The sequence below is a fragment of the Zootoca vivipara genome, chromosome 13, assembly GCF_963506605.1.
Source record: "Zootoca vivipara chromosome 13, rZooViv1.1, whole genome shotgun sequence".
Lineage (NCBI taxonomy): Eukaryota > Metazoa > Chordata > Lepidosauria > Squamata > Lacertidae > Zootoca > Zootoca vivipara.
The window spans coordinates 51,244,453-51,376,602 of record NC_083288.1 but is presented as its reverse complement, the minus strand read 5'-3'; the positions used below and the strand labels follow the sequence as shown (position 1 = coordinate 51,376,602).

The 132,150-nt window shown below is 48.1% G+C and overlaps 4 protein-coding genes across 5 annotated transcripts in view; all 4 read right to left on the bottom strand.

Annotated features, from left to right (window-relative positions):
• DLG4 (discs large MAGUK scaffold protein 4) overlaps positions 1 to 53,773 on the bottom strand; it is a 139,149-nt gene extending 85,376 nt beyond the window's left edge. For both annotated transcript variants that reach the window (XM_035134487.2, XM_035134488.2), the window contains exons 1-2: positions 52,801 to 53,773; positions 49,893 to 49,963 (exon numbers count right to left, since the gene is read on the bottom strand). In XM_035134487.2, the coding sequence (XP_034990378.1) occupies positions 49,893 to 49,963; positions 52,801 to 52,894 (165 nt within the window). In that variant the 5' untranslated portion in view covers positions 52,895 to 53,773. The remainder of the gene's footprint in view (positions 1 to 49,892; positions 49,964 to 52,800) is intronic.
• Positions 53,774 to 63,481: 9,708 nt separating this feature from the next.
• ACADVL (acyl-CoA dehydrogenase very long chain) lies at positions 63,482 to 98,430 on the bottom strand. Its single transcript, XM_060281921.1, has 20 exons — positions 98,248 to 98,430; positions 97,331 to 97,409; positions 94,054 to 94,128; positions 90,907 to 90,979; positions 88,526 to 88,590; positions 87,633 to 87,767; positions 87,140 to 87,284; positions 86,144 to 86,273; positions 84,151 to 84,276; positions 82,853 to 83,051; positions 80,637 to 80,741; positions 79,775 to 79,861; positions 79,503 to 79,565; positions 76,460 to 76,561; positions 73,732 to 73,829; positions 71,873 to 71,945; positions 70,576 to 70,648; positions 66,884 to 66,956; positions 66,357 to 66,432; positions 63,482 to 65,647 (listed from the first exon to the last, which is right to left on the bottom strand). Exons 1-20 carry the CDS (start codon positions 98,310 to 98,312, stop codon positions 65,510 to 65,512), a joined length of 1,980 nt encoding a protein of 659 aa, XP_060137904.1. The 5' UTR covers positions 98,313 to 98,430; the 3' UTR covers positions 63,482 to 65,509.
• A 3,722-nt stretch (positions 98,431 to 102,152) lies between these two features.
• DVL2 (dishevelled segment polarity protein 2) lies at positions 102,153 to 120,380 on the bottom strand. Its single transcript, XM_035136145.2, has 15 exons — positions 119,907 to 120,380; positions 119,069 to 119,138; positions 118,510 to 118,664; positions 117,376 to 117,485; positions 117,103 to 117,235; positions 114,172 to 114,262; positions 113,838 to 113,907; positions 112,163 to 112,302; positions 111,928 to 112,004; positions 111,772 to 111,839; positions 111,335 to 111,469; positions 109,454 to 109,585; positions 109,090 to 109,266; positions 106,490 to 106,714; positions 102,153 to 105,237 (listed from the first exon to the last, which is right to left on the bottom strand). Exons 1-15 carry the CDS (start codon positions 120,134 to 120,136, stop codon positions 104,765 to 104,767), a joined length of 2,286 nt encoding a protein of 761 aa, XP_034992036.2. The 5' UTR covers positions 120,137 to 120,380; the 3' UTR covers positions 102,153 to 104,764.
• A 1,229-nt stretch (positions 120,381 to 121,609) lies between these two features.
• Positions 121,610 to 130,949, bottom strand: PHF23 (PHD finger protein 23). The gene is made up of 5 exons (XM_035136398.2): positions 130,746 to 130,949; positions 129,178 to 129,209; positions 128,440 to 128,541; positions 125,032 to 125,731; positions 121,610 to 123,135 (listed from the first exon to the last, which is right to left on the bottom strand). The coding sequence occupies exons 1-5, from the start codon at positions 130,765 to 130,767 to the stop codon at positions 122,888 to 122,890; spliced, it is 1,104 nt and encodes a 367-aa protein (XP_034992289.1). The 5' UTR covers positions 130,768 to 130,949; the 3' UTR covers positions 121,610 to 122,887.
• Between the last annotated feature and the right edge of the window lie 1,201 nt (positions 130,950 to 132,150).

Genomic DNA, 132,150 nt, shown 5'->3' with positions numbered 1-132,150 from the left:
ATCTGGATGGCACCAGCCTAGCCTGATCATGTGGTAAGCCAAAGAGCCTCCTCAAGTGAACTGGGAACATATTGGGCACACACCCTCCATTAGCGTACCGGTACTTTAAAACTGGGGCAGGGGAATCTGTGTCCCTCTAGATATTGCAGGACTACAACTCCCATAACCTCTGATGATAGGCCATGCTGGCTGAGGCTGATGGAGTCCAATATTGAGCGGGGCACAGGTTCTTCACCTGGCTTTAAAAAGGGCAAGATACTGATGGGATTTTATATACAGATAGGCATCAGATTTGAAAAGCAGCAGATCAAATGTCCTTCAAAACCAAGTATGTAAAAAAGAAGGATAAAAGGTGGGTTATGTCATTTAACACTGGAGCATTATGAACATTTTACAGAAGCCATTTTACAGAAGTGAAGCAAAATCTACCATCTGACAAAAAAATTACTTTTGCATTTTTAAAAGATGTCCCAGTCAGGACGGTTAAAATATTTGCCTATTATTGCAAACTATTATACTTCTAGTTAGAATGAGAAATATTCAGTTGCCCTTCCTCTGGAAGGCAAAAAATTAAGTACCCATTGTAAGAAGATGGAAGCCTTACAAAAAAAATAATAATTCACACACACTCACCCCACTTGTATATATACACTTTTATGATTATTATCTATTATGTATTTGGGCATTCAGAACATTTTCTTTCAAGCAAAAGCATACATGTACCACTTATTTGAAAAAAGCTCATGCAGTTTTTAAAAGAAAGTTGAGAGAGGACGTTGAATATCCTCTGAAATGAGTAAGGAAAGAAGAACAATAGAAAACAAACTGATATTTGTATGTGATTAGTCTATCCATCACTTGAGACTATTCAGAATTTTTTTCTGGAAAAAAAGAATAAACATTTTTCACATCTGGGGGGAAAGGTTCACATTCATTAGCTTTGGAGCAAGGACTAAGGGAAGGGCGGGGAGCAGACACTTCATATCATCTATGCACTAGCATCTATCATAACTGTAACATTTGCACCATTCATGAGGACTAGAAAATTGCTTTTGGAAGCAAAACAGAGAGGTGATAAAAAGAGCTGAAACACTAGCAAGGAAAAAGGGACAACCCCTCCCCAATTAACACCATGCAAAGGCAACTGATTCTTATAGCAAATATTCATTAAAAAAAAACCCAAGAGCTTCTAACAGGATGTGAATAACTACTACAGATACACTGTGCATGAATGGGGATTAATATTAATGTAAGTTATTAGACAGATAACAATAATTTAAAGGGTTTGAGTTACAGCACAGCATTTGCATCAAATGTCTATTGTAGGGGTTTCCCTTGACTTAGTCCAGAAAAAGACGTGTACATGAGCCAATGGGGAAACTGAGGCATCCCATACCTATGGTTGTAGGAAATTTAGTCTAGAGGGCTGTTTTGGTGAAAGGATTGGGGTGTAGTGGAGGCTTGGGGGTCCCAAAGTTTCCAGGTATCCTGTGGGGGGGAAAGGGGGTGTTTTATTGTTGGGGGGCAGTCATGGTAAGAGTAAACAGGTGATTCTAGAGGAAGGGATAAAATCCACTGTAACACTCCCCCCCAAAAAAACTTTTTCTCCAGGGGTAGGGTAAGAGAGACCACTGTGTTGTTACTGAGCAGGAGATTTTAAGACGTCATGATGGTTTGAATGGGGTGGGGAGACGGAAGAGCTGTACCTCTATGTTGGGAGCCTCCAACATTTTTTTTGGGCGGGGGGGGGGGTGTCAGAGAATTTGGCAATAGCCTTGAATGGGCGAGTACTATATTGGTGTAGGAGGGATGTGAAGGCCAAGAATTTGTAATATACGGAATGGGACAAGACCAGAATTTGCTATTTTGGGGGGGGGGGAGTGTACCAAGGAGGAAATAGCAGAGCTTAGGGAGACAAATAGGGGGGGAGGGGGGGCAATCAGATGGTGTTTGGTGTCAGGAGACAAACAGAGCAATACTCTGGAATTTGAGGGGGCCAAAGTGGCTGGGATATGGGGAAGATTGTGCCATTAATGATGTCAGGGGCTGCTGTTTTTTTGGGGGGGGCACATGAAGCCTTGAATATTTGGGGTGGGGGTGGGGTCAGTATTTGGATTTGTGCCTAGCAACAAACCCACCCACCCACCATCTCGCTACAAAAACACACACACCTTTTCAGGTTAAGGACCATAGATAATATATTTTGGGGAAAGGTCTGTCTCTTGGCAGCCTCCTGGATGTTGAATAAGACATCTGTGTCACCCTCCCCGGCACCAACACCACCCCGCAATGCATTCCCTCTCTCTTCTGAACCTGTTGCTGTGGGGCTGGAGGAAAAGAAGGGGTTAAAGATAGGGGTGGCTCTGACTTGCTTAGGGGCTGGTGGAAGGAGGGGGGGTTTCATAAAGATAGAAGAGGTGACACCTACCACACAGAGACACATGGAAGAGAGCCTGTTCTTCGTCTTCATGGGGGGTGTGGGGGGTGGAGATGGGGAAGCTGAGTGTGGGGGCTGCCAGAGAGAGGAGGTGGGGGCTTGATCCTCACGACAACGGAGGGAGGAAACTGAAAGGGCGAAGGAGGGAGGAGAGGATGTGCAGGGCGGGGGATATAAGCAGAATGGTAAAAAGAGGGCTGTGATTAGAGGATTGATGCAGTGAGCAAGGGAGAGAGAGAGAGAGGAGAGGAGTGTGCAAGAAAAGGATGTGGGGAGTCTGAGTGAGGGATGCGGTGTGGGTGTGAGACAGTCGCAGGATTTGTGTGTGTGAGAGAGAGAGTGTGTCCAGGATGCTGCGTTTTGCGGGGGGGGGGGGGTGTTGAAGGAAAAGGATGCTCCAGTTGTGAGTGTCCAATTGATGCAGAAGGAGATGGGGAGGGCTGGCTGGCTGGAAGGAAGAAGGATGTTCTGGTGTGTGCAATGCAAAAGTATGGTGTGGTGTGTGTGTGTGTGTGTGTGTGTGTGAGAGAGAGAGAGAGAGAGAGAGAGAGAGAGAGAGAGAGAGAGAGAGAGAGAGAGAGAGAGAGAGAGAGAGATACCCCATTGCAGTATTCCCAGAAGGGGAATGCAGGGGTGTTGATGTGGGGGTGATGCATGTGCGCGCGCCAGGACTTTGCATGGGGATGTGGGAAGCAAAGGTGACTGGTATGAGTGTGTCACCAAAAAGTCAATGCAGTTGTTAGGAGAATGCAGCTGAAATTGTGTGTGTGTGTGTGCGCGCGCGCAAGGCAGGGAAGGAGGGAGGGAAGGAGGAGGAAAGAAAGACCATTGCAGTGTTCAGAATGCTCAAGCACTATGCAAGGAATGCTCACAAACTGAATCATCAAAGCTATGAGCGTGGAGCTGAAACAGAAACGCCCTGAGAAATGGTGTGTGTGTGTGTGTGTGTGTGTGAGAGAGAGAGAGAGAGAGAGAGAGAGCGCACATGTGCAAGAAAGGGACAGGGAAGTGCAAAGTTGAGACATGCCACACGGCTGGGGATGTGCACGTGTATATTTTGCACATATCATTATCACTCAGTGGTTGACTTGCAGTCGAATTGTGAACAGCCAAAAACTGCTTGTGGCGGGGGTCATAAGGATGCAAATACACCCACCACCTGTGACATCTGAGTTGTGACAACTGCTTCACATGTGCCAGTCCTCTCTCAACGTGTCAGTCACATAGTTGATTAACATGCATGTGCTCTTATGGAGAAAGCATGAAAGAGCATGTGAATGAATGAGAATCACACACACATTGCAATGGTGAAGTACTACTGAATATATCATGTATGTGCATGCAAGCATATGTGTGAGAGGGACAGCTGACTGCAAATACAATGATGCAGTGCAAAGGTGTTCAATAACATTATTGTGAGCATACACATACGTAGCACATATGCACCAATCCTGTGTTTTACTGTCTCCACAGAGCACAAGACTGCCCCTAATTCCAATAGGTCCAAACTGCTAAACCAGAGTTTAGAGAAAAGGCGACTAAGAGGTGACATAATAGAAGCTTATAAAATTCTGCCTGGCCTGGAGAAAGTGGAGAGAGAAATGTCCCTCCCCTCTCATAACACTAGAACCCAGGAATATCCAATGTTGGAAGATTCAGGATGGGCAAAAGTACTTTTTCATGCAGCACCAAGAACTCGCTCCCACAAGAGGTAGTGATGGCCACCAACTTGGATGGCTTTAAGAGAAGATCAAACAAATTAATGGAGACAGCAATTGATGGCTACTAGCCATGATGGCTGTGCTCTGCCTCACTAGTCAGAGGCAATAATGATTATTTAATTTCTATACCACTTAATGGGGTGCATTAGTGGAGGGGTAGGACCTCTGATGAGGAACATGTTATGCTCTTTCTGGGGTAGTTTGACCACCTTTGGTCTCCACCCTGCACTCGGTTCTCACCTGTGGCTCCTAGAAGCTGTCAGCATGCAAAAGTGGCTACATCCCAGGAATGGCTTTTGACTGGCTAGCTAAACCATGTGAGGGTAGCCAATGGGATTCAAGCCTTTGGTGAGTTAGGGACTTCCCCTGCATGTGAAGACAGGCTCTGGCAGATTGAGCAGATGAGACCAAGAGTGAGTCTCAATGGTCAAGAAGAAAGAAAACACTGATCCTCAACCTCTGCCTCCTTACACTATATCTTCAGGAAAAGAAAATCTTCAGAAGTAAACCCTACACAAATCTACACATTTGGGTGGCAGTTGGATGGTGCCTTGTATGCCTTCTTCCATCAACTCCTGCAGCTAAGCTGGCACCAAATGTCTTGCTCTGCTTTCCTTTGGACCACATAAGTGAGGCCGAGAGCGGGCAACCCAGGACCTCCTTACACATTGCGCCCCGGAGAGGTCATTTAAGTGCTGCTAATGCATCAGTTTGACTTCACCCTCAGAGGTGCACTCCATTGTCTCTGGAGACAGATGCCAATTAAAAAAAAATATGCCTTAATATAGTTAAAATATCTCTAAGCAGTATACAGAAAACTGAAGCAACCACAGACAACTTGAACAAAATATTACAAAAATATACAGTTACCTATAAAAATGTTACATTAAAACCAAGTTACTAATACAGTATATAAATCAATGTGCTTCCAAATACCAGATGCTAGAAACCACAGGAGGGGAGAGTGCTCTGGTACTCAGGTCCTACTTGCGGGCATGTCCTGCAGGCATCATGTTGGCCACTCTGAGAAGATGGTAGACTAGATGGGCCATTGGTCTGATGCAGTAGCAGGACATGCCATTTTAGGGCATGAAACTTGATTTCTGCATATTTCTTCAGTGAAGGGTCTTAAAAAATATGTCTTTGAGTGTGAGGAATTCAAATCTGCTATTATTTTTGTCAGAGGGCCTGGTATGGCTACTCTAGAGTAACGACTCCAGCATGGTCTTTTAAGGCTTTTATTAAGTGCTGATTATTTACAGTGTTCAGAGCAATGAAAATGCATCCTTAAGGTGAGGTGTCAGAACTCCCGAATGGCGATTGGCGCGTTTTCTTCCAGCACCACAACTTTGGCAGACCCAACCTCTTCCCCCTACGTTTGCGTCGCAATTCGGGAGTTGGGGGGATTGGCCTCCCCCCCCGTGCGTCCAACTTCCTGTCCCACCTGAGGCATGGGCTCCACAACCCTGCCTGAGCCTCGGACACCACTTCCTGACTCTCCGCTGGAGGCAGAGCTCTCCTTACTCTCTCCAGCGCTTGGTGATGGGCTGGAACTTAAGATGGGAGGGACTTCCCTGTATCCCTTGTCCCTCACATCCACCCCCCTCCCAGGCTCCTCTCTCCCCCTCCCTAGTGGCTCTCTGCTTGCTGGGGACGAGTGAAATCCCAAGAAGTCCGTGGCATCCGAGCCTGTGGGTGTGAAAATTTCCCCCCAATCCTGCGATCTCTCTCCTTCCCCCTGAGAAGACGGAAACCCCAAGAAGTCAGTGGCATCAGAGCTGGTGGGAGTAAAAATGTTCTGCCAGTCCTCTCCTGCCTCTGACGTCGTCGACCTCGGTGAAACCCACACCTCTTCTTCCGTGTCCTCAAATTCCGCTTCCCATCTCCATGGGGAGCTGCTACCTGCTATCCCTTCCTCCTGCTCTTCCCCCTCTCCCTCCCTTTCCATGTGCCAGGGCTTGGGCCTGTGGGGGAACAGGGCGTGGAACTCTTCCACTAAAAATTCCTCAGGTACTTCCGTGGCCGGTATCCACTCATTGTGGGATGGCGGAGTGTCCTCCCATGCTATCAGGTACTCCAGCCCTCTCACCCCTCTCCTTGAGTCTAAAATCTCAGTTGCCTCATTGAGCTGTCGGGCGTTTCCCGTCTCCCCCCCTCCCTCTGGAGGTTGATCGCTGTCCCTGAACCTGGTACTTTCCCTGTACGGCGACAGCAGTGATCTATGAAACACTGGGTGCACTCTCATGTCCTCCGGCAGTGCTAGCCTGAAGGCTACCGGGTTGACCTGTTGCGTGACCGTGAAGGGGCCCAGCCTCCTGGGTGCTAACTTTTTGCATCGCCCCCTGGTGGGAAGACCTTCCGAGGATAACCAAACCTTGTCCCCCACCCTGATGACCTCTCCCGGCCGCCTGTGGCGATCTGCCCCCTTCTTGTACGCTTCCTTGGCCCTCTCCAAGTGTTCTCTGAGCTGCTGGTGCACCGTCTCCAGGTCCTCTGCCCAATCCTCTGCCTGTGGGCCCTCTTCCTCCTCCTCCCCCTCCCTCTCCGGGAAAGATCTGAGGTCGCGCCCGTAGTTGGCCTTAAAGGGCGACACCCCTGTGGAGACGTGCACCGCATTGTTGTAGGCAAATTCTGCTAGTGGCAGGCGATCCACCCAGTCCGTTTGCCTCTGGCTGACGTAACATCTCAGGTACTGCTGCAGAATGGCGTTGACCCGCTCCGCCTGTCCATTGGTCTGCGGGTGCCGAGCCGTCGACAAGCTGACCTCCACCTGCAGGAGGTTCATTAGCCGTCGCCAGAACCTGGAAACAAATTGGCGGCCACGATCCGAAATAACTCTTAAAGGCAATCCATGCAGTCGGAATACGTGGTCCACAAACAGTTTGGCCGTCTCTTCTGCCGAGACCGCCCTGGCACACGGTATAAAGTGGCACATTTTGGACATGAGGTCCACCACCACCAACACTGCGGTCTTGCCCCTGGACGACGGCAGGTCTGTGATGAAGTCCATGGACACTACTTCCCACGGCCTGTGCGGTGTGGCTAATGGCTCCAGCAAACCTGCTGGTGGCGCTCTGACCACCTTTGCTCGCTGGCAGGTGTCACATCCCCTGACATAATCCCGAACATCCTCCCGCACCCCTGGCCACCAGAAGTGTCTCATGACTAGGTGAGTGGTTTTGTCCCTTCCGAAATGACCCGCCGTTGGGTTGTCGTGCATCTGCTTGAGAACCTTACCTCTCAGCTGTTTGGTTGGGAGGTACAGGGCTCCCCTGTAAAAAAGCAAACCCCTCCTTTCCTCAAAGTCTTTGGCCTGCTCCCTCCCCCCTCTCAGGTCTCTGAGGATGCGGGTGGCAAATTCATCCGCTGCCGTCAGTGCTGTGAGTTCTGCCTCGCTCACCACTGCTGCACCGCATGACCATGCAGATGGGGGGAAAACGTGCCTGGGTGCTGGTGGCAACTCCTCCTCCATGTACTCTGGCTTGCGGGAGAGGGCATCCGCCCTGACGTTCTGCTCCCCCGGGATGTAGTGGATGGAGAAGTTGAAGTTCGAGAAGAACTCTGCCCACCGTATCTGCCGCTGGTTGAGCACCCTGGCCGTTCTCCAGAACTCCAGGTTCTTGTGGTCTGTGCACACCTGGATGGGGTGCTTGGCGCCCACCAGGAAGTGTCGCCAGTGCTGGAACGCAGCGTGGATCGCGAGAAGTTCCCTATCAAACACTGTGTAGTTGCGTTCAGGCTGGGTCAGCTTCCTGGAGAAGAAGGCACAGGGTCTCCACTCTCTGTTGGTGTCCAGTTGCAACAGAATCGCTCCCACAGCTTTATCAGAAGCATCTGTCTCCAGGCGTAGGGGCGCATCCTGCACCACGTGGAACAGGTGCTGGTCTGAAGCGAATACTCTCTTGAGGCTTTCGAACGCTGCTTGTGCCTCTGGTGTCCACCTGAACTTCTGCTTGCCTCTCAGGCAGTCGGTGATGGGAGCCGTGACACGAGAGAAGTTCTTGATGAACTTCCTGTAGAAGTTAGCGAAGCCTAGTAGGCGTTGGGCATCTTTGCGCGTCCTGGGGCTGTGCCAGTCCAGGATGGTCTGCACCTTGTCCTTGTCCATCGCCAGCCCCTTGTCTGACAGCTTGTAGCCCAGGAAGTCCACCTCCTTGGTGTGAAACTTGCACTTCTCCAGCTTCACATACAGGTGGTTGTCCTTCAGGCGCTGCAACACCTCCCTGACATCCTTCACATGCTGCACTGGGTCATTGGAATAGATAAGGATGTCATCCAGAAAGACCAAGCAGTTCTTGAAGAGGAGGGACCCCAGGACGTGGTGCATGAAGGCCTGGAAGCAGGCTGAGCCCCCTTGCAACCCAAAGGGCATCACCAGATATTCAAAAGAGCCCAGAGGCGTGAACATCGTGGTTTTCCATTCATCGCCCTCCCGGATCCTGATCAAGTTGTACGCCCCTCTTAGGTCTAGCTTGGTGAAAATCTTGCCCCTGCGTGCCGCTGTCAGAAGATCATCCACTCTGGGCATGGGGAAAGCCACTGGCTCTGTCACTGAATTCAGCCGTCTAAAATCCACCACCAGACGGCGCTGTTGCGTGTCTTTCTTGTCCACCCAGAAGACCGGGCTGCCCCCTGCTGCCTTGCTTTCTCTGATGAACCCCCGCTTGAGGTTCTTGTCGATGAAAGCGCGCAGATCCTCCAGTTCCTGGTCTGACATGGCGTACAGCTTGGCTGGGGGTATCGTTGCCCCAGGCACCAGGTTGATCTGGCAGTCAAAAGGCCTGTGTGGAGGTAGGTGGTCGGACTCCGCTTCGCTGAAGACCTCCTGCAGGTCCCAGTACGGCTTGGGTATCGCCTCACCCCCTTTGACGTGCATGGTGGCCACCGTGGCTATCGGAGGCCCCTCCCCTGGTTGGTGCTGCATGCAATGTTCCAGACAAAAGTCCGACCCAAACGTGATGCATCTCTGGTGCCAACTTATGGAGGGGTCGTGGCGCGCCAGCCAGCTCATTCCCAAAACGATGGGGGGGTCTGAGATGGTCGTGACGTTGAAAGCCAGTGTCTCTGAGTGCCTTCCCACTGTCATTCTCATGGGGGGGGTTTGATGAGTGATGGCCCCTCCCAGCAACTCTCTGCCATCAATGGTGGCCACATGCAGGGGAAAATCCAGCTGCAGAAGTTGGATCTGGTGCTCTTCTGCAAAGTTTCTCGAGAAGAAGTTGGCTGAGGCACCACTGTCAATTAAGGCGAGGACTGTCAGGGGATAGCCATTTGGGAGCGTCAGTGTGACTTCTAGAACCACTCCTGCTCTGGGAGGGGTGGGCTGGCTCTGCTCCTCTCTGTGCGGGTGGGCGGGCTGGGGCTGTTCACTGCTGACTGTGCCTGGCTGCTGCCCCTTGTCTCCTGCAGCCAGGCTGTCTCGTTTCCCTGCTGTGGTGCTACGTCAGTGGGGGAAGGTACAACCGTTCCCGCCTTTCCTTGCCACTCTCTGCGATGAGGGCAGTCTCTGACGCGATGCCGGGGGGAGTTGCAGAGAAAGCAATTCCCGCCTCTTCCCTCCTTGCGTCTTGGCGCCGCCGGGGTTTGAAAAGCCCGCGCGCGCGCTCCCCCAATCTCCATCGGTTCCGGCTCTGGGCTTGGTCTGGGCGGGTCTGGGGGCGGTCCCTGGGGTGGGGTTTGGTGATGTGGTCTGTCCTGAGAGCGTGGGAACCAAGGTTTTGCTGCGCGCGTCGCTTGTTTGTCATACCATCTGGATTCCTGTCTCACCCCCACCGCTAGCGCCGCTTTGCTGAGCTGATCCATAGTCTGCGGTCTAGGACCTCTTGCCAGCTCATCCTTAACGTCTGCATGCAAACCCAGGTAGAAGGCTGATTTCACTGGCTCACTGTTCAGATCCCACCCCAGTTTGTGCACCAGCATGGTGAATTTCGCCCAGTAGTCCCTAACTGTCGATTTTCCTTGGGTTAAGTCATGAAGCTCCTGTTTAGTGGCCTCCATTTCACTGTCGCTAGCGTACATTAATTTTAAAGCTTCTAGAAATAAAGTTGCGTTCTTCATGCAAGGATTTTTTTGCGCGATGAGCGGTCTTACCCATTCTCGGGCGGCCCCCGTCAAATGCTCTATGATAAAGTAGACTCTGTGCGCGTCATCTGGGAATTCTGCTGCATGCAATTCCAGCGCATAATTTATTTCTGTCTCGAATCCGAGGTACTCCCTCGGGTCTCCGCTGAACTTGGTGACTAGGCTCTGTCCCCTTCTCACTTGGACTAGCTGCGGCTGGGGTGCCCCCCCACCTCTAGCGGCTTTCTCCTCTTCCAACTTTTTCTGCAGGTCTAATACCATCACCCTTAGCTGTTTCTCAGTCTCCTCTTTTGTCCTCACCTGGTCCACCAGCTTGTTCAGCTCCTCCTGCGCCCCTCGCGCTTCCTCCTGAGCGGCATGCAATTGCTGCTGTGCGTGCGCTGTGAGGTTCTGTAGCTCCTGCTTCGCTGCTTCGGCCTCCAGCCTCCAATGCTCAGCCTCTTGAGCGCTCATCGCTGCACTCCAAAGTAGCCAAAAAAAGATTCGGGAGTTGCTGTCAGAGGGCTTGGTGTGGCTACTCTAGAGTAACGACTCCAGCATGGTCTTTTAAGGCTTTTATTAAGTGCTGATTATTTACAGTGTTCAGAGCAATGAAAATGCATCCTTAAGGTGAGGTGTCAGAACTCCCGAATGGCGATTGGCGCGTTTTCTTCCAGCACCACAACTTTGGCAGACCCAACCTCTTCCCCCTACGTTTGCGTCGCAATTCGGGAGTTGGGGGGATTGGCCTCCCCCCCGTGCGTCCAACTTCCTGTCCCACCTGAGGCATGGGCTCCACAACCCTGCCTGAGCCTCGGACACCACTTCCTGACTCTCCGCTGGAGGCAGAGCTCTCCTTACTCTCTCCAGCGCTTGGTGATGGGCTGGAACTTAAGATGGGAGGGACTTCCCTGTATCCCTTGTCCCTCACAATTTTTGTGACTGGACAACATTTAGCTTGGTAAGTCTATGCTTGATGAAAAAGCACATAAATTGCTTTTGGAAAACCAAATAATTTAGTTTTACCTTCCGAAAATGTCGGGTAATGCTAAATAAAATAAGAAGAAGAATATATAACTGCAAGTACTTCGCAATCATTTTAAATGATTCCTATGTAATTTTACACACATTTTACTTACCAAGCAAAACTAAATTATATTAATTTAATCAAAATATCTTTTGATTTCTCAAGTCATGTTGCAAGTTTTTAGCACCCTTCATTTTTGGGATTTGAAGGTTCAACAATTCAACACGCCCTAACAGCAGTCTCCTCTTATGTTCAAAAGCAATGCAACAGCCTCTTCCTGTGGCCTGCTGGGTACAAGAGCATCCTATTTTGATAGGCTCAAACAATGTAAGCAAAACCATGCAGTTTCTGGCACCCTTGGAGGGCTACGGCACATGACTGCTGGCAGACAATATTTGGCCCACTTTGCATAACAGGGAGGAGTGTTAAACCAACACGTAATGCACACCATTAGTCTAGCAACACACCAGTTGCTAGAAAAGACCATATCAAAAAACCTCTTTACTCTCTTGGTCTCTCTCTCACACACATATAGAGTGATGCATGTTCCTCTGTGATGAAATTTTCTTCTGTGAACCGCCTTGAGATCTTATGATGAAGGGCAGTATATAAATTTAATAAATAAATCAGTCCCCTGCACTGATAAATTCTACCTCGGTAGCACTATATCTCTGAATACCAGTTGCTGGGGATTCCAAGGGGTGGGATACTGCGGCCATGCACAGGTCCTTCATGGAACTATCCCCCTCTCCCCACCTCTCTAATAAGGCATCCTCACCCACCATATCACCCACTAAGAGGGCTTGGGATAGTAGCCTCCACACCCCAACATAGGAAGCTGTGTTTATACTGAGACAGGCATGAGTCCATTTAACTCAGTACTGTCTACACTAGCTGGCAGCAGCCCTTCTTGGAGATGCCATTGGAGACAGACTTCTGCATGCAAAGCAGATGGTCTCAGAGAGACCTTAAAAGATACTGGGAGAGGTGAAGGATGCATAAGGATACCCCCATGCTCTTCAAATCTCCCCACCCCAAAGTCACTCAAAGGGGTGGAGCCATCATTTTTGGCCTCCCCCATCTGCATTGATGTATTTCCTCCATCCATCCTGGCCTCCCTGTCTCTTAGTTGCTTAGCAACCAAGCCACTGGGGCTCTGGGGTTGTCATGGCGACAGGCTCCTGCTCCCGCATGGCGCTGAGAGGTTTTTTGTGGGGAGGGGGGGTAGGATGCAGTTCTTTTTTTTAAAAGGAAAAAATAATAATTAGTGGCTACCTATATTTTTTTTAAAAATACAACTCCCAACATTTGGGGCCAAAGGCTATGGGGAGAGATCTTAAAGAGGGAGGTAAGACAGAAGGGTTCAACAGAGAGATCAAGGGGATAGGGGAGAATTATATGGAAGTATAGCATCAACCTTCCTGCATTACTCAGATTCAGAAGCGAAGAAAATCTTCTTTCCTCCTCTGTAATTCTTACCCCTCCATTCTACACAGCTGCAGAGCAACTCCCCCCCCCACCGCCCAACAACCCCAGAACCAGCTGCATTTAAGAAGGTGGTGAAGGAGGGATCCCTAGTACAGTATAAGCAATCTATACACTCAAGGAGGCCGCTGCAAGTCAGCATAAGATGAGGGAGCCCGCTGGGAACGCAGCTGCCTCATTTCAGATTACACTGTTATCTTCTCTACTCCAATAGGCAATTTAGTGCACACGTGCACACACATACACATATTCAATATACATGCTAAGGGGATCAGGATCAGTGTCAAATTTGGTCAGCTTCAGAGTTCCCCTTAGTTATTGCAAAAAAGAAGAAGAAGTTTGCTACAAAGTGGTTCTATAGTATACTGCTTCCCTGATCAGGAATGTTGGCTAAAATATGTGTTTTCTGTACTACACAGAACTCCTCTTCAACAATGCAGGAAACAGAGTTGATGCAACATTCTGTGCATAACAAAAGGGGGCTGACCCAACTCCTTTTGTTTGTGTGCTCTTCTCCCTTCAAACTGTTGCTTTTATTTATTATGTATTTATTTGTTACAAACACACACACACAAACAAACAAACAACATTTATATACACAGTTCTTCCCTCCTCACAACAGGTAGGTTAGTTAGGCTGAGAGCCAGTGACTGGCCCAAGGTCACTTAGTGAGCTTCATGGTTGAGTGAGGATTTGAAGCCTGGTCTCCTAGAATGATCCTATTCTGACAATCTAACTCCAACTATACAAACCTGAAGGTAACACAGTGTCATCCTGGTAAGCATCCTGCTTGGAGATGCACTGTCAACAAGTGAGTGGGCCTATACTCATCCACCCTTCCCCAACCTGGTGCCCACCAGATGTTTAGGACTACAACTCCCATCAACCCCAAGAACAAGCTCCAAAACATCTGGTGCACATCGGGCTGGGGAAGGCTGGCCTAGAGCTCATCCAGACTTCCGTTTGCGCTACACTTTCCAGACACAGGTCCACAGTTTTAAAGTTCCACATCTGTTTTGTTGTTGTTGTTCTGACGCTTTCCCCAGGAAAACCTGCATTTTACTGCTGAATGTGAGCAAACAGCAAACTGCAGAAAATCTGATTGCCACTTGCTCTGATTCAGTGATAAAATGTGGATTTTCCTGGGGAAAGCGCAGGGACAAAAAAATACTCTGTTGGACATAGGGAATTAAAACCAGACCTGTGCCCCGAAATGCAGCACAAAAGGAAGTCTTGATGAACGTCTAGTGTGCTTCATCAGTTTAACACAACATACAAAAAACTCTACTGTATGAACCTAAGTGATTCCATCTAGTTCTGCTCCCAGCTTCCCAAAGTGGTCAGTAAGATGTTCTTCGGAACTCTCCAGAAGTTTTGTGTGTCCAATAATTCTTCAATTTTACAACTTTTTCTTTCTGAAGGAAGCTTTCCAGGCATATATTTCCTATAAAGACATAATAAGAGCCTTTTGGATCAGGCCAAGCGCCCATCTAGTCCAGCATCCTGTTCTCACAGTAGCCAACTAGATGTCTCTATAGGAAGCCCACAAGCAGGATTCAAGCAGGAGTTTCCAGCAACTGGTATTCAGAAGCATTACTGCTTCTAGCTGTGGAGGCAGAACATAGCCATCATGGTTAGAAATCATTAATAGCCTTATCCTCTTATCTAATCCAGCGTTTCTCAACCGCTGTTCCGCGGCACACTAGTGTGCTGCGAGACGCTGGCTGGTGTGCCGCGACGTGCCGCGACGAGAAGGGCGATTTGCATTGTCACGTGCCTAGCGGCTGCCAATAAACAGCACTGACCCGCCGGAAAGGAAGCTGGCCGGGTCACGACGCGGGGCGAGCGCAGCTCTCAACAGCCACCACCACGGGAGGGTGGTTTTAGACAAACTTAAAGAAGCTGGCTGGATGAGCTCAACCTGAAACTTGCTGAGCAAAGGATTGTGCTGGCAGAGAAATCAGCGGCTTGTGAAGCCTTATTACAGGAGATTGCAACCAACACAGCAATTGGCAAGTGTTTCTTACAGTCATAATTATATAGTCAATATAGGGCGGCACAGACTTAATTTTTTTAGCTTTTTTAATGGTGGTGTGCCTCGTGATTTTTTTCATGGAACAAGTGTGCCTTGGCCCAAAAAAGGTTGAGAAACACTGATCTAATCCCTTTAAAACTATCTACAGTATGTTGGTGGCCATTACTGCTTCCTATGGGAGTGAGTTCCATATACACTGTGTGAAGGACTTTCTTTTATCTGTCCTGAATCTTCCAACATTCAGCTTCATTGGATATACACAGGTTTTAATGTTATAGGGGGGCACTTTTCTATCTACTTCCTCCTTATAAACTTCTATCATGTCACCTCTTACTCACCTTTTCTCTAAATTAAAAGTCCCAAACATGGCCATCTTTCTTCATAATGGAGTTGCTCCACCTGTTTAATACTTTTGATCCCAACAAGAGCAGATCAAAAAGCATCTGTATGTCCAGCGGGAAGGTAAACGGCATTTCTGTGTGCTGCTCTGGTTTGCCAGAAGCGGCTTTGTCATGCTGGCCACATGACCTGGAAGCTGTACGCTGGCTCCCTCGGCCAATAACGAGAGATGAGCGCCGCAACTCCAGTCGGTCCCTTTACCTTTATGAACATTTTTTAGACAACTAGCTGGCCCTGCCACGCGTTGCTGTGGCTAATCCCTGTGACTGCCACCACCCTGTGCTGATCCATGACGTATCCCGCCCCCTCTCCCCCCACTCACCTTATCCGTGATTCCCCCCACCCTGTCCCGACCCATGATGTATCACGCCCCCTGTGCCCCCCACCCCTGGCTCATCCCTGTGACTGGTCCCACCGTGTCCTGACCTATTCCATCCCCTCCTCCCCCCAAGCCCCACCCAGGTGAGTCAGTACCTCCATTCGGCCTAGTCTGTAAAGGCTTCGGCCTAGTATGTAAACAGCAGCTGAGGTGCTGTTGAGAGGGAAAGTTCTATAGGTGTAGTACCAGTGTAGCCGCCGCTAGAGGGTGCTGGTTTGCAACCTGGTTCTTTTCCCAGCATGCACTTTTGGCTGAGTGGTGCATTCTGGAACAGGATTTTTTTGCAGTTTCACCTGGCGGAGGTGTGGCATCTGTATTTGAAAACTTTCTAAGATCCTTCGGACATTCGCATGGGACGTTGTGTCCAAATTTGAATGCAATTGGTCAAGCGGTTTCGGTGAAAAGTGGACACCCACCCACATGCCCTTTTTACATTTTTTTATATATAGATTAGTAAAGGGTCTAGAAAGTGTTCATAGGTTTGCACAAACCATATAATGCTGTTTGGGGACAGTTCTCTAAACAAGGACCATTTTCTTGCATGTTTTTTTTTAAAGGGTTAGAAAAATACAGAAACACAGCAAACCATTAACACTGGTTTTCAATTGAAATACAGCTTTATCTAGACTGTTACAATATTTTAATAACATTTTTATTTTAAAAGATAGATTTTGTTGTTTGCAATTGTTGGGGGGGGGGACATAGCTTATTAAAGGAACTGAAATTGTGGGAAAAGGAGGGGTGAATTCCTTAAAAAAATAATTTCTGCTGGAACTCATGCATACTCACAGGTCATGCACTCCTGAATGAGAGCAGTGGTGAAGGTTGCTTGGTGGACATGGAAGGACAGCGCAGACATGCTCAGTGGCACCTCCTTGTTAATTCCTACAAACAACCCCAAATCAAAGCAGATTGTGGGCATTCAACATGCATGGTCCCCCAGCTTTAATGAATTTGCCCCAAACAAGACACGATTAAGGCAAAGGATGAAAATGCCATGCTGGTTTGGGGTGATGGCGCTGTAGTCCAAAACAGGACACCCTGTTGAGGAAAGGCTGCCATAGCACATGTAGTACTGGGAAGTAGTTTTACAGTGGATGGATTATTCGCAGCCATGTGTCAATATAACAGCAACCTGACAATTAATTCCGAAAACACACTCTTCTGTCCCTCAATTGGTCTTCATTATGTTACTCAGATGAGACAGATGGAGGAAGCTTAACATTTAGATTGGTGGGTGTGGAGAGAATGGGAAGACCTAACTAGAAGAATGCAAAGAGAACACATTTTCAATTAAAGGCCCCAGGCATAATGGCACATACCTGTCTCCTGATTTCAGTGGCGGTGCATTATGGGCTGTGTAGTCTTTGAGCTTCATAAAAGCTTATCATTGTGCTTATGTATGGTATTTCAGTTGCAAGAATAAAGACACAAAAGGGTTGAAGGACCACAATTAGTTTAAGGGAAATTAGGGACTGAATAAGTTGCCTTACACTGAGGTCCATCTAGTTTAGTACTGCCTACACCAGGCATCCCCAAACTGCGGCCCTCCAGATGTTTTGGCCTACAACTCCCATAATCCCTAGCTAACAGGACCAGTGGTCAGGGATGATGGGAATTGTAGTCCAAAACATCTGGAGGGCCGAAGTTTGGGGATGCCTGGCCTACACTGACCGGCAGTGAATCTCTTGAGTTTTAGGCAGGAAGTCTCTCCCAGCCTTACCTGGAGATGCCATTGGGGACTGAGTCTGGGAACCTCTGCAGGCAAAGCAGATACTGTACCACCCAAAAGTAACATTATACAGGTTTAGAAAATGCAGGGAAACTGAACAGAGAAGTTCTGTGCCACCCCCCTTTCATTACACTAGCATGAATCTGAATGGTGGGGCATTCATGACGGACAAAAGGAAACACTTCACACAGAGAATTGTTAAATTATAGAACTTGCTCCCACATGATGTAGTGATGGCTGCCAATGTGGACAGCTTTAAAATGACATAAGACAAATTCATAGAGGATAGGACTACCTATGGCCACTAGTTGTTATGGCTGTTTATTTATTTCATAAGATTTATATACAGCTTGATAGTAGAAAAAAACCTCAAAATTGTTTACAAAACAGATAAACAGTAAAGTTACCACTAAAAAGTTTGCAACCATAATTTAAAATATACAGAATGTTAAAACTGCAATAAAATAGACCAAGTTTAAATGCCTACAAACTTTGTAACCAACTGGGTAAAGGTAAAGGGACCCCTGACCATTAGGTCCAGTCGTGACCGACTCTGGGGTTGTGGCGCTCATCTCGCGTTATTGGCTGAGGGAGCCGGCGTACAGCTTCCGGGTCATGTGGCCAGCATGAGAAAGTTGCTTCTGGCAAACCAGAGCAGTGCACGGAAACGCCGTTTACCTTCCCGCTGTAGCAGTACCTATTTATCTACTTGCACTTTGATGTGCTTTCGAACTGCTAGGTTGGCAGGAGCTGGGACGGAGCAACAGGAGTTCACCCCATCGCGGGGATTCAAACCGCTGACCTTCTGATCGGCAAGCCCTAGGCTCAGTGGTTTAACCCACAGCGCCACCCGCGAACCAACTGGGTAGCCTTGTCTAAATAAGAATATCTTCAGCAGGTGCCAAAAGAAATAGTGGAAGTGCCTGCCTGATAGGTGCCTGCCAATAGGTTCCAAAGTGCTGGTGCCACCACCCTAAAGGATCCAACTTCTTACAGATATAGCGTGGATATTATATGGCACTTGTAAAAGTACCAAATCCACACATCTAAGTAGTCAACTGTGCACAGATGGAGTAAGGCAATCTTGTAAGTAAACTGGTCCCAAGTTGTTAAGTTGTATTTTCTCCAAGGCCAAATCAGTCTGCCCGTCTACTAATCACTGGAAAACAAGAGCAGGGGTAGGCCATTAGCCTCATGTCCTCTTGGTGGACTTCTTGGAATCATATGACTGGCTACTGTGAGCAACAGGAGGCTGGACTAGATGGGCCTTTGGTGACTCAGCAAGGCTCATAGTTCTGATGCACATATTGTCACAGATGCTCAGAGTACAGGGGGTCCTGATGTACCAGGCCTTCAGCCAGCAGGAGCTCCAGACTCTGAGCTTTCATTTTTAAAAATGTAAGTTTCTAGCCCCCCAGAAGGAAGACAACCATTGAGACAATTTTTGTGAGATGCACCAACTTGGTTGCTCCCACCTTTCAGTGTTTTTGGCCAATGAGTGAAGTCAGAGATGTGAGTTATTTGTGCTCCAGATGATGGTAATCCCTGGGATCCCAAAGAACTATTTCATTCTCCCCTTTAGTGCACTTTTCCTGCTTCTGCCTCATTTTCCAGTTTTTGGAATCTCCATAGTTTTTGCCCTTCCTTTCCCCCTAGTAATCTGGATGCATCTTTACTGTGGGGTAGGGGGTTATCTGAGATCAGGTACTCCATAAAAGTTATTTTCTGCAAATATTGTTATAAGACCTTAACATTCTTATAACAATATCACGGCAAAATAAGAGCAGGTAGATGTTAAAAGATCTCCCCTGAACTGGAAAATGCAAAATATGAAAACTTTACGAAGAGGCTTAGGCATTTCTCCTGCTGTGCTTGAGCTAAAGGCAAAGCATTAATTAAGAATCCACTATATAATTAACTTACAGTACAATGGTATACATGTCTACCCAGAAGTACGTCACTTTGTGTTTAGTAGGGCTTAGTCGCAGGTACATGGGTACAGGATTGCAGCCCAGGCTTTAATTTAGGGTCATCATTGTGGGAAAGCAGATGTCTTGTGCCTTCAACAGTTATGTGTCAAGCATAAATTCAACAGGTTAAATCTTTTGTAGCATGGAAAAATAATTATTGGGGGGGGGAGTTTCACCTGTCTGCATTCTGTCAGACATTTTATTACATGTGCGGCCACCAATTTATTTTTCAGCATGCCACTCCAATTGCAAAAGAGGACACAATTTTGCATGCAATACAGCATATGCAAATTTTATGCAAGTCTGTGCCTGCTTTCATGAGTGGGTCATAGGACCCAATCTGCATACAGGATTCTGGGCCCAGAAAATTATGTTGGCATCCCTGTGTACTATATGTTCATATTAACAATTAGGCTATGGGCACACCCTATATTTAATACACATGCCTCCTCCCTCCCCCAAAGAATCCTGGGAACTTTAGTTTGTTGTGGATCCTGGGAATTGTAGCTCTATGAGAGGTAAACTTCAATTCCCAGGATTCTTTGGGGGAAGTCATGTGTTTTTAAATGTATGGTGTGTACACACAGTCCAGTGTACAGACATATTTTCCAGGATTCAGCACAGACCTTTAGCCTGAACCAGCAGGGCTCTTACCTTATGCTCTGAGCTACAGCCCCTCTCTTATGTTTGGCTCTCACACATTTCGATTATATGAATAATGACCATTTGGTGCCAGAAAAAGAAAAAGATAAACGTTTCAAAATGTGAGCATGCTGAACGTTTGGCACGAAAACGTACTGCGAAAAAAACTGAGATGCCACAAGAATATATAACGTCCATTGACATATGCATGAGTGGATCCAGCACAAACACAGCACATTCCACGATGCACCATTAGCCACAAGACAAAGAAAGGCGCCTCCATAATCAGAGGCAGGGTAGCTTTGATTAGCATACCCTGAAGAAAACAAAAGGGAGGGTTGTGGCTCTCAGGCCCTGCTCACAAGCTTACCACGAACAGCACGTGGCTGTGAAACTGTTAGAAACTGGATGACTCCATGGCTGTGAAACTGTTAGAAACTGGATGACTCCGTAGTCATGACTGTGAAAAAATGTCCAAGGCCAATGTACTGAAACTAAGCAACTAAAAATGCAGTAAGTTCCCATGTGGTGCATTTTTATTTTTTGCCACAGACAGCGGGTTCTAATCACCCTGAGATGGGCCACGAAAGGTGCAAAATTGCCTCACATTCCCAATTGTTACCATGCAGGCATGAACCACCCAAACCAGCATTTTAATTTCTCTGACAGATACAAGCTCAATGTGAGTTTTCAAGGAAGTAATTTCAAGCAGGTTGTCAGTGCAGAGATTTTTTTTTGGGGGGGGGAGCGCAAAAGGATTGGTTTTATTGTCAAAGTCGTCACCCTGAATGAAAGGAATTCAACAGGGCTGAATTCCAAAGATTTATGTATTTTTTAAAAAGCAGTCAATCTTGAAATATAAAATTTACATTTTTACTCACACATGCATGCTCTACATCTGTGAGCTTTTAATGCTCTCCTTTGACAGAACCCTTTCCACAGTCTCTGTTGCATAACTGGCATGCATCATGGGAGATTCTGGGGCATGGTCTAGGTCAGTTAGCAAGTACTGTGGACTTAGCTTTTCAAAAGCCAAGCCAGAGACCCAACTTTTGAAAATTTTGTTATCTTAACACTATGGTAGTTTTTGTTATGTGAATGGTGCCACAGACCCACCTGGCTGGGTTTCTACCACCACTGTCTCCTGTGGGAGGGAGTTCCATAGCTTAACTATGCACTGCATGGAGAAGGACTTTCTTTTATCTAACCTGAATCTTCCCACATTCCGCTTCAGTGGATGTCTGTGAGCAGTGTTAGAAACAGAGCTATGAAAGCTAGGAGCTAAATGGCACCTTAAACCTAGGTTATGGGCACAACAACGGAATGTCTAAGTGCGCCTTTTCTTTTTTTCTTAAAAAAAATTAAAATCAGATGCAACCAAATCATGTATCTGGATAGGCCTGCTGAAACAGAAAAAAATTCAGCAGAGGTGTCTAAAAGAGTACAATGATGGTACAGTCATACCTCGGTTTAAGTACGCCTTGGTTTGAGTATTTGCAGTTTAAGTACTCTGCGGACCCCCTGGAACGGATTAATCCACTTTCCATTACTTTCAATGGGAAAGTTCGCTTCAGGTTAAGTACGCTTCAGTTTAAGTACTCCACAGACTGTCTGGAACGGATTAATCCACTTTCCATTACTTTCAATGGGAAAGTTCGCTTCAGGTTAAGTACGCTTCAGGTTAAGTACAGACTTCCGGAACCAACTGTGTTTGTAAACTGAGGTACCACTGTACCTGCATAAGGTCAAGAGGCAGAGAGTAATAGTGCTTTATCGGGTGCATTTATACTAGGTAAAAGGTAAAGGACCCCTGGACAATTAAGTGCAGTCAAAGGCAACCATGGGGTTGCGGCGCTCATCTCGCTTTCAGGCCAAAGGATCTGGCGTTTGTCCACAGACAGCTTTCCAGGTCATGTGGCCGGCATGACTAAACCGCTACTGGCGCATGGAGGACCGTGACGAGTGCCAGAGTGCACGGAAACACTGTTTACCTTCCTGCCACAGTGGTACCTATTTATCTACTTGCACTGGCATGCTTTCGAACTGCTAGGTTGGCAGGAGCTGGGACTGAGCAACGGGCGCTCACCACCGACCTTCCGATCAGCAAGCCCAAGAGGCTCAGTGCTTTAGACCACAGCGCCACTAAACCATCCACACATCATTTCGCTTCATTAGTTGCTCTGTGACGCTTCCCCAATGCATTATTGCTATCGGGGGGGGGCACTATTGTCCGCCACAGAATCTGAACAAAAAACAAAGTTGCATTTGTAGTATAAAAAGGTATAGGATTTTAGCAGGCAGTTATGGGAACTGCATCAACTGGAAATGAAGCCGTCTATCTGCCCCAACATTTTCCAGGTGCAAACCATATTGAGAATGGGATCACATAGAATCTCATCAGTATCACCACGTGCAAAAACAATCAAGAATGCACAAAGTATATCATTTGGATAAACTAGGGGAAGGGAAGCACATTCCACAATACAGCTTTCATCCCCAACCTGAAGCCCTCCAGATGTTTTGGACTATAATTCTTAACTGGATGGAGGCTGGGTTTTTTTGGGGGGGGGAGAATCTAGTCCAATACAAGTAAGTCATCAGATTGGAGAAGGTTGCCATAATGTCTGCTGCAACTGTCTCTCAGGGCTGCCAGTTTGCTGCTGGGCTTGAATTCAAGGTGTTATAAAGCCTGCAATAGCTTGGGACCAGGTTACCTGAAATATTGCCTCAACCCATATGTGCCCACTTGACCGCACAGCAATCTGTGGAACTGGCACCTTTAGAAGTGCCACAAAATGTTCATCCCATGCTTGTGAAAAAATCAGACTTTTAGTGTAGCAGGAACTATGCTATACAACTCACTTGCCTCTTTGTGTCAGGCAAGCACCTTAGTTGCCTTGCTTTTCAATGCTTGCTAAAATCTTGTTTGTTTAGGCAAACATAAACAGAGCCTGCTGGATAAGGCTGATGGCCCAACTAGTCCAGCAACTTGTACTCACGGTGGCCCACCACATGCCTGTGCAAAACTTACAAGCAGAACGTGAGCATGTGAGCACTCCCCTCCTGTGTTTTCCAGCAACTGGTATTTGGGGAAATTGCTGCTCCTATCTTTGGAGGCAGAGCTAGCCATCAATAGACTTCTCCTTTACTAAACCAACCCAGACACATAAATTTATGATGTTTGGTTGGTCTTATAAACTCTGTTGAGTTTACAAAATTTGTTATTTTTTAAAAAAAGACTTTTGAAATAAAGTTTCTTTTCTTTTTTAGTGAATATCACCTCATTCTTTAACTAAAACCTCCAAGAGGGAAGCACTCACAATCACAGCAGTCCCCCCCCCCCCCCCCGTCACCGGAGCAAGGTGGAGGAAGACTGTGGCAGGAGGGCTGGCAGAGCATCCACAAACACCATATGCATATCCAGCTCTAGGGCCTGCATGTCCTTCCAGAAGCTGCCTTTCTTGTTCCTGCAAGTCTTGCTCTGATCCACACAGGCTACTCTCCCACAGGTACAGATTCCTTTCCAAATAAATTTTATTAGTTTTCCAATATTCCCCCCAATAGACAAATTATAATGATATCAATTAACTCCCAATTAATACAATAATTCAAATGCCAATCAACTTCCAATTAATACATTTTACTTAAAGGGGCTCCCTGCATTTCTGCATTCCATAATCTTATTAATGTCAGTTACATTTCAGTTATAATAATAACCCCTTAATCAGCAGCTGCGTAATTAATGATTTCCATTTGTGTTGTTATATTATATAAATTTATCAGGCTTCAAGTGAGGAACTCAAACTATTATCTTTGTTTTGTCCTGTGTGTGAAAAACTGTTCTGCCCATGGAGATTCCTTCTCACACAGGTACAGATTCCACGCCACACCCCATCTTGCACAGGCCAGAAGAGAGGTCCACCCCATGCAACAGCAACAGTGTCCAGCATGCTTCCTGCATAGAGCTGTCAACCTATTTGCTCCAGCAGACTCCTACATCCTTCCTGGTGCCATGGTGGGCACTGCACCTGCTACCTGTCTAGCCACCTATTCAAGGCTGAGTGGTGAATGGCCCCCTTCATGCTTTCTTGGTTTGGAGCTGTCCCATTGGGAAGCTCTAGCACAGGGGTCCCCAGACTACGGCCCGCGGGCCAGATGCGGCCCAATTAGCCTCCCATTCCGGCCCGCGACGACCCCCGCCGCCCACTCTTACGGCGCACAGCACGGCGGCAATCTTCCATATCGGAAAAAACGCTGAAAATCGTTTGTGCACATGCGTATGGGCCTCTCCCGACCCAGAAGAGGTCATTTCCGGTGCACTTCCGGGTCGGGGGAGGCCCATACGCATGCGCACAAACTATTTCCGGCGCTTTTTTGACCTGGAAGCGCGCCACTGCGCCAGTAAGTGTGTGCGCGCATGCGCACGGGCGCACACTCCCCCACCCTCTGGCCCGCCACGCGATTGGCGCAGAGGGCACCGGCCCAAAGCCTGGTAAGTCTGGGGACCCCTGCTCTAGCAAATAGGTAGCCCTCTGGATGTTTTTAAACTACAGTTCCTCTCATTTCTGACCAAAGTCCATACTGTCTGGAGATGATGGGAGTTGAGGTCCACAACATCTGAAGGTTATCATAGTGGCTGCCCCTGCTGTAGTGTGTAAAAAAAATAAGTGTAAGTGTGTATGGGGGTGGGGTGCTAGTCCTCATTGCCATAAATTCATTGGCTCCCTTCATGTGCAGGCAGCATGTGGATGTTGTTACCAGCAGTCCTTGATTGGTGGACACTGGTGGAGTTTCTAGGGATGATGTTTTCCTCCATTCAGTGTTTCCTCCGTTTTTATATTTTCTACCTGTGAGCTTGCCCCTCACGCTAGGCACTAGAATGTAGTGGCTGTATTGCCAGAGCAGCAGCAGCATATATCTAGTCCCAGCATAATTTAAATATAGTGCCGTTCAATTAAGCCTGAATGCCTAAAATATGCTGACTGGGTTAGTGGAAGAACCTTATGAAAGGCGGGATGGAAAATGCGGATACCGTAAATGTTAAATATTAATTATTTGGTGCAGAAGTCCCTGTTTGAAGTCACAAGCTGGCCCTTCAGCCAGCCCCCCACCCCACCCCACCCCAAGCCCAGCATCAGTCATCTCATCCACAACCTTACAGGGTTGTTGTAACGATGACTAGGAGACTGGAGAGGAATCACAGCAAAAAAGGCCAGTCTGCTGCAAGGGTCATTAAGATGGGTGGGTCATGGCCAATGAGAATTAGGAGACAGTCTCCACACAACTCTGAAATTATCTGCTGCATTCACACATTATATTCTACCACAGGAACCCCTGCAGTTCTTAGTATCTTCAGGAGAGGCCTCAATCTAGAAATTGATCTAGTGCTTTTGAAAGCAGGGCCTTCCCTGGAGCAGCACCACAATATAGGCTTATACAGTCAAACCATTTGGTCTATCTAGCTCAGTATTGTCTACATTGGCTGGCAGAAGTTCTCTGGGATTTCAGACAAGGATTCTTCCCCAGCACTGCATAGAGATCTCATCAGGGACTGAGCCAGGGAGCCGCTGCATGCAAAACAGGTAATTTACCTGCTGTGCTACTGTCAAATGTAAAGCAGGTGTCTTTGTTGCTGAGTTTCAAGGCAGTTTGAGATGCTGCTGCCTCTGCCTCTGCCTCCTTCTCCTCAGTAAGATCTTAATAAGAAGTTGAGAATTTTCCAACTGATTCACCTCCTTTAACTTTCTTCCCTGCCCTGGCTAGTGTAACATAACATGGCACCCTTAGATTTGTGGGGAGACAGGACAGGACTAGTATATTTATAGCAATAAAAATCTAATCTACTGGACTCTAGATGTGCTCAGGGACTAGGAATGGGGGAGAAAGGGTGCTAGATCCTGTTCTGTGACAGTAGGTGGTGTCCTCAGTGGCTAGGAGTGCCCTTTACCAACCAGTTATTGGTTGTTCCTGGATCAGGATAGCTTGAGCACAGTTGTCCATGCATTGGTAACCTCATGACTGAAATACTGCAGTGTGTTGTATGTGGGACTACCCTTGGGGTTGATCTTGAGGCTGCAGCTGGTGCAGAACACAGTGGCTATATTGCTTCAGGAGGCAAACTATCACCAGCATAGAACACCCTGCTTGCCTGATTTGCACTCACAGCCAATTTGCCAACCAGGACAAGTTCAAGGTGTTGGTACTAAGTCCCTATGCAGTTCAGGACCAAGTTACCTGAGAGATCACTGTACCCCTTATACACCCAGTTGATTACTTCAATCTGCACAAAAGTCTCTCTTGCAAGTTGAGTCTGTGGTAGTGTTCAAATCCCCACTTGCCATGAAGCACCCTGGGTGACCTTTGTTGTGAGAATAATTTGAGAAGAAGAACCATGTACACCACCTTGAGCTCATGGGAGGAAAAGGTGGCATATAAATGAAAGAAATGGGTAAGTTTCAGTCAAGAGCAGGGTTTGTAGTGTGGCTGCCTCTGTTCTGTGGAAGAGCATTCCTGTCAAGATATGACAGGCAACCACTATCTGCACTTCCTGAAAACAGCCGAAGACATGTTTTGCTCCAACAAGCTTTCCCAGCTAGATAAATGGTTCTTTACTATGAATGCCCACTTGTTAGGATTTTAATCATTTTTAAAATGTATTTGCTGTTGTGTTTTTAATTGTTTTTAATTATTTTGTTTATAAAGTGCTACATTTACTGTTTTATTTGTAAATTACCTTGAGACAGTGGATTAGAAGGTGATTAATAAATTAAGTGCAATAATAGTACTAATAATTAATTTTGCCTTACATTTGAATAAGAAACTACTTAATTCACACTCCTCAAACCAATACACAAACGGACAAACTACTATTCTTTGAAATTTATGATTCTCCAAATTTTGCATGCAGTTCTCCAACAAATGTGTACAAAAACATGGTAGGGCATAGAAAATGCATAATGTTGGTGGAAATGCATTATAGTAGGAAAATCACTTGCAAAAATGTGGATATTAGTCCAAACTGTATGCAAAAATATGTTCAGTATATTCTAAGAAATTTTAAATTGTTGTAACCCACCCTGGGACCTGAAGGATAGGTAAAATAATAATAATAATAATAATAATAATAATAATAATAATAATAATAATATGGGCTGAGTCCACCTGCTTCCAGGATACATCTTGGGCACTGGAAACAGGATTTGTCTGCGACCTGGAAGTTAAGCAAGCCCTTAACCTCTTCCCCACATTGCGTCCCTGCATGCCAAATTAATAGGATGTGTGCCCCCCATTTCTTTGGGAGTCCTTGGGGTGGGTAGAAAAGGAACTGGATGGAACTGGGCATGAAGGGCCTACAGGAAAATGGAGGGGGGTGTTGCTGTACGTTGCCTGAAATAATCCCCCCCTACGCATTCATGATCCAGTTATCCCTGGTTGCCATGGCATCCAAGAGGCAGCCGAGGCTGATAGGAGGGGAGGGTGCTGGGATGAGGCGGCCAAGGATTGAGAAGAGAGATAAAAGTGGGGGAGGGAGGAAGAAACTGGATAGAGCAGCCTCCACCAATGTGGCACCTTCCAGATGTCTTGGACTACAGCTCCCATCATCCCTCAGCTGACTAGTGGATGATGGGAGCTGTAGTCCAAAACTTCTAGAGGGAACCTGTGTGGTGGAGACTGCTTTCAAAATCAGGAGTGTGTTGAACACTGGAAGCTGTTGTCAATCTCACTCCTTGGCCTGAGGTGTTTTAGTTACCTCACAATTGTCAAAAAACAGTTGTACAACCCTCTACCGCCCCGAACCAAAATTTGGGTGGTTTCAAAGACACACATCTTCATGCCTATGGGTATAACCACCTCTGCCTTAAAACAGCAAACAGCTGTCATGTGGGGACATCCCTCCACCATCCACCCCAACCTCTGCTGGCAGCACCGGGGGTTTGGGTGAGAGAGAGTGGCCTGCCTTGTTCTGTAAGCCATAACAGCTCTTCACATATGAAACCTCCTTGAGAGACTTCACAATATAAAGGGCTGGTGTGAGCAGCAACTGGAGGTACAGAAAGGTGAATGCATTGGAGGAGGCTTGGGGGGCACTCAGGGTAGCAGACAGATCTGAAGCACACAGCACATTCATGAGGACAGTCTCCTGAGCAAGCTAAACTATGGAACTCACTCCAAAGGCGGCAGTGATGGCATCCAAGGCCACCAACATGGATACAGGATTGGGAAAAAAATCATGGTGGAAAGGGCTATCGGTGGCTAGTAGCCAGGATGGCCATGCTCTGCCTCCACAGTCAGAGGCGGCAATGTTTCTGAATACTACGGTAGTTGCTGGAAGCCACAGGAGGGGCAAGTGGATCCCACTTGGCAACTGTGAGAACAAGATGCTGTACTAGATGGGCCATTGGCCTGATCCAGTAGGGCTCTCCCAGCAATCTTATGAGCTCCACTGGGATAAATGGGTGTAGGTCCCACTCATTTCAATTGAGCTTATTTTGGAGAAAGTTTCCCCCAGGAGCTGGGTAGATCTGGCTCATCTCCAGCACCAGGGGGGCATCCCATTAAATATCTTAAAGCCACCTTATCCAAACTGGTGCAGTCCTGTCAGGCTGTGATTCTCATCCTCTCTAACCATTGGCCATGCTAGTCACTGGAAGTTGGACTCCAGCAACGTCTAGAGGGCCTTGCGTGGAGGAAGACTCTCTTAAAGCTACCCCCTCTGTCTGCTGCATCTGTTCATGAATACAGCTTCGCAGACCCTTGGCCTGCACTGTTACAATCCCATTCATGCCAATGACTCCTGGGGGCAGCCACCATTTTTTGCAGGCCCGGGGGGGGGAATTCATTCATAATGTGCCCTCCATCTCAGGTATGTGTGTATATTTGGGGGGAGCTGGGGGGGGGCAGCACTGCACTGCACAATAAAAACTGGCTTCACATTGCAGGCCATCTTCAACACACACCAGGGCTGCTGGGGAAACAGGGATATTTCCATCACTTCCCTGAGCACTTCCCATAACTTCAGAAAAGCATTTGTCGGGAGAAAACACAGAACGTACTCCTGTCAGTGGAGTGCATGTAAGTAGCACAGAGACATAAGGCACATACTTCCTTGCAAAACACTATTAGCTTTTGTTCACACAAATGCAGCCCAAGCTTCCAGTCCTCTTTGAGGCCACTACCACTTTCATGTACAAAAACTCAGGGCCCATAGCAGTTACATAGTAAGTAGAAACCTGCCAACAAAGTGTTTCCCCCAACACTGCAATGCTCCACCTGTTGATGCTCAACTATCATGGTGGATGTAAAAGGGCACAGAGGCCCTGCCTTCCTGCCTGCATGGAAACCTTTGAAAACAATGCAAGAACGCAACAGGACTGCAAACATGTCCTCTGCAGTCTGAGTCCCTTTCCATCATCCACCGCCCCCCTCACTATCACCTAACCCAGCACTGTTCTCATCCACCATCACTCCAGAAAACACAGAATGTCTGGTGAAAAATATAATGGCTGCAACAGAAATACTCTATCCAAGACCCCTGAACGCTTAGTTTGCATATTTTCAAGCATTTGGGGGGGTTAATGCCAAATTTGCATTATTACGGTATTTTTGACAAACAAAAGCCCATCAACCACTTCTGGAATAGAAATCTCTTAAAATCTGTGGCCTCCCATGGAATTGCCACCCCAACCAACTCTGTTGGAACCCTCCTTTTTGTTCAAAAGCCAGTCACTATCTTATAACAAACACAGCTCATTGAAGAAGAGTCCAGGACAACCCAAAAGCTTGCAGTCCTAACCAGTGAAGTTTATTTTTACTTTTATTTTTATCCTTCATATCAAGGAGCCCAGGGTGGCAAACAAGAAGTGATAAAATGATAAAAACATCTTTAAAACTTTTCCAGTACAGATGTAGACTGGAATGAAGAGCTCAGCTTAGAAGGCTTGTCAAAACTTGTCTGGGGAGATATGCAAACAGCTAGCCAAAGCATTTGCTGCATCTCTAAAGCTTGCTACCTAGCTAGAGGAAACTCAGTGGTAGGATGCAGGAAGGTCCTAGGATCAATCTTCAATGGCATCTGCAGGTAGGGCTGGGAAAGACCTCTTGCTTGAAACCCTGGAGAGCTACTGCCAGTCAACAATACTGAACAAGATAGACCAAGTGTCTGAATCAGTAGAAGGCAGCTTCCTGTATGACCTTTCCATTCTTATAAAAACATGGGATTCAGCCACCCTCTTTCCCTTAGAGCAAACCTCACAGCTATAACCATATATCCACCACCCATACAAGAGCAACTAAATGGGTCATGTTATATGTAACACATTCACTAGATAAGCAAAAACTAGACTGATTGCTACCACCATCCCCTTGGTTTTTCCTAAGATATGAAGCTGCCTTGTCCCAAAACTCAGGCAATCCCTCCATCTACTCTAGTTTTGCCTATGCAGATCTACACCATATATTTAAAAGAAATTAAAGGCACATTAAAATCTCATGGCTTCTCCCAAAGAAACATGAGCACAAGCTTGTTAAAAGTGCTGGGCATTGCAGCTTTGTGAGGGTGAAACTACAGTCCCCAGGATTCTTTGGGGAAGTCATATGCTTTGAACATGCTTTCAACATATGGTGTGGATAGAGCAGGCATCCCCAAACTGCGGCCCTCCAGATGTTTTGGCCTACAACTCCCATGATCCCTAGCTAACAGGACCAGTGGTCAGGGATGATAGGAATTGTAGTCCAAAACATCTGGAGGGCCGAAGTTTAGGGATGCCTGGGATAGAGGGAGGGTGGCTAGTAGTTGTTCTTCAGGGTCTCAGGGAGAGGAGAGTCTTTCTTATTGCCTGCCCCTGCCCCTTTCATCTGAAGAGGCTGTTGGCGATTGAACCAAGGACTTCTGACATGCAAAGCCGATGCTCCACCACTGAGCTCTGGACCACCCACCCCCTTGAGGATGCCAGATCTTCAGACAGGCTCCAAGGCATTTTCAGACAAGATGCTGAAAGTGGCATTGACCCTCTCCACAACAACCACCATGGACACTGTCACTGACCAGACCTTCACACCATTCACACCTCCAAATGTAGGACAGAGAGCAGGAAAAGTCAGTTAAAACAAGTATCTTCCACCTTTTCAGACCCAGGACCCACTTTGAACTCCAACATGCATTTGGACGAGCCTTTTCTTGGATCAGGCAGGCTGCAACCCACTAGTGGGTCCTGACCTACCAGTTGAAGACAAGTAAGTTTTAAAAATGTCAAATATATATTCCCAGCAAAAGGTAGGTTCCATGTTAGCTTTGAATGCTTCTTTATTAAAAAGCAATTGAGTTTGAATACTACTTCTAAAAGAATACATTTTTAAAGCATCAGTGGAGTGGAAAGTATGTTGGACTGCGGGGGCCGGACAGGAGAGGAGACCTGGGTCCAAATTACTACAAATCAATGAAATGCAGTGGGTGAAATTGATGGGCTCAACTCTCCCAATTAATCTACCTCACAGGGTTGCTGAGATGGGAGAGGGCAGATGATTCACATAAACTGTCCAGAGTTCCTTAGGTGGGGGAAAGGGATAAAAACTAGACAGCATGAGCAAAAATGGAAGATTTTTACATGGTCTATTTGGGTTGCATAAATTGTTTTCTCTAAAACATACACATTCCACCTTTTCCAAAATAGCTTTAAAAGGTAAAGGGTAAAGGGACCCCTGACCATTAGATCCAGTTGTGGACGACTCTGAGGTTGTGACGCTCATCTCGCTTTACTGGCCAAGGGAGCCGGCGTACAGCTTCCGGGTCATGTGGCCAGCATGACAAAGCCGCTTCTGGCAAACCAGACCAGCGCACGGAAACACCGTTTACCTTCCTGCCAGAGCGGTACCTATTTATCTACTTGCACCTTGATGTGCTTTCGAACTGCTAGGTGGGCAGGAGCAGGGACCGAGCAACGGGAACTCACCCTGTCACGGGGATTCAAACCGCCGACCTTCTGATCGGCAAGCCCTAGGCTCTGTGGTTTAGACCACAGCGCCACCCGCGTCCCTTCCAAAATAGCTTTAAGGGCAATTTAAAGATTATTAAAATAAAACAGTACAATATACAATTAAAAATCACAAATACATCCAGCTTTTCTTGATATCAAGAAAAAAATGTGTGTGCCAGATTGCCTATGTGGTTATTAGCATACATGTTTGAAAGACATCTAATCTGGACCAGATCTGTCAATCTCACTTACTGATACCCAAAATCTACCTGCTGGGATGCAACAGGTATGTTGTGTGGGTGTGTACACATGTGTATAAAGTCTCCGGTGGATTCTGTGGTGTTTTGCACCCACAACCACAACCTTCCCTAAATGCCCTTGGGAGGATTTTCGTTCCAACACCAAGTGCTTGAAAATAGGTCCTGTGGCTGAATTCTCACTGAGACTGAGCCTTTCCAAATTGCCTAATTTACTTCCCTCCCCCTCTCACATACTACTGCATGATACCTCCCACCCACCTTCTGCCAGCTCAAGGGCCTTTTCTAAATTTCAGTAAAGCCCTCCTTTCAGCAATACTTGGGCCAAACCATTTATAAACCGGGGGGGGGGGGCAGCGGTCACAGGTTAGTCCCGGTTCACCCACCCATCCTCAGAAGTATTTCTCTTTTTTGGAATCTCTCTTCTACTGTGAGTTTCTCTCTCATCACACACACACACACACACACACACACACACACACACACACACACACACACAATGACTCATTCCCAATCCAGATTATCAATGGCAAGAGCCACACAGGCATGTAACACACACACATAAAATGTCACCAACCAACCGGATGCCCTCTCCCACTCCCATTTTCTTACGGCTGCTAAAGAACACCACACTCTCACAAATAATCCATGCCTGGAGAGACAGAGAACAAGAAAAAAGGGTGAAGGTAAAGGCAGTACTATTTTAGGCTATCTAGCATCTTTCTGGAGTCACATTCCAGATGCCTTGATGAGGACTGATCTCCAAGACTGCCACTTTTTAAAAAAATCTCTTCCCACCAGCAACCCAAGAAATTTTAGCGCATGCATGGAAAGAGCTCAGTAGAGACTAGCAGATCATATTGGACACCGTGAAGTAGGACCAACAAACCATCAGGCCATAATAGTCATGATCCGTTGGGACACTGTCCTACAAAGACCGCAGAAAAATGAACTGTTACTACACCTTGCATGGGAAAATGTCTGGATGGATCATGCCCTGTGCTAATTATCTGAAGAAGGGAACATAGGAAGCTGCCTTATTCCAAATCATGCTCTTTGCCCATCCAGGTAGGTATTTTCTGCACTGGCAGCAGCTCTCCAGGGTTTCAGACAAGGGATATCCCCGGTCCTACCTGGATATACCATTGGAGATTGAGCAGGATCCTTCACAGCACCCCTAGATAGATGTGCCTATCCCCATCTAGATGGGGAACCAGCAGCCCTCTAGATGTTGCTGCACTGCAACTCCCATCATCCCTAACCCAATCTACAAGTTACTCTCCAAAGTCTAGGTCCTCCTCCTCAGCCTTTTTTGATTCCCTAGCTCTGCAGTTGAAAATATTTAGCCATGCCTATTAGGTGTTTTTGAAACAAACAATAGCCATGGCTAGATACTTTCAAGTCCAATCTCTGCCCAAAGCATTCAGAATAGCCCAGCAAGGATTCCTTGCCCAACACCTGGTCATCTAAAAAACATACTTTCCATCCTGGTCATTGACAAGTGGTATAATCAGATCCCCCATGTGATTCACCTGAAGCTCCTTGGTACTAATGCACCCACCTCCCTAATAAATTAATACCCCTACATTGTGACATTAGATGAGGAATTGGAGACCTGCACCCTTCCAAATGCTGCTTGACTCAATTCCCATCAGCTTCAGCCAAGCATGTTCAGGAATGATGGGAGTTGTAACTCTGACAACTACACAGATTTCCCCACTCCTGCATTAAATCCAAGGCCTTCTAGAAAGGAAAGCTGAACTTGTTCACACTTTTACATCCGTCCCAAATGCTCTACCTGGATCAATCAGTCTCCACCAACATGCATTCAAGACAGATGCAAAAATCTAGAAACTCACTAGATGGGAAAGGGCCCAAACTCAGTGGTAGAACAGCTGATTTTCATGCAGAAGATCCCAGGGTTCAATCCCATATGGCATTTCCAGGTATAGGTAAGAAAGGATTCCTGTCTGCAACCTGGAGCACCACTGTCAATGTGCCATTGGTGATAATAGTCTGGGCTTGGTACAAAGACAGTTTCCTATATTCTTAACCAAGTGACTAGAAAATATGGCTGTTTGATATCAAACACCTTTGCACTCCTGATTCTAGGCATTTGTCTACATCTAGATATTCCAAGTTGCCATCTTCACAGGCCTCAAGGCATATTTCTACTCCAGTTGTTAAAATGAAGTGTGGGAGGGGGGACTTTCCTGACGCCTCTAGAATACACATACAAACTGGGCAGGATCCAGACACCACTGTTAACACACTCTTATGTCAACTTAGAGTAGATGACCAATACAGAGCACCTACTTTACCTACAGAAGGATCCAGTAAGTTTTTATTTTGGTATGAGCTTTCGTGTGCATGCACACGAAAGCTCATACCAAAATAAAAACTTACTTGGTCTTTAAGGTGCTACTGAAGGAATTTTTTTATTTTACTTCGACCCAGACCAACACGGCTACCTACCTGTAACCAGAAGGATCCAGGTTCAGTCCCTAAAGGCATCACCAGGTAAGAATCAGAATGTCCTCTGCCTGAAACCCTGGACAGCCACTGTTGCCAGTCTTTGTTGACAATACTGTGCTTTATGGACCATAGAGCTATATAGACTGAACTATTTGGACAATACTGATCTAGATAATCTGAATCAGTATAAGGTAGCTTCCTATGTTCCTAGGAGGATGAACGGCAAGCCCAGGGGTTGAATGCTGCCCTCTAAGCCTCTTGGGACTCTCCCCAGGACACACCCAAGGCTTCATCCCTCACCAGTCTTGCCCTGTCCCCATATCATGTGTTTTTGCTTGTCTGAAAAAAACTTTCTGCCCCCCAGAAAGTTACCTATGTGGAGATGTGGCCCTCGGGCAAAAAATGTTTCCCCATCTTTGTCCTAGAACTCTGACCAGATTGTCCATAGGAAATGCTTCTAAAAAATTCTCCCCTAGAAAAAAAAAGGAAAAAGAAAGTACCTGCCTTTAAATTTCCTGACGTCACCTGCTCTTGACACTTTAAGAACTCTTGGATCAAAACTATGAATGGGAAGGCAGGCAAGAACACTCCCACACAGCTCACTGTGGGTGGCTTAACTCAAACCAACTTTCTCCCTGGATTCTATTTTTAATACCTGCTGGTCAACTCTGAAGAGTGGGTTTCCAAGTTTAGCCAAGCCCCTGAAGACCCCACATGACAGACAAATACCATGAAGCCATCAAATGTTGATCAGGCCCTTAGCCTAGATATGTAAGGAAGCAAAGACCAATCTAATAAACCTCAGGGGACCTTCTCTCCCACCCCTCCTCAACACATTCATCACCCCTCCACATGCACTTAACCAGCAAAGAATCCAAGGCCAGTCCTTAGAACATCTGATAAGAGTCAAGATGGATGAAGCCTCAGGAAGAAAAGTCCCAATCAATCACTCCCAGTGCCCACATCCATTATTAATGGATCATTGTCAATTTATGGAAAGTGGGGGGAGGCTATTTTCAGTGGAAGTCCAATTCCCCCTCCCCCAGAAAACCTATTGTTCACTCTTACCAGTGACTTATAAAAAATAATAATAATTTTATTATTTATACCCCACCCATCTGACTGGGTTGTCCCTCCTGCTGGTATACTGAGAGCCCTCCCTCTCCACAATCACCAGGCTCCCCCTCCCCAACACCTTTTTTTTTATAAAGAAAAAGAATGCACTCTATTCTTATGCCTCACAGCGTTCAGACACACTTACAGATGTGTTGTGTGTCTGCAGAAATTAATGCAGATATACTCTCACATTCAGGGCTAAGAAATAACCTACAGTCTCTGTAGAATTGCTTTCCCCAACCCAACACCCTCCAGATCTTGGGACTACAACTCCCATCAACCCCAGTCAGTACTGGTTAGGGCTGATGGGAGTTGTAGTCCCAACATCTGGAGGGCATCTGATTGGGAAATGCTGCCCCAGATTGTGTCTCCCTCCTCACACACCCAACCCTATTAACACCATTCCCCACCCCTCCACTGCCTGCTTTACATTCCGCAGCAAAATCAATCTAGGCACCCATCATACAGAGCCCCCTACCCTGATTTCAGTTATGTGGCCTAGAGACACTTCTCAAATCGACCATATCACTTTCCCCACTACCAAGAAAATTTGTTGGGGTTTTTTGTGCCGGGGGGGGGGGGAGAGAGAGAACCCCAGACATTCTCTCACCCTCCTATTTGCACTTACACCTTTCAACCACCACCACCCCAAATTCCTCTTCCACCTGGAAGCAGACAGCCACTGCAGTTTCTACTACTGGTTCCTATCAGACGCTCGAACCACTCACCCTCTCTCTCTTCTACCACCCCACCCTCCTGACTCAGACCCCAAAATCAGCATTCATGTACAGTTGGAGTGTGGTATTTAGTGCAAGCAGTGTGTGTGTGTGTGTGTGTGTGTGTGTGTGTGTGTGTGTGAGACGAGCGGAATGAAATGGCTCCTTTTGGTGCTATTTCTGTCTCTCCCCCCCCCACTCACACTTATATACACCCCCAGTGATGTGCTCTTAACACCCCACTCTTTTTTTTTTAACCCAATAAGCGAGCTACACTTTAAGCTACCTCAGCCAAAAGCAACACCTGTTCATTGGGCACCCCTGGAGCCTGGCCACCCCACCCCATAGACTCATTCACTCTCCCCCCACCCACCCACATCAATGCCTTATTTTATAATTAAATGTTCACCCCGCCCTGACTAATCAGGACTGAATCATTGCATTCTCCAAAGGCCTGATGGGATCTTGGATTGCTCTGCGTTTCCATGGAGGGGCAGAAAACCCAATGCGGAATGCTTTTTTTCTTCTTTTTTTGTTAAGAAAGGTTTCTTGATCTTGCTTTGTCAAGACACTGCATTCCACAGCTTCCCCCCACCCTCCCTCTTAGGTGGTGAATTCTTATGCTTCCTTCATCTGCTGTTCTCTGAAGTAACATGAGTTTGCTAAGAGACAAATACTTTCGGATGAGCATCAGAGGATGCCAGACTTTTATCCTTCCCTCACTCCCCAACACCGCTCTCCCTCCTGCTGCCCATCTTGTCACATGCAGGCCTTCCTCTCTTGCCCCCCACCCCACCGGCAATCTCCATCACACACCTGTGGGAAACCCTTTTATTCCAACAGCCAAGAGCAGGGGCAGCTCTCAATCCTAGTCCAGTGGAGAAAGGGAGAGTTCAGTTCCCAATACCCACTCAGAACCAGGCCCTGAATGAGGCCTGGAAATCTCAATGACCACCACCACTCATTCACAGCACCAGGAAAAGAAGTCAGGGAAGGGAGGTAGAGGGACTAGGAAAGCAAGGCCAGAAATTGCTGAGCACCAAGGTCCATGGAGAGCACTAAGGAAATGGATGGGTCCCCTGCTACCTTATATAGGACTCAAATGGCTCTCTACTTGGACAGAGAAGCACCTACTCCTCAATTCTCAATACTGTACTGTAGCTATTGACAAGTTTTCCCAAGACCAGTAGCCCAAATCTAGAATTCCCAGCACTCACACACACACACACACACACACACACAAAACCATTTCAGCAATCGAAAGTCTCCTAGTTATTAAAACAACCACCACCCAACCTTTCCAGGCACACAGATATATAACGCAGTGCTATGAGTTGTCTTGGGGAAGAACCCCAAACCCACCCACCCCACACACACACCAAATGAAACTGCATAGCAAAAGCATCTCTCTCTCTCTCTTACACACACACACACACACACACACACACATACACACTTTTATGGCAAAGCCCTAGAGCCCCCATTAGGAAGACAGCTAAAACAGAGAGGGACCTCAACCTTTAACCTGTACTTCACCACTAACCATTCCAGTCCTAAGATATTTCAAAGTGGAATTGGGAAAGGGTCCATTCCACCCCCTCTGCACACACAAACCTCCCAGCAACCTCTGGAGCTGTACAATGTGTGTGTGTGTGTGTGTGTGTGTACGCACAAACACACACACACCTGCACCCAATGTCAGCCTAGTAGTGTGTTGTGTTCCCTGTGCTCCACCACCATCACCATCATGGGCACGTTCCTTTAGCTGCAAGCTCTTTAAGACACAAGCCTTGTGGCATCCACTTTCAGCACCACGGAGAGCACCAAAGATTCAGCACCAGGGCCAGCATCCTCACATTCCAGCAGTAAAGAGACCACCTTTCGCTACTGCAACACCCCATTTCTCTCCCTCCTGCCTCTCTACAGGGACAATTCCACCTCCCCAACCTCACCACTACCACCCCACATCACCCTATAGAGCCTTATCCCACGCAGCAATCGGCTCCATGGAAACTGCTCATGGGAGAGAGAGAAGGCTTCTGGAGACCTCCTCCCACCACTTCAAGCAATGGAGGAGTCTCTTCCATTGCTCACCACAACCATCATCACCACCCCTATCACCACTGACCACCTTGGCACCCAGTAGCATTCCCAAGCTGTTCCATGCCACCCATCAGCAACTGCCCCTGTTCCGTCACTTGACACACAGACAAAAACACATGGCTTTCTAGAGCTCTCTTACCCCCTCCCCTTCCCACCCTTTGCAGAGGTGAGCAAACTACCCCACAGTTAACAAGAAGCACAAAAGATAGCACAAATATACCCCCTCCAGAGGCAAATCTTACCTTGGTAGTGACTATGCACAAGCAGTCCATCCCTTTCTTGACTCGAGCACCTAGCTGGGAAAGGTCTGTAGAACATCAGATATTCCGGGGCTCAGGGTTACCGCTTGCCCCCCCCCTCAACTATGGTTCTTGGGTAGCTCACCCTGATGAGGGGTACCAGGGATGTTACGTCCCACCCGCCCCTGAGCTACCCTTTGGTGTATCCTAGAGGTGCCAATGCTGGCATCTGGGTGGTGTGTGTGTGTGTGTGTGTGTGTGTGTGTGTGTGTGTGTGTGTGTGTGTGTTGGGGTGGGGGGATGCCAGTTGGGAGTATGCGAGAGATGAAAGGCAGCGTGTGTGAAAGGAGAGGCGAGAGATCCAAAAGGAAAGGGGGGGAGAGAGCTTACAGTGAGGGGGGGGGGGGAAGTGACAGAATGTAAGGAAGGAAGGGGAGGGTGGAAAAAGGAAGGAGGCTCTGTCTGTTCTCAGAGAAACCGAGTCCTTTGCTCCCTTCGCTCAAGATAGGCAGCTGGAAAGAGGTGCAAAGGTGGAAATGAAGGTGGAGGGGTAGGAAAAGAGGGGAGGAAGAGAGATAGAGAGACGGGGAAGAAGGGGGAAATGGGGGGAAGGCCAGGAGCAGGGGGGGTCCCGCTAAGATGTAGGGGCTGAATTGGAGAGAGGAAGAGCCCTCTTGCTGCTCCCCATCAGAGGGAGGGGAGAGGGACCTGGAATATGGAGCAGTGAGAGAGGGGGGCACAAAGAAAAAGGGGGGAGGGAGAGGAGGTTAACCTTTTGAGTGCCAGAAAAGATCCAGCCCAGCAAGGGAGGTGGGCGGTGTGTGGAGGCAGCAGCGTCACCGGGAGTTAACTCTCCCAGCGCCAGAGAAACTGAAGGTAGTAGAATGAGAGGCTGGCGGGAGGGAGATTGAATTTCAATTGTGGGTGAAAGTGAAAGGCACAGACAGCCTCTTCCCAGCACCAAAGTCTAGAAAGGATCAGGAAGGGAGAGATCAGGAACTTTGGTGCGGTGTGTGTGTGTGTGTGTGTGTGTGAAACTGCAGGTATACATTGCTGTCATATGAGCCCACCCAGTATGGGTCATGCATGTAACTGGCAGAAAGTGGTGGTGACAAAGTGGGATGCGAAAGGTGTTGGGAGACCCTGGGAACCCAATGCTTATGCACAAGCGTTGAGTGTGATATTTCAGGGCAGGGTATTGATCCTCATTTAATTTGGGAAGATTCCTCTTGCTTTGTATAATGGTTGGGAGGGGGAAGATAATCACAAGTATATGTATATGTGAGTGTGTCACACACACACACACACACACACACACACACACACTTGAGACCAATTTAATTTTACACCTAACAGGAAATATCTCATATAAAATGGTGGGGGGTTGCCTGGGAGCCAAGAGAGGGGGTAAAAAAAGAAAAATAATGCCACCCCCACAAATTTGACCTTTACACACACAGGATCTCCAGGAATTCATTAACATTCTCTCCCTCAAACCCCTGCAAAAAAACCCCAAAAAACAGACTGCAATAGGTTAAATTTGGAGTTGAAGACAGGAGGGCTAAAAAGAACAGATCCAACTGCCGGGAAAATATATGCCCATGAAAAGGGAGATAGAAATATATGGTCAAACGGATGTTGGGGTGGGAGGGAGGAGAGTTTTAAAAACTGCAGCTAAAATGCCTTGATCACAGAAGTGAGGGGGAGGCAGAAAACAGAAGATCTGCTGGAAATGGGGAGAGAGAGAATATCAGGGAGTATGTGCCAGTAGATATACATAGGTATAGATGCATGAGACAGACATACAGACAGACAGAAAATGGGAAAGGTTGTGTGTGTGTGCTTCATATATGTGTACATAGAATAATAATAATAAATAATAATAATATATTTGATTTCTTACCCACCCTTCACCATAAGGTCTCAGTGTGGGTTTCAGCTATCTTAAAATACAATACTAAAAGCAGTTTAAAACAGGAAGAAAGGAAGCTGCTTCATACTGAGTCAGACCATTTGATCCATCTAGCTCAGTACAGTACTGTCTACACTGACTGGCAGTAGATCTAAGGGTTTCAGTCTCAGGGTCTCTCCTAGCCCTACTTGGAGTTGCAGTCAGGGATTGAACCTAAGACATTCTGCATGCCAAACAAATGCTCTACCACTATGGTCCTTCCCAAGAATCATAAGAATAGAGTAGGTCCTAAATATATCATTCTCGGGTGGCAATGGTTAGGATAAAGAGGTGCATTTTCACCATATAAGGGGAAACCTGGCATGAAGCTGCCAGGTGCACTTCTGTAGGGAAGGAATTCCACAACTTAGGGACTGATTGTCCCTCAGTGGTAGAATATCTGCTCTGCATGTAGAAGGTCCTCGGTTCAGTCCGCAATGGCATCTCAAGGTGGGCTGGGAAAGAACCCTGCCTGAAGAACCACTGCCAGACAGTATAGACAATACTGGGCTAGATAGACTTATGGCCCAACTCAGAATAAGGTACAGCTTCCCATGATCCTAACTTAGGGGAACCACCACCCCAAAGCTCTGATGGTAGAGGAACTACCAAGAGCGGCCCCTCTGTTGATCTTAACACCTGAGAGGATCTGTGGGGAAAGAAGAGGAGTCCTTTCAGCTATTTGAGGCCCTAAGTCCTATTTGGCAGCCTATACTCTTCTTTTTGGTTCTTATAGGTGGCCCACCACCCCACAGTGGCTTTCAGGCCCTGAAGTCCCTTCCCAAATGTTATTTAAATTTCTCTTTTCAGGTGAACCCTTCCAACAGGAACCCCAAAACAGTCACTGATTTGACTTCAGCCCTTCCCACCTACTGCAAGACAAACTGAGTACAAGGCCAGCCAGATTAGAGACACCCTGAGCAGCAGATGAGGGGGCCGAAATTTGAGGAGCACTTGCTTTGGCCCTGCAAGCTGTCTTGGGAGACAAGACATTCTGGCTGTGCTTTTGAGGAGGCAAGCTTGAGAGACTCTTCAGCTGCTAGGCATTATGTCTCGCATTCTAGGAAGGGTTTTTTAATTTCTCTAAGGCAGGTGGAGCAAGAGATCCAACCCCTGAGGATCCCCTGCACAAGCACTGAGTTGTACCCCATCTTAATTCATAGGAGTAAGGACACCAAGATGCCTCCCTTCCCCATTACACCAGGATAATTTTCTTTGCATTCTTCCGTAACAGGTGTTTGGCTGTCCTTCATATATACCACCTTTGACCCTCCAGATGTTGCTGGACTACAACTTCCATCATCCCAGGCCACTGGCTGGGGCTGATGGGAGTGGAGACTCCAACAGCTTCTGGAAAGCCAAAGGTTCCTCATTCTGGAGCTAAACACAGAATGAACCCTTCTGGATTGCCTGAACTGCTGTTAATATTATAAAGCCTCACATGGTTCAGGGCCCCAATCCCCTTGGGGACCACCTTTCCCCACATAGAATCATAGAGTTGGAAGAGACCACAAGGGCCATCCAGTCCAACCCCCTGCCAAGCAGGAAACACCATCAAAGCATTCTTGACATATGCCTGTCAAGCCTCTGCTTAAAGACCTCCAAAGAAGGAGACTCCACCACACTCCTTGGTAGCAAATTCCACTGCCGAACAGCTCTTACTGTCAGGAAGTTCTTCCTAATGTTTAGGTGGAATCTTCTTTCTTGAAGTTTGAATCCATTGCTCCGTGTCCGCTTCTCTGGAGCAGCAGAAAACAATCTTTCTCCCTCCTCCATATGACATCCTTTCATATATTTGAACATGGCTATCATATCACCCCTTAACCTTCTCTTCTCCAGGCTAAACATACCCAGCTCCCTAAGCCGTTCCTCATGAGGCATAGTTTCCAGGCCTTTGACCATTTTGGTGTCCTTCCTTTGAACCTACCTCATCATCAGAGGCCCTTCTTCTTGCCCCCCCCCCCCCGCTCCAAGAGAGGCACAGAAGTTGGCAACATGAGAACAGCCATTCTCAGTGGTGGCTCTCTGATTGTGGAGTGCTCTCCCCAGAGCGTTGGACGCACCTAATTCCATCAATATCAGCCGTTGAGCACCAGTCAAAGACATTCCTGTTTCCCCATGCATTTGGCTCAACGTGGGGGTCATAGGGTATGATGATTCCCATGCCTGTATTGGTGTTCATCTTTCATCAGGGTGGGGTAGGATTTATCACTTTCGTTGTTAGTACAGGATGAGCATCTTCCATCAATTAATGTTATTTTATCTTAGTGATGTACTTTAAGTTTTGTATCATGCAGGTTTTTATAACTGTAAGTAGCTTTGAGACAGTTTAGTAGCAAATGACAAATAAATGCAATAATGATAATCCAGCTCACCAAATCAGACAGTCTGGCACTGAAATTAATCATCATCATCATCTAACTAAATAATAGCAGTGATACTATTATTATTCAGGCTCCCAAGACCAGACAGTCTGCAGGATGCCAGGTTAGCAAAGACTGCCCTAGGACTTCATAGCCAGTGCTGCAGCATTCCCTTGCTACATATGGAAAGGTAGACTACCCCAGCACACTGAGGAACCCTCTGAAACCCTCCAAGAATTTTCTGGCACCTTGCCCTCCAGCCAGCTTTAGCCCACACTAAACTGCTTCGGCTCTTGGGAGGGAGAGAATCTGTTCCTAGAAAAAGGACTTCCTTCCTGTCACATTGAAGCTGGCGGCTGGTGCTCCTTCCTCTTATCCTCTCTCCATCTCAGCAGACAGGATAAACAAACTTTGTGAAGTCACTCTCACAGTCATTTACACCAGCAACTAAAATTATGAAGTTGTGGGGAGGGGGAGATGAATAACCTCTTCTGGAGCGAGGTTCAGTTGGGGAAGGAGATGAGAGAGGGCTTATGAGATCATGAGCGCTGAGAGGAAATTGACAAAGCAGGACAAGGGGGTGCAAAGAGAAACAAAAATCATGGCCCACAGAAACCACGCCATCCTCAGAAACTAACAGAGAGATCATGTGAATATGTCTATCTGGGCCAGTTTCGAGCTTCCAACAGGTGCCCTAATGGGAAGCCCTCAAGCAGAACACAAGGGCAACAGGGTCCTTATACCTGCTGTGGCTCTAAAAACAACTGATGTTCAGTGCTAGACTGCCCTTGGCCCTGGAAGTTCCATATAAAGCTGTCTCAGGCATCTCATTTAGCACACTTCCAAAGTCTTTTTAAAGTGATGGTAGAGGAAACTGAATTTGGGGCCTTCTGTGAGCAAATAATGTATTCTGTCACCAAGCTGAAGCCCCTTCCCAAAAGCCAATGGTGGATCTCTCCATCTCCACAAATCTGTTTTACCCTTAAGCTACTGACCACCACTCCATGGCAGTGTCCTGAATCTACTGTCGATCAATTGCAGAGGATAAGCTAGAGCAGGGGTGTCCAACCAGTCGATCGCAATCTACTGGTTGATTGTGGGACCCTCATCCCTCCCCCCAAAAAGCTTAACAACTCTGGTCAATCCAATGGGTCACTGCCATTTTTTTTTAATAGATCACAGTCTTTTGGAAGCTGGACATGCCTGAGCTACAGTATTACTGGAGCGGGGCACCTACCCATATCATTAATAATTGTATTAATTTCAGTTATCTCCCTCTTATGCCGACATCTCCTTGGCCCAGCCAACTGTCCCCCTCCCTGCTAGTTTTTAGCAGCCAAGAGGTGATTACTGAGGGGTTAGGCTGTAGGTATAGAGAATGGATCTCTTACTCCCTTCCAATGGAACCAGCGTATAAGATTGCTCTGCACAAAGCCCCAAACACTTGAGCTCACTCCAACCTGCTGATCATTTCAGTTGCCCTTTTCAGCAGGTCTGGTGCCAGCTGTCAACCAGGTCAGGCATTTGACAAGGAGCCCAGAGTCTCAACAGAGCCCCTCACTTGCCTGACCAGGTTCTGCTGCCATTTACTGCTAACCAGACCTCAGAGGCTTTTCAGCAACAGGAAACAGTCCCACTTTGGAACAGGAGCCAAACCTGAGTCCCATCTGTGCTAGCTTTCCTCCATTTTTAAGTCACTCAAAAGTATTATTAATTAACTTGTGTAATGTCCTGGCCTACAGATCTATAAAATTAAATAATTTAATATATCTATAGTTCAAGCAGGATTATAAAGATATTAAATATGTGAATTTAACAGAAGTATGGGGCAAGGGATTGCATTTTGGGTATTGTAAGATGGCAAGTGGTCACCATGGCTGGGAGTAGAGTTTAGCTCCCACTCAAAAGTGGTGGTGCCCATCCATCAATGAAGTGAATCCAGAGGCCCAGTGGAGGGGCAGGGAGTGGTGCCAACGCAGCCACCACCAAAGCAGCAGCAGAGAAAGCATGTAGTGGCCATGGCAGAGCTGAGCCAAGATCTGGTTAGCTCATCAGCACTGTGCCAAGAGCAACTCTAGTTCTGGTGTTTGTCCTACTTCTCTGCACCTTTCCCTACTCTATGCTAGCCATTTTGAGATGAGACAAGCAGAACTGTACCCAGGGTTCAAAGTGTGACTGCCCTATAGATTTGTATAAAACCCATGAGGAAACAGGCTAGCCTTATCTTCTGTCCCTTTCTTAACCCGTCCTAGAACAGGAGGGTCATTGGTGAGAGACAGAGAGAAGGCAGATCTAAATTCCATGCCTTCCAAGATCTGCCCCTGTTTGAGCAACTGCATCTGTGCAGAAAAGCACACTTTTATGCCCCCAAAGCCATGCTCTGCCCTTCCCCCACTGGGACTGCTCATTCTCCTTTCCTCAGTCCCGATATATGCTTCCCCATCCTCTCAGCAAGGACCATGCTTGTAACATGAATAAATAATCATTCTCAGAATTTATACAGAGATTTATGCATGTTCAAACATTGCTTTAACATGTAATGCATCAGAAATCCTTACAAAGGCAGGTCCCTATTGTTATTCTTCCCAAAGCCATGCAGTTAATCAAGAGAACCAGTATGGTGCAGTGGTTAGAGGTATTAGATTAGAATCTGGGAGACTAGAGCTCAAATCCCTACATAGCCTTGAAACTCACTGCATGGCCTTGGGCCAGTCATAGTCTCTCAACCTAATCTACATTGCAGGGTTGTTGTGAAGATAAAATAGGGAGTAAGTGAACAATGTATGCCACCTTCAGCTCCTTTGAGGAAATACAGAATTTAAACGCGTTGAATAATAAAATAAAAGAATTGCACTTCAAAGGACACATTCCAACCAGGCAAAAACACATGGAAAATGGCCCATATGGGTGATTGTCTGGGGACAGTCAAAGGGCCACATAGAGAGTTTTAGAGGGCTGCTTCCAGACCCCATTCCTGTTATAGCTCACTCCCCATTCAGCAGCCACTCCACTGCAACATTCTGAACCAGCTGTAAGCTTCTGGATATTCTTCAAAGGCAACCATACACAAAGCCCATGGCAGTAATTCAAATGAGTTTTAATACAGACATGGCCAGATTTGACACATCTAGGAAAAGGTGTCGTTAGTACATCACCCTTGGTCATGCAGAGACTCTCAGTCACTGCAGAAACTGGGGTCTCCAGGAGTGAACCTCACCTCATAGATTCCACTTGTTCCTGCTTCATATCCTTATCCTGCCACTCTGCCCTGGTTCCTCAGGAACTGCTTCTATATCCACCCCTGCCCTGTCAACCTCCATTTGACTATTTTGGTACTGGGGGAAAAAGAAACCTGAGCTCAAACCAACTAAGTTATGCTCAGAAAAGGCCCTCTGAAATCAATGGACCTAAGTTAGTCACATTCATTCATTTCAATGGGACTGCTGTGAGAACAACTAATGTTTGATAGAACCCTGTCACTGTAGAGGCCCTGATCTAGACAGGTCTCAATTCCATAGCGGGCTGAAGGGTGAGAGAAAAGTACTGCAGCAGCTGGATCAAGCCAAAGACCCACCTACTCCAGCATCTTGTTCTCACAGTGGCCAAGTAGATGCCCCAATGAGAAACCCACAAGCAAGACATCTTCAGTGTGTGACAAACAGGAGAACAGAGATGTTGGTGAAGAAGTATTTCTCTCTCTCTCTCTCTCTCTCTCTCTCTCTCTCTCTCTCTCTCTCTCTCACACACACACACACACACACACACACACACACACACACTTAACCCGTGGAACTCACTGTTACAGGAAGCTGTAACAGCCAGCAGCAAGAGAAATAGATAATCATAGAATCTTAGAGTTGGAAGGGACCCAAGGGCCATCTAGTCCAACCGCCTGCAATCTCAGCTAAAGCATCCTTGACTGATGACCATCCAACCTTTGTTTATAAACCTCCAAGGAAGGAGAGTCCACACACACCCCTTTGTGGAAGTCTGTTCCACTGCTGAACAGCTCTTACTGTCAGAAAGTTTTTCCGAATGTTTAGTTGGAATCTCCTTTCTTGCCACTTGAAGCCATTGGTTTGAGTCCTGCCCTCCAGAGCAGGATAAAACAAGCCTGCTCCCTCCTCTATGTGACAGTCCTTAAGATAAAAAAAAATCCTTCAGTAGCACCTTAAAGACCAACTAAGTTTTTATTTTGGTATGAGCTTTCGTGTGCATGCACACTGCATGCACATGAAAGCTCATACCAAAATAAAAACTTAGTTGGTCTTTAAGGTGCTACTGAAGGAATTTTTTTATTTTACTTCAACCCAGACCAACACGGCTACCTACCTGTAACCAGTCCTTAAGATATTTGAAGATGGCTAATCATATATCCTCTCACTCTCCTCTTTTCCAGTCTAAACATACCCAGCTCCTCCAAGCACTCCTTATAAGGCTTAATTTCTATACCCTTGATCATCTTGGTTGCCCTCCTCTGCACACATTCCAGCTTGCCAACATTCTTCTTAAATTGTGATGCCCAGAATTGGACACAGTATTCCAAGTGTGGTCTGACTAAGTCAGAATAGAGTGTTACTATTACTTCCCTTGATCTGGACACTATACTTCTGTTGATGCAGCCTAGAACAGCATTAGCTTTTTGCTTCTTCTTTTTTTACTGTTGACTCATGTTAACCTTGTGGTCCACCAAGACCCCAAGATCCTTTTCACATGTACTGCTAGTAAGCCAGGTGCCCCCCATCCTATATTTGTGCATCTGGTTCTTCCTTCCTAAGTGCAGAACCTTACATTTGTCCCTATTGAAATTCATTTTGTTAGCTAGTGCCCAGTTCTCCAATCTGTTAAGGTCATTTTGAATTCTGATTCTGTCTTTTGTGGCATTAGCTACCCCTCCCAGTTTGGTGTCACCTGCAAATTTGATCAGCATCCCTTCAATTCCTTCATCCAATTCATTTATAAAGACGTTGAACAATAACTGGCCCTGGGCAAAAACCCTACAGCACGCCACTTGTGGAGGTTACTACAGGCTGTGAAGTCCAGGTACTGAAGCTCAAAGCCAATGCATCCATGTCTCCATTGTTTCAGGGCATGGGAAGGCACCTGTGGCCTCTAATTGGCCAGATTCATAGAAGCAGATCCACCAGGATATGTGTGTGTGTGTGTGTGTGTGTGTGTGTGTGTGTGTGTGTGAGAGAGAGAGAGAGAGAGAGAGAGAGAGAGAGAGAGAGAGAGAGAATCATAGAGTTGGAAGAGACCACAAGGGCCATCCAGTCCAACCCCCCTGCCAAGCAGGAAACACCACCAAAGCATTCCTGACAGATGGCTGTCAAGCCTCTGCTTAAAGACCTCGAAAGAAGGAGACTCCACCACACTCCTTGGCAGCAGAGAGAGAGAGAGAGAGAGAGAGAGAGAGAGACCACAGTTCTCTTCTCCGCTTCTCTTCCATGTCTATTTCCCCTCTTCCATTCTCCCAGAAGAGAAACAGTGAGATTAATTAACCAGAAGTTCACTCAATTAGAAAGAACATCCCCCAACGGTCCCTTAGAGCACTCCCTCCAACCTATCCGATCCGAACAGTCTGTACTGCTCTGCATACAATCTCAAGGACTCTGGACGGTTTAATCTTCAACTTTCTGTTGCCATGTCTCTTGCTTAAAACATATGCAAAGCTGCCTTATATTGTTGGACTGGCACCAAGATCTTAACCACACTAGCCCAGATCCATTCCCAATGGTGATACAGAAGACTAAATTTGGGATCCCCACTCGTGCAAGAGCTGGGTTCCATCACACAGCCACAGATCTTCCCCAAAAACATTTAGCTGTGTTCTGCCTCTCCCTGGCACCCATTTTCCAGTATTCATGTCCTCGAGGGAGAGAAACCTTCAGAAAAGGGCTTGAAATGAAAAGGGCTCTTGAGACTTCAGGCGTACAAAGATACTGCTTTGATGGCCCCAGGAGGGCCCCAAGGTCTGGTCACATGAAGGCACATGAAGTCATCACCTTGCTGAAGTTAAGCAAGTCTAGATCAGAGCAGTGCTTGGATTGGTGACTGCCTAGGAACCACATGTATGTCACCTTGGGTTTCATGTCAAAAGAAATAAGAGAGACATAAATGTAAAGAAATTTCTAAATGAAATAAATAAGATGATGTTAACTAGCTGGCTAGCAATCCACTCTGGGACCACAGAATCATTTTAAATTTACATTGGATTCCCCCCCCCCAATTGGTGCACAATAAGAACATTAGAAAAGCCCTGCTGGATCAGGCCAAAGCAGGCCCATCTAGTCCAGAATCCTGTTCTCACAGTGGCCAGCCAGATGCCTGTGACAAACCCGCAAACAGGATCCAAGCACAAGAGCCTTCTCCCCTCCTGCGATTTCCAGCAACTGGCATACAAAAGCACTGCTGCCTTGGACTGTGAAGGCAAAGCATAACCATTGTGGCTAGTAGCCATTAATTATTTTATTATTATTATTATTAGTAGTAGTAGTAGTAGTAGTACCACCGTAGTAGTAATTATATACAGCCCTTCATCAAAAGATATCAGGGCTCCTCACAAGATAAAAATACAAATGAGCAGCTAAAACAAAAGCAACAAACAATAGCCCTATCTTCCTCCATGAACTTATCTAATCCTCTTTTGAAGACATTCGGTTTGGTGACCATCACGGCCTTCTGTGGCAGCAAATTCTGTAATTCCACTGAGGCGCAGAATCCAAGGTTGGAGGAGTTGGGCTCAGGAGTACTAAGAAAGCAAACAGCTGTGGGAGGAGGAAGGGAGGAAATCACTGATAAAAGAGCACCTACCTTAGGCCGAGGCCTCCGTGAAGTTGTGGGGCGAGTGTCTGAAATGGTCACTTCATAAAACTCCTGGATATCTAAACCAAGAGCATGGGTGGAAAGTCAAATAATTTTTAATATTAGATAAAAGGGGGGATCCCCAATATTTCTTTTTCTTCTTTTGTCTGAAAAATAAAAGCCGCTATCTGGGAGGCACATTTTCACAAACAGACCTTGGAGGAGCCTCCTCTCCAAAGAAGAAGAAGAAGAAGAGCTTGGATTTGATATACCGCTTTATCACTACCCGAAGGAGTCTCAAAGCGGCTAACAATCTCCTTTCCCTTCCTCCCCCACAACAAACACTCTGTGAGATGAGTGGGGCTGAGAGACTTCAAAGAAGTGTGACTAGCCCAAGGTCACCCAGCAGCTGCATGTGGAGGAGCTGAGACACAAACCCGGTTCCCCAGATTACGAGTCTACCGCTCTTAACCACTACACCACACTGGCTCACAAAGAACACCCACCTGCAAGGTAGGCCAAGGGGAGCAGCTGGCCACACAGGTGCGGGAAGAAAAGGACTTAGGACCCCCCAGGTGCGCACCAAGCGCCTTACAGCTGAGCTCCTAGACGCTTCCGGGCATCCCATCCCCACCTCCCTTCAGCCCAGCTCAGAAGTAATTATGAAACTCAGATTAAAGCCTATATTTAGACCCACGAGCTGAGCCAAACCCCTCCCTGGCTGGCTGGCTGAGCCTCTGCAGGTGCAGCTCTGGCATCAGGAGGAGGAGGCTGCTGCCTCCTAGCATTAGGTAGACTCAGGTGCAAGGCAGGACAAGGCTCTTGGGCCCTAAAGCAAGGGTGAGAGATGAGAGGGCTGAGTGGTTGGAGGAAAGCAGCCCCCGAACCCATACACCTGGGCACCCTCCATGCTGAAAGCTCAACAAGAGCTTCCCTAACTTTGGTCAACCTCTTTCCCCCTCAATTCCCCTTGTAACTCCAGCCAACCAACAAGCTCCCCGCACTTTTAAGCTTCACCCACTTCTCTCCCGCCCCCGTTGCTTCATTGCTTTATCAAGTTCAGATACGCAACTGCCCCAGCCAGATCCTCTTCTTCCCTTTCCTCAGGGGATTATGCTTCATAGACCCCAGCCTGGAGCCTTCCAGATGTTTTGGACTACTATCAGCTGAGGCTGATGGGAGTTGTAGTCCAAAGCATCTAGAAGGCTCTAAGTTGACAAAGGCTCAGGTACCCATTTCAAAAAGTATTTGTACCCCGTGATAAAGCTAACCGCACTTCATTGGCTATTTGAACCTGTGTGCAACATGTCCACCTGCAAAACAAATTAAACACAGTTGCTTCATTTCCCCCCTTGGCCTTCTGCATTTTTAGCTCCTCTAAGCTGTGTTTTGAAATATTGGGAAATTACAGGACTTGAGATCCCTGCTCAAAAACAACTTAAGATCTTTTAATTTAAAAACAGATTCAAGAACTAATTTTCAAAAACTTCACTCCTGGGAAACAGTGGTCACTGGACATTTTAGTAGAAATTCTCCCTGTCCTGCCCCCTCCAATATGCAATCTCTGCTTCCCCATTTACACCACTATTTAGGAGAGGGATGGAGCTCAGTGGCAGAGCCTCTGCAGAAGATCCTAGGTCCAATCCTTGGTGGCATCGGCACATAAGACTGGGAGACACTCCCTGTCTGAAACCCTGGGGAGCTGCTGCCAGTCAGTGTAGAGAAAATTGAGCCACGTGGACCAATAGTCTCAGCATAAGGCAGCTTCCTCTTATTTCTGCCTCTCCAAGAAGCTTTCCGGTTCTTTTTCGCTTTCTGCACACTTTCTCAGTAGCCCTCCTTCACAAAGCCACACTTTGTTGGCTTCTGCACCTAGTTCTCTAGCTCATCTATACCTATGGGGCAGGCAGGGCTTATTAACTTCAAGGCCTCAGGCTGCATCAACAGAAGTCTAGTGTCCAGATCAAGGGAAGACATAGTCACACTATTCTGTCTTGGCCAGACCACACCTGGAGTGCTGTGTCCAGTTCTGGGCACCACAATTTAAGATGGATATTTACAAACTGCAGTGTAGGCAGAGGAGGGTGACCAAGATGATCAAGGGTCTAGTTGTAGGAAGAATGGTTGAGGGAACTGGGTATGTTTAGCCTGGTAAAGAGGAGACTGGGAGGAGATATGTTAGCATCTTCAAATATCTCAAGGGCTGTCACATGGAAGATGAAGGCTAGGACCCAAACTAGTGGATTTAAGTTACAAGAAAGGAGATTCCAACTAAATATCAGGAACAAATTTCTGATGGTAAGAGCTGCTTGACAGTGGAACAGACTCCCTCAGGAGGTGGTGGACTCTCCTTCACTGGAGGTTTTTTTAATAATAAGTATGATCTTGTAGAGATTCCTGCATTGCAAAGAGTTGGACTAGATGACCCGTGGGGTCCCTTCCAACTCTACAATTCTATTATTCTTTTGTTAATAAAGATGAGCGTGGCTCTGAGCACATTCAGAGTGCATTCCCTGCACCTCATACTCCACATTTGGGAGGGTATGACTCATGCATTGACTTTAGAAACTAAACTACTTTTTCTTAACCTGGAGCCCTAGCTGTTTTGGACTACAACAGGCACCCCCAAACTGCGGCCCTCCAGATGTTTTGGCCTACAACTCCCATGATCCCTAGCTAACAGGACCAGTGGTCGGGGAAGATGGGAATTGTAGTCCAAATTGTAGTCCATCTGGAAGGCCGAAGTTTGGGGATGCCTGGACTACAACATCTGGTGGGCCCCAGGTTTGGGAAAGCTGGACTGAGTGCTGCATTTAAGCCCTGCCCCTTGCCCATTAGGCTCCTCCTCAATTTCTTCAAGCAGCACCCTGGCTTGCTCCCCCCACCAATCCTGGTGTCAGCTACCTCTCATACGCACCCAGGAGAGCCTGAAACAGTTCACTTTGGAAAATCCCAAGGAGTTTTTCTGCCTTGTGTCGAAAATTCTGGTCCAGCAACAATGACTCTTCCATGAGGCGCAGGGCGGCCGTCGTGTCTGGGACAGAGGTGGAGAGAAAGAGGGAAGGGGGGTTCAACACCAGTCACATACCCACAAACACACACACATTAAAAGGGAAGGTTTGGTCTCCCCCCTCACTTGGAGAGGAGGCGGTAATGAGGCAACTGGACAGTGGCCCTGGGGTTAACCTCCCACTTTAGAAAGGGAAGATGCATTTTTTTTCCATCCCCAGCCTCAGTTTGCTCAACTGTAAAATGGACATCTGTCTTATGGCCTGTCTCAAGTGCAGGCATTTAGGTAGGTAGATAGATAGATAGGGATATAATTGTTGTGCATAATTCTATTTTATTTATTTAACAGAATATGTTTGCCAATTAATTGTAAAAAACCTCTAAGTAGTTTATATAAAATATACATTAAAATTATTGATAAAAACTAGTTGACCTCCCCCCCCCCCAAAGAGAGTGATAAAATCACTATTTAACAATATACAATATAGAAAAAACTTACGGTGCATCTTAAAATATTAACTTGACCAGTCTGGATTTGCTTGCCTACGCAGAGGTGTTTTTAGCAGGCACCAAACACATTACAGTGAAGGTGCCTGCCTAGAAGGAACATAAGAAGAGTCCTGCTGGATCAGGCCAATGATTCATCTAGTCTAGCATCCTGTCCTCACGGGGGCCACTCTGGTGCCTCTGGGAAGCCCGCAAACAGAACCCAAGTGCCGCAGCAATACTCTCCCCACCTGCAGTTCCCACCAGCTGGTGTTCTGAAAGCATGTTGCCTCTGACAGTGGAGGGATACTGCAGCCATCATGGCTAACAGCCGTTGATAGCCTTCTCCATGAATTTGTCTAAACTTCTTTTAAAACTATCCAAGTTCGCGGCCATCACCGCCTCCTATGAGAGCAAGTCCCATAATTTCAACAAGGCACTATGTGAGGAAGTACTTTTTAAATCTCTCCTGAATCTTCTAACATTCAGCTTCACTGGATGTCCGTGAAAACTTTTCTGTTTCCACCTTCTCCATGCCATTCTCTACCCACTTTCTTCACATAGCACAAAGTTCAGGCTTCCCCAAACTCGGCCCTCCAGATGTGTTGGGACTACAACTCCCATCATCCCTAGCTAACAGGACCAGTGGTCAGGGATGATGGGAATTGTAGCCCCAAAACATCTGGAGGGCAGAGTTTGGGGGGGTACCTGAAATAGTTAAACTATGGAACTCACATGAGTCTGTGAAGGCCACCAACTTGGGACATTTTAATAGAAGGTAAAGGTAAAGGGTCCCCTGACCATTAGGTCCAGTCGTGACCGACTCTGGGGTTGCGCGCTCATCTCGCATTATTGGCCGAGGGAGCCGGCGTATAGCTTCCAGGTCATGTGGCCAGCATGACAAAGCTGCTTCTGGAAAACCAGAGCAGCACATGGAAACACTGTTTACCTTCCCGCTGTAGCGGTTCCTATTTATCTACTTGCATTTTGACATGCTTTCGAACTGCTAGGTTGGCAGGAGCAGGGACCGAGCAACGGGAGCTCACCCCGTCACAGGGATTCGAACCGCCGACCTTCTGATCAGCAAGCCCTAGGCTCAGTGATTTAACCCACAGCACCACCTGGGTCCCTTAATAGAAGATTGGACAAATTAATGGAGAAGCCTACTGATGGCTACTAGCCATGTTGGCTATGCTCTGTCTCCACTGATACTTCTGATACCAGTTTCTGGTAGCCACAGGAGCGGGCAGTGCTCAGGTCCCGCTTACGGGTTTCCCACATGGAACTGGTTGGCTACTGTGGGAACAGGATGTTGGACTAGAGGGGCTACTGACCTGATTCCATCAGGCTCTTCTAATGCTCTTAAGCCATGCTGGCTCTGCTTCAGCAAGACTTGCTCTTCTATATGTTTGCTTATTTTTTCTTCCATCATATTTTCCACCGGTGTTCTTGGGAAAGAGACATTAAGCTAAATGGCCTATGATTTTCAGGATTCCCTCAGATTCCTTTTTAAAAATTGGTGTTACATTGGCTATGGAAGCTGATCTGGGAGACAAGTTCTATATTTTTGTTAGAAGGTCAGCAATTTAACATTTGAGTTCTTTCAGAATTCTTGGGTGGGTGGATGTCAACCAGATTTGACTATTTGTCAGTTGTTAATTTGTCTTTTAGGCCTAGAACTTCATCTCTCATCACTACTACCTGCCTGAGTTCCTCAGTCTCCCTTCCTGAAAAAGCTAGTTCAGGCACCAAGATATGCCCTATATCAGGCATCCCCAAACTGCGGCCCTCCAGATGTTTTGGCCTACAACCCCCATGATCCCTAGCTAACAGGACCAGTGGTCAGGGATGATGGGAATTGTAGTCCAAAACATCTGGAGGGCCGAAGTTTGGGGATGATGCCTGCCCTATATCATCCTCTGTGGAGATATTCAGCTTCTCCACAATATCCTTATCCTCCTTTAGGACTTCTTTGACTATCTTGTCATCCAATGGTCTAAACTCCCCCCCCACTCCTGCTGCTAATGCATTTAAGCAACTTCTTATTTGTCTTAATAGTTTTAACAATGTGCTCCTCATAATCTTTTTTTAGCATCCCTTACTGTCTGCTTGCACTTTTTTTGCCAAAGCTTGTGTTCCTTTTTGTTTTATTAATTTGAAGACTTCATTTTTTTCCCTGAATGAAGCCTTCTTATCTCTAATAGCTTCTTTGATCCTGCTTGTTAACCACATTGGCGACCTCTTAGCAGTCATGGTACCTTCCCTGACCTGCAATATACACTCCAATTGAGCTTTAACACTGTTTTTAAACAATTTCCCAGCATTCTGGAGTGATTTTAACCTCTTAATAATATGTTCTTATTATGTTCTTATGAATTTTCAACACATATCAATGGGTAAGGAGATCCGGAGTGTAGATGCTGCCATGGTGAAAAATAGCTTCATTTTTAAATTATAAACTGCCTTGAATATTTCATAGAAAGCTGGGGTTTAAATGTTGGAAAATAACAAAATAAATGGTGCTGAGCCAGCCGCCTATGGAGAGCAGCGTACATAAAGAATAATCTGTTAATTGTTTCAGAAACATTTGTCTGAAGACATGTCCTTTTACTAGCCTTTTCCTGACCCACAATATTGGACTCTCTTTATTACTGAACTTCTGTTTATTATAATGCACTTTTATTGGTTTTGTGTTGCATTTTGTCTACCCCTGGGTGTAGCTGGGGAGGCTATTGCACCTGAACGCTTCAAAGGGCCTGGAGCCTTTTTTTAAAAATCAAATATGTGAAAAAAATTAGAGGGAGACGCCCCATAGAGACTGTGGGAACGTTGTCTTAAATTATGTTGTGGGAACGTTATCTTAAATTAGAACGATTATAGTCCATAAGAAGTGTGAGGTAACATAATGCAGTCTTCACCCACACACAATTTATGGCATGTGGAGAACAAGCAAAAGGGGGATGGAGGTAACCTCTCTCTCTTCAGTCTAAGACATGGAGGGCGGGGGGACGGGCCCTTGTGCGTTCATGTGAATGTATGAAGATACACAAACCACAAAATTGTGCCCCCTCCCCGCCAGGGAAGACAGGGGAGTGAAGATCAACACCCGCAACAATGGGGGAATAAAGATCTACACCGGGAACTGCTGTCTCAGTGGATCCTGCCCCCTGAGGCAGTCACCTCACCTTGCCTCATGGGTGGCAAGCGGATGCTTTAATTCAAATCACCCATCCTATTTTGCTTGATGAATAGTTCTCTCCATTCCCCATGGCTTATTTTTGCCTCATGGGGCTGCCCACTTTGGGCTTATAGAACATCTCAAGCCATCTCACTATTGGAATTCCACTGCCACTAAATAAGATACAATTATTTCTGAGTGACTATCTATCTATCTATTTATCTATCTATTTATCTATCTATCTATCTATCTATCTATCTATCTATCTATCTATCTATCTATCTATCTATCTATCTATCTATCTATCATTATCTCTGACTGTCTTTGCCACAGCCCAGATAGCCTGGCCAAACACGAGCGGCAGTTTGAGCAAGAAATCTTCATTGTTGCCATAAAATCTTGACTCAGGTATACCAAGCAATGGCCTCAGGTGTATCAAGAAATATATAAAATAATTAAATCCCCTGTTTAGGCGTCCCCACAACTGGCATGGCTGGCTGTGCGGACTGATAAGATGAAAGCTTGCCGCTCTAAAGGACGTTTGACATGGATGTTTGCTGCAGCTTAGGGTTTCAAATAGCCCAGCAATAGAAAGCCATGGAAAAAAAGTTCTACATTTAATTTATTTATTTCATGAAATTTATAGAGTGCATGACTGAAGGAAAAAACAAAAACCTTCAAAGCAGATTACACTTGTCTTTTTGGTGTGTGTGTGTGTGTGTCTGTGTAGAAATATACAATTCATGTGTTGTCTCTGGAAGGATGGAGGATCCAGAACTTTTTTAAAGTCATCTAGTGATATTTTATTTCCTGTGCTTCTGACTTAAGATGCTTGACATTCACCATCCACTCCAGCTCGGGAAATATGGACGTCTTGGTTTATATAGGTGTGTTGCCATGCCTTTCTCTCATAATTTATTGTTTGTGTGTGGTATGATGTAAGACGCTTTATGGGTTGTTGGCAATGCTCACAATGTAAAACTTAAAAATAAAAGCATAAATAAATAAAAGCTGGATGTAACAGGTTCTTACATGATGCTTTTAATAAATGTCTGGATACTTAGCATTTTATAACATGTGCTTAAACTTCTATTCCTATCCTGGCTACTCTACCCCCTTCTCTTTTTCCCGCCAAAAAACCAACTGCCGTTAACTGTCACACACACCTGTTCCAACTGTCACCCTTCACCCTCAGCCAATCAGCACCCAGCACACGCCAACATTCAATCCCTCTCACCCCTTTAGACTCATCTTCTATCTGGTCTATCTAATATATATTTTGGGAAGTGGTTTCGACACTGGCCACCATTTTGATTCAGCATACCGACTTTTGACCTGACTTTGCCCTTCTTTGTGGGGGGGGGGGTTAGGTCCAGCCGCCTCTCAAGATTGCCATTGCCAAACTTGGCACGAGGTTTCCTGACGTGGGCATGGCAGGCACTGTAGACGCTTTGATGCAGGTGCCATTTTGAATCAAGATGGCTGACCAAATGAACCCTAATTAAGCATTAGCTCTCCCCCCCCCCCAATAAAAAGAATGATGCAGGTCTGGGTCAGGTTGAAGCCCTAGCTTGGTGAGTGGGTGTCTCCTTTGTAGGCTCAGACACCCCTCATCACCAAACTCAGCCTGAGGGTTCCTGTCGTCTGAGCGCTGGGAGCCATTTTGAATCAAGAGGGCAGAGCAAAATGAGACTTTGGCATTCCCAGTTCCTGAGACCCTGTGAAGTCGCTGAGAGAAATAACTCTTTCATTTAGCCTATAAGCTCATTTAAAAAATAAAAAAGCAATGGAAGCAAGGCCTTTTGGGAAAGGGTTGTAGCCTAGTGACAGAGCACCTGTGCTTTGCATGCAGAAGGTTCCAGTTTCTATTCTCAATAGCATCTTCAGATAGGGTTGGGAAAAAATGCCCTGGAGAGGCAATGCTGCCAGTCAGTGTTGACAATACTGAGCTAGATGGACCCCAGTGACCTGACTCGGTATAAGGCAACTTCCTGTGTTCCCAAGCTTCTATGTTACACAGAACTCTAGGGTTGCCATATGTCCGACATAGCCAGGATTTGACTGTCACAAACAGTGTCTGGGCAGAATTCGCTTTTAAAAAAATGCCCGGAGAAATGCGGACGTATGGCAACCCAAGTTGGAAGTGCAGCTAATTTCCTTAGGAATAGCTCAAAAATGTATTTTTGCAAAAAAAAAAAAAAAAGTTCAACAACTTTGGTCAAAACTGAAAAAAAAAGCTCAACAAAAAGGATTATCACTTTTTTAAATATGGCAACCCTACAAAACTCTAAGGAGCGAAGGAAATGCTCGGCACAATTTTCTGTGACCTTTCTTATAACACCCTGTTCACCAACTCTTGGGCTAGGAGTTTTTTTTAGCATTGTTCTGGTAACAATGCTACAAACTAAGTTGTTACCTGCATGAGGAAAAACACCCCCTTTCTCCAAATGTTTTTAATCTTGTTTTCTATTTTAAAAAATGTGTCGTTATTTCGTTGCTTGTCACCAGGGCTCCTTGGAGAGGAAAAGCAGGACAGAAATAGATCAAACAACACAATTGCTCTCCTCACCGTAAGCAACATGTCACACTCATGGTAGGACCAGCCTTCCCCACTATCTGAGGATGTTTGGACTACAACTCCCATCAGCCCCAGCCAGCATTGGAGCTGTAGTCCAAAACATCTGGAGGGGACCAGCTTGGGGGATGAAGGCTGGTAAGACACACGACACATTATTTGCATATATGCCACTGCTAAAGGTAAAGGGACCCCTGACCATTAGGTCCAGTTGTGACCGACTCTGGGGTTGTGCGCTCATCTCGCATTATTGGCCGAGGGAGCCGGCGTATAGCTTCCAGGTCATGTGGCCATCATGACAAAGCCGCTTCTGGCAAACCAGAGCAGCACATGGAAACGCCGTTTACCTTCCCGCTATATTACCTTCCTATTTATCTACTTGCATTTTGACGTGCTTTCGAACTGCTAGGTTGGCAGGAGCTGGGACCAAGCAATGGGAGCTCACCCCGTCACAGGGATTCGAACCGCCGACCTTCTGATCAGCAAGCCCTAGGCTCAGTGGTTTAACCCACAGCGCCACCTGGGTCCCTGCTAGTTAACTGGGTCCCTGCTAGTTAATATGCCACTGCTAGTTAACTGCAAAATCACACATTTTCACCAATTTTCATTACAGGCAGAACATTTCCTATCATCTCAAGCACAGATGTTTTTTAAATGGAACCAGTTTGCACTCATTCAGATGTTGCTTTCTGAGAGTCACCGCAGGCACAATCCATGAGGGAGGGCAGCGACTCCATCAGTCCTGCAAGGATTTCACCCAGTGCCTTTTTTTCTAATAAAAAATGTTTAGGAGTACTCTCATTTTGACTCAAGAAAATCACCATTTTATAGTTCAAATCGGGGAAAATAAATACAGTAAATGGACAAAGGTACAAAATGTTTAGGGGTATACATACCCCTGCATCCCCCCAGAAAAAAGCAGTGATTTCACCTGCCCCCAAATGAGCTGTCTGAGCAAAGGTATCTGTTGTTGTGGGAGCCCTGTCCTCATGCCCCCCCAATAATATATCATCACCCAGTTTTCCAAGATCTCACTAGAGGTGGGGTGCAAAGGAATTCTTTCAGGGCCGATTTGCTCTTCAAGATGCCCAGAATATGCATAGCCAGAACTATTAAACCACCTAAACATTAGAAAGAACTTCCTGACAGTAAGAGCTGTTCGGCAGTGGAATTTGCTACCAAGGAGTGTGGTGGAGTCTCCTTCTTTGGAGGTCTTTAAGCAGAGGCTTGACAGGCATATGTCAAGAATGCTTTGATGGTGTTTCCTGCTTGGCAGGGGGTTGGACTGGATGGCCCTTGTGGTCTCTTCCAACTCTACGATTCTATTATTCTATATGACCCCATTATAAAAACTAGGACTGCTATCGGAGCTTGCTTTCCCCCTCCTCCCTCCCCAACTTTTTTGCCTTGTGTGTTGTGTCTTGCACAAGCTTGCAGGCAAAAGAAGTGCCTTTCTTCTGGTTTTGTAAACTACTGTAGGAACCTTTTGGCTGAAGTTTTATAAATGCTCTACAGAAATATGGAAGTCTCAATTTCTCATGGCTTGCCAAGGTAAAGGTCGCACCATGCACCTGGCAATAGCCTCAAAGACACTGCAGCACATGGACTTATTCTTGTTCATCCTCCCTCCACTCTAGTGCATTTAGGCCTATACAAATTATTAATTGGCTAGGAATATAAGAAGCTGACTAACAGTGACTCTTCATAGTTTCAGGCATGGAATTTTTCCCTGCCCTACCTGCAGATGTTGCTGGGGATTGAAACTGGGATGTTCTGCATGCAAAGTGGATGTTCTGCCACTGATCTACAGCCTTTCGGGATGTTTTGAGTTGGCACAGAGTCCTGGGACAAGTTTCTATTGTCATGGTTCAGCCCCAGGACATGCAAAGTAATCAAGAAGAGCATCTCTCCAATGTGCAGTTTGTATTCCCTTGGTCTTGGTTAAGGGAAGCCCTTCGGCAAGAAGGTACACAAGCCTCCCTGTTTAAAATAATTAGGGATAGGGAATAGGCATATATTCATGCATACTCTGGAAATGCATTGCATTCGCCTGGAAGGAGGTCCCTTCCAAATCTACAATTCTATGCAATGTGGCTGCATTGTTTTGCTGCAGAATGCATAACACACAGACACACTTCACCTGTTTTGTTCACAGTGTGTTCCCAAGTCAATTGGATCAGGGTCCCACTTCTCTCTGATCCTTGTTAGATCAGTTCAGTAGCCCACCCAGTCCATCATCCTGTTCTCACAGCAGATGTCTGTGGGGAAACCTGCAAGCAGGATCCAAGCACAAGAGCACTCTCCCCCCTTCCCCCGAGGCTTCCAGCAACTGCTATTCAGAAGCACCAGCAAATAAGTTGACAATGTGGCCAGTGTAAGAATGCCTCTGTTCCTCATTCCATGTACAGTCTTGCACAGTGCACAACAGCACCTCAGCGCTATCCAAATTATGGATACCTGCAAGACAAACATACTCAAAACAAGTGCTCAAGGCACCCCAATGCACATGCACACACAGGGAAACGTAAGAAGCTGCTCTATATAGACTATTGGCCTATCGAGCTCAGTATTGTCTACACAGACTGGCAGCGAATCTCCAGGGTTTCAGGTAGGGGAAGATCCCAGCCCTATCTGGGATGCTCTGCATTCACTACAGATACTCTGTCACTGGGCTACGACCCCTTCCCAGAAGTGATACATAACACACAATTTTCACGGGGCAACCACCTTTCCGTTGCAAACATCCCAGCAGACACAGACTCAACCCCTCGCCAACTCTTCAAAACTGTATGATGATGATGATGATAATTATTATAATTTATTATTTATACCCCGTCCATCTGGCTGGGTTTCCCCAGCCACTCTGGGCAGCTTACAACAGAATATTAAAATACAATAATCTATTAAACATTAAAAGCTTCCCTAAACAGGGCTGCCTTCAGATGTCTTCTAAAAGTCTGGTAGTTGTTTCTCTCTTTTGACATCTGATGGGAGGGTGTTCCACAGGGCGGGTGCCACCACCAAGAAGGCCCTCTGCCTGGTTTCCTGTAACTTGGCTTCTCGCAACGAGGGAACCGCCAGAAGGCCCTCGGCGCTGAACCTCAGTGTCCGGGCAGAACGATGGGGGTGGAGACGCTCCTTCAGGTATACTGGACTGAGGCCGTTTAGGGCTTTAAAGGTCAGCACCAACACTTTGAATTGTGCTTGGAAACGTACTGTATCATGCAAAGTCCTTGGACCATGCAGCTCAGTACTGCCTACGGACTCAGTGTGGGTGGTTTCAAGCAGGAGCTTTTCCTAGCCCTACCTGGAGATGCCTGGGACGTTCTGCATGCGGAGCAGGAGCTCTACCACTGAGCTACAGCATTTCCCAATATATTTTTCTGTATGACTTTTCAACTTGACATGTTGCCACGGCAAACCAATACGGTTATTCATAGTTCATCTCATAGGAACACAGGAATTTGCTTTATACCACATCTGATCACCAAGGTCCATCTAGCTCCCCTGGATTTCAGATAGGGGCATTCTCTGCCCTAACTGGAAACACCATTTGGCACTGAACCTGGGACCTTCCGGCAATCCGGCATGCAAAGGGGATGCTCTACCACGGAGTAACTCTGCCACCAGCCTGCTCCATACCCCTTACGATAAGAAGCGGCTTAGGGTTGCTGTTTCAATCAACAAACCCGCAGTGCCAAAATGGGCAGAATGACCAGCTCTCTCACACCCCAGAGTAAGAGCAGTGAAATAGCGCGGCCACCCAGCATTAGCTGATCACCCTTGGGCAGGATTTCTCCCTGCACCTTTTAGCCTAAGAGGAAGTGTGTGCATAACTGTGCACAAAACAAGAACTGAAAAACGGATTAAAGATTTATAGCCCTAGAATGGAGCAACCACCCTTCCCCTCAAGCCAGCACCCTGAATATATTCCACAGGAGAGGGGCACGTTCACTAAAAGGAATAAAAACAAATGACAGGACGGCCCTCTTACCTTGCCTTTTCACTGGCATCTCGGAGGCAGTTTGTACATGTACAACCTTAATCTCCTAATCTCTCTCCCAAACAGCTGCCAGCTTAAAAGATTTGCAGGACATATTGCAAACTCTGCCCCCTCTCCAAGGGCATTCTGGGAGGTGTAGTATTGTTGGGCCCCTTTTGAAGCCTGCTGGTTGACACATCCCAGATCACAAAAAGTCAGGGGAAAGTTTCATGACACACTTGAGACCCAGCAAAATGCTCAGGCTTTGGAATTGTTTTCAAAAGGGAGGTTGCTTTAAAAATGTCACGGCCGAGAGTTCCTTTTGGAAATTTTTGTAATGTGACAAGTTACATCAAGCATACACCAGCCCAATTCCACATGTTTAATAACACTGTTCATAAAACACAATCAGATGACATCCGTAACTGGGAATGTTGACAACAATCATTAGTACAGCAGATCCAAAAGGGGGAAAAAGATGCTTGGGATGGCCCACTCCCCCAACATTGCATTTCAACTGTGACAACTTCAAATTTTCCCCCTTCAAATGGCCTGGGCTACATAAAACTTAAATTCCAAGACTCTTACTTTCAACAAGTGCCAAGCTCCAACACAATTTTGGCTGAGAAAGAGAGGTAAGCAGTTAAGTGAGCTCTGGGAGGCCAAGATGTGTATGTTTAGTCGTTTAGTCGTGTCCGACTCTTCGTGACCCCATGGACCAGAGCACGCCAGGCACTCCTGTCTTCCACTGCCTCCCGCAGTTTGGTCAAACTCATGTTCGTAGCTTCGAGAACACTGTCCAACCATCTCATCCTCTGTCGTCCCCTTCTCCTTATGCCCTCCATCTTTCCCAACATCAGGGTCTTTTCCAGGGAGTCTTCTCTTCTCATGAGGTGGCCAAAGTATTGGAGCTTCAGCTTCAGGATCTGTCCTTCCAGTGAGCGCTCAGGGCTGATTTCCTTCAGAATGGATAGGTTTGATCCAAGAACGTCACAGAAACTGCCCAGTTGGCAAGACATGTTTTCCTCTGCCACTATAGATGTTCCCTGGCCCCCCTTTTCTGTAAAAAGCCTTGCAGACTGGGTATTAAAAACCCATGCTCTGCTCTCCGATGTGCTGCCTTCCACTTTCTCTAATTTTCCTGCGTGTGTGACAGCGGCTATTTTTAAATCAACACTTGGAAGATTCAAGACGGATAAAAGGAAGTTCTCCTTTAACAGAAGTTAAAACTGCAGAATCCGTTCCCACAGGGAGGTAGCGGTGGCCACCAACTACGATGGCTTTACAGGAGGGCAAGACAAACTCCTGGAGGTAAAGACTATCAAATGGCTGCTAGCCACAATGGTTTATGTTCTATCTACATGCACTGTTGGAGGCAGCTTGCTGGGGGTCACAAGTGGGGCCAGCACTGCTGTTGCATTCTGGCCCTGCCTGCCAGCTTCCTTTTGGGGCACCTGGTTGGGCCACCTTGAGAAAAGAATGCTGGACTAGGTGGGCCCTTGGCCTGATCCAGCAACCGGGCTCCTCTTATGCTTTGGAACACCAGTTGTTGGAAATCACAAGTGGCAAAAGCCTGTTTGCATTCAGGTTCTGCTTCTGGGATTCCCAAAGGGGAACAGGGTGCTGGATTGGGGGGCCTGATCCGGCTGCAGCGCTCTTCTGATGTTAACACGTGCATTACACTGGATAGTTTATCTGAGAAACCCACCCCACTTCAGCAGCTCTCCAGCTTCACTCCAAAGATTTGTCGACGCAATTTAATAGGTTTTTTTCCGCAGAAAATACAGCAATCAGAGGCAGAGGGCTTTATACACAGCACCGATTTATAGCTAAACTTTCCAACTCAAGTGGCTCGTGAATTCTGGGACGCCAATGAAATAGGCAAGCAGCTGGATTTAGGAGTCTGGTCCCCTTTTGCAATTCAGAGAATTCTGACCTCAGAATTTATGATAATTGCACTGGGGGACGGGAGAAGAGTCTTAGCTAAGGTCACGGTGCACATGCGTGGAAGGGAAGATTTGCCACACTCCCAAAGGAAGCGAAATACGGAATTCAAATGAAAGCTTCTCCCCACTCCCTTCAAAGTTCTACCTACTACTTGAGCAAAATAATAGCTGTGATTCCTGCATTGCAGAGGGGTTGGACTGGATGACCCTCTGGGTCCCTTCCAACTCTACAATTCTATGATCATACTCTAGTCTTCACGTACCCTGCCAAAACGCACAGGAGTCCATTAAGGCATTTATAAAGCAAAGAGGTGTATTTCTCTTGGGAGGGGGAATGAGCTACGGACGGTTGACCCCCTCCTTTCTGAATCTGCAGGCTCTAATCGTTGTGTCTGTTAGGGTGGGGGCAAAGAGGGTGTAGGAGACAGCTCCAAGAACGGCTGACACGTCTCAGATGCCCAGAGGGTTGTGGGAAACCACCCCTTCGTTCTCCACCAACGCTCTGGAGATGCCCCGGAGGTTCCTGAAGAAGTGGCGTGTGTTGTCGGAACGGAGGGAGCTCAGGTTCTGAGTGATGCGGTCGTAGGCCTGAGTGGGGGAAGAGCGGGAGATGGAGCATAAAAATGGTGGAAATCTCAGCACAGGGCCAAGTCTCCACTCTCTTTGATGCGCCGCACATGCCTGTGCTTAAAGTAACAATTATTGTGCCTCAGGGTTTGTTTTTTTCATCCTCCCTCCGGACCCCTTTTCCTTTTGTGCTATGACTTTTAGACTGTAATAACAACAACAACAAACAACAACAACAACAATTTATTATTTATACCCCGCCCATCTGGCTGGGTTTCCCCAGCCACTCTGGGCGGCTCCCAACAGAATTAAAAGCACAATAAAACATCAAACACTAAAAGCTTCCCTAAACAGGGCTGCCTTCAGATGTCTTCTAAAAGTCAAGATAGTTGTTTATTTCCTTGACATCTGAAGGGAGGGTGTTCCACAGGGCGGGTGCCACCACCGAGAAGGCCCTCTGCCTGGTTCCCTGTAACCTCACTTCTCCCAGGGAGGGAGCGAGACAGGCACTGTCTTATAGTTTACATTCATAAGCCACTCAAAAGGCTGTCCAAGAGTGGGATTTTTTTAAAAAAATGCTTTAAATAAATGAGTAATACAATCACAGCCCCAAGAACGAACCATGCACCACTGATTTCTGAGCAGAGATCACATAAAACAGGGGGCCACATAGAAATCTAAAAAACCACAACGGCTGTTCTCATGCAAAGCAAGAACGGGAGATCCTTACCTCGATGCACCAAGTGTCACAAAGCATCTTCTCATGCTGGGCTGTGGGTTCTCCACGCTCCAGGGACCGGGATGCCCTACCAGGGAGAGACAGAAAAGGCATGAGAATTTGTTTTGGGGACGGGAGAAAACTGACCCCAGATCTCCAAAGAAAGCAGCTTTCTTGAAGGCTGAGATTTCTGCATTGCAGGAAGTTGGACTAGATGACCCTTGGGTCCCTTCCAACTCTACAATTCTAAGATTCTAGGACATGGCCTGCAAATGGGATTTGGGGTGGGGGTGGGGACTTATCCTCAGGGCAACCAGAAGAGGGGAAGGGTCATAGCTCAGTGGGAGAGCATATCTGACTGCATGCGGAAGATTCCGGGTTCAATCCCTGATGGGATTGCCAGGGAGGGCTGGTAGAGACTTCCCATCAGAAACTCGGGAAAGCTACTGTTTCCAGTCAAGGTGGACAATACAAATGAATCAGTGGGTGTGACTCAGTATATAAGGCAACTTCCTGTGTTCCTGGAAAATAGGCCTTACCTGGAGAGCACCACAACCATGGCGTACAAATCAATTGCACTGTCAGCGATGCGTTTCAACACGAATTGTTCATCTGGGATTTGTGGGGAGAGAGCGAGAGAGAGAACAGATACCAGCAGTTATACTAGGAAGCCAGGATGGAGATAAGCACAACAAAAAAAACCCCAAGAGATCCAAGTTCCCAGCATCCTTTTTCCCAATAGTGGGCAGCTGGGTTCTCTTAAGAAGCCACCTCATTCCTGCAAGGAGTAAATGAAACTAACAGCTCCTCTCCAGTTGCTTACCCTCAGTCTATATACAGTGGTGCCTCGCAAGACGAATTTAATTAGTTCTGTGAGTCAATTCGTTTTGCGAAAAATTCGTCTAGCGAATCCCATAGGAATGCATTGTAATTTTTATAAAAAATTGCCTATAGGAATGCATTAATTGAATTTCAATGCATTCCTATGGGAAACCGCGATTCGCTAGACGAATTTTTCACAAAACGAATTCGTCTAGCGAGGCAACTTCCGCTCAAAAAATCTCTTCGTTAAGCGAAAAATTAGCTTTACAGGGCATTCTTCTAGCGAGGCACCACTGTATATAAAAATGGAGAAAGGGTGTATCTGTGGGCTCCACTTTTCTCCGAAACCGCTTGACCGATTGTGTTGAAATTTGGACACAATGGTCCACGCCAATCCCCGAGTGTTTGCATAACCTTGGATTGTACACATCTCATACCTAAAACAGGTAAAAAGGTGTTTCCCCCCAAAACAAAACAGCGCCCTCCGGTGGCATAATCCCAACACCTCCTCCTCCACCTCCCTCCCCATGGAGACTAAACAACACCCCACAGACCCCGCCTCAGACACGAACAATGCCGGCCAGGGAGATCCATCCGCCAAGCCTCTGGGTAACCCAGGCCCACGCCGTCCCAGAGGTCTCCAAGACAGTATCGGACACAGCCGACACCAACGTGGCCGCCTCCTCGGTACCAAGACCGCTCCCTCAGACACTACCACACCACCCGACAGGCCCCGACACCAGCACAACCGCCTCCTCGGAAACAAGGCCGTTCTGTTACCCGCTTTCCCGCCGACCAACACACCCCGAAAAACCCACAGGCGTCTCCAAGGGAAGCAGGCCGGTCCGGGACCCACTTCAACCTCCCCAAGACCCAGGCTGCCCCGGGAGACGCTACCATCAACACACCCAACCACCCAATAAACAATAGGACTCCACAGACCTCAACCTCCCTCGGACACCTACACCTCTTCCACTCCACACAGGATTGTAAAGGAAAGACACGACACCTCGGACCCCACCTACATAACTTTCCACCATTAACATATAACCACTACACCCCCAAAATAAAACCACCTAGGAACCCATGACTACCTACATTTCACACCCACCCTCTACAACTTTACGCCATCCCACGTCTACCCACTAACCCCCCACCTCACACCACTAACCTCCAAAACCAAACACCACCCACCACCCATGCGATACCCAACATCGACAATACAACAACCTGCAGTCCACAACAAGACAAACCAAAACCCCAAATATCCACCGCCAACGCCAAGAAAACAAAAATCATACCACAACTCCAATCCCCTCACCTCCGCCAAAGACCCCAGTAGAATAAAACAACCAACTCGGGATAGACCATGAAACTCATCACACCACACCATCCAAGGAAAAACAAACCACATCCAAAAACCGCCATCGACAACCCCAACACCAGACGCACACCGACCCTCAACAATCCTAACCTCCAACACAACTTCCACTCCAAAAATAACTTCCCAGATAAGACAAAACATCTGACACCCACCATTCATCCCACAGCAACGCGTGGCCGGGTCCAGCTAGTATTTGATAAAAATGCTACTGAATACCAGTTTCTGGAAACCTCAGGAGGGGAGAGGGCTCTTGTGCTCAGAACCTCTTTGCAGGCTTCCAATAGGCATCTGGTTGGAAGTCGGCAGGCAGGACCTGGGTGCATCTGGGTGACCACTGTGAAAACAGGATGCTGGCCAAGGTGGGCCTTGTGGTCTGATCCAGCCGCTGGGCTCCCTCATTATGCTCTAGCCCCCACTGCACCCCTGCAAGTGTAGCTAAAGAATCTGGGATTGCTCACCAATTTTATGCTTTAATTTAATGGGATTAAAAATAGCCTTGATTACAGATTTATAGAACCCCTTAAAAAGGTATGGGAACTAGATACTGGCACACAAATTCTTTGAAGGGATGCGGGGGGCGGGGGCGGAATGTTTCCTGTATTCTTAGGAGAAACTCCTTAAAATTTCTGCACAGGGAGTATTGCACTCCTCTGTAAATGTCAAAAATGTTTTCTTCTGTATCATCTAATTGTTGGAGGGGTTGCAATAAACTTGGCAAACTTCATTTGTGGTGGGAACTTCAGTTGGTGCATGATTTTTAGAATATAATTTTGACCAAAATGATAAATATCACTAAAGAAACTATACTGCATGTTGTCTGATGAAGTGTGCATGCCCACGAAAGCCCATACCAAAATAAAAACTTAGTTGGTCTTTAAGGTGCTACTGAAGGAATTTTTTAATTTTGTTCCAAAATTAACGTTACTGAATATTTTTGAAGAGACCAATGCAAATATATTGTAAGAAGAACTGCTTTTATATATGATCTTGGCAGCACGAATAGTAGTTGCAGCTCAATGGAAAACTGCCCCAAATCTTACACTGGAAACTTGGCGCTACTCATTCCAGAACACAGCTATCATAAAGAAAATTATGCATAATTTTGAGATTTTGACAAGGACTAGAACCTCCAGACCCCTTTTAAATGGTTTGCCATCCCTTTATGACATATACCATTCCCAAGACCATCTGGAACTCTGCTTGATGAACTGATAAAAGTTAATAGTCTTTACTTGGACATTGTTATTTTAACTCACATGCAACTGTGTTCATTTTACGTGCCTATTACACGGTTCTGCTTTTCCATCTTTGCCCTGTTACCATCATTGTCCTCTCTGTTTGCAGGTAGGTAGCCGTGTTGGGCTGACGTAGTCAAAACAAAAAAATTCCTTCCAGCAGCACCTTAGAGACCAGCTAAATTTGCCATTGGTATGAAATTTCGTGTGCAGTGAATATGTAAATGTATCAAAGCCGCATGAGAGAACCTTTTGAAATAAGAACTTGAGCATTGTGGCCTAAGCCAAGATAAGTGGTTTCATACGAATTGTAAGTACTGCCTTTGATATTCGTTTGTTTAGATGTATATTAGTAATTTAGTTCGAATACTAATAAGACCTGGTTTATACCACCAGTGAATGCATTCAACATAACAGAAAGCAGAAGGAGAAACTACTGAAGAAGCCCGTCATATGGGCGAAACAGGTGAAAAACGCCGGCAGCTTGTCTATTATTGACACTTCGTTCGACCTGCTGCCACTTTGCTGACCGCCACATAGCCTCAAAAACCATAAAGACTGGTTTGCCTTTCGGTATTTATTTGTATATGCTATTTGCTTGATGTTTGGTTTTGGCTTCTGTGTCAGCGTTTGTATATGGTTCTCTTATTGTTTTCTTTTTGTACTAATAATATTTGATTGAAACTTGATTGAATCTTGTGCCCTTGCGTGCTGCTTCTATTGTATTGGACTTTTGAAGAAATTGGCAGCATTAGCCCATTATTTCAGTTTTTAAAAAACCCACACTCACCAATAATCTTTTTGCCGTGTTTCAGAATCTTCTCTTCTACAACACCACCAAAAAGATCGATCGCCCGTACCAACTAAAAAGAAGGAAGAGGTAGAGTCCAGTCAGTGTAAGCAATACTGAGCTAGATTGGCCCCAATGGTCTGCCTCGGTATAAAGGCTGACATTAAAAACAAGATGATGTAATAAAATTGTCAAAATATAGATAAAATCCACAGGTTGTATTTTGCTTCTCTAAATAAGAATACATGTCTGAATATGACTGACTCTCTCCAGTTTAGTGCTTTGTTTATTTAGCAAGATTTCTATACTAGTGGCCAAAATTGTGGAAATATTTTGGAAAAAAATGTATTTCTGAGGTTTGATGGCTCATAACACCACTTTTTTGGAATAATACTATAAAATTATATATCAATGGAAATACTATACTATACTATAAATAATACTATAAAATTATATATCAATGGAAATATAATTTAATGAAGAATGTAATGCAACAACGTTCAATTATCTGTGTTCTATCAAAGGTTATAGCCAAATAACCAGAAAAAGGAAGCACAACTTGTTTAGGTTGATAGGCAGTATCATTTGAATGTAGCCAATGAACATGAGTGTTTAGAGAGCCAATCAGGTGTTATGAGCCATCAAACCTTGGAAATAAACTTTTTCCAGAAGGCTTCCACAATTTTGGCCACTAGTGTATACTGCCGGGGGTGTGTGTGATCTCTATGCAGTTTATAAAGTACAGTATTCATCAAAATTATGTGCATAAGCAAGGCAAAGAGAGAGAGAGAAATTTGCATTTTGTTACATTGGTTTTGCCAATGTTGCTTTAGAACCTGTTTCAACATGCCTGGAACTTGCTCTCTAGTATCCATCCTCAAAAATCAATGTAAACCCTCACCCCACCTCAACCCCACCCGAAAAACATGCCATTTGGAAAATAGAATATAAATTTGTGCAATAAAATTACAAAATAAATCCTGCTTGGCTCTCCAAAAGGCAAGTGGAGAGCTAGTGTGGTGTAGGGGATTAGAGTGCCAGGCTAGGACCTGGATAAGATCAGGGTTCGAATCCCCACTCAGCCACGAAGCTCACAGAGTGACCTCGGGGGCCCAGTCACTGCCTCTCTCAGCCTAATCTACCTCACAGGGTTGCTGTGGGGTTCAAAATGAGGAGGAGGAGGAGGAGGAGAACCACCTTGAGCAAACTGGAGGAGGAAAAGTTGGGATAACAATGCAATCAATCAAAGTGCAGAGGATCCAAAAAGATCAGCTGGGTTTGAGCCGCCACCACTTACCTGCTCACCGCTGGAGTTCAGACTTGGGTGCACTATAGACTTCAAGGTTATCCCCGTTCCTAAACCGGCTTTCCTGGAAGGGGCAGGAGGAAGACAAAGAGGGCATGATTCTTACAGCAAGAGAAGGTATAGAAAAAAGGAGAGCCCTTAAAATAAAATGCTTCCAAAACGGTGCCTTTTAGGAGGGGAAGGGGGAACAGAGACACAATGAGAGGATGACTCAAACCAGGACTCCAGAGAGGCTTACAAAAACCATGAATGATGTGGAAAGACATACAGAGAGAGAGAGAGAGAGAGAGAAATTATTCTCTCCTCCACCTACTGAAACTCAAGGTTGGTTCAGCAGAAGGTAGCCGGCGTTTATAAGGACGACAAAAGGGCGGTTGGAATTTGTTTCTGTCATGCAACACGTGACTAACTTATGGAACTCACTGCCACAAGGCGGAAGGGGCAGCTGCCACCTGTCCAGATTGCTTTGAGAGAAAATGAAGAAAAAAGACAGGAGAGAATTAAAACAGATTCATTGGACGAGGAAGAGGAGGAGGAGGCCTCTTTGTGATGAAATGCGGGGCTTCCATATTAAGAGGCAGCGTAACTTCCAGTGTCCAGATAGCAAGGTCCCAAGGAGGCCTCTGGTTTAACCCCCTGCAAAGCAGGAATCACAGCTAAATGGAGGGGGGAAGGAACCATTTTCTGGCCTGAGGGCCGCATCTCCTCATACGCATCCTCCGGGGGGGGGGGGAATAAATGGTCAAATTAGGTCACATTACTTCGTTTCATTTACTTAAACAGCCCTGGTCAGGTCTGTTAAAAATCCCATTAGTTATATAAATTGGGGGCAACGCATTGCCATGGAAACTGGATAGCAGGAGAAAGGTGACAGCCAGTCTGACAAAAGGGGGGGGCAGGCCTTTCTTCCCCACTGCCCCCTGGCTGGAGGGGATGTCACTCGAGGTGTCTGCATGTGTGAAAGAGAACAACTGACTTGACAGCTTTTGCAGTCAGAGAGAGAGAGAGAGAGGGGGGGGAGGGGAAGCTAACAGCATTGGGGAGGGGGTCATGTCCCCCAGAAGTTGGTGGGAAGGCAGCAAACTTGGACACCTTAGTTTTAAGAGCAGGCATCCCCAAACTGCGGCCCTCCAGATGTTTTGGCCTACAACTCCCATGATCCCTAGCTAACAGGACCAGTGGTCAGGGAAGATGGGAATTGTAGTCCAAAACATCTAGAGGGCCGAAGTTTGGGGATGCATGTTTAAGAGAGTTGCAGCTTCTCTGCCTAGACTCCCCTGGATACAGTTGTAATCAAAACTGTATGTCACAAAGAATCTGCGACTATTGTCGTTGTTTATTTAATAAAATTTATACACTGCCTGGCAGCAAAAAGTCCTCAAAGTGGCTTACAGAAAAAAAGATTTTTAAAAAAAATCGAGTGAGAAAAATTAACAAGAAGTGGTTGATATTGGGAGAAGTCACACTCTCTTAAATACTTGGGTCCCAAGCTATTTACGGCCTTATAAGCTCGCACTGACACCTTGAACTGGGCCTGCCAGCTCACTGGCCCCCAGCCCTGTGCTTTCAAAAAGTGGCAGTCCATGGTCCCATCGTGTTGCCCATAGCAGCCCCATTCTGAGCTAGCTGCAGTTTCCGGACCATCTCCAAGGGCAGCCCCATGTGGAGAGCACTGGAGTAGACCAAACAGAAGATCACTAGCCTCCAGTGGCCTCATTCAAAGGAAACTACCCCAGGGTGTATTGCTGGAACCCCCGAAACATATTACCGCTCGGGGGTGGGGATATGTAAAACTATTGGATAGCTTTCATTCTGTTCTATGCCCACCCCACCCCTTGGGAGATCAGTACCTGCGGACTCGCTTCCCAACCTCGCTGACGAGGAGCCCAGCGTTTCCAAGGGGATTCTTCATGGCGCGCTGCAACCCGCGGAGCTCGTTCCCGGCGGTCTGGGATAGGGAAAGAGGAGGGGAGAGGTCAGCAAGAGGGAGTGGTTATATTGAAAAGTCCGGTGGATTCCAGGCTTTGAGGGCTCGTAAAAAGCTAGCAAAAATGTGTCTAGACTACTGTGACACGCTCTAGATAGGGCACCCCTTGATGATGGCGCAGAAACACCACTTGGTCCAGAATAGCGAAGCCCCCCAGAATACATGTGTCAGGTCATAATAATGCTTATTCTACAGCAGGCACGTCCAACAGGTGGATCGTGATCTACTGGTAGATCACTGGATGTTTGTGGTAGATCACTGGTAGATCACTGGCTCCCCCCAAAAAAGCTCAAAAGTTTTGCCCTGCACCCCAAAGAAACAGGGCTTTCCTTCCCCCTAAAAGAGCCCTACAACTTTGACCTGAACCCCTAAAAATGGGCCCTTCCTCCTTCCTAAAAAAGCTCAACAATTTTGACCTGAACCCCCAGATCACCACCAGATTTTAACTCTGTGAGTAGATCACAGTCTCTTGGGAGTTGGCCCCCCCTGTTCTACAGGATCTGGCTGCCTTTACGTTGTTGTTGTTGTTGTTGTTTAGTCGTTTAGTCGTGTCCGACTCTTCGTGACCCCACGGACCATAGCACGCCAGGCACTCCTGTCTTGCACTGCCTCCCGCAGTTTGGTCAAACTCATATTCGTAGCTTCAAGAACACTGTCCAACCATCTCGTCCTCTGTCGTCCCCTTCTCCTTGTGCCCTCCATCTTTCCCAACATCAGGGTCTTTTCCAGGGAGTCTTCTCTTCTCATGAGGTGGCCAAAGTATTGGAGCCTCAGCTTCAGGATCTGTCCTTCCAGCGAGCGCTCAGAGCTGATTTCCTTCAGAATGGAGAGGTTTGATCTTCTTGCAGTCCATGGGACTCTCAAGAGTCTCCTCCAGCACTTTATGCTACCAGGCCCAATTTAAGATGCTCATGTGAGTGGGGACTATCTTTAATATTTACTGCATTGATATGCCACCTTCTCCCCAAGGAACTCAAGGCAGCACTGACATGCTTCCTCCCGCCCTCACCGAATGCCCACAACAACCCTGTGTGGTAGGTACAGTTGACAGGCAGTGACAGTGGGGTTTTTTGTGTGCCTGTGTTCGTTTCCAGGTAGCGGTTCTGGTTCCAGGAACTGTGACAGCATTTGAACGCGTGGTTGCAAAAAGCAGATATAAAAAGAAGCAAAAAAAATAATTCTGTTTTTAATTTGAAAGGCAAAATTAACCCGTGGAACTTACAGCCACAGGGTGGGGCTTCCAAAGATGATTAAGCCACACTCATGGAGGGAGGAGATGTCTGTGAACAGCTATTAGTCACAGCTTAAACACCACTACTGAATACTAGCCAATGGGGAGCTGCAAGGTGGTATCGTAAAAAAATCCACTATAGCCTTTGGGAGCATTGCTTTTATGGTTTTGGATATGAATTTCTGTAAGCTGCTGTTTATTTTCTAAAGGACAGTGGGATCTCTCTCTCCATATTAAAAAATCAACCAAACAAGCAGAGAGAGAGAGAGAGAACGGCTGCGCTCACCCCCTGCCTGTGGGTCTGTCTCCCTGAGGCATCAGGCTGGCTGCTCTGCAAAGACGGACACTGGAATAGGTGGGCCTTCTTATTATTATTAAGAAGAAACTCAATACAAAAAGTTAATAAAGACTGAACAATTTTTAAAGAATGCCTTAGAAATTACTGTGATAATGCTAACCTCCTGGCAGACGTAGAATGAATCATGAAATATAAAGAAAGTACATAATAAGATCAGTTGGAAGAAATGGAAACTAAAATAATGATGTGTATAGTTTAAAAAATGTAATACTGTATAGCACAATTAAGAGACTTGGAAGTTAGGGTCAAGGGTGTGTTTGGTGTGTTTATGTTGTAATATGTGTAGTGTGTATTGGATGTGTTGCATGTACGGTCTAAGTTAAATGTTATTAGTAATATGCAAACTGATCTTAATTGATGTATAATAAAGTTTATTTTTTAAAAAAATTCTTTTTAAGGAATAGGTGGGCCTTAGGCCTGATCCAACGGAGTTCTTCCAATGTTCTCATCAATGGCTGAAAGCCACGGGGGCAACACAGAAGTTCCCCTCCTGCCTACGTTTCCGAGCACAATTCAAAGTGTTGGTGCTGACCTTTAAAGCCCTAAATGGCCTCGGTCCAGTATACCTGAAGGAGCGTCTCCACCCCCATCATTCTGCCCGGTCACTGAGGTCCAGCACCGAGGGCCTTCTGGCGGTTCCCTCGTTGCGAGAAGCCAAGTTGCAGGGAACTAGGCAGAGGGCCTTCTCGGTGGTGGCGCCTGCCCTGTGGAACGCCCTCCCAACAGATGTCAAAAAGGAAAACAACTACCAGACTTTTAGAAGACATCTGAAGGCAGCCCTGTTCAGGGAGGCTTTTAATGTTTAATAGATTATTGTGTTTTATCTTTCTGTTGGAAGCCGCCCAGAGTGGCTGGGGAAACCCAGCCAGATGGGCGGGGTATAAATAATAAATTATTATATTATATTATTACTATTATTATTATTATTATTAAAAACACTGTGCTCTTTCCTCTCCTCCTCCTCCGATTCTGAACCACAGACACACATTCCCAACAACCCACCTGAAATCCATTGAGCGCAACAAACAGCCGCAGGATGTCATTGGTTCCCTCAAAGATCCGGAAAACTCTCAAGTCACGCAGCACACGTTCCACGCCAGCATCCTGCGGCAGAGTGGGGAGAGAAGAGGAGGGTCAAGGCGGACAGAACCAGGATTCCCCCAGCGGTTCTGACCTTAACACAAGGGCTTTCAATCCAAGGGTGTGGATGGCCCAGAGTCCTGGGCAAGGCAGGTTTAAAATCAAGAGCCTGAGCATGAGCGGGACAGATTCAGGACAAGATGAAAGAAAGAGAGCTCCTTCACGCAGTGCATGAACTCTGGAACTCCCTGCCACAGGAGGCAGTGATAGTCACCAACCTAGATGGCTTTGAAAGAGGATGGAGGAGAGGGTTGGATACGATGTGCCTCTAGTTGCTGGAAACCGTAAGAGGGAAGAGATGGGCTCTTGCGCTCGGATCCTGCTTTCAGGTTTCCCTTTGGGGCATCTGTTTGGCCACTGTGAGAGCACAATGCTGGACCAAACGGGCTGCTGGCCTGATCCAGGCGCCTCTGCTTATGTTCACAGAATGCCTTCCCCTCACTACAAGGTAATCATACCCAGCCTTTGTCCATCTCCTGTTTGAGGGCAGGAGGTAGCTTTTGGCTTAGAGTCGCAAGAACAGATTTCATTCATTTCAGAAAGGAAAATCATAGAATCATAGAGTTGGAAGAGACCACAAGGGCCATCCAGTCCAACCCCCTGCCAAGCAGGAAACACCATCAAAGCATTCTTGACATATGCCTGTCGAGCCTCTGCTTAAAGACCTCCAAAGAAGGAGACTCCACCACACTCCTTGGCAGCAAATTCCACTGCCGAACAGCTCTTACTGTCAGGAAGTTCTTCCTAATGTTTAGGTAGAATCTTCTTTCTTGTAGTTTGAATCCATTGCTCCATGTTCGCTTCTCTGGAGCAGCAGAAAACAACCTTTCTCCCTCCTCTATATGACACCCTTTTATATATTTGAACATGGCTATCATATCACCCCTTAACCTTCTCTTCTCCAGGCTAAACATACCCAGCTCCCTAAGCCATTCCTCCTAAGGCATTGTTTCCAGGCCTTTGACCATTTTGGGGCTGAGCCACAAAGGCCAAGTTTTGGAAGGATTTCAGTCCTGAAAACCTGGACTGATGGTTTCCCAAATCTTGGAAAATTGCTTTGCTTTGGGAAAACACACACACAGAGAGAAACAAATTAAAGGTGTCCCAGAGCATTCAAGATTAGTTTCCTCGCCACTTGGTTTAATTTTATTTCAGATACAAATACAGGTCAGGAATGTCAGGTCCCGTGGGTTCATGCAAATATCTGGATTTAGCATCGCTTAGAGCAGTGTTTCTCAACCTTTTTTGGGCCACGGCACACTTGTTCAATGAAAAAGAATCCTGCGGCACACCATGGGTTGGGGGGGGTGGCGAGGGGCCCTCTCCTCCCTATCTTTCCCTTTTTCCCTCACCTGGGGGGGGGCATCCCTCCTTTTCCTCTTCTCCTGGGGCGGCTGGGGTGGCGACGGCTGCGGCGACGAGGCAGGGCCGTCGCGTGGTGGGAGGTCCCGGGCTTCGGAGCTCTTCCCGGCCGCAGGCGGGCTAGCTGGGGGGCTTTAGCGGCTCCCCGCTTGATCCGCCGGGCGATTCCGACGCCCACGCGGCTGCCGCGGAGCCCAGGGGTCCGTCGATCCTCCAGCCGGGCGCTTTCGGTGTCGCTCCGGTGGGGTCGCGGGGGGGCCTCCAGCGGCTCCCCGGTCGATCCGCCAGGCTCACTTGGCGCCCGCGTACCAGCGGCGGCGGTTCCGGCGGTCCGGAGGCTAGGCTGGCGGCACGGGCACGCTGGTCGCTCTCAGGAGCTTCGCGCTGCCGTGCCGCGCGCCATCTTGCCTCGCCGGAAGTCCATCAGCAATGCAAAGCGCCCTTTTCCTCGCCGCACGTCGCGGCACACCAGCTGGTGTCTCGCGGCACACTACTGTGCCGCGGAACACCGGTTGAGAAACGCTGGCTTAGAGTGATCTTTTGTCTCCATTTCGAAATAATTTGTAGTTGTAATTACAACCCAACCTCTCTCTCCTTCACATGCCACTGTTTATTTCTTATCAATTCCGTAAATTACAAAGCCGTGTTTTCATTTCTTCTCTTTTTATATTTCATTTCTTCTCTTTTTATATTTTTCTGCTGCTCCAGAGAAGCGGACACGGAGCAATGGATTCAAACTACAAGAAAGAAGATTCCACCTAAACATTAGGAAGAACTTCCTGACAGTAAGAGCTGTTCGGCAGTGGAATTTGCTGCCAAGGAGTGTGGTGGAGTCTCCTTCTTTGGAGGTCTTTAAGCAGAGGCTTGACAGGCATATGTCAAGAATGCTTTGATGGTGTTTCCTGCTTGGCAGGGGGTTGGACTGGATGGCCCTTGTGGTCTCTTCCAACTCTATGATTCTGTCTGTTGTAATTTTATTTCATAAATTTAAAAAATGCTCGATTGTTTGTTTTTTTAAAAAAACACCAACAACCTCAAAGCGGTACACAAAGAGAATAAAACAAAAAGTAGCAGTAAAAACAACTCCTTAAAAGCATTCAGAAGATTAAATCAGCAATAAAATGAAAGCAGATTAAAACACACACCAGCGTTCTACGTGTCTGGGCAGGCTTGTCCAAAGAACAATGTTTTTAGCAGGCGATGAAAAGAGTACAGGGAAAGGAGCCAGTCTGATGTCAACAGGCAGAGAGTTCCTGCGCGTAGGTGCTGCCACACTAAAAGAATGATTTTTTTATGAATGAGGAATGGATATAATTTGGCACCTGGAACAGTGCCAGTTCCACAGATCAAAGTGGTCAAATGGGCATATAGGTGGTACAACAATCTTTCAGGTATTTGCTTGCCGTTATTTAGAAAAGGGGGGGAAATCATTTTGGAAAGGAAAAGGGAACGAAAACCTGGAACTACGAACACTGTGGATGACAAACTGGTGGTTTTGGACAGGGGGCGGCGTGGCGGAAGAGATTTCTCCCAGCCGACTCACCTTCATGAAGCCCATTCCGCCCATGACCTGGATGCACTCATCTGCAACAGTCCAAGCGGCCTCCTGGGTTAACACAAAAGGGAAAGAGGGGGAAATGACTCTGTCTTCTCAGGCTGTAAAATGGGCGCACTGAAACACCAACAGCAGCAGCGGCAGCCAAGGGAGATTGTCAAAACAAAGGGGACTTTGCCCGTTAAAACAGGGACGCAGCCAAACAGGTGACCAACAGACAAGGGGGCAGGTCTACATTTCCCACCAGGACCCTTTCTCACCGAGCCAAAGATTTTGCTGATGGCCGCCTCCATCTGGAAGTCGGTGGCCCCTTGGTCCATATTCGCGCTGATCATGTATGCCATGGACTGCAGGGAAGAGGAAAAGAGCCAAGGGAGTGAGACTCTGCTTCAGGGGTCAGCAAACCTTTTCAGCAGGGGGCCAGGTCCACTGTCCCTCAGACCTTGTGGGGGGCCGGACTATATATATATTTTAAAATAATGAACGGATTCCTATGCCCCACAAATAACCCAGAGATGCATTTTAAAGAAAAGGACACATTTCTACTCATGTAAAAACACCAGGGAGGCCCCACAAACAACCCAGAGATGTATTTTAAAGAAAAGGGACACATTTCTACTCATATAAAAACACGCTGATTCCCGGACCGTCCGCGGGCCAGATTTAGAAGGCGATTGGGCCGGATCTGTCCCTTAGTTTGCCTACCCGTGCTCTGCTTCATCGCTGTTTTGAAAAAGTTTGCGACGTAACAGGATGCGCTTCTGGGTGCTTCCTGCTAATTTGACCATTCAGTTTTAGAACCCTTTGGGGAGCGCGGTTGCACCCATGGCCCCCCTCCCCCCCCCGGCGGGTTGGCCACTGTGAAAACAGGAAGCTGGGCTAGATGGGCTTTGGCCTGATCCTGCTGCGGGGATCTTCCTGACATGCTTCTCAAGTTCCTAGTCCTTATGAAGCAAAGATTTAAAGGAGCATTACCAGGCTGGGGAAAGGTGGCAGGCCAGGACAGGCTGCAGTTGGGGGGGGGCTTTGGTGCTGAGCGCTGCGCTTTCCCTGCACCCCACAGCAGTTTGCGCGTCGCTGTCCCAACCCCATGCGCCAGCTCTCTTTCGCCTTTGCCCTCACCTCTGTCACGTATTGTAGAACTGCCATGCGAGCCAGTTTCTCCTGAATGCCCTCGAAGTTGTGGATTTTGTCTCCAAACTGGGTCCTGTTTGCAGCGTGGTTCACCTTTTTGGATAAAAGGGAATTGGGGTGCGCGCAAAGAAACAGACTGTGAGGCTTGGGGTGGAAAAATGAGAGCAGGCAAAACATTAAAAAGGGGGGGGGGGTGGAATTATACAACAAGGGACGCCACAGCTTTGGACCCCGAGGCAAGAGCCACAGAGATCACAAGCCAGAACTCCTGGGAACATGCTGAAGGGGGTTGGACTAGATGACCCTCAGAACCCATCCCAACTCTACAATTCTATATGATTTTTAAGCAGGGACTGGGCAGCCATCTGCCAGGGAATTCTTTAGCTGGTTGGACTAGCTCTGTGGCTCTCAAAGAGTATGGTATCCAAAACTGGCGTGGCAGGAAGCTTCAAGGACAATCAAACTCACCGAGTTTGTATACATGCTTAAGGTACGCAAGCAAGAGGCTCATTGATCATTATATTTTGCAAATGACACATGGTCTTCTGTAGCTGCACTGTCTTCTATTTTCTGGGTGTCCCATGATCGTATCATGAAGTAATTGTGTTTTATGTTATAAATGGAGGGTGGATGGCAGCTAACAGATTGAGGTTGAATCCTGACAAGACAGAAGTACTGTTTTGGGGGGACAGGGGGCGGGCGGGTGTGGGGGACTCCCTGGTCCTGAATGGGGTAACTGTGCCCCTGAAGGACCAGGTGCGCAGCCTGGGAGTCATTTTGGACTCAAAGCTGTCCATGGAGGCGCAGCTCAATTCTGTGTCCAGGGAAGCTGTTTATCAGCTCCATCTGGTACGCAGGCTAAGACCCTACCTGCCCGCAGACTGTCTCACCAGAGTGGTGCATGCTCTGGTTATCTCCCGCTTGGACTACTGCAATGTGCTCTACGTGGGGCTACCTTTGAAGGTGACCCGGAAACTGCAATTAATCCAGAATGTGGCAGCTAGACTGGTGACTGGGAGCGGCTGCCGAGACCACATAACACCGGTCCTAAGAGACCTACATTGGCTCCCAGTACGTTTCCAAGCACAATTCAAAGTGTTGCTGCTGACCTTGAAAGCCCTAAATGGCCTTGGTCCAGTATACCTGAAGGAGCATCTCCACCCCCATTGTTCAGCCTGGACACTGAGGTCCAGCACCGAGGGCCTTCTGGCGGTTCCCTCACTGCGAGAAGCAAAGCTACAGGGAACCAGGCAGAGGGCCTTCTCGGTAGTGGCGCCCGCCCTGTGGAACACCCTTCCATCGGAGGTCAAGGAGATAAACAACTACCTGACATTTAGAAAATACCTAAAGGCAGCCCTGTTTAGGGAAGTTTTTAATCTGTGATATTTTAATGTATTTTGGTATTTGTTGGAAGCCGCCCAGGGTGGCCGGGAAAACCCAGCCAGATGGGCGGGGTATAAATAATAAATAATAATAATAATAAATCATGCACGTCCAACTCCCCAGAAGCTGCGATCTACTCCCAGTATGAAAAAACTGGCAGTGATCTACCCGTTGTCATTGCCAAGAGTTGTTGAGATTTTTTGGGGGTGGGAGGTGCCAGACTTTGGTCGACCAATAGAACCTTCACGACTGACCGGTAGAATCAAACACTGCTAGGAGCTGTTTCTCTTAGTTTGCCAATGTATTTCTCTTCAATAAAATAAATCAGCGTGGCACAAGCTAATTTTTATTCTGAAAGCGTGGCCCAGAGAAACAAGACTGAGAACCGCTAGACTAGATGGTGAAGATGATTTTATTAATCCGTAGTGGAGTCCCTAAGGCGGCTGGATGGCGCCTTGTAGGCCTCCTTCCAGCGAAATGTCTTGCTCTGCTTTCCTTTGGACCACATCAGCAAGGCCAAGGTGGGGGGGGGTTTGTCGTTTGGGCAGCCCAGGACCCCCCCCCCTACACACTTCCCAGGCTTGCACCTCCAGGAGGTCACTTTGGTGCCGACTTCACCCCCAGAGGTGCACTCCATTGTCTTTCAAGACAGACGGATGCAAATAACCCTGTCCATCGGACCGGCTTTCCCCAGCCACTCTGAGTGGCTTCCAGCAGATATAAGAACATGCTAAAACATCAAGCATTTAAAAAATTGGGGGCGGGGGGCGGGCGTCCCCCTCCAACTCAACAAACCAAAGAAACTATGAGACTTCACTCACCGCTTTGCTGATCAGCCCCCGCATGGTGCCGGCCGTGGCGGCGGCCATGCCAAAACGCCCGTTGTTCAGGATATTCATGGCCACCTTGAACCCAGAGCCAGGGGCCCCTATGACATTCTCGACAGGGACACGGCACCCGTCAAAGTGGACCTCGGCAGTGTTTGACGCCTTGATGCCCATCTTCTTCTCCGGGGGTCCGCTGGAGGGGGTGAGATAAATACCATATTTTTCTGTGTATAAGACAACCCCTATTTTTGGGGAATCCAAATTAATAAAATGGGGGATGATTGCCCAGAGTTGTTGAGCTTTTTTTGGGGGGGAATTGTCAGTCCCCCCCTATGCACTATCCATGTATAAGACGACCCCCAATTTTAAACTTAAAAAAAATTAGGACATGGAAAAAATTGGGAAAGGAGTACGACAAGGCTGTATATTCTCTCCCTGCTTATTTAATTTATGTGCAGAATTCATAATGCGAAAGGCTGGACTGGATGAATCTCTAGCCAGAATTAAGATTGCCGGGGGAAATATCAACAACCTCAGATATGCAGATGGCACAACCTTGATGGCAGAAAGTGAGGAAGAATTAAAGAACCTTTTGATGAAGGTGAAAGAGGAGAGCGCAAAATATGGTCTGAAGCTCAAAACATCAAAAAACAAAACAAAACTAAGATCGTGCCACTGGTCCCATCACCTCCTGGCAAATAAAAGGGGAAGAAATAGAGGCAATGAGAGATTTTACTTTCTTGGGTTCCATGATCACTGCAGATGGTCACGAAATTAAAAGACGCCTGCTTCTTGGATGAAAAGCAATGACAAACCTAGACAGCATCTTAAAAAGCAGAGACATCACCTTGCCGACAAAGGTCCGTATAGTTGACGCTACTGTATAGTTTTCCCAGTAGTGATGTATGGAAGTGAGAGCTGGACCATAAAGAAGGCTGATCGCCAAAGAATGGATGCTTTTGAATTATGGTGCTGGAGGAGACTCTTGAGAGTCCCATGGACTGCAAGAAGATCAAACCTATCCATTCTTAAGGAAATCAGCCCTGAGTGCTCCCTGGAAGGACAGATCGTGAAGCTGAGGCTCCAATACGTATCATTTGCAGGCATTCTTGTAAATTCCCCGTTTTTTAAACGCAGAAGCTCCCAAGTTCAACCTCCAGTGAGCAGAGCCAGGAAATCTCTCCTCCTGAGTGCACCTGAGATTCCGGAGAGCTGCTGCCAGCCAGAGCAGGCAATCCTGGCCTGGGTGAAGGAATAAGCCTGAGCTGGAATGAGGTCGCTTACTAACTCACCGTGTGACACCCCCAAAGGCTCGCTCCACTATGAAGGCCGTTATCTTGTCCTTCACTTCCCCAGTCGCCTCGTCCTTTATCGGCGTTTTCGCGAAAACGGTAAAGATATCTGCAAGGCCACCGTTGCTGCAAGAGATTTGCCAGTCAGGATTCGGAGGCGTTGGCGCTTGTAACTGCAGGATCACAGGCAAGCCTCCAATCTCACATATGAAGGTCTGTATTAATATATTCACAGGTGCCCACTCCATCTGGGATGGGAGTGGGGGAGAGAGACCCTTTGGCGGTCGCCCTCCCATTTTGGAATACTCTCCCCAGGAAGTCCCACCTGACACCTTCCTTATCATTCTTTTTGTCACCAGGACTTTTTTTTTAAAAAAAGATTCCTTAGATCAGGCATCCCCAAACTTCGGCCCTCCAGATGTTTTGGGCTACAATTCCCATCATCCCTGACCATTGGTCTTGTTAGCTAGGGAACATGGGAGTTGTAGGCCGAAACATCTGGAGGGCCGCAGTTTGGGGATGCCTGCCTTAGATACAATTTTAAACCTCCTAAACCAGGCATGGCCAAACTCGGCCCTCCAGCTGTTTTGGGACTACAACTCCCATCATCCCTGACCACTGGTCCTGTTAGCTAGGGATGATGGGAGTTGCAGTCCCAAAACAGATGGAGGTCCAAGTTTGGCCATGCCTGTCCTAAACTAAAAAACACAAGCAGTTTGGCAGCTTTTAACTTATGGTGGTCTTTTACAGCACCGAGGGCCTTCTGGCGGTTCCCTCATTGCGAGAAGTGAGGTTACAGGGAACCAGACAGAGGGCCTTCTCGGTAGTGGCACCCGCCCTGTGGAACGCCCTCCCAGCAGATGTCAAGGCAATAAGTAACTATTTTACTTTTAGAAGACAACTGAAGGTGGCCCTGTTTAGGGAAGTTTTTAATGTTTAATGCTGTACTGTTTTAATATTCAGTTGGAAGCCGCCCAGAGTGGCTGGGGAAACCCAGCCAGATGGGCGGGGTATAAATAAATTATTATTATTATTATTATTATTATTACATCTTGACATTTATATTTTTTTATTTTTGGGGAGGGGGGACATATTTCATTTTGATTTGATAGCTGCATTCCATGCTTTTGCAACAACACACGTTGAACTCAAAGAGGCTCACAACAACACGGGTTGCAAGGGGGGGACACTGGAATATCAAACACAGCAGCATACAAAGGAAGCAAACCCGGGGGGGGGGGGGATAATCCAAAAATAATTAATACAAGTCAGTAAATATCAGTCTTTTTCTCTCTCTCTCTCTCTCTCTCTCTCACACACACACACACACACACACACATTCCTTTTTAACCACGCCTTTGGTTGACCTGATCAACATCCCATACCCTTTTAAAATGTGGCTCTTTCGGGGGGGTGTATTATTGGGTTATTGTTTTTATTTTTATTTTTCATACTGTGATCTTTTTATTTGAACCACCCTGAGACCTCCAGGTATAGGGCGGTATATAAGTTCTAATAAATAATAATAATAATAATAATAATAATATATTATTATTATTATTATTAGATCAAAAGCAGCAGTATAAAAATTATCCAAAATATACTGAGGAAGGGGGTAAAATAAAAAAATTCCTTCAGTAGCACCTTAAAGACCAACTAAGTTTTTATTTTGGTATGAGCTTTCGTGTGCATGCACACTTCTTCAGAAACTTCATGCACACTGCATGCACACGAAAGCTCATACCAAAATAAAAACTTAGTTGGTCTTTAAGGTGCTACTGAAGGAATTTTTTTATTTTGCTTCGACTCAGACCAACGCGGCTACCTACCTGTAACTGAGGAAGGGGGTGTTTTCTTTTGAGAAATGTTACAGGTTCAAGGCTCTTTTTGTGAAATCTCTGCTCCAAGGTGGGTGGCAAACACTCCCCCCCCCTTGCCCCAATCTGTGCCTCCTCCTCCTCTACCTACCCACCCAGGCTGGCCCCCAACTCACCTGATCCAAATCTTGCTCCCATTGAGAGTGTAGTAAGTGCCGCAGGGGCTGAGCTCAGCCGTGGATCGGATGGAAGCCGCGTCCGAGCCGCTTGTGGGCTCCGTCAGGCAGTACGCAGCAATGGTCTCACCTGGAGGGTTTTATTTTATTTTATTTAAAAAGAAGGTCGTCATGGGAAGACAGAGGCACCCAAAATACGCACAGCCACCTTTGCCTACAAGGTCTGAGGCGGCTTCCAAGTTTTATGCGATATAAGCATCCCTCAACCCTCGTGATCCAGATAACACAATCCGGATGGAAAGAAGAAAAAACCCCGACCGGGGAAGAACGGCAAACCAAGTTGATGGACTCTGCCGAAATGGCAAAATTAACTGGAAAGCTCAGGAAGCAAGACGACAAGAACTTTTAAAAAAAGAACAGGGAGAAAATATATATAATTTATTTAGGAAACCATTGAAAGCAGATGAAAACGCTAGCAGGATTTTAATCTCCCTTGCAAGGTAACAAAGACTATGGACAATTTAGATGGATAAAAAAATGTGGGTAACGGGCTGATATTGACACTAGGACCCATGGAGGGAAGGGGAGGGGAGGCAGTCATGAGATTCAGAGAGATCTCGCTATATGGATTTTCAATGGATTTTGTTGCAAGTTTATTATTTTTTTAATCAAATAAAAACTATTTCAAAAAATAATAAGACAACCCATCCTTGTGCACACACACAAAAAAAACATGCATACACCATGACAAAAGGGAATTTAGGCAGGTGAATGGCCCCGCAGGAATGTTGGGCGGCAAAAGGGGGAACTTGTGAAGCGAGGAACCTTTGAAGCGGGGATTCATGCAGCAGGAGGGACCGTGTTGCAGGGTGCACCTCCCTCCCTCCACTTCCTTCCTCAGCCCCTTATTCTGCCCCTCTCCTCCCCATCGCCTGCCACGGGTTATGATGTCTCTGCTCTTCAGCTCCCCCCCCCACCAAGGCCACGCCCCCTTACCTGTTGCCAGTTTGGGGAGGTACTTTTCCTTCTGCTCCTTGGTGCCATAGAGGAGGATGCCTTTAAACCCAATCGACTGGTGGGCCCCCAAGGTGATGCCCACCCCCAGGTCGTGCATGCCGACGACCTCCACCATTCGCGCATACTGCGGTGGGAAGAGAGAAAAAGGAGGAATTGTGGCTGGGGTCGTCGGCCGTGAAGCATTCAAAGCTCTCTCTCTCTCTCTCTCTAGTCTCTGAGCATGGGCAGAGCACATTTTTCTCGGCGGCGAGAAAGCTCAGCCTTCCTCAAAGCAGGAAAGCCGCCCCCATCCCTGAAAGGACAATGTCTGCGAACATGCCATGACATCACAGCAACTCGACCAATGGCTGCACAGAGCAGCAGGGAATTCCTCTAAGCTCGCAAACCTTTAGGCCGTTTCCTTCCCAGGCTTCCCTCCGAGTCTGGCAGCGTTGGGGGAAGGATGAGGGGGGTGCCAGCCCTCGAGCCTCACCTGGGTGTTGCTGAGCCCCAGCCCTCCGAGGTCGACAGGGATTTGCATGCCAAAAGCTCCGAGCTCCTTGAGGCCTTCCATGGTCTTGTCCTCCACTTTCTCCAGCGCATCGTTTTTGGCCGGGTCGTTCACCTCCTGGTGGAGGGAGGGAGAGTCAAAATGATGGGGAAAGTGTCTATTTAAACTAGGGGGTCAGCAAACTTTTTCAGCAGGGGGGCAGTCCACTGTCCCTCAGACCTTATGGGGGGCCGGACTATATTTTTTTGGGGGGGTGGAGGAAAATGAACTAATTCCTATGCCCCACAAATAACCCAGAGATGCATTTTAAATAAAAGCACACATTCTACTCATGCAAAAACACGCTGATTCCCGGACCATCCACGGGCTGGATTTAGAAGGCGATTGAGCTGGATCCGGCCCCTGGGCTTTAGGTTGCCTACCCATGATTTAAATCAGGGGTCAGCAAACTTTTTCAGCAGGGGGCCGGTCCACTGTCCCTCAGACCTTGTGGGGGACCGGACTATATTTTGAAAAAAAAAAATGAACGAATTCCGATGCCCCACAAATAACCCAGAGATGCATTTTAAATAAAAGCACACATTCTACTCATGCAAAAACACGCTGATTCCCGGAGCATCCACGGGCCGGATTTAGAAGGCGATTGGGCCGGATCCGGCCCCCGGGCCTTAGTTTGCCTAGCCATGATTTAAACCCATTCTGTGTTTCCCTTCGCTGTTGGCAATGTGTCCCCCCCAAGGTTCAGCCAAAACCTGCCATTTCTCCGCAATTCCCACCCACATAATTCTGGCCCTGCCCTAATAGATGATGATGATGATGATGATGATGATGATGATGATGATGATGAAGACAGACACCATTCTGGGAGTCCTCACCTCAAAGAAGCGAGAGACGGGGCCCACCAGCTCTCTTAGTGTCTGGGCTTGGTCTTCATTTAGAACTGCAATAAGAGAAGGAAAACATCAGCTCTTAGCCCGGCACACCTAGAGTTGGACTTTCCTATCCTCAGCTAGGGACCCAGGTGGCGCTGTGGGTTAAACCACAGAGTCTAGGGCTTGCTGATCAGAAGGTCGGCGGTTCGAATCCCCGCAACAGGGTGAGCTCCCGTTGCTCGGTCCCAGCTCCTGCCCACCTAGCAGTTCGAAAGCACATCAAAAGTGCAAGTAGATAAATAGGGACCGCTCCGGCGGGAAGGTAAACGGCGTTTGCGTGCGCTGCTCTGGTTCGCCAGAAGCAGCTTTGTCATGGTGGCCACATGACCCGGAAGCAGTCTGCGGACAAACGCCGGCTCCCTCGGCCTATAGAGCGAGATGAGCGCCGCAACCCCAGAATCGGACACGACTGGACCTGATGGTCAGGGGCCCTTTTACCTCTTTATCCTCAGCTAACGTTCTTACACTTAAAACACAAACCCACAGACATCCCTCTGCCTTGCCCTTTACGGAAGAAGGAAGCGAGATTAAGTAATTTGTTCGTCTAGGACAGGGGGGTCAGTAAACATTTTCAGCGGGGGGGCGGTCCACTGTCCTTCAGACCATGTGGCAGGCCGGACTATATTTTGGAAAGAAAAAAAAATGAACGAATTCCTATGCCCCACAAATAACCCAGAGATCCATTTAGAAATAAAAGGACACATTCTACTCATGTAAAAACATGCTGGTTCCCAGACCATGCATGGGCCAGATTTAGAAGGCGATTGGGCCAGATTCGGCCCCCAGGCCTAAGTTTGCCTACCCATGGTCTCTAGGACTAGGTCAGGTACCCCCAACTTGCAGCCTTCCAGGTGTTTTGGCCTACAACTCCCATCATCCCTAGCTAACAGGACCAGTGGTCAGGGATGATGGGAATTGTAGTCCAAAACATCTGGAGGGTCGAAGGTTGGGGGTGCCCGGACCAGGTCAAAAATGGGCTCCTGATTGAAGTATCTAGTCCTCAGGAGGAAAGTACAGGAAATGAGGCAGACCCAGGACTCAAAATGAAGGGGGTCTTGGGCTGGGTTTCTGGCAGGTGTACGAATTGTTATTATTACTGTATTTGCATTTCCTTTCCTTCTGTATATAATTTTATTAAGTTTTCTGTTTTACTATTTAAAATACCTATTTTACATCCAAAAGAGATCAACAATTTCCCTTCGTCTTTATCCATGGTTCATTTTACACATCACAAATCCCTGCATATTTTACAAAAACTACACCATTTAGTATTCCATTATTGCACCCATCAAAACTTGTTTACACTGCTGAATTTATCTTAATGCTGCCCGCCTTTTCAGCTGTACACAATTATTTCCCATATAGTCAATAAACGTTCTCCAATCTTCTTTAAACGTATCTTCTTCTTGTTCTCTCATTCTATATGTTACGTCTGCAAGCTGGGCATATTCTGTCAACTTAAGTTGCCATTCTCCTTTAGTTGGGACCTCGCTTATTTTCCATTTGGGGGCTAACAAAACACGGGCCACAGTAGTGGCATACATAAATAACCTTTTTTGACACCTGGGAATTTCAGTCTGAATTATCCCCAACAGAAAGGACTCTGGGTTTGTTCGGAAAGTACTTTTAAATATTTTCCCCAATTCATTATGGATCATTTCCCAATACTCTGGATTACAGTGGTACCTCGACTTACAAAGGCGATCCGTTCTGCGGCGCTCTTCGTAAGTCGAAACCTTCGGATGTCGAAGAGTCCATTTTGCGCTTTGCGCATGCGCAGAACGCACGCGCGGCGAAAATACTTCCAGGTTTGCCGACTTCGTAAGTTGAAACCTTTGGAAGTCGAGGTACCACTGTATTGTTGTTGTTGTTGTTTACATGCTGCCCATCTGACCGGGTTACCCCAGCCACTCTGGGCAGCTTCCAACAAACTAAAACACAGTGAGACATCAAATAATTAAAAGCCCTCCAACCATAGCTGCCAAGTCTCCCGTTTTCCCCGGGAAATCCCCGTTTTTCCAGCTGTTCCTAGCTGAAAAAACTGTTTTTTTTTTGTTTTCCCCGGTTTATTCTGGCGCAGCGGCCATTTTGGAACTGGGCGGAGCATGCTCAGAAGCGACTGCAGTGCAACTTCTGGCGTGGCGGCCATTTTGGAACTGGGCAAAGCAGCATCAAAAGTCACTTCTGAGCATGCTCCGCCCAGTTCCAAAATGGCGGCAGCGCTACTTCCGGTCTGCTATTTCCGGCCCGGTCCCTTATTTCTCTGACAGCAACTTGGCAGGTATGCCTCCAACCCATCTCCTCTCCAAGCCCCTGGCGTTTACCTGAAGGATACGGGAAGACCTGCTCTGTGTTGATTTGGCCCTTGAACATCCCAACGGCAAATGACTTTGACTCCTGGATGGAGAACAAGGGGAAGAGTTGTAACATTCGGGGCTTTTTAGAGAAAATTTCAGTGAGTCTCATCATGACAGAATTCAATAAAACCACGCATATCCCAGAGAAAGCGGAAAACTTTTTCTCCCTCTCTCACAGCACTAGAAGCTGAATGTTGGAGGTATTCAGGACAGATTAAAAAGGAAACCCTTTGGTACACAATGTGTGGTTAAACTCTGGAACTCCCTGCCACAGGAGGGAAGGACGGCGGCCAACATGGATGCCTTTAAAGATGGATTAGACCAGGCACCCCCAAACTTCGGCCCTCCAGGTGTTTTGGACTACAATTCCCATCTTTCCCGACCACTGGTCCTGTTAGCTAGGGATCATGGGAGTTGTAGGCCAAAGAGGGCCGCAGTTTGGGGATGCCTGGATTAGACCAACTCAGGGAGGAGAAGTAGCCAGGAGGGCTCTGGAGGAAGCAATGCTTCTCAATATTGGTCGCTGGGATGAGAAAATGGCACAGGCTGTGATGCAGGTGGGGGGCTGAAGACAACCGATGGAATACAATTGGGGAATATTTCACACCAAAACCTACATCTGCTTTTCTACATGGATTAATGTGAAAATGAGGGTGAATCATTGATCTTTGCGAGCTTCCTCCAGGGCCTGGGGGGGGGAGGGGGAGCTGAAAATCAACCAATGGGTAACAACGTGGAATAAAAAGGCCTCTTGCGGGTTAATAGACATATGGATTTGCTAAATATGATAGAAAGCCATACACCACTGATTGCGATGATAAGACAAGGGCTAAGATCGGAATTACGAAACTGGAAGAAAACAGAGAAGAACGCAGGAACAAGTGAAAGAAACGTTCTCCCGACAGCCAGAACATGGGAAGTCCCATTAAATTATTTAATTTGGAATACTGTATATAACATTATTGTTTGTATTACGATGTGGCAGGATTTAATTTGATCTGCTACCAATTGGAATGTTATTAAGGGAAAATTAATAAAAAATTATGTGTGTGTGTGTATGTATATATATATATATATATATATATATATATATATATATATATATATATATATAATCTCGGGCGCTGGAAGCCACAGGAGGAGGGGAGAGGGCTCTTGTGCCAGGATCCTGCACGTGTTTGGCCACTGTGAGCGCAGGATGCTGGGCTGGCTGGGCCATGGGCTTGATCCAGCAGATTTTCCTTACATTCTTAGGAACTCGGTGGGAAAGGAACCTGCATGGCCTGCATAAGGTCTCGGGTTCAAATCCTGCCACCTCCGTGAAGGGCTCGGAAGGAGCCTGCTCATCAGTCAGAGACCCTGGAGAACCAGCCAGCCAGCCAGCCTGGACCAGAGGGTCTCACTCTGCATCACAAAACATCCCATGTCGGTTCAGGTGCTCCCGCGGCAGCTCACAACCGACAGCTGCATGCAGACCGACATAAAATTAAACCATGTCTCTCTTTGCAAAGGAGAGTAAAGGCAGGGGAGATATTAATACCAGCTAACTTTCGCCGGTGCAGAAACGCCCACACGCGTACGTTTCGGAATTATACCTGCCCTATAATTAGCTGCAAGGGCTGTCGCGCTCACACCCTTATCATCCTATTTAATTATATTTGTTAATTTGCATTTAGCTATATTTTTGGGAAACGGCTACGCTCCACCTCCGCCATCGGAGGCGACTTTACTTTCGACGCCAGTCGCTGAAAACCACAGGAGGGGAGAGGGTCTTGTGTTCGGATCCTGCTTGCGGGTTTCTGATAACGTGCATCAGGGTGGCCCCAGCGAGAACAGGGTGCCGACCTGGGTGGGCCTCTGGCCTGATCCGCCACAGCATTCCTTACATTCTTCAGGTATTCCAAAGACAGGACATGAAAAAAGGCCTCTTGCCTTTCGATACCACCTGCCCAACCGTGTACAGTGGCGGAGACCAGGAAAAGGTGAATGGGGTGGGGGTGGGGGGTTGCAGCGGAATTATCACCATATGTTAAATTAGCATACTGCCCTATGCCCATAGAGGTGAAACTCGGAAAATTAGAATATCGTCAAAAAGTGCATTTATTTCAGTAATGCAACTTTTTATTTTTATTTTTACAAATGCTTTCTTTTGCAAATTCCACAGTAATAAAACAAATACAGTGGTACCTCGACATCCGAACGATTCAACTTCCGAAGGTTTCGACTTATGAAGTTGACAACCCCGGAAGTCTTTTCGCCGTGCGCATGTTCTGCGCATGCGCAGAAGCGGCGCACGCAATCGGCGCATGCGCAGAAGTGGCGCTTTGACATCCGAAGACGGCCGCGGAACGGATCGTCTTCGTAAGTCGAGGTACCACTGTAGTTACAATAATGCAAAAAAAAAAACCAAAAATAAACATCGCTATTACATTTCATTAATTACATTCCATTTATAATTGACCTGCCTAACGACAAATAATTACAATTACAACAGATAAAGGCTTGTCATATCTTGCTTTGCATGTCATGCATCTAATTCAAATGTTGGTTTCACCTTTTAAGTTGCGTTACTGAAATAAATGCACTTTTCGACGATATTCTAATTTTCCGAGTTTCACCTGTAGATCTCAGGGCGGTTCTCAACACAAAATAACAATATATATTAAAAAAAACATATTAGAAATAAGAACAAAGACAACCCAATAACCCCCCTCGCACGGCACATTTAAAAGGGCATTTAATTTAAAAGGCAGCCTTTTAACCAGTTAAGCCCCCAAACACTTGGGGGCCCTTGGTCAGGCAGCCCTCTCCCCCACCGCCCTCTGAGCACAGGGAACGAATGTTTGTGAATACCCCATAACATCCCGGAAGCTCAAGTCAGTGGGGAGGTCGAGGGTTTGCACAGCAATATACGACTCTGATTTTTCACAACGGCATTTTCCCTCGAAACGGGGCTGGGGTGGCAGGTCAGAGAACCAGGAGACCACCTGAGCACCAATCTTTTGTTTTCCCCAAAATTCACAGCGGGGGGAATGAAGTCAAACTGCCAAATATCTTCCCCACCATCAATTCCCTGTCGTCGTCCCCGGGCAAAAAATGGAAAAAAGCACCTACTGCAATTAGAGGTTTCTTTTCCGATATCGTTTGGGAAACTGCGTCTGATTTAGCACTCGATTTCTCCAGCACGGCCTGCAAAAAGCGACAAAAACGTTACTTGGTGTTAAAGGCTAGAGTAGCGTGGCGTTATATAAAGCTTTGTTGGCTTATCAACCTGCTGACCAGTCAACAGAAGGACCTCGGCCAAGAAGCAAAGCAGAATGGGATGTTTTTAAAAGTTAGATGGTGAAATATTTTCCCAATGATTACTCTTGGTTGAGCATAGACCAAAATGCATCTGGTCCATGGGGTCACGAAGAGTCGGACACGACTAAACGACAACAACTTTATTTGATATAAGTTGCTTATTCTAAAGTTATGTTTTATTATCACATTTTTAAATTGGATTAGATTGTTATAAGGTGTGCATTCTTAGAATCATAGAATCATAGAGATGGAAGAGACCACAAGGGCCATCCAGTCCAACCCCCTGCCAAGCAGGAAACACCATCAAAGACCTCCAAAGGAGGAGACTCCACCACACTCCTTGGCAGCAAATTCCACTGCCGAACAGCTCTTACTGTCAGGAAGTTCTTCCTAATGTTTTTTTTTTGTTCTTTGTTGTTTCTTCAGATTGTAAACTGCCTTGGGTATAGTAAAATAGAAAGGCGGTACAGTATACAAAGGAAAAGTGAAATGAAATGATCAGAAAGGAGGTTCCGGTCAGGAGGAACTTTCTGACAGCAAGAGCTGCTTGACGGTGGAACGGACCCCCTTGCAAGAAGGTGGCCTCTCCTTCCTTGGAGGTTTTTCAGCAGAGGTTCAAAGGCTATCTGCCATGGATGCTTTAGCTGAGATTAAAGCACTACAGGGGGTTGGGCTAGATGACCACTGGGTGTCCCTCCCAATTCTATGCTACTAGAATTCAGCCTGCCCACTGCTGGGGGCAGAGTGCTGGTCCTCCAGCCTAACCCGGCACAGTCCCTCTTACTGGTTCAGACTGGAGCCGGACCTGAAATCAGCCCTGCAGTGGGGAGGAGACGGCAGAGGAAAATCCTGGCAGGATCCCAGGACATTGGCCACTTTGTTCCAGGAATTCCAACGCAGCTGGGATGAGCAATCCTCCTTCTCCAGCCATGTGCCGGCTCACCTTTCCCCTACATACTTCCCAAATCGGGGATTACATAACCTGACCTTTCCCCTAGAAAATGCCGGGTGGAATAATACCTCCATTTGCAGAACCAGCACGGCTGCAGGTGACGCACAATCCCTGCTCCACATTTGTAGGAAATCAGCCTTTTAAGCAAAAAGGTAAAGGCAAAGGGACCCCTGACCATTAGGTCCAGTCATGACCGACTCTGGGGTTGCGCGCTCACCTCGCATTATTGGCCGAGGGAGCCGGCGTACAGCTTCCAGGTCATGTGGCCAGCAGGACTAAACAGCACATGGAAACGCCGTTTACCTTCCCGCTGTAGTGGTGCCTATTTATCTACTTGCAGTTTGACGTGCTTTCGAACTGCTAGGTTGGCAGGAGCTGGGACCAAGCAACGGGAGCTCACCCCGTCGCAGGGATTCGAACCGCTGACCTTCTGATCAGCAAGCCCTAGGCTCTGTGGTTTAACCCACAGCGCCACCTGGGTTCCTTATTCCTTTTAAGCATAGCAGCAGCCAAACTTTGGAACTCCCTGCCTATTGACGCCAGGCAGGTACCATTTTTGTGCTCTTTTCAGGGCAAATTACAGATAGATAGATAGATAGATACTGTAGATAGATATAGATAGATAGATAGATGAAAGTTTACTTTCTCTGCCCCCCTTTTTCTCCCCACTTCTATTTTTTCCAAAACCCATTAACATTAATGTCTCACATTCAATGTATGAAGGACACTATGACTTGAGAACAGATGCTGTATGTACTTTTGCTACCTAAGAAAATCTTCTAATAAAAGCAATGACCAAAAAACCATTTTTGTTTAGGCAAGCCTACCCAGGTATGTGGAATGCTTAATTGTTATCCGGTTGCTTTAAACAGCTGTTTTTAACCGTTTTTTTCGTGATAATTTCACTGTTCTATCATTTTTGTTAACCGCTTTTTGTTTTACAAGCAAGCAGCGTATTTACGAGACAAAATAATGTCTGGAAATGACAAGTTACAAATCCATCTGGTTTGAGATTGTGGAAATGTGTCGCTAGATTCCACCTTGGTGGGGCTGCAGCCGCCTCTGGGGTGGAGCGGAGTGGGCAGTTAATAAATGCCTGTTCCAGCCAATTCCAGGCATTTGGGTGAGAAAGGCTTGCCTTTTAGAGCAACCACATCCTAAGGACACACTCTGACTTCAAAGCACTTCAACGGGGGGGGGGGGACTTTGGCCTCCCGACTGTCATGGGATCCTGTAAAGGATTTGTGGCACTAGGGGTTCAGAATTTATATATACAGTGGTACCTCGACTTACGAACAACTCGGCAACCGAATTTTTCGACTTGCGGATGGGGGTAATGGCCGCACGCTTACGAATATCTCGACACCTGGAAAAAATCCCCGGCGGTTTTAAATAGGGATTTTGCGACTTACGAATTTTTAGATGGGGTTGCTTCGACTTACGAATTTTTCCGTTTCCAATGCATTCTTTTGGGAAAGCGTGTTTCCAATGGCGTTTTTCGACTTACGAATTTTTCGACTTGCGAAGGTGCCTTCGGAACGGATTAAATTCGTAAGTCGAGGCACCGCTGTATTCTTTTTCCGGGGTGGAGTGGAGAAGGTGAAAGGAATAAGTGAGGCCGATAGCTGCTGGGGTTCTCAATGAGTGTAACAGAGCTGGCTAGGATAAAATCCGCCTGGTTTTCCAAAAGCTGCTTTTGGTTCTTAAACCCACCATGCTCCTAGTCCTCATGAAGATGAGGAAGGCAAGCTAACCTGACTCTCTCCCCCCCAGAAAGCGTCAGGCCCAGCAAAGGGTGTTGCAAGCATAAATGAGATGAATGAGTGCGCAATAGGCATTCCTCAAATTAGGAAGCCACGTGTTCCAGGTAATGATAGAGGAAAGGCTAAAAGGTTCACAGACCTGTTTTGCCAGCACCCAAATCAACAATCGTCCCTTCGCCACACAACCCAGAAATCCTTACCTTTCTTAACCTCCCCATTAAAAAAAAATAAAAATCCTTTGCACAGCCATCAAACTGCAAAAGCTCCTGGACCCAATCCACCAGAATCGGGGATTCCCACTGAAGCCCCCATTAATATAAAGAGGTGTAACTAGAAATAGGCCCTGCTCCTCCCCCCAGCACCCCCAAAATACCTCTGCAGTCTGCGTAGCATAGAGTCTCCTTCCATTTGGGTGGGGAGGGGGGTACGTCAAAGCTGGGAGCCCACCAGACCTGGGAAGGGGGGAAAAGCGAGGGGTAATTCAGGAGTCAAAAGGAGGAGAGGGTGGTTTGGTTAAATGACTCAAGAACTACCTGGACAGGTAAAGTGGCTGTGGTTGTAAATATTTATAGTTTTATTTTTTTAGAAACTGTGAGGTTTCAAAAGGCTTTTTGTGGGTGTGGGGCAGGGGTCCCCAATTTTGTTTTTAGGGCCGCCACCCCCTGGTTTCCTTAAACCCATCCTCAGTGCCCCCCACCCCACCACCCTATAGAAAGAATTATTCAGAAGAGCAGCCCGCAGGGACCCACTTAGGAAGGTAATAACGCAGAAAAGTTCGAAGCGCCAACGAATAATTATACGTTTGTTCAAAGTCCAGTTAAGACTCTTCTGTTTAATCCCTTCCACTAAACTGCTGAGCGAAATCAATGCCTCCCAGTGCTTTTTTTCCCCTGGGGTGTACGCATACTCCTAAACATTTTGTGAATCTTTGTACTATGGTCCATTTACTGTACTTATTTCCCCCGATTTGAACTATAAAAATGTGACTTTCTGGAGTCAAAATGAGAGTATCCCTAAACATATTTTTTTAAGGGAAAAAGCACTGCTACCTCCTATCGCCCCCCCTCCAAAACAGGTAACCCCACCGTCCCGTCCCCCCATAAGGAACCACTTATGGGGAGGGTCTTGGAACCGCATCACCTTCTGCACCCCTAAACCCCTTTCCCACCAGCCCCCCACCCCTTCCAAAGCACCCCACACTCAGATCCCCCTCCAAAAAAAACCTACCACCCCACGCCCACCAAAAGTTAACTTTTCCTGCCCCCTCTCCGGACCATGGGGCAGACTCACCCTGGGGGGCTGCTCAGCCGCAGGAGGCTCCAGCAGAGCTTGGGGGGCAGCCTGAAAGTCTGCATGGCTGGGGCTGTCTATGGGGCCTGACTTCCTATGTCTTGGAGGAGCTTGCAAGTTCCTGTTTGTCTGTTTCTCCCTCTTGCTCCTCTCCACCCCTTATGCAAGGTCATCAGCTCAAATATGTTTGTCTGTGTTGGGAATAGGGCTAATTACTTCCTGCCCCACCCGTGGCCCCGGGGCATGCTGGGAGTTGTAGTTTACTTCCCCCCCATGGAGACGTGGCTTTCTTTTGCAGCCCAGCAGAGGAAGAAAGCCTGTTTTGGTTGGAGGGTTTTGGAGAGTTGGCCTGCCCTGCCCCTGAGCATAAATGGAGTATAGCAAGGGAAGTAATAGTACCACTGTATTCTGCTCTGGTCAGACCTCACCTGGAGTACTGTGTCCAGTTCTGGGCACCACAGTTCAAGAAGGATACTGACGAACTGGAACGTGTCCAGAGGAGGGCAACCAAAATGGTCAAAGGCCTGGAAACGATGCCTTATGAGGAACGGCTTAGGGAGCTAGGTATGTTTAGCCTGGAGAAGAGAAGGTTAAGGGGTGATATGATAGCCATGTTCAAATATATAAAAGGATGTCATATAGAGGAGGGAGAAAGGTTGTTTTCTGCTGCTCCAGAGAAGCGGACACGGAGCAATGGATTCAAACTACAGTGGAACCTCGGTTTACGAACACCTCGGTTTACGAATTTTCAGTTTACAAACGCTGCGGACCCATCTGGAACGGATTAATTCACTTTCCATTACTTTCAATGGGAAAGTTCGCTTTAGTTTATGAACGCTTCAGTTTAAGTACTCCACGGACTGTCTGGAACAGATTAATCCACTTACCATTACTTTCAATGGGAAAGTTCGCTTCACTTTATTAATGCTTCAGTTTATGAACAGATTTCCGGAACCAATTGTGTCCGTAAACTGAGGTACCACTGTACAAGAAAGAAGATTCCACCTAAACATTAGGAAGAACTTCCTGACAGAAAGAGCTGTTCGGCAGTGGAATTTGCTGCCAAGGAGTGTGGTGGAGTCTCCTTCTTTGGAGGTCTTTAAGCAGAGGCTTGACAGCCATATGTCAAGAATGCTTTGATGGTGTTTCCTGCTTGGCAGGGGGTTGGACTGGATGACCCTTGTGGTCTCTTCCAACTCGTATGATTCTATATGCAAAGTGCATTTCTTCCCCCTGCTAATCTAGGACTGTGCATTTATTACTTTGCTGCAGTGCTACCCCCCCCCCCCAAAATGTCTCATTTTCCTACCGTACTCTTTTGAAATACTGCCTCTCAATGAGGCCAGACTTAGATTCACAAAATGTTTAAGGGTATGCGTACCCCTGCAGAAAAAAGCACTGCTTTATTCTATTAATACTCCACCTTTTCTCTTTCAGGGAGATCAAGGTGGCATGCATGGTTCTCCGCCCCACTAATTTTACTCCCCACAACAACCCTGCGAGGTAGGTTAGGCTGAGACAAGCGGCGACTGGCCGATGGTCAAGCATCAGGATTTGAAACCTGGTCTTCAAGGTCCTAGTCCGACACACTAACCAATGTGCCATGCTGGTTAATTAAATAATAATGATAATAAATTTTATTTATACCCCGCCCTCCCCGGCTGAGACCAGGCTCAGGGCAGCTAACACCAAATATAAAGGTAAAGGGACCCCTGACCATTAGGTCCAGTCAAGGATGACTCTGGGGTTGCGGCGCTCATCTCGCTTTACTGGCCGAGGGAGACGGTGTTTGTCCGCAGTTAGCATGACTAAGCTGCTTCTGGCAAACCAGAGCAGCGCACGGAAACGCCGTTTACCTTCCCGCCGGAGCAGTACCTATTTATCTACTTGCACTTGATGTGCTTTCAAACTGCTAGGTTGGCAGGAAACACCAAATATATAATACATTAAAAACACAAAATCAAACAATTAGTTTAAAATACAATTCGAATCACATTTAAAATCAAAATAAAATTAAGTGGGAATCCACGAATCAGAACCATAGGGGTAAGGAATTAAAAGTTCACCAGGCCCGGCTACCCGTGCTGGTCCCATATGCGTAGAAAGAACCATGGAGGCCACTTACATACAGGGTCCCATAGAAAGAAGGGGGTCAGCTATAGCCAGGGGTGCATCTGCCCACGTGCAGAGGGGCACAGGGGTCTTCCTGGCAGGCTGTCTGGTTTCCGCCCTCCGCAACAACCAAGCAAGGGGATTAGGGCTCAAGGGGTTTCTAGGCCACAGAAAGTGAGGTCCACATCCCAGTCTGAGGAATAATGTTGGGGTCCCAAGGCATGGGGGGGGGGTGCAGGGAAGAAGTGGACTTCCGGTCTACCGCGCTGGTGGAGAGGCGCAGAAACCTCGAGCTCCGAGGTTTCTGACATCGCGGAGGGGGGGGGGAATTCCGCGGGAGCCACGTGGATCCCCATAAGAACCCCGGGTTAGAGCGTCCCGGGGGCGAAATAGCCCGGCAGAGCTCCAAAGGCGACTCCTCCGCTGCCCGGGGAGCTCGTTAGTCCCCGAGAGCCAGCGGAGTGGCGCCATCGTTGCCTCCACGAAGCGAAGCTCCGTGCCTACAGCCTGTAAGCGGTGGATTCTTCCGGCAAAAAAATTAGATCTGGACCAAGTAAGTTTAAATTCTACGATATGGGGTGGGGTGGGGTGCAGGGAAGAAGTGGCAGAATTTAAACAAGGGCATTCTCGCTTCACTTGGCATGCCCCCTCTTCCTGGCTCAGATCCTGGTTTGTCTTGGCCGGATGCAGCCGTAAACCATGGTGCTGCTGAGCCCGTGCAGAGTGCCCACCACCTATCAACCGGCAAGGGGTGGCCTGCTTCTTCCAGGCAGCCGTTGGGAGGGCACCAGTTCACATCAGCTCCAACTGACATGTCCCAATAGCCAGGGGTGATGGGAATTGTAGTCTAGCGATACCTGTAGGGCCAGATTCTGCATTTGATGCCTTACGTGAGTCTTCCAATTTAACCGCAAGGCAAGTTTATCTTGTGGGACAAATGGAGGGGGAGGCAAAATCCTTATGACCCCCCCCCCGGCCCTCACGTCTTGGGACAATTGGCTTTTCTCTAGATCTGTAGCAGCTCCGAAGGTGGTCCTCCGTTCTGCTGCCAGATGCCATTTGAAATTGTTCCATTATTCACCTTGCCTTGTGCTGTTAGAAAGTATCTTCTCCCACTCCCTGCCGCCAACCTTGCTTCGAATCTATTTAAGGAGGGCAAAGCATTCTTGATTTGGGGAAAGGCTTCTGCGCTATTTGCATGCAGAATTTGGTAGGAAATGACTGGAGTGTGAAGGAAATGACCTACCTATTCTGCAGCACGAATGTTGGGAGGTTGTTACTTACCAGTCAGCAGGAGAAAGGAAAAAAACCCATTCCCATGTAGCGTAAATTTAATCCATAGCCACCCTGGACTCCCCACCCCCAAACTTTACTTTTTTTCCTTTGTAAGGTGGGCCAACTGCTGACTCTCCAGTTTTGACCTTGAGCATGGGGAGGCAACCTAAGGCCCAGGGGCCGGATCTGGCCCAATCTCCTTCTAAATCTGGCCCATGGACGGTCCGGGAATCAGCGTGTTTTTACAGGAGTAGAATGTGTGCTTTTATTTAAAATGCATCTCTGGGTTATTTGTGGGGCATAGAATTCGTTCATAAATATATATATATAGAGAGAGAGAGAGAGAGAGATAGTCGCCCCCCCCCCCCAAGGTCTGAGAGACAGTGGACTGGCCCCCTGCTGAAAAAGTTTGCTGACCCCTGTCCTTGAGTATCAAAGACCGGTTTCTGCCAAAGAACTGAAAAATGCCTGAAGCACTAATTCCGAATCTTGCCATCCAGTTTACACACACACACCAAAAAAAAACACCTCTCCGAGCATCACGTAAACAAAACGCACGACTTGACACACTTTGGTTTTATTAGGTGTTTTTTTTTAATTATTACTGAATGGTGTTTTTTTTGTACACAAAAGAGCTAAAAAATAAATATGTTATTACAAAATAGTTATCTGCTACCGATCACACGCACGCACACACACACCCAGGCCCCTAGAGAGAGGGGAGGGCTAAATACTCGAGAGGGGGGGCCCAATCCCTAGGGGGGTGTCTCCTGCTGCAACCTAGAGACAAAAGACTCGCAGGAACGTGCAGGCTGCAAGGAAGTAGCACCATTGAAGAGGAAGTTCGTACCCTGTTTGGGGAGGGAGGCGGGGGGCGGGTTTGAATCCCTCTCCTCCTCCCTCCCACTTTTTACCTTCTTCCCCGGATGAGAGACTGCAGGATTCAGGGGATAGAATTGCTACAACTCCGGACGGAGCAGCGACAGGAGAGTTAAAAAGAGAGAGAGAACAGGAAGCGAGACCAACATACTACCTAGCACCGCTCAGGAGGTGACAAGAGGCAAATTTCAACATCCATGCTCTGCACTTGGGTGTGGAAACGGTGAGAGGCGCAGCACAGCCGGCCGAAACACCTTCCCATCCAGGTGAGGAAAAGGTTTCCTTCTGCAAGAGTCCCTTGGCCTGGCTTCTGAAACCGGGAGGATGGAAGTATCGAGGAATCTCAGCTCTCAGCTCTTATCCTGGGGCATCCCTGGTTAGAAAGGCCCTGAAGGTGTTGCACGCACCCCAAAATATTCCACCCCGATTCACTCGCGTGTTCCAAAAGCTACAAAACCAGGCCTTTACTTTGCATGAGCCCAATTCGCTCCTGGGATTAAAAAAATGAAGATTCCTTTCTTATTTGGCCCTAGAGTAGGGTTGACATATGTCCGGGAAAAGCCAGTTATGTCCTCTTTTTTGGGGGGGGGGCAACATGCCCATCCGGGCGGATTTTTACATTTAAAAGGAAATGTCCAGGTTTTTGGGGAGGCAAGGGCTCGGGAGGCTCCGCACGCTCGTACCCGCACACCTATTTCTCCAGCTCGGGGTGTCCTCTTTTTTGCTCTTAAGATATGGCAATGCTAGAGAGACTACAATCCCTGGGGTCGGACATAATACTAAGGCAGGAATTGTGGTTTCTTTCTCCCCAGCTTGAGAGGGAAGGAGCAAAGCGGGCACAATCTGCCCGGGCCCCCATAAAACCTGGTTTTAGGGCATACTACGACAATTTGCAGGTTTGCTCTCCTGCCCACCTACATCGCAAGATGTGCAGCCTGAAGATGGAATCTGAACTCTGGGCCCTAGAACCAAAAGGACTCCTACCCCCCATCAATAGCCTGGTCTTTCCCTGGGATTGAAAGGGGGGGGCAAAGGATGTTGGGATTTTGCCTCAAGTTACCTCCGCCCCCCACACGGGATGGAAAAGTTTAGCAGCTGAAACAGCAACAGGCTGCAAAGGAAACAAAGACATTTTCTATTACAAACAGGGCAAAGAGCACAATTCTGGCAGCGACCCTGGAATCAAGCGTTGCCAGTGACACTTTGGTTGTAAACCCTTCAAAATGCAAAGAGTTGTAGTGTTAGAAACACACGATAAAGAAACCCAAAAAGAATGATCTCACATTTGGGGTGGGGTGGGGATGTAGTGTAAAAATGAGATCTGGGGCGGGAGGGGGGAAGACTTTTATACAAAAGGTAGGTGGGTTTTTTTAATAAAAAATGAACCAACTTAACGCCAAAACACGAATAAAAAAAATTAAGAAAGTTTCCTCTTTCATAGAAAATAAACGAAACAGCACAAAACAAAATGAGCACTTCATTGACACCGGGTTTTTTTGGGGATCCTCAAGTGGGGTGCAGGGATGGGGATCAAATGAATCTACTCTTCCACTAAGAAGCGGAGGCATCGAGACTCACCTGCTCACAAAACCATAGAACAGATCAGGTCATGTGACAGGAAGTCCTGGGCCATTGCCCTGGGTCATGTGACATTCCAAGGTGGCCACTTGACCACGGAACTTGAGGGGGGCCAAAATTCAGAGGACACCAGTTCAAGGCAGATACAAAACAGGAGGCAGAGGTCACATGATTCTAGAGACCTGAGTCACATGATTAAAAAGTGGCCAAGCCAGCCACGGTACTAAAAAAAAAAGGTTAAAAAGACGGCTCACAATATGGAAGGCGGAGCCATCTGAGCGCAATAAACTAGAGAGGACCTGTCAAGCCATCTCCTGTGGCCACGTGTGACAAGCAGCTAATCGCGGGATGAAGGCAAACGGTTTTGCTGGTGAAGGAAAAAATGCTGGCAAGGCAGGCGTGGGTCACGCGAGCCCTAAGCTGAGCCACAAAAGTGCCATGCCGTGGATGGGGACCACATTGCTTCTGGCCGAGTCAGCGGACCAGCCGGTCAGCGTTGTGCCAACTGGTGGCAAGAAGCAAATGTTTGGGTCCATCCAAAAGGCTCTCTTGTGGCGTGTGTGTGTGGGGGGGGGGGCACAAAGCCCCGGCAGAGGTCAGAGGGTTGTGGAAGGCTCTGAGGACGGAGGCCACGGCGGTGAGCGCAAGGTGGGGCTCAGGGGCCCCAGCGAGTTCACATCACGTCGACAAAGAACTCGCTGGGGTTCCCCATGGCCATGTGGAACGACTGGCGGCTGGCCGTCAGCTCGGGGGGCACCGAGCCCAGGTCGCGCACCGGAGGGGCCCCGGGGGGCTGGACGGCGGCCGCAGCTGCTGAGGGTGGGGCGGGGGGCGGTACCATCATGACCACCATGGGGTTGTAAGCCAGGGGGATGCCCCCTGGGGCCGCGTAGGCCGCGTGGAGGGAGTGGTGGGAACGGATGCTGCCACCCCCCAGGCTGTGCTGGCTGCGCTGGGAAGCCCCCTCCCCGCCGGGCCCCACCGTCACCCCACCGCGCTGGCTGCCGCTGCGGATGGAGTACTCCGACTCGCTGCCGCTGCCGGACTTGGAGTCAGCCCCCGCCTTCTCCTCCTTGGGCTTGCTGGCCCCTCGGCCAGCCCCACTGCCACCGCCGTCACTGCGGTTGGACCCACTGCTCCGGCTGCCTGCAGAAAAGGAGAGAGGAGAAGCAATGTTTACCCACTCTCTAATAATAATACTTAGTTGTTGTTGGCGGCTGTCTGCCTCACAAAACAATGATTTTTTGTCTGGGGGAAGACACAAAGCATAAATCAAAACACGATAAAATATCAAAAGTTCAAAAGGTCCCTAAACAGGGCTGCCTTCAGATGTCTTCTAAAAGTCAGATAGTTGTTTATTTCCTTGACATCTGATGGGAGGGCGTTCCACAGGGCGGGCGCCACCACCAAGAAGGCCCTCTACCTGGTTCCCTGTAACCTCACTTCTTGCAGGGAGGGAACTGCCAAAAAGCCCTCAGAGCTTGACCTCAGTGTCCAGGCTGGAAAATGGGGGTGGAGACGCTCCTTCAGGTATACTGGGCCTTTGAGGCCGTTTAGGGCTTTCAAGGTCAGCACCAACACTTTGAATTGTGCCCAGAAATGTCCTGGGAGCCAATGCAGATTTCTCAGGACTGGTGTTATGTGGTCTCAGCAGCCGCTCGCCAGTCACCAGCCGCATTCTGGGTTAGTTGTAGTTTCCGGGTCACCTTCAAAGGTAGCCCCATGTAGAGCGCATGGCAGTAGTCCAAGCGGGAGATAACCAGAGCATGCACCACTCTGGAGAGACAGTCTGCGGGCAGGGAGGGTCTCATCCTGTGTACCAGATGGAGCTGGTAGACAGCTGCCCTGGACACAGAATTGACCTGAGCCTCCATGGACAGTTGTGAGTCCAAAATGACTCCCAGGCTGCGCACCTGGTCCTTCGGGGGCACAGTTACCCCATTCAGGACCAGGGAGTCCTCCACACCCGCCCGCCCTGTCCCCCCAAAACAGTACTTCTGTCTTGTCAGGACTCAACTTCAATCTGTTAGCCGCCATCCATCCTCCAACCGCCTCCAGACACTCACACAAGGCCTTCACTCATTCATTGAGAAAATCCCGAAGGGCCCTTGCTCGTGACTGGACATCATGCAAGGCTGGGAACTGCTTGTCCCAACTGGGGGACCCAACAGCTCCCACTGGGCAGCCCGCAGCCCTGATACCCCAATATAGCAATTGGAAAAGTTTGACACTCTTAATCTCAGGGTCGAGAGTTCGAGGCCCATGTTGGGCAAAAGATTCCTGCATTGCAGGGGCTTTGCCTAGATGACCCTTCCAACTCTCCTATGACTCTGAGCGAGGGCCATTTGTAAACACAATAAAAGGGCCAGACAAGATCCAGGGCTGCCCCCCACCCTACCTTCACTGTGCTGGCTGCCGGCACTCCCCATGCCGTAGCTGTAGGAAGAGAGCTCATGGTAAGGTGGGGGCTGGGGGCTGTAGGGGTGCGGCGCCGGGTACTGGTAAGAGAAGGTGGGCATCAGAGGCCAGGGGGTGGCGCCCGGCAAGGGCAGCGGGGCCAAGGTGTCCTGGTCGGAGGCGCCGCTGGAGCCGTCGTTGTCGTTGAGGGAGAGGTTGGCCATGTCTGGAGAAAGAGGAGGAAGAAACAGGGAATGAGGAGTCCATCCAAGTGGAGAAAATGTAAAGACAATGGCTGCTGGATCAGGCCCATCTGGTCCAGCACCCTGTTCCCACAGGGGCCAAGCAGATGCCCCAGAGGGGAACCCGAAAGCAGGATCTGACCAGAAAGAGCCCTCTCCCCCTCCTCCTGTGGTTTCCTGCAACTGGAATTCAGAAAGACCACAACCACCATGGTTAGTGGCCATTGATAGCTCCCTCTCCTCCATGCAAAGAGGAAGCCCAGAGCAAGGCACTCAAACCGGCTTTCGGCTATCAAGCAGAACGGTGGGGGGCTAAGGAATGAAAAAGGACAGGAAGAAACATCATGGACAGAATAAATATCACACACGGGAAGAACATCGATACAGTAGATCTTCACCTGTAGTCTTATAAATTACTTAATGTGTCAACAAGAATAGAAGTTATGAATATTGCAGCTGTTGTAGAAGGGATTGCTATTACGACAGGAATTGAAATCAGCAAGATTTTGGAACGCAGAAATAAAGTAAACCATCAAACCATCATTTCTAGCCCGCAAAGGGGGGGGGGCATCAAAAATATGTACCGGTAATTTGGTATTTGAATGGTTTGTATTAGGATTTGCATTATAATTTGGCATTGTTATAATGAGGCTATTATTGGACTGCTGTAAATGAAAAACTAATAATAATAATAATAATTTTTTTAAAGGATGAAATGGAAAGGAATGAGGCACAGATCAATCCTGGAGACAATTAAACAGGGCAGAGGGAGAGATTTAGCAACTCAAACAACCTGTGTTATTCTCCTCCTCAGGCCTCGCCTATGTCACAGCCTGCCTGGGAGGAACCCAAGACCATCTCAGCCGAGCCGGCTTGGACTGACCATACGGTCTAATTCAGCAGTGCAATTTAGTGTGCGTTTGTATTCCACGGTCTGGCAAACTATGGGACGGAGCGCTTGGAAAATTCAAAAAAGTCCGTGGCTGTGAGCAGCTTCCAGATGTTTCCATCCTTTGCCTTAATCGTCTCTTCTCTTGGGCTGGGGGGGGGGCATCCAGGTTGAATGCTCAGAACCTATTTGAAGGAATTAAGAACAGTGCGCCTCTGAGCATGTCTGGACCGGGTTTTACTTGCACTCCAAGCAACCTTCACTGCTGCGCTCCCATTAGGAATGTGGGGAGTGCCTCTTAGTTTGGTTCCAGGTGTTTTTGACCACAACTTCCAACAGGCGCACTGTTTAAATACCTGGGAGTCCATCTTAGTGAAGACCTACTGTAACTTGGAAGGTCAATACAGCCCAGGAGGTTAGGAAGGCCCAACAGGGACTTCGTTTCCTTAGGGTCTTGCGAAAGAACGAGGCTGGACAGCAACTAATGATCTCCTTCTATCGGTCCACGATCGAAAGTGTTCTCTCATACTGCATTACGGTGTGGCGTGCTGGTTTGACAGCCATGGACAGAGAAGTGTGCGGTGAAGACAGCACAGGATATCGTGGGCTGTCCCCTGAATCCGCTAGATGTCATCGCAGGAGACGGTTGCCTCGGAAGAGCGAGGAACATTCTCAGGGATGACTCACACCCTGGCCAGCACCTTTTTAATCTCCTGCCCCTCGGGCAGGTGATATAGGAACACGATAAGCCGCACCAACAGGTTAAAGAACAGTTTCTACCCGCGGGCCGTGAGGCTGCTGAGTGGAAGACAGCAACATTGCAGCTGACGTTCGGGGTTGGAGGTCGTACGACAGCACACAGAGCGTAACAAGGACTGAGAGATTTGGGGGGGGGGCTCGTTTAATCTCACTGTAAACAAGTGGTACAGTGACAATATAGTATTTCTATTTCTATTCTATTCTATTCTATGATAGCCATGTTCAAATATATGAAAGGATGTCATATGGAGGAGGGAGAAAGGTTGTTTTCTGCTGCTCCAGAGAAGCGGACACGGAGCAATGGATTCAAACTACAAGAAAGAAGATTCCACCTAAACATTAGGAAGAACTTCCTGACAGTAAGAGCTGTTCAGCAGTGGAATTTGCTGCCAAGGAGTGTGGCGGAGTCTCCATCTTTGGAGGTCTTTAAGCAGAGGCTTGACAGCCATCTGTCAGGAATGCTTTGATGGTGTTTCCTGCTTGGCAGGGGGTTGGACTGGATGGCCCTTGTGGTCTCTTCCAACTCTATGATTCTATGATTCTACTGTTATACATCCACATGGGTTGGGGATGATGGGAATTGTAATTCAGAACAGATAGAGAGACAGAGAAAGTGAAAGAGAACGGAAGGAAGGAAGACGGACAGAACTTGGGGGAGGCTGGAGCAGAGCTGCAGTTCTGAGCCAAGCCTTTTTTTCCCCCCCTCCTTACAGTTTTCGCAGCCGCTGAAGTCTCCAAAGATGTAGTAGCACTGCTCGGAGAAGGTGATCTTGTTGACCGTGTGGCGGATGAAGCCGGCCTTCAGGAGGTTGCTAGCGTACTTGCGGGCCTCTCGGCGGTCCTGGAAGCCCTCCACGTGGTGGTACAGCCAGTCCACCACATCCGAGCCTGGGAGGGGTGGGGGACAGGGGTGAGGGAGAGAGCCGGGGGTGGGGTGGGGTGGGGGCAAGCTAGGCTGCCAGGGAGGGCTGCATGCGTCCTTCACTTCAGGGTCTGTTGGAGGGGAATCCCGCTTCCTCCTGTTCAGGCGGCAGGCCACCCACCCTCCCGCCTGCCCCGCTCCTCAGCACGGTACCTAGGAAAGCGTTGGGGATGGTGATCTTGAGCCACATGCGGTCGCGGACCTCCAGGCCCGACTCTGGGGAAGCCATGGCCTTGGTGACGGAGGCCATGTCGGTGTGGATGGACAGGTTGAAGTCGTCAAAGCCTGAATGTCGGACGGCAGGGGAAAGGGAAAAAGAGCCCTCCGTCAAACTCCCTGGGATGCGAGATCCCGAGGGAGCTTTTCCCCAGGGGAGCTGAGGCATCATTTTTCTGCAGCAGCTAAAAGTGCCCAGGGGCCAGATTGTCTTCTTTGCATATAAAATAAAAATAAAAATAAAATGGCAAACGCAGCAGCTCAAGTCCCACAGGTCTATCAGAGTGTCTACTTTTTCTATATATTTTTAAAAATAAAAATATTGAAATCGTTATGATTCAGACTACGGAGCTCTTTGTAATCATGGGCCACAATGCCCCTTTCCTCTTGAAATGTTGTACCACCGACTCAGAAAATCGCAGAGCTGAACTTTACATTTCATTATTGACAATTGTGACGACTGAGGTTTTTTTTAAAAAAACTTATTTTTCTTTCTTTTTCCTGTACCTATTTGTCATTATCAACACCCAATTAAATGTATTTTGGGGGGGAGGGTGGGGAGAAAGAACGTTGAGGGAAAGGTGTGGAAAATGCTCAGATCCTGGGATCTTCTGTGGATGTGCAAGACAAATGAGACAATTGGTGCGAATGACCCAGAAACAAGAAAGTGAGATGGGAGACTTAAGATAATCCTGCCTATAAAAACAACGTGAAAGAAAAAGAAAAAAACACTCTCTCCTCCTGCATTTTCCAGCAACTGACGTTCAGAAGCATTGGTGGCAACTCTGGAGGCAAAGCACAGCTATCCTGGCTACAGCCACTGAGAGTCCTGTCTTCCTCCGCGAATTTGTCAAGTCTGTTGGTGGCTATCATTCCTTCCTGCTGGAAGGAGTTCCATAGTTTATCTATGCACTGCGTGAAGTACTCATTTATCTCTCCTGAATCTTCCAACATTCAGGGCTAATAACCTTCTTAATCCAAAAACCTGGGACATGGTGGCGCAAAGTCTTGGATTGCCTGGGCAAATTTTGCTCGCTGCATCACATCCAGCAGAATATCATAAGGTGGTGACCCAAAGAAGGGGCATTTCCACCAGAAAGTCCTTCTCATATGCGAAGCAGCAAAGCATCCATCCGTTGCTTCTGCCGTCTTGTAAAGACTGGCCTTTTTGCTTTCCCAGACCCATAAGACTAAACTGCTTTATATGCCTGGATTCTGTTACAGTGGTACCTTGGTTTACGAACTTAATCCGTTCCAGAAGTCTGTTCTTAAACCAAGGCGTGCTTTCCCATAGCAGCGGGGGACTCAATCTACAAATGGAACACACTCAACAGGAAGTGTTCTTCTTCCAAGGCAAAGTTCACAAACCAAAACACCTACTTCTGGGTTTGCAGCGTTCTTAATCCAAGTTGCTCATAAACTAAGCTGTTCTTAAACTAAGGTACCACTGTATTAGCTTTTCTATCCTTTTAAATATGCTTCGTACCACTGATTTATTGGATTTAGACTGAATTTTTACTCAAAGAATACTGTTTGTTCTTCTATATTATATACTGCTTAAAGGTGTTTTTTTATAAAAAAAAAAAGTTACGCGCTTTGTAACTGCTTTTAAATACGCCAGGTATGGGATTGCATTCATCCCGCTGGGTTTATTTTTTTAACCTACAACAGTGTGGTCCAGCAGCAGACACTTGGTGTTTCTTGAAAGGGGGGGCCACAGAGATTTTCAGAAGAGGGCTTACACCTCCTTCTGCCCCTGTCCTCCCCCCCCCCCCCCCGGGGTAATGATCAGGGCAGAGCGAGGAATGGGTCACTCACGTTCAGTCTCAGTGACGGAGGTCCCCGAGGTGATTGTGCTCATCGAGCTGCTCCCAGGGTAGGCAGCAAAGGCCCCAGTCAGGGCAGCTGAATGGGACACCCAAGCCGCTGGGTCGATGGGCTGGATTGGCTCATCTGGACGCAACACAAGACAGGGAAGAAGCCTTAGGAAACTCCCAGCGAACCAAGCCTCCGGCCCTGCCCTGCTCTCCCCCATCCCAGAGTCTAGGCCCTAGAACCAGGACATTTCCCGATCCGGAGCCCAAACTCTGCCCGTGCAGGCCCGGCTGTTTGGCAAAACATCTTAGGTTTGGGGGACGGGGAAACCTATGGCCTGCTTTGGCTTGGCAGTCCATTTCACTCCTTTTGGGTCCGGCGGAGTCAGAGCAAAGCCTCTCGAGGGTTTGGGGGGGGGGACACGGGTGTCAACCACTTACTTCTAGGCAGGGTGAAATAGCCTTGCGGGGAGGGGTCCCAGCACTTGGCCACTGTCAGCACAATCGGGCTGCAAAGGAAAGGTGAGCCGTGAGCTCCAGGCTGCCCCCGCAAGGCAGCTCAAGAAAGAGGGCGCTCGGGGGAGAAAGCCCACTCACCCCGGCTTGTGGACAATCTCCCGCAAAACCCTCACGGCGTCGTCGTTGCTCATGTTCTCAAAATTGATGTCGTTGACCTGGGGGGGGGCAGAGAAGAAACAAGCACCGCTAGGCCGGCTTATCCGAACGCGGGAGGCAGGTGAGAAACCTCCAGGGCCCCCCCCATGGGAAGGAAGCTCCCCAAGGGCTTTGAGGAAGGTCCTCTCCCCACCCCCCCCCCAGCCACCAGGCTCACCTGCAGCAGCATGTCCCCGGGCTCGATCCGGCCGTCTGCCGCCACCGCGCCACCCTTCATGATGGAGCCAATGTAGATGCCCCCGTCCCCTCGCTCGTTGCTTTGCCCCACGATGGAGATGCCCAGGAAATTGTACTTTTCTGCTCAGGAAAAAGGTGGGGAGAGAATGAAGGAGGTCAGTTCATCAATTAACTAGAAGGTGGTGGGAGATTTAGAAACAGAGGCTGGATGGCAGCCTGTCAGACATTTTTTTAGCTGTGATTCTTGCACTGCAGGGAGTTGGACTGAACGGCCCTCGGGGTCCCTTCCAATGGTTCTAATAAACGAAGAAACTGAGGAGGGCAGATCAGGAGAGGAGGGTTGGTGGACCACCCAAGTCAACGTGAGAGGAAGCCACATGTGGTTACCCCCCCCCCCCAATCATCCCTGAGCATTGGCCCTGCTGGCTGGGAATTGAGAGTCCAACAAACTTGGCTCCCCCATCCCATCTACCCCTTAACCACCCCTGGCAGGTTCATGCCTTACTTTCTCATAAAAGTAGAGAAGAGATGCTATGCCCACCGGAAGAACTCTGTTTGCAGTGTGCCTGTTCTGGCATTCTGCTGTTCAGCTAGCCAGCCTACAGACCCTCTCCCTTATAGGGATTCGCTCACACACACAGCCCTGCCTTCCATTGCCTCTGCAACCCCCCATTTTGGCCACTCAGCCCTTTCCATTTCAAGTCTCTCTCTCTCACCTAAACCGCCCCACCCCAACCGACCGCTCCCATACCCAGTGCTTTTTTTCTAAAAAAATGTTTAGGGGTACTCTCATTTTCCTACTCATACAGTGGCACCTCGGTTCTCAAACAACTTGGAATCCAAACACTGCAAACCCAGAAGCAAGTGTTCCGGTCTGCGAACTTTTTTTGGAAGTCGAATGTACTCCGTTTTGAGGTTATGCTTCCATTTTGAGTGCCACGCTTCCGTTTTGAGTGTTATGCTTCTGATTTAAAACAAAATAAAAAAAATCCTTCCAGTAGCACCTTAGAGACCAACTAAATTTGTCATAGGTATGAGCTTTCATTATCTGAAGAAGTGTGCATGCACACGAAAGCTCATACCCATGACAAACTTAGTTGGTCTCTAAGGTGCTACTGGAAGGATTTTTTTATTTTGTTTTGACTGCGTCAGACCAACACAGCTACCTACCTGTAACTAGTACTATGCTTCTGATTTGAGTGCCATGCTTCTGTTTGAAGTGTTACGCTGAGGTCTGTCTGTTTTTGCTATTTATTTTGCCTTTTTGTGGCTCTTTTTTTGGTTTTTGTGACTCTGTGGAACCCAGTTCAGCTACTGATTGATAGATTGTGTGACTGCAGTACATTGTTGATTGCTTTCATTTTATGGCTCAATGGTCTCGTTAGATAGTAAAATCCAAGTCAGATTGCTGTTTTAGGGGTTGCTTTTAAAAGTCGGGAACGGATTAATCCGTTTTGCATTACTTTCTATGGGAAAGCGCGCCTCGCTTTTGGAACGCTTTGGTTTTGGAACGGACTTCCGGAACGGATTAAGTTCGAGAACCAAGGTACCACTGTATTGAAATACTGCCCCCCCAATGAGGCCAACTTAGATTCACAAAATGTTTAGGCGTATGCACCCCCCTGCGTCCCCCAGAAAAAAAGCACTGCCCTTACCCATGTTCAGGGTAACAGTGATGATGTTGAGAGACATGGTCGAGTCAGTGACGCTGCTGAAGGACGACGTCTGAAAAGAAAGGAGTAAGGAGAGGGACCTCAGAAGAGCCTGGCTGCAGGGTCAGGCCAACGGCCCATCTACTCTAGTATAGCAGCCAACAAGACACCTGTTGGAAACCCTCAAGCAAAGGGGGAGATCAGAGTGAGGATCAGCCCCCCCCCTTAAAGCTTATTCCTCTCTCCCTCCATGCAAGACGAGATCCTGCCTCCTCCATCACCCGTGGAACAGCAAGCCACATGGCCACTGCAGACTCCCCACCCCATGCCAACCTACCCGCTCCAGACGTGGCGGGCGCTGCTTCCGCCGCCTACGGTGGCGCTTGAGGAGGCGAGAGGCGCTGCTCTGCTCCGTGGAGCTGCTGAACCTGCCCAGGGAAGAGGGGGAGAAAGACCTTGAACCCCAACTGCCAGGCCAGGGGTGCAATGGTGATAAAGTCTTTGAATATATATACTGTATTTTTCTGTCTATAAGATGCCCTCATGTATCAGATGCCCCCTATTTTGGGAGACTCAGATTTAAGAAAATGTGGGGGTGCCCCCGTGTAGAAGACGCCCCCCCCTAATTCTTGACATTATTCTTTAGGGGAAAAACCTAGTCTTTTACACGGAAAAATACGGTATATTTTATCAAATTTAACTATTGCGTCACATAAGTAAAAAAATCCAACAGCTTGCAAAAATATGTTACACAGAAAGCAAAATGTTACCAAAAAATAAATGTTACATATAAATAAAATACAGTTAGAACTGGATATAGAACAACTGATTGGTTCAAAATTGGGAAAGGAGTACGACAAGGTTGTATATTGTCTCCCTGCTTATTTAACTTATATGCAGAATTCATCATGCGAAAGGCTGGACTAGATGAATCCCAAGCCGGAATTAAGATTGCTGGAAGAAATATCAACAACCTCAGATATGCAGATGACACAACCTTGATGGCAGAAAGCGAGGAGGAATTAAAGAACCTTTTAATGAGGGTGAAAGAGGAGAGCGCAAAATATGGTCTGAAGCTCAACATCAAAAAAACCAAGATCATGGCCACTGGTCCCATCACCTCCTGGCAAATGGAAGGGGAAGAAATGGAGGCAGTAAGAGATTTTACTTTCTTGGGCTCCTTGATCACTGCAGATGGTGACAGCAGTCACGAAATTAAAAGACGCCTGCTTCTTGGGAGAAAAGCAATGACAAACCTAGACAGCATCTTAAAAAGCAGAGACATCACCTTGCCGACAAAGGTCCGTATAGTTAAAGCTATGGTTTTCCCAGTAGTGACGTATGGAAGTGAGAGCTGGACCATAAAGAAGGCTGATCGCCGAAGAATTGATGCTTTTGAATTATGGTGCTGGAGGAGACTCTTGAGAGTCCCATGGACTGCAAGAAGATCAAACCTATCCATTCTTAAGGAAATCAGCCCTGAGTGCTCCCTGGAAGGACAGATCGTGAAGCTGAGGCTCCAATACTTTGGCCACCTCATGAGAAGAGAAGACTCCCTGGAAAAGACCCTGGTGTTGGGAAAGATTGAGGGCACTAGGAGAAGGGGACGACAGAGGACAAGATGGTTGGACAGTGTTCTCGAAGCTACGAACATGAGTTTGACCAAACTGCGGGAGGCAGTGGAAGACAGGAGTGCCTGGCGTGCTCTGGTCCATGGGGTCACGAAGAGTCGGACACGACTAAATGACTAAACAACAACAACAAAATAAAATAAAGTTCTTCCATCCTTTAAGTCAGACTTCCACCTCTCACAGCATGGGTCCTTCGTTTCCTCAATAACTGCATTCCTCAATAACTGCATTCCTCAATTAACTTAAGATATGTTGCCTGTATTCTTTCTACCATATTATATTGCGAGAGTTAGTCAAAGCATGTTAAAGGTTTCGTATGGGAACAATTTTTTAAAAACATGCTCTATAATTATCCCATTCTTTACTGAACTTTTGGGTTGTTTGATTCCTAATTCTCCCGGTCATTTTTGCCAGTTCTGCATATTCAAACATTTTCACCTGCCATTCTTGTTTTGTTGGCAAAGTCTCTCCCTTCCACCTCCTAGCTATCAGCATCCTCACGGTAAGGTCTTAAGGCCAGGAAGCCATCCAGCAAAAAAGGGCTTCTCGTCTGCCAAGAGGTTTGCCTACCCCAACTTTTGGCATGGACCCAAACGTTCCCGGAAAGAGAAGCAGGTGAGCAAAGAGGGGAGGGGGTGCACCAAAGTGTGCGGCACAGCGGCAAGCAGGCTGCACTACGCCGGTCTGGTCACAAAAGTAAGAGAGACCCTTCCCTAGCTGGCTTGCTGCAAATCACACAAGCCAAAAAGAGGTCAGCTGGCCAAGAGAGCCCAAATAGAGCTCATCACCCAGAATTGAGAAAGGGGCCAGGTGTGCAGCAAGGCCTGGTGCACACCTGAGAATCATGAACCCTCCAAGGCTTATACACAGGTGGGACCAGGGATTTCACACCCAATTCTTAACGCAGCCAAGGCAAATTCCTTCCTTTGGTCAAGTGACATACAGACGTACCTTGGATCCCGAATGCCTTGAAACTTGGACGTATTGGCTCCCGAACGCCACAAACCCAGAAGTGACGTGTTTCGGTTTGCGAACGTTCTTTTCGAACCTGAACGTCCGACAGGACTTCCGTGGCTTCTAATTGGCTGCAGGAGCTTCCTGCAGCCAATCAGAAGCTACGATTTGGTTTTCGAATGAACTTCTGGAACGGATTCCAGTTGACTTCCAAAGCACGGCTGTATTTAGCAGCCAGTAAAGTGCAAGTTTTCACTCCTGCTAGATGGCAGGGCCCTTCCCTTCTTTGACACCCTGTGCCTGGGCGAATCTCTCCGCTTCCCAGCCTGGCGTGAGGCAAATCCCACCTTTCATCGTCTTGGCATCAGGCACAGCTCTGGGAGGTAGGCTAAGCTAAGAGGTGATGGCTGGCTCAAGGTCACCCAGTGAATTCCCTGGGTGAGTGGCGATTTGAACCCTGGTCTCTTCCACATCCTAGTCGGACACTCTAACCACTACACCACACTGCCTAGGGCCAAGAGGTGAGGGTTCCTGGCTTTGCAATGCTCTTGGGGAGATTACGGGACAGGAAGAGTCTCGAGAGCCCCTGAAAAGCAAGACTTGTTTCAGAGGAGACCCCACCCTCCACAGATCCCAGAAGAAGCATTTCCAACCGAAAATGCCAGCCCATTTCTGCCCCTCACCTGCTCATGGTGTCATCATCATCAGAGTCACAGAGGCTGGTGGTCTCAAGTTCGCTGGTCAGCAGGGTGGAGGAGCTCTCATACCCAGCCAGGTGCCGCTCCATGCGGGACTGCCCGTTTAGCCGGTGCCCACCTAGTTATTTATTTTAAAGGCAAGCAGAGAAGCTTAAGGTGGACTCACAAAACGGCCACTTCACACACACACACACACACCCTCCCCTGCAGCCCACAGAGAAGAGACTCCGGAGTTTGTGCTCCCAGGCGGCCACTGACCTCCGTGCTCCATGCTCTCCCTGCGGCGTGGCCGCTCCCGCCTCAGCGACACAACCGACTCAGTCTCAGTTTCGTGGTCCAGGTTCTCGTGGCTGCTGGAGATGTTTGGGCTGCAAAGGCAGGGAAAGGGCCTCCACCACTGAACTGTATCACAACAGTACCTACCAGAGTTCAAGAATGGGCACCTCCCCAAGTCCCTTGTTCAGGAAACCCTCAAGTACATCCCCTCAAGCTTGGCTCAGAAAAGAATAACCAATTGGATAAAGTATTTCCCCCCTCATGTTGTTAAGGAAAATGTTACGTTCCTAATGTTATGAACCACCCTGTGATCTTTGGATAAAGGATGGTATACAAATTTAATAAATAAAACAATAATATATTGTACAGGCCAAGATCTTATATTGATGTATAGTAGGCATGTCCAACAGGTAGATCATGATCTACTGGTAGATCACTGGACGTCTGTGGTAGATCACTGGTAGATAACTGGCTCCTCTCAAGGAAGCAACTTTTGCTCTCCTGGAAAAGCTCAACATCTTTGCCCTGCACCCCCAAAAAGGGGCTTTCCCGCTCCCTAAATAAAGCTGAACAACTTTGACCTGAACCCCAAAAATGTGGGTAGACAACTGCCAGTTTTTAACTCTATGAGTAGATTGCAGTCCCTTGGGAGTTGGCCACTCCTGATGTATAGTTATTAAGTATAATTTATGTTTGTATGCTTCTGTTTGACTACAACCTACAGTCGGTTGCCTTGTTAATAAATCTGAATTAGAAAATGTGAACTTGGCTCTGTGAAATTTCCTGAAGAGGACCACAGATTTATGCTCTGGGCACCTCTGGGGGAAGACACAAAGCATAAATCAAATAAATTGCATTTCCATTTATGCAGCATGCAGTAGTCTGTAAGAACACTGTAAGAACATAGGAATAACTTGCTGGATCAGGCCCATGACCCATCTAGTCCAGCATCCTGTTCTCACAGTGGCCAACCAGATGCTTATTATGGGGGACCTGCAAGCAGGACCCGAGCACAAGAACACTCTCCCTGTGGTTTCCAGCAAATGGAACTCAGAAACATTGCACACCCACCCAGCGGGAAACCCCAAAGCCCATGTTCAGTCTCCCCTTACTCACTGGAAGGAAGGGGGTCGGGAATCCCCAATGCCACTAGTCCGCTCCACGGGCAATGGAGGAAGGGGTGGTGGCGGTGGCGAAGGTTCTGGTCGTACCTCTATGGGAGGAGGGGGAGGGGGAGGGAGCTCAGGCTGGGGGTTCTCAGATGACACAAGCTGTGGCAGGGAAAAGGAGAAGGTAAAATGAGGAGCATGTCATCATCCCCCTTCCTAAGCGCCCCAAAGACTGACCACCTGTTTGGGCACTAAATAAACACTCAGAAGCCAAATGCACAGGAATTTAAGTAGAGGAAATGGGCCCTGCTGGATGAGGCCAAAGGCTCCTGCTAGGCTGTCCTCCCACAAGCCCCTCCAGATGTTTTGGACTAGAACACCCCACCAGGTCCAGCCAGCATGGCTGTGGCAAAGGTGACGGGCCAGCCGGGTGCAGGGCTTGAGGATATAAGGCCTCCACTGTTGAACCCAGAGCCAAAGCAAGACCCCAGACCTGTGGCCTAAAGCCAACCCACAGTTAGGTCTAGGGAGGGTGCCCACAGCGAGACGATGTGCCAACTTCATACCCAGGAAACGACTCTGCCATTGAAGCAAGGGAGCTTTGCGTTGTCATCGGAGATCTCCTCCTTCACAACCCTTCAGCAGAAGGAAGAGAAAGGGGAATCAGGAAAGGGGGGCTTCCAAGGAGCAAGAAGCGACAAGATGCTTGTGGCCCCCAGGGACTCCCAACTATGTAGCAGCAGGAAGCCACTCCGAGCATGCCAGAATGCAGAAAGGGTGTGCTCTGGGTGCCTGGGACTCGGTTGTGCCTGTGGGAGGGTAGGGGGAGATGGGATGGATCCTGCCTCCCAGAGGGCTGGTTCCCTTTCTGTGGAAGGGCCACATCTCAGCAGCAGGACATCAACTGTCACGGCAGAAGGTCAACCCCTGGCAGCATCTGCAGGTAAATGTGGAAACGAGATGGACCACTGGCCAGATGCAACCAAAGGCGGGTTCCTGGGTGTTCTTTCTCTCCCAGGTGGCCGGGGGCAAGGCTGTCTCCCAGGCCCCTTAAGGAGGGCAAGGAGTCCCTCCTCAAGAACATCAGAGCCCCTTGCTTGGCTCTTGGGTGAGGCAGGAGTGCCAGGTTGGCCCCTCGACCGTGCCTGGCCCTGGCACAGACATGTGGGGAGGGGGGCGCTTGGCCCTTTTATGGGAATTCCGTGGGTGCGTTTGCACCTACGGTGTGAGGGGAGGGCCTTCTCCCAAGCACCTGGGGGACCACAAAGGTGTGCCCGGACGCCTGGGTCCCAAGGAGCTGAAGGGATGGGCGTGCCTCTCCCTCTCTCGGACGCCTGGGTCCCTTTCCCCTCGAGGTCTTTCTCTCCTTGCGTGGCCCTGCCTTCTCCCCTTTCTCTCGTGTACCCGAAGTCCTGGTCCATGCTCTTGAAGAAGTACTTGGCTCCTGGCCGGGCGAGGGCCGCCTTGACGTGGCCCAGGGTGATGCGCTCGGCCGGGACGGGGATCTTGACCAGGTAGGGCGTCTCCTCCTCGTCCAGGTGGTAGATCACCTTCGTCTCGCCCGCCGCCGCCGCCGGCATCGCCGCCGCCCCGCCGCCGCCACAGCCAGGCCCGGGGCCCGCCGCCAGCGCCATGGCAACCGCGCGCCCGTCCGCCCGCCCCGCCCACCAATCAGCTCCCGCGCCGCCAGACAGGCAGGAAACGGCCGACGTGGGAGGAGGCGGGGAGAGAACGTTCGGAGGAGGAGGAGGGGCGGGGGGGGAAGAGGGCTGGCGGGGAGCGCGGCGCGAGACTCCCCTCGCGCAGCGGCAGCGTTTCCCGGAGCGTCCCTACGTCATCACGTTTCACGTCTCATTCCTCCCGCCGTCGTCCTCCTCCCACTAGGCATAAACAGACGTGGAGGGAGGGGAAGGCGGAGTCGCCGCGGCACGTGACAAGGGGCGGCCCCTTCTCCCCCCGCCCCTGCCCTTCATTGGGCCAACCGCGGGAGGAAGGGGTCACGTGCGCGAGAGCCGTGTTCTGAGCCCCCGGTCACGTGGTGGGACTCTCACCCACGCAATGACGCGGCACGCCGCGGGGCATGAGGGGAGGCGGAGGTCCGTGACGCCCCGGAAGGGGAGGGCGGGAGCGAAAAAAAGAAGACATTCCCCGTCTTTGTCCTCCGGCAGGAACAGCCTCCTGTCACGTGAGCACGAGACTGACGGCTCCCTGGGAAGGGGGCGGGGCCTCTGGCGGTGTCAGAAACTCTGCACATGCTCAGGAGCCGGGCCGAAAAATGATGAGGCTTCCCCTTTCGAAGATCGAGGGGTGGCCTCGCATTTAAAGGAATCGGGAGAGGGAGAGAAGACGGTGTTGGTATTAAAAGGGACCTGGGAGCGAGTATAGGCCTAGGCCAAGCCCAAGGCCATGACCTGACCTCCAGCTTGGCCACAGCAGAAAGTCCACAGACCCACACAAACATCAGATCCTGCGAAAGTTCTTTTGCACAAGGAACAATTGTTATGGACAGGATGGTGGCTGCCTGCTAAATGGCAGAGAAACAAATAGAGACTCTCCTCTCCCGCCAGAGAAGATTCCCTTCACCTGCCATGCATAAGACCACCCAGGCCTGCTTCGCAGGGGCAGCAGGGGCACTTAGGAACACACAAAGCTGCCTTTCGCAGCAGCAGCAGTTAACTCGGGACTGTCTAAAACGGAAACTGGCAGTGGATCTGCAGGGCTTCAAAATAGCATATGCCTAGACCTACCTGGATCTGCCAGAAATTGGGCCTGAGCCCTTTTGAATGCAAAGCAGGTGCTCTGCCACTAGAATGCTGGCATGGAAATCTACAATAGTCACACTGGAAGCAAGTACAGCTTGATTCACAGCCCATTGCACAGAAGTGGGTGCATGCTGTGTGCAGGGCTCCGTGTGTGTGTGTTTATACACACATGGCCATGGCGCAAGACATGTATTGGCCAACATCAAATGTGGCCGATGGGCCAAAAAGGTTCGACCGCATTCAGAGCAAAGGAACTTTACCATTGGCCAACTACACCAATCTGCCCCTCTCCCCAAAGCAGTGCCTTTGTTTTATAAGGAAGGAACATTAATGAAGATCACAGCCTTCTGTACAAACGCAAAAGGGTCCACATCTTTTATTTACATTCAAAAACTCTGCCATGTACACAGTTTCAAATATTATAACGAAAAGGGGTGGGAGCTGGGGGGGGAACCCAACCAAGAAACCCCCCCTGATCAGAACAGCTAACTTGAAATGGGGAGCAGGTAAAATATGGGTTTTGCAGCAGAACAGAACTGGGAATCCTGGCATGGGGAGTTTCTGACGTTTTCTTAAAAAATAAGTGAGCTTGCCATTCTTCATTAAACCCAAACTCTTGTCTCGCTCTCTGGAACCTCTCCCTCATCCTTATGCTCAATGGGAGCAGTCAGGAAACACAAATAAGTTGTCCCTTTTTATTTTGAAGCCAGCAAAATCGCAAGGGCTCCCCCTGACAAAGTTCACCCCTCACAGTCCCTGGGAGATGTTAATACTTGGGAGGGGGAGTAAACAAAACCCTTCTATTCTCTCTCTCTCAGAATTTAAAATATATATATATTATTCAATTTCAACGGGGACAAAATCTCCTGCCCCCTCCAAAGGAAAAAAAAACCCGTAAAGGTTTACTTTTTTTAAAAAGGTACTATTTTTATCCAGCCTCCTTTCTTGGGCTGTATCCCTCAGTTGGTATCAAACTCTGACTCTGGAAGCATTAAACAAATGCCAGAGAACATTTTTTAAAAAAGAAAATAAAGAAGAGTCTTCCAACTGGGGGTGTGATGGGAGGGAGAAAATAAACAAAGCCAGGAAAAAAAAAACCTTTTGCATTCAGTCTATTTACATGTGAACTTTACTGGGGCAGGGGAGGATAGGTGGTGGGGGAAAAGAGCTAAAACAAAAACGAAGAGATGCTTCTACCCCACTTCTAGTGCCCTCTCTCTGCCTGTCCCCCAACACTATGTGCATCTCAGCAAGTGAAAACAGGAACCTTCCTGATTTTTTTAGTTTCATTATTCCGGCCCACCAGTGTCAGCCTCCGAATGCCATTCTCCTCTGCAGAGAGTATGGAGGTGGGTCAGGATCAACCCCCCAAAGGGGGAGTGGGTCTGAAGCGAGAGGCCTGCAATTGCCAGCCAGAATCTGCCTGGTGGGGCAGCCTCTCTGCCTCCTGGGTGCTGGGACTCCCACCACCGCAAATACCGCAAGCACCCTTCGTCTTCTGCCTCCAAGGAACTGAGGCTCCTTTTGGATACCAGTCCAGAGCAGGCTCCCGACCCTGTCCAGTCTTTTCTGCCCCTCTGGGATGGAAGCCCAGCGCAGAGCTGCCTGTCCTCCCCTCCTAAGCTAGGGCTCCCCACCTCCCCTGGACGCAACGGCGACGGTTGCGCTGGGAACCGCCGGGGGCGGCAGCAGCGGCAGCTTGCGAGGACCTTCCTTGCACTTCTGACAGTAGAAGATGTCGGGGACGTTGGTCTTCTTGATCTTGGCGCAAGAGAGGTGGATCCAGGTGCCGCACTGGTTGCACTCGATCATGGGGCGGCCCGCAAATGGCTTCTGGCAGTAACAAGTGATGAGGTCCCAAGAGTCGTCCCCTGAAGGAGCAGAGGGAGAAAGGACAAATTTCAGAAGGCCCGTTTCACACATCCACAATTGCACAGCACATGTTTTGGTTATCTGGCTTGAAATATATCACCATGAGAACCTCAAGTTTTGCTTTTCAGTTTCTAGTCCTTAAGACAACAACAACAACAATAATATGCTTGTGGATAAGCAGGCAGTGTGTGGTAAAAACTGAGAATCAAAGGCTGAACGGGTGGTCGTGGTGCACTGCTTGTCCCTGGTATTTACACCCTGCCTAGAAGTGGAATAAAACCACGACAAAAAATAAACATATGGAAGACAAATTAACTGCCTAAGTCAGGGTAGGTACATATCAAGTATCTGCTCCACCCTCACAGAGCTGAATGCGTCAGAGATGTTTGCTGTAATATGAGGGATGAGGAAATCCCAGATCAGGACAGTCAGCAACCGCGTTTATTACCTATGTGCAAGATCTGAACCTGAGTCTGGGGAACACCCTGCTCCCGTTGGCCCAAATCAGTCCACTCACCCCACTCAGTTAGGAAAGGGCCTGTACAGAGACCTGCTGCCTCGCTGGTCAACTGCACATTGCAGCCTTCCCAAGCTGGTGCCCCCCTGATGTTTTGACCTACAGCTCTCAACGGCCTGCAGGATGTGCTGGTTGGGGCTGATGGGAGCTGAACACCTCTTCCTCAGAAATAATAATAATAATAATAATAATAATAATAATAATAATAATAATAATTTATTATTTATACCCCGCCCATCTGGCTGGGTTTCCCCAGCCACTCTGGGCGGCTTCCAACAGAAATATTAGAATTAGACTCCAAGGCACCCCACAGCAGCTTAAAATAGATTAAAAGACGGGTGCAAAATAATGAGCACCCCAGCAAGGCGAAACCTCGGGGATGCTTAACAAAACCAAGGCCAGAGTTGTTGCCTGGGTGAGTCTGGAGAAAGCCAAAACAACGTCTCTTGCTTGCTAGCATGCTGGCAAGAAAAGGTGGAAGAGGTGGACCTTGAACTGATCCACCAAGGCCCTGCCTGATGTAGTTCAACTACAGCACCCACTGGGGGTACAGTCAAAACACAGGTTATGTGCTTAATCTTCCAGAGATCTCACTGCTTTGTGAGTTTAACACACCCCAAGGAATCAGGAAGGTTCTTTGGGGCGGTGGGTGTTCCGACGAATGTGAAAAGCGAAGCAGAATCCAGCTCCAGCCCTTGCTTGTCTTCTTAACAAGCTTTTGCTAAATTAAAACAAGCACTATTATACTCTGGGCCCCACTTTTTGGGTGGGGGGAAAATGTGTACAGAGATGGGGAGAAGAGCCTGATATGATGCAGTTAAACAAAAACAAAACAAACCACCCCATGCCTTTGAAAATTTAAGAGGCTTTTTATGTAAAGCAAAGACTTTAAATTAAAACAACAACAATAACAATGTAAGCTGGAGATGTTTGATGACAGAGGACAAGGCCTGCCACTGGCTATTGATCCAGGAGGACAGTCTGGTGGAAATGTGAATATCGGCTGACTAGGTCACCAGAGGAAACTTCCAAGAACAGAGGGGGAAGCACTATCTGGAGACATACGTGGTGCAGAGGTTGGCGTGTTGGGAAAGGACCTGGGAGATCAGGGTTCAAATCCCCACTTGGCCATGAAGCTCACTGGGTGCAGTCCCTGCATTTCTCAGCTTCACCTACCTCACAGGGTTTGGGGGATTAACAGGAGGTGTGTGTGTGTGTGGGAAACCATGTACCTTGAGCAACTTGGGAGGAAAAGTCGGTATATAAACGCAACTAAGAATGTGCCTATCGCTTTTACACCCATGTAATGCTGTGCATTAAGTTGTGTTGTCCGTGCCCCTTCAGGGACACCTCCAGCCAGCCACCTCTGCCTCCTCACCTGATTCCACCATGATGTCCTCGTCCATGACCCTCATCTCGCCTTCGCTGGAGCTGCCTTCCCCATCCTGGCTGGTCTCCGTACTGATCCCCCCTTTCCCTTCCGTGTCCTCAAGCTTAATGGGGAAGCTGGCGGCCAACAGCTCCGGCGGGGCCTGCACAGAGACCAGCGCCGTGGCTGCCGTGGCCGAACCCTCCTCCCCTCCAGACCGCCGAGGCGCCATGGCCGCCCCTTCTTCCTCCTCAGAGTCCGTCTCGCTCAGGGAAGCCTTGTGCTTCTTCTCACTGCGCTCGGCCTTTTTCAACTTCCGCTTCTTGCTCTTTTTGATGCGAGAGCGCTTCTCCCCCACCGGGTCGCCGCCACCCCGGTTCCGTTTGGCTCCTCCGCCCGCGTCCAGGGCGGACTTCCGATTCCGCTTGTCCTTCTTCTTGTCCAGGGCTCCCTTTGGCCCCGCCAGCGGCTGCTGCTGCTTGCTGACGGGGTCCAAGTCAAAGAGGGAGTCCTTGAGCTTCATCTTCTCCAGCAGAGAGCTGTCGGACTTGAGGCGGCGAAAGGCCGCCTTCTTCTTTGAAGACTTGGCCTTCTTGACAAAGGTCTCGATCGTGTGCAGGTCCGAGTGCGTCGACTCCCAGCCGTCGCTGTCCACCACGCTCTCTGGGCGGATGGGGGAGTTTGAGCCGGAAGGCGTCCAGTCATTTTCCTGCGGGGTTTGGGGAGGGCAGAGGCAAGGGATTAATTTCTCAGGCTACATTTCCTGGGTGCCCAGGACTCTGCTCTTTCTTCCCAGAGCAGTGGGACTCAAGGGGGCAGGAGGGTTCCTGGGGGGAGATCTGAGATGCAAGGATTGTAGCAGGTGGTGGAAATAGAATCATCTAGTCCTACCCCCTGCAATGCAGGAAGGACTTCGATAATGCATAATGACTATCAACTGATAGCTCCTTTATGGTCCCTGTGGATAGCTCAGTCAGTAGAACATGAGACTCAATCTCAGGACTGTGGGTTCGAGCCCTGCATTGGGCAAGATTCCTGCATTTAAGGGGGCAGGACTAGATGACCCCCCAACTCTACAATTCTATGGTTCAATGGATCGAGTTCATCTGTTTTGCTGAATTAATTAAACTAAATAGCTTTAATTGGATTTTGAATAAACATGCAATTAATGGCTATGGTTTTGAATTTCATTGCATTATTATCTTCTTCGGAGGGTAATACAAGCCATTATTCTGAACGATGCTTTTCATACAATATAAAAAAATGAACTTCTGTGCTAACCTGTGTGGGAGCATCTTAAACAACCCGACCCAAAGAACTTGAGGTTTCCTAGGAAGCAGGGGGTACTCTAAGCTTCCCTGCCCCCCACACCCCTCTGCAGCCAACACCGCATACAAACCACCAAATCCAAGGAGGGGCCACAGCCCAGGTTAGACCACTTGCTCTGCATGCAGAAGGTCCCCGGTTCAATCTCTATGAGAGTCTGCCTGTCTCCCCGGCTGGCCGCCAGTGTAGACAATACTGAACTGGACTGACCAGTGGTGGACCTACACTCTGGGGGCCCCGAATCTTGAACTGCCACGGGGGCCCCTTTGCAACCAGCAACAGGGTCTGGGCTAAACACTGTTAGCTTCTTCAGTGGGGCTGTTCCACAACAGATCAGCGCACCTTCACACCATCTGGGCTACTGGCTGCTAAACGTTGGGATTGTGGAAATAGATGCAACAAAAATAATAATCCATTTGAGTCACGCGACTCAAACTGGGTCTAGTAGACGCGAAACATTTAAGCAGCGTGGACAAAAGTCGCTTCTGGTGCTCCTCTGGGATTAGGGGCTCTGAAGCTGAAGATTCGTCAGTTTTATAGTAGACCCGCCCCTGAGATGGACCAATGGTATGACTCGGGATAAAGGCAGCTTCCTTTCCCTCGCTCCAGAGCGACGGTCCGCAGTGTTTTGTGGAGTTGTAGGCTGAAGCCAGGAGGTGCCATATCCATTGCATTTAAATATTCATATTGATTTTTAACTGTCTTCTTAATGGCTTCTTTTATTTATAGCACGTTTTATATTGCAGTTTGAATTCTAAAGCGCGCATTAAGATACAGTATGTGAGAAATAGAAAGAAGCAATAAAAATACAGTAGAAAAATCACACAAAATCTATTATAACGAGCGCTACAGCCGGGAGAAAAATTAGTAAGCTCCTCAGTGGTCTGTGGGGAAAAGAAAAGTTTGGGAGTCTCTTGCCCTAGATAATTTTCTAGCTGAAAGAAATGGAGGGAAAGCGACAGAAAAGAAGGTGGCAATGAGAGAAATCAAGAGGGGGAACAAGAAAAATAAAGGTGTCTTGCAAAAAAAAGGGGGGGGCAAGTGAGTAAGTAAGCATTAGTAAGCTGCTACTTGAATAGCTCGTGAAGGTTGAAAAGAAATGATATCCATCTTTATTATGTGTACTTTTATCAACTTCATTTTAAGCAACAGCAGATCTCCCAGTTAGAACCCAGCAGCACGAAAAATTTGTTCCCCTTGTGCAAAAAGGTGTCCAGCTGAGTATTAGAACAAACCCTGCCTAGAGAGAGACTACCTGGTATAAAGGGATTTTTTAAAATGGACCACCGAGTACCCTGACAGCTAAAGCAACAAACGTCTTGTGTTTGCAACTACTGAAATTCAAGCAATAAGCACCACCCACAAGGCAATGCCTAATTCCTAAAACAAGAGGTATGGGGGCCCATCTGATATGGAAGTTCAATAAATCCCCGGTGTGTGGGGATTGGCTGGGTTCATGAGGCTTGGGAGCCTTCTTTAGCCCTAAGCCCTTGTGAGCAGGTTCAAGCTAAGTCCCAGGAAGGGCAGGTCCGTAGCAGGAAAGAGCAACTACAATTCCCAGCATGCACTTCGGGGAGCCTCCAGAGCTGTGCCGCATAACAAGCCAGGACATGTCCGCCCCCTTGCTTCCAGAACAGCTGCCTACACTTCCCAGCATGCAACACACCCAGGCCTCCCAGCAAAATGGCCATGCCGCAGGGCATTCTGGGCCTCGTAGTTCCCGCGGGCATTTGCCGCAGCTTCCAAGGGGCTCTGGCAACAAGACTGCGCGGAGACAATGCCGAGAAAGCAGGAGGCCAAGGGCTTAGGAGCGAGCGGGAAGGAAGGTTTGGAACAATCCCAAATGCACCTTTTAGAACTTGACCGAGCTAGGTTTGGATTTAACAGATCACAGAGCTTGCTTCTGGAAAGGCTTAGGACAACCTCTGTACCCCGACACACACACACACACACACCAGAAAAATATTAAACTGCATGCTTTGAAACTGAGCGGACACATATTTGTTCACTTAATAAGCCACTAGGATAAAAGGGGAGGAGGGCGGGGACAGGATTATGGCGCGGGGGGGGGGGGACGGGACTCAAACTAACCTCCTTCGAGGAAGGGATGTAGCCCGCGTAGGCTAGGACGAAACTGCAGAACTTGTTGAAATCCTCAATAGTTCGCCTTCGCTTCTCTGGAGGCTGGTGAGACTGCGGGAAGAGAAGCAGGAAGTGGGGAGGGGAGGTGTTAATGCACACAGAGGTAGCGCCCCCTTCCCCCAGCCACCCACAAATCTCTAGGCTCCTTCACAAACGCAGCCCCGTAGGATCACACAAACCCCACAATTGGTGATGATAAGAAAAGGGGAGCTCTTCCTAGAGGCAGGGAGAGGGAGAACTGAGCAGTAACATCCTGTTCCCTGCCCCCCCCCAAACAGGCTCACACAGCTAGAAATGCAAGTCAGGTCTCTCCCAGGAGTGTGAAGGGTTAAATATGGGGGGAGGGGAGAAAGAGGGGGGAAAGAGCCTTTCCGTCACCCACAGAATATCCCTCTCTCTCTCTCTCTTTTGCTAAACCAGAGGTGGGGGGGGGGAGCACATGCAAAAAGGGTGTTGCAACCACACTTCGCTTTCGGAGAGACTTTTGGCCTCCTCCAAGGGAGCAGGGATAAAATGGCAGGGGGAGGTAGAGTAGGAACGGATCCAGCCCATGAAAACAAATGGGCCGCAAAAGGGCAAACCCCATTCCACTTTGTAATAAAAAAATCCCAAGTTTGAGATAGGGTTTTTTTGGGGGGGGGGGGAAAACAATCATCAAATAGACGCTTTTGGGTTTTGTTTTTTTACCTGTGTCTCCGGTTTGAGGTTTGGCGGCGGATCTGGAAAACAAGAACCGGGAAGGGGGTCAAGTCGAGGGGGTCCACGAAGGGAGACTTCAAGAACAACACACAGACCAGCACGAAGCGAGGAAAAACCTACTTTCTCCCGCAATGAATGCACAGGGGGAGGCAAGTCAAGGGAGATGGCTTTGGGGGGGGGGGAGTGCCAGCGAGTCCTGACAGAACCAGAAACCTCCCGGACCCCTCTTTGTGGGGAGGGGGGGCTTCCCTACAGTCTTCAGAGGAAAAGGCCAACCCACAGCGCAGCAGCCCCCACCCGCCCAACCCGCAATCTGGCGCCTGCTTTGAACCCGTCCCCAAATTTCCACTCCAAAATATATTTAGGTTTATTACCCCCCCCAAAAAAAACCACACACTCAAAACACGGAAGTGTCTAGCCCCCCCCCAACAACATCCAAGATCAGAGACAGACAGATAAGACACCCCGCCATTTCTACAGGGAAGCGGAAAGGGGGAAGCTGGAGCGCACCCCCCACACACACCCAGGACGCCTGTCTCCCCCTCCTGCTCTGAGACCCCAGGGGGCCCCAATTCCGTAATGCCCTCCAACAGACACCCCCGTTAGGAAGCCTCATTTCCTCATTACTCCCCCCCCGCACCCAACAACCCCCCCGCCGCCCCTCCTCCACGTGCCTCCCCTCCCCCTCCCAACTTTCTTCCTCGCTTCCCCCCCCCACTCCGGTTTTCTCCCCGGTCCGACTCCCTCCTCTTTCTCCCCCCCCCACACTTCCAACTCCCTCCCCGCTCCCCTTTCACCTGGTTCTTCCCAGCCGCTCCCAAACACCACAACAGCCCCCTCTCCACGACGCTGCCTCCATCTTACCCCCACCCCACCCCAAGGAAAAATAAGGGGTGCTGCCCCCCTCCTCCATATCCAACTCTCTTCCTCTCCCCTCCCCACCGACCACGCTCTGACACCACCTGCCCCCCCAACCGGTGACCCCCTTTCCACCGACAGACTTTGCCTCTTCTTTGCTCTCCCCCCCAAGCGCACACCCTCGCCCCCCACAACTCCAGAACACCCCCCCAAATCTCGCGGCCTCTTTTCTTTTCCCTCTTAGGAGGGGCGTCCACTCCCCCCAACAAGCGATCTTCCTTCCCGCCCCCTTAGCCCCCCCCACCCAACGCCAGCCCCTCACCCTCTCCTCTCCCCCAAATCTCCCCGGAGGGGCGTCCACTTTTCCTCCCCCCCCCAAACAAACCCACTCCTCCTTCCCCCTTCCTGCCCTCGCAACTCCAGCCCCCCACACGGTGGGTCTCTCCGAAATTTGCGTCCCCGGCTGACGACGCCACCCCCCGACGCCGGCCCTTCTTCTCCCCACACGAACACGCTCCCAGCCCCACAACTGTGGGTCTCCGCAGCGTCTTTCCTCTTTCCCCCCAAAACAAAAAAAATAATTTTTTCCCCTTGGGAGGGGCGGTCACACAGAACCTTGTTAAAAAACGCAAAAACCCAACACCCTCCGCGTCCCCCCCTGCCGCCCCCCAAGTGTGGGTCTGGGAGGCCCCCTTTACCTTCAGGGCTGGGCTCCGCCATAGCCGGCCCCCTGCCCAGCCAGCCAGCCGGCCGCCTCTCCGCCCCGCCGGTGCCCGCGACGGCCGCGGGGCTCGGGAACCCGCCAGCGCCCCCCAGGCCACGAAGACCCTCCGAGAGACCCGCCGCCGCCGCCGAGAGACCCTCCTCCTCCTCCCTCCTCGCCCGGTGCCGCCCGACTCCGCCGCTCCCTCCTCCCTCCTCGGCCCCCTCCCTCCCGGAGGAGCCCCAGAGCGAGACCCCGCCCCTCGGCCGCCTCTCCTCCTCCAGGCCCCGCCCTCGCCGCCGCAGAGCATCTCGGGAGACAGAGTCCCTCCCCCCCTCCCGCCCGGCGCGAGGCGGAGCGCCCCGAGTCCCGGCATGCGCAGCGCCCGAGCGCGCCTGCGCGTGGCAAAGGAGGGAGGGAGGGAGAGGTGCTGGTTCCGCGCCCGCCTCTTCCTCTTAACAGGCTCCAAAATGGAGGGAGAGGAGAGGAGCATGCTGGGATATGTGGTCTAGGAAAAAATGGTGGGAGGGTTTGGAGAGGGAGAGGCAGTTTCCCATTGAAAAAGAGGGAAATGGAGTGGGGGGCGATGGAGAAACATGCGGTGGTTAGAAGAAACCCCCCCCCCGCCCAGGGGTTATTTATGGACAGGCTGTCTCTTCCCCCATTGGATGAGGGTTCTTGATTGACAGTCTGCAATGCCCATCCCCTTTTAGGGTGGGAAAGGACCCTGGTTCCACTGCAAGCCTAATCCGTTCCGGAAGTCCGTTCCAAAAGCAAAGTGTTCCAAAACCAAGGCGCACTTTCCCATAGAAAGGAATGCAAAATGGATTAATCCGTTCCAGACTTGTAATAACCAGCCCCGAAACAGCCATTTAACATGAATTTTACTACCTAACAAGACCATTGATCCATAAAATGAAAGCAATAAACAGTGTACTGCAGTCACACAATCAATTAGTAGCTGAAACAGAAGTGTGGCACTCAAATCGGAAGCATAACACTCAAAACGGAGCACGTTCAGCTTCCGAAAAGTTTGTAAACTGGAACACTTACCTCTGGGTTTGCAGTGTTTGAGAACCATGTATTCGTTTTATTTGTTACATTGAAATCTCACCTCCCCCCCCCCCAATCCTCCAAGATCAACGTATAACACATGGTTCAAGCACACGCAGCTCAATCTTCACAACCACCACCCTGTGAGGTAGGCTAGGCTGAGAGAGGCAGCAACTGGCCCACCTACCCACCCAGATCACCAGTCTTTCCCCAGGGCCTGATCCGACAACCATTACACCAGGGATTGGCCACTGTGATTACAGGATGCTGGACTAGTTGGGCCACTGGCTCGATCCAGCAGACTTCTCTTATGCAGATAAGATACAGTCAGATCTGAATGACAAAGG

Bases quoted from the DNA above. Each gene is read 5' to 3' on its own strand.
- ACADVL (XM_060281921.1), bottom strand. From the start codon at position 98,312: ATGCAGACTTTCAGGCTGCCCCCCAAGCTCTGCTGGAGCCTCCTGCGG. The intron at 94,129-97,330 runs GTATTTTGGGGG...CGCTTTTTGCAG, and splicing joins ATGCTACGCAGACTGCAGAG to GCCGTGCTGGAGAAATCGAG. The intron at 71,946-73,731 runs GTACTGATCTCC...TGCCCCTTCCAG, and splicing joins GTTGGGAAGCGAGTCCGCAG to GAAAGCCGGTTTAGGAACGG.
- DVL2 (XM_035136145.2), bottom strand. From the start codon at position 120,136: ATGGCGCTGGCGGCGGGCCCCGGGCCTGGCTGTGGCGGCGGCGGGGCG. The intron at 118,665-119,068 runs GTATGAAGTTGG...TCCCTGCCACAG, and splicing joins ATGGCAGAGTCGTTTCCTGG to CTTGTGTCATCTGAGAACCC. The intron at 109,586-111,334 runs GTGAGTGACCCA...TCCGACATTCAG, and splicing joins CTCCGTCACTGAGACTGAAC to GCTTTGACGACTTCAACCTG.
- PHF23 (XM_035136398.2), bottom strand. From the start codon at position 130,767: ATGGCGGAGCCCAGCCCTGAAG. The intron at 129,210-130,745 runs GTAAAGGGGGCC...CTTGTTTTCCAG, and splicing joins GGCGGAGCCCAGCCCTGAAG to ATCCGCCGCCAAACCTCAAA. The intron at 123,136-125,031 runs GTGAGGAGGCAG...CTGCTCCTTCAG, and splicing joins GGACATCATGGTGGAATCAG to GGGACGACTCTTGGGACCTC.